The sequence below is a fragment of the Oryctolagus cuniculus genome, chromosome 19, assembly GCF_051225735.1.
Source record: "Oryctolagus cuniculus isolate XC-2025 breed Fujian yellow rabbit chromosome 19, ASM5122573v1, whole genome shotgun sequence".
In the NCBI taxonomy this organism is placed as follows: domain Eukaryota; kingdom Metazoa; phylum Chordata; class Mammalia; order Lagomorpha; family Leporidae; genus Oryctolagus; species Oryctolagus cuniculus.
In genome coordinates this window covers 71,080,795-71,209,011 of record NC_142885.1, presented here as the reverse complement: position 1 = coordinate 71,209,011, position 128,217 = coordinate 71,080,795, and the positions used below count along the sequence as shown (strand labels likewise).

The 128,217-nt window shown below is 72.0% G+C and overlaps 11 protein-coding genes and 1 long non-coding RNA gene across 32 annotated transcripts in view; 6 read left to right on the top strand and 6 right to left on the bottom strand.

Moving 5' to 3' along the window:
* Positions 1-10,364: 10,364 nt before the first annotated feature.
* CACNA1H (calcium voltage-gated channel subunit alpha1 H) lies at positions 10,365-52,119 on the top strand. The gene is made up of 36 exons (XM_089321919.1): positions 10,365-10,622; positions 10,824-11,134; positions 33,072-33,183; positions 33,251-33,384; positions 33,469-33,566; positions 34,728-34,887; positions 36,069-36,384; positions 36,501-36,593; positions 36,954-37,692; positions 38,261-38,694; positions 39,141-39,292; positions 39,626-39,811; positions 40,328-40,445; positions 40,529-40,684; positions 40,765-40,855; positions 40,940-41,148; positions 41,790-42,146; positions 42,316-42,416; positions 42,569-42,692; positions 42,766-42,834; positions 42,915-43,099; positions 43,202-43,328; positions 43,847-43,972; positions 44,066-44,155; positions 44,625-44,817; positions 45,080-45,097; positions 45,817-45,968; positions 46,260-46,369; positions 46,733-46,866; positions 46,955-47,025; positions 47,496-47,574; positions 48,236-48,357; positions 48,450-48,692; positions 49,529-49,712; positions 49,784-49,896; positions 50,633-52,119. The coding sequence occupies exons 2-36, from the start codon at positions 10,842-10,844 to the stop codon at positions 51,551-51,553; spliced, it is 6,810 nt and encodes a 2,269-aa protein (XP_089178045.1). The 5' UTR covers positions 10,365-10,622; positions 10,824-10,841; the 3' UTR covers positions 51,554-52,119.
* TPSG1 (tryptase gamma 1) lies at positions 51,739-59,452 on the bottom strand. Of its 5 annotated transcripts, XM_089321906.1 has the most exons (10): positions 59,321-59,452; positions 56,851-58,938; positions 55,407-55,541; positions 55,013-55,217; positions 54,322-54,419; positions 53,932-53,958; positions 53,413-53,584; positions 52,892-53,157; positions 52,550-52,695; positions 51,739-52,459 (listed from the first exon to the last, which is right to left on the bottom strand). In XM_089321906.1, the coding sequence occupies exons 5-10, from the start codon at positions 54,365-54,367 to the stop codon at positions 52,112-52,114; spliced, it is 1,005 nt and encodes a 334-aa protein (XP_089178032.1). In that variant the 5' UTR covers positions 54,368-54,419; positions 55,013-55,217; positions 55,407-55,541; positions 56,851-58,938; positions 59,321-59,452; the 3' UTR covers positions 51,739-52,111. The 5 variants fall into 5 exon arrangements, with proteins under 5 accessions (XP_089178032.1, XP_069920262.2, XP_089178035.1 ...); XM_070064161.2 differs by having other exon boundaries at positions 55,407-58,938; XM_089321909.1 differs by having other exon boundaries at positions 52,550-52,673; positions 55,407-58,938.
* UBE2I (ubiquitin conjugating enzyme E2 I) lies at positions 59,063-67,731 on the top strand. 9 transcript variants are annotated; one of them, XM_089321916.1, is made up of 7 exons: positions 59,063-59,187; positions 63,560-63,634; positions 63,720-63,803; positions 64,342-64,414; positions 66,463-66,572; positions 66,654-66,733; positions 67,193-67,731. In XM_089321916.1, exons 2-7 carry the CDS (start codon positions 63,569-63,571, stop codon positions 67,254-67,256), a joined length of 477 nt encoding a protein of 158 aa, XP_089178042.1. In that variant the 5' UTR covers positions 59,063-59,187; positions 63,560-63,568; the 3' UTR covers positions 67,257-67,731. The 9 variants fall into 9 exon arrangements, with proteins under 9 accessions (XP_089178042.1, XP_089178039.1, XP_089178040.1 ...); XM_089321913.1 differs by lacking the exon at positions 59,063-59,187 and adding an exon at positions 59,358-59,742; XM_089321917.1 differs by lacking the exon at positions 59,063-59,187 and adding an exon at positions 59,780-59,970.
* Positions 67,732-70,941: 3,210 nt separating this feature from the next.
* On the top strand, positions 70,942-82,329 carry BAIAP3 (BAI1 associated protein 3). Its single transcript, XM_089321901.1, has 34 exons — positions 70,942-71,099; positions 74,317-74,453; positions 74,582-74,669; positions 74,761-74,841; positions 75,025-75,132; positions 75,548-75,607; positions 75,710-75,776; positions 75,851-76,046; positions 76,202-76,246; positions 76,377-76,454; positions 76,526-76,628; positions 76,798-76,905; positions 76,984-77,079; positions 77,155-77,258; positions 77,348-77,468; positions 77,589-77,713; positions 77,780-77,870; positions 77,962-78,018; positions 78,374-78,471; positions 78,661-78,712; positions 78,794-78,924; positions 78,995-79,118; positions 79,201-79,344; positions 79,419-79,499; positions 79,575-79,766; positions 79,840-79,908; positions 79,995-80,074; positions 80,291-80,399; positions 80,592-80,663; positions 80,740-80,820; positions 80,886-81,006; positions 81,095-81,218; positions 81,399-81,604; positions 81,700-82,329. Exons 2-34 carry the CDS (start codon positions 74,326-74,328, stop codon positions 81,801-81,803), a joined length of 3,444 nt encoding a protein of 1,147 aa, XP_089178027.1. The 5' UTR covers positions 70,942-71,099; positions 74,317-74,325; the 3' UTR covers positions 81,804-82,329.
* On the bottom strand, positions 82,257-84,052 carry TSR3 (TSR3 ribosome maturation factor). Of its 3 annotated transcripts, XM_051830380.3 has the most exons (6): positions 83,912-84,044; positions 83,615-83,819; positions 83,205-83,398; positions 82,850-83,026; positions 82,685-82,748; positions 82,257-82,483 (listed from the first exon to the last, which is right to left on the bottom strand). In XM_051830380.3, exons 1-6 carry the CDS (start codon positions 84,021-84,023, stop codon positions 82,345-82,347), a joined length of 891 nt encoding a protein of 296 aa, XP_051686340.1. In that variant the 5' UTR covers positions 84,024-84,044; the 3' UTR covers positions 82,257-82,344. The 3 variants fall into 3 exon arrangements, with proteins under 3 accessions (XP_051686340.1, XP_089178036.1, XP_089178037.1); XM_089321910.1 differs by lacking the exon at positions 83,615-83,819 and having other exon boundaries at positions 83,912-84,052; XM_089321911.1 differs by lacking the exons at positions 83,205-83,398; positions 83,615-83,819 and having other exon boundaries at positions 83,912-84,039.
* Positions 84,053-84,292: 240 nt separating this feature from the next.
* Positions 84,293-92,862, top strand: GNPTG (N-acetylglucosamine-1-phosphate transferase subunit gamma). 2 transcript variants are annotated; one of them, XM_051830379.3, is made up of 10 exons: positions 84,293-84,435; positions 84,511-84,568; positions 84,640-84,707; positions 91,533-91,587; positions 91,682-91,765; positions 91,849-91,942; positions 92,014-92,128; positions 92,233-92,315; positions 92,412-92,543; positions 92,618-92,862. In XM_051830379.3, exons 1-10 carry the CDS (start codon positions 84,378-84,380, stop codon positions 92,759-92,761), a joined length of 891 nt encoding a protein of 296 aa, XP_051686339.3. In that variant the 5' UTR covers positions 84,293-84,377; the 3' UTR covers positions 92,762-92,862. The 2 variants fall into 2 exon arrangements, with proteins under 2 accessions (XP_051686339.3, XP_051686337.1); XM_051830377.3 differs by lacking the exon at positions 92,014-92,128 and having other exon boundaries at positions 92,129-92,315.
* On the bottom strand, positions 92,794-112,345 carry UNKL (unk like zinc finger). Of its 4 annotated transcripts, none has more exons than XM_051830373.3 (14): positions 112,223-112,345; positions 111,931-112,140; positions 107,678-107,854; positions 107,313-107,446; positions 105,131-105,266; positions 104,721-104,838; positions 104,224-104,308; positions 103,174-103,259; positions 99,523-99,667; positions 95,130-95,222; positions 94,736-94,894; positions 94,309-94,508; positions 93,991-94,227; positions 92,794-93,862 (listed from the first exon to the last, which is right to left on the bottom strand). In XM_051830373.3, the coding sequence occupies exons 1-14, from the start codon at positions 112,321-112,323 to the stop codon at positions 93,749-93,751; spliced, it is 1,995 nt and encodes a 664-aa protein (XP_051686333.3). In that variant the 5' UTR covers positions 112,324-112,345; the 3' UTR covers positions 92,794-93,748. The 4 variants fall into 4 exon arrangements, with proteins under 4 accessions (XP_051686333.3, XP_089178029.1, XP_089178028.1 ...); XM_089321903.1 differs by having other exon boundaries at positions 111,931-112,112; positions 112,223-112,321; XM_089321902.1 differs by lacking the exon at positions 94,736-94,894.
* Positions 112,346-113,513: 1,168 nt separating this feature from the next.
* UQCC4 (ubiquinol-cytochrome c reductase complex assembly factor 4) lies at positions 113,514-114,150 on the bottom strand. The gene is made up of 2 exons (XM_051830370.3): positions 114,001-114,150; positions 113,514-113,924 (listed from the first exon to the last, which is right to left on the bottom strand). Exons 1-2 carry the CDS (start codon positions 114,030-114,032, stop codon positions 113,564-113,566), a joined length of 393 nt encoding a protein of 130 aa, XP_051686330.3. The 5' UTR covers positions 114,033-114,150; the 3' UTR covers positions 113,514-113,563.
* Positions 114,151-114,197: 47 nt separating this feature from the next.
* On the top strand, positions 114,198-115,218 carry LOC149120664 (uncharacterized). The gene is made up of 2 exons (XR_016226336.1): positions 114,198-114,483; positions 115,025-115,218. It is a non-coding gene; the product is annotated as an uncharacterized LOC149120664 (long non-coding RNA).
* A 2,170-nt stretch (positions 115,219-117,388) lies between these two features.
* On the top strand, positions 117,389-120,264 carry PERCC1 (proline and glutamate rich with coiled coil 1). Its single transcript, XM_051830369.3, has 2 exons — positions 117,389-119,024; positions 119,457-120,264. Exons 1-2 carry the CDS (start codon positions 118,971-118,973, stop codon positions 120,258-120,260), a joined length of 858 nt encoding a protein of 285 aa, XP_051686329.1. The 5' UTR covers positions 117,389-118,970; the 3' UTR covers positions 120,261-120,264.
* A 368-nt stretch (positions 120,265-120,632) lies between these two features.
* Positions 120,633-127,042, bottom strand: CCDC154 (coiled-coil domain containing 154). Of its 2 annotated transcripts, XM_051830368.3 has the most exons (17): positions 126,677-127,042; positions 126,314-126,557; positions 126,088-126,220; positions 125,975-126,015; positions 125,810-125,905; positions 125,349-125,472; positions 124,072-124,173; positions 123,879-123,998; positions 123,179-123,303; positions 122,823-122,949; positions 122,600-122,737; positions 121,925-122,044; positions 121,754-121,830; positions 121,546-121,663; positions 121,390-121,476; positions 121,118-121,305; positions 120,777-121,043 (listed from the first exon to the last, which is right to left on the bottom strand). In XM_051830368.3, exons 1-17 carry the CDS (start codon positions 126,681-126,683, stop codon positions 120,917-120,919), a joined length of 1,974 nt encoding a protein of 657 aa, XP_051686328.3. In that variant the 5' UTR covers positions 126,684-127,042; the 3' UTR covers positions 120,777-120,916. The 2 variants fall into 2 exon arrangements, with proteins under 2 accessions (XP_089178026.1, XP_051686328.3); XM_089321900.1 differs by lacking the exons at positions 122,823-122,949; positions 123,179-123,303; positions 125,349-125,472; ... (3 more) ...; positions 126,314-126,557; positions 126,677-127,042 and having other exon boundaries at positions 120,633-121,043; positions 121,118-121,476; positions 121,546-122,044; positions 124,072-124,696.
* A 1-nt stretch (position 127,043) lies between these two features.
* The window catches only part of CLCN7 (Cl-/H+ antiporter 7), a 24,112-nt gene continuing 22,938 nt past the window's right edge, over positions 127,044-128,217 (bottom strand). The window contains exon 24 of one of the 2 annotated variants that reach the window (XM_051830241.3): positions 127,044-127,987. In XM_051830241.3, coding sequence (XP_051686201.3) covers positions 127,901-127,987 — 87 coding nt within the window. In that variant the 3' untranslated portion in view covers positions 127,044-127,900. 2 annotated transcript variants of the gene reach the window in all.

Genomic DNA, 128,217 nt, shown 5'->3' with positions numbered 1-128,217 from the left:
CCCGTGGTCAGAGCTGCCCCACGCTCCGGCCCCCACAGCCCCGCCCTGCACTCAGCCGCCCTCCCCCCTCCCTGCCCCCCCCCTTGGGGCTGGCCGGGAGCTGCCCACCCGCCTGGGCCTGCTTTTCACATCAGGCTCAGCAGGGGGCAGGCACCGCCAAGGAGGCAGAAGCGGGGGGGGGGGGGGGGCCCTGCCCGAGCACCGCTGGGAGGCAGGACCAGGATGGGAAGGAGAGTGGGAGCCTCAGGGCCTCCTGGGGGCTGCTGCTGCTCCGTCTCTCGTGCAGACTGACGTCCAGCGAGTGGCCTAACTCCATTCTTCACCCCACATGTTGGGGCTCCATGGGCAGCCTTGAGGCTCCTCCCCTGGTCTGGGGGCCACAGGGTGTGACCTGAGTGTCAGGGGTCTGAAGCCTTGCAGGGGACCCTAACCCGCAGCCCGGCTGAGGACCACCTGGAGCCAGAGCGTCCTCCATGGTGGGTGGAGCCAGGCTCCCAGACCTCCTGCTGCTACAGAGCGGGGGGGGGGGGGGGGGCGGGGGGGGCTGAGAGACGGGGGCGGGGCTGAGAGATGGGGGCGGGGGGGGGGGCCTGAGAGACGGGGACTGGGCTGAGAGATGGGGGCTGGGCTGAGAGACGGGGGCTGGGCTGAGAGATGGGGGCTGGGCTGAGAGACGGGGGCTGGGCTGAGAGATGGGGGCTGGGCTGAGAGACGGGGGTGCTGAGAGACGGGGGGGCTGAGAGATGGGGACTGGGCTGAGAGACGGGGACTGGGCTGAGAGACGGGGGTGCTGAGAGATGGGGGGGAATGAGAGACGGGGAGGGGCTGGGCTCAGAGACGGGGGTGCTGAGAGATGGGGGGGCTGAGACGGGGAGGGGCTGGGCTCAGAGACGGGGGGCTGCACCCAGAGCCTGGGGCAGGGCAGTGACCAGGCGGCTCAGACCACCAGGCTGACAGGCAGTGGCCTTGGCCTCCAGCCCCCTCCCAGGCCTCCCTTGGTCACCCTGCCCCTGTGCTCTGGGCACAAGCCCAGCCCAGCTGCCTCTGGCCGGCCTTGTGCCTCTGGACAGCGTCATGAAGCCCTTGCTACAGCCGCCCACGACCGGTCGCCGTGGAGACCACCCCCGCCAGGACACAGAGGCGCTGTCCCCAGAGCGGCCAGGGATGCAGAGAGGCCAGAGTGAGGCCTGGCCTGGCGGGAAGGGGCAGGGCTGGCAGGGGAGCCGGCGGGCGTCTCCAGGGCGCCCCAGGACGCGCGGCACCACCGGCCTGTCCCGGAGCAGGGGCCTGGCGAGCAGGGGCCTGAACAGGAAAGCCGCCCCGCCCCCAGGCCAGGGCACCTGTCCCGCGAGAGCAGCGGGAAGCCCCCGGGAAGCAGCGGTCCCTCCCTCCGAGCCCCTTCCCCACCCTTCTGCCCCGAGTGTCTTCCCAGGTCTTCTCCCAGGTCCCGAATGGACCACATGGGAGCGGCCGAGCAGCGCTCCCCCCAGCCAGGCCCTGTGACGGACGGTCACCCTGGGTCCCCGTCGACGTCATCCAACAGTGTCCCCGTGAGGGCCGAGAGGGGCCCGGCAGAGGGGAGACACGCGGCAGACGGGCGAGGGTCACGCGGGACCGCCAGCCCCGCGGGCTCTGGAGGGGAAGGGGCCCTGCCACGCCTTGATTCGGGCCTGCACGGTGGGCGGGGAGGGGTCTGTCTCCCTCCACCCAGCCTGCGCCGCAGCTCCAGCCCGTGCTGGGGCCCAGGGGAGGGGCCGTCCTGGGAGACCGGGGTGCAGGCTCAGGGGGCTGCGAGGGGCCCAGGCACCACCCACCAACACCCCGGCTGTCCGCCTTCAATGCGCCTCTGTCCACAGCAGTCTGTGTCGGGGACCCCTGACCCCGTGTGGGTGCTGGGGCAGCTGGGGACCTACCAGTGGGGCAGGGGAGGGGCTTGCCCTGTGGGGTGTGTGGTGAGGGTCCTAGTCCTGGGCGCACTCCAGTGACCTTTGACCCCTGATTTCCCTGTCACTGAGTGATGGCCCCCCTCCCGCCACAGGCAGGGCTGGCTGGGTGGGGGCTCCAGCGCCAGGTCCAGGTGGAAGGTGGGCAGATGGACGCAACCTGAGGGGGTGGAGGTCGGCTCCCCCCGGAGGTCCCCGGTACCCCCATTGCGTCTGCTTGGCCTGGCCCTTCCCTCGCCGTCTGCCCTGAAGCAGGCGGTAGGAGCCTGGCACGGGGCTGAGACAGTGTGGACGGCCGGGGCTGGTCCTGGAGCGCCAGGCTCAGGCTGTACAGCGCAGGTCAGGGTCTGGTGGAGGCCGGGGTGTGGAGCAGGAACGTGGGAGAGAGAAGCTGGCCAGACTTCACTGCACCATAAGAACCGACTCCGGAGGCCGGCTGTGACCTGAGACCTCGCTGCAGGCCACCTGTCCACCGCTACTGACCTGCGCTCTCTGAATTACCGTCTACACTGGCATCCACCTTCCACTGCCCACCACCACTGTGCACCCACCATGCACCACCCACCACCCCCACCACCCCCCTCCCATTGTGCACCCACCATGCACCACCCACCACCACCCACCACCCACCCCATTGTGCACCCACCATGCACCACCCACCCCCATCTTCATCCACCACCCACCAAGGGAGTGCAGTGGAGGATGGCCCACGTGCTTGGGCCCTGCACCCCATGGGAGACCAGGAGAAGCACCTGGCTCCTGGCTTCGGATCAGCGCGGTGCGCCAGCCATGGTGGCCATTTGGGGAGTGAACCAACGGAAGGAAGACCTTTCTCTCTGTCTCTCTCTCTCACTGTCTATAACTCTACCTGTCAAAAAAAAATTAAAACAAAGAAGTGGAGCAGCTAGGACTTGAACTGACACCCACGAGGGATGCCAACACTGCAGGCTGGGGCTTTAACCCACCTCGCCACAGCGCTGGCCCCCAGGTCTCTTGACTGAGGGACACTTTGTGTTCTGAGACGCGCGGGGGTCAGGGTCCCCCTGTGAACGCTGCTCCTGGCTCATGAGGGCGTGGGGGCCGCTCTGTCGCCCCTCGCCCCCACTGCCACACCAGACGGCCCCATGGCGCCTGCGTGAGCCGGGCTGGTCCCTGCCCGTGCAGAGCTGGCCTCCCACCCGGGACGAGCCGCGGTCGTGCCGCGGAGGCTCCTGCGGCTTCTGTGCTGACCCGGAGCCCACAGGTCACTCCGCAGCGGTGCCTGTGTGTGACAAGTGTCTCACCTCCTGGAGCGCCAGCTTGCCCGCCACGTCACCTGCCAGGCCCCTGCCGGCACAGCCCCCACGCCTGCTAACCCCGGGGTCCTGACCACCCAAGCTCCGTGGAAACCCTTGAAACCTGGCCGCCCTCAGCCTTCACCCGCCCAGATCGACCTCAGGGTTGGCTTGTCAAGATCCGCGAGACACCTGTCGGGGCTCTGCTGGACAAGCTGTGAGCGGGGGATGCTGGGAGCATGGCCGTCCACGCGGCCCCGCCTTTCCCCTCCCTGCGCGCGTCTTCTTCACTTTTGCATGATGCTGCCTCATTTCTTTGCAAATGTCCTGCGCGTCGTCCCTCTGGGGCTAGCTCCCTCCCCTGGAGCCTGTCCCGCCACAGGAGCTGGGGGCCGGGATTCCGTGGCCGCCCTGGGCCTGCCGGGGCTGGTGGGACGGCTGTGACCCTGCCCCCCGCTGAGCAGAGCCCTGGCCGCCCCCTCCTCTGCGCCCAGCGCTGAGCCCCACGGGAGCCCCCAGCGTCTGTCCTGTTTGGGACTCGCTTGCTCGAAGGGTGGGGGAGGTTCCGCAGATCTTTCCGGAAGGCAGGACACAGTCCAGGCTCTGGGGCAGCAGGGGCTCTTGGACTCGTCTCCCTGGCCGGCTCCAAGTGAGAGCCACGTGGACGCCGTGAGCCGTGGGGGCAGGGCTGCCCTGACCCTGCCCACTCGGGAGCCGCCCCTGTTCCGGAGGCTGCGGACGCTGCTCTGACTCTCCAGGTCTGGACAAGGTCTGGTGCAGCCTGGGGAACCCCGAGCCGCGTCCCCAGGGCACCTCACAACCTCCTGAGCTCACCCCACGTGTCGCCACCGAGCCAGAGCGCCGGGCTGGAGCCCTCGGGCAGACCCAGGTCCCACGGGGACCCCGGGGCGAGGGCCAGGGCCCCAGCAAGCTTGCGTCCTGTCCGGTCGGGTTAGATGTGGAAGCAGCCACTGAGGAGGAGAGGCGGCCGCCCGTCCACGCCGCGCAGGCGGTCACCCGCCGGGTGGTCAGGAGGTCACGCCTCAAGGGGGCACCTGGCCGGGGCAGCCGGAAGCTCCAGGCCGCAGAGTCCGAGCTGCACGGGAGCGTTCCCTGAGGGTCAGTGAAGTGGACGACCACCAGGGGCAGCCCCAGAGCTGCGCCAGAGCCCGGGCCCACCCTGGCCTGTGCCTGCGTGGTGGAATAAGGCCCCAAACTCATGCCCACGTCCAGTTCCTGTGGCCTCGTCGGGCGAGGACTGCCATGAGGTTGAGGGTGTTTAAATGTGAATGTACGTATTGGGATTTATTTCAAAGGAAGAGCAACAGGGGGTGGGGGACCTTCCATCCTCTGGTTCACCCCCAGGTGCCTACAACGGCCAGGCTGGGCCGGCCACAGCCGGGCGCCTGGAGCTCCGTCAGAGGCCCCCTAACGGGTGCAGGGGCCGTCAGTGCTGCCTCCCAGGAGCTGGGTCAGGGGCAGAGCTGGACCAAGGACCCCAGCACCACTGGACACTGCCTGGGCCCGGGGCCCCTCCCCTCGTCCCACTCCCACCTCCTCCCAGGGCTAGAGGCCGCCCCGGGCCACAGCCTGCTGGTACCCCGGCTCCCGCAGCGTCCAGCTGCACAGGCGGACCCCACGCCGGGCACCCTGGCCCAGATCCTTGCTCTGCCTGGGCCCCAGTGCCCCCTGGGAGGCCCAGGGCAGCCTCTGCACCAAGCGGCCGAGCTGCCCCAGGCGGGGCCCCAGAGAGGCCTTCAGGGCACAGCGTCCGAGGCTCAACAGCCGAGCTCTGGCCACAGGCTTCAGCTCCCGAAGTGCCGGGGGGAAGGCACCAGGACCCCCAAACACACCCCCACACGCACTCACATCCGCCCACGTGTGCACACGCTCATATGCATGCACATTCACACACGTACACACGTGCACACACACATGTACACACACCCCACATGCACAGAGACACAGAGACGCACGTGTGCACGTATACACACGCGTGCACACATATGCATGCACACACTCACACATGCATGTATGTACACAAATACACACACACATACACTGAACTTGCACACGCATGCACACACACTCACACATACACAAATACACACTCGCACACGCACACTCGCACACGCACACGCTGTGACTGGGCTCTGCAGGTGCGCACAAGCCGGGGGTCTCGGAGGACCCTGCACAAGCCGCCTGCTGGAGCAGCACACAGCCTGGGGGCGGCCGGGGCGGAGGGCAGAGGGCGGAGGGCGGAGGGCGGAGGGCGGAGGGCAGAGGGCGGAGGGCAGAGCGCCTGCGGGTGGGCGGCAGGTTGGGGGCCGGCCCGGCGGCCCCAGCGGAGGAGCTTGTGCGCCCCGCCCCGCCCCGCCCCTGCGCTGCCTTCGATTTCCTTAGAATCTCGCTGAGCTCCAGGAAGGGCTCTGGTGCTAACCGGCGGCTGCGGTCTGTGCTCCTGGCTGAGACGCTGGCACGTCTGAGGGCGTGCGGAGCCTTCCCCCTGCTCCCCGGCCCCTCAGCAGGCACGGCGGGTGGAGGAGGGGCGCAGAGGGGCACCCCCTGCTCGAGGCCATGGCAGGACCCCCACGGCCCCCGTTCCCACCCTGGCTGCTCCCCTCCCTCCTCGTTAAGCCAGGAGGCAGTAGCCACACCCAAGAACCGGCCCGCAGCGCCCAGGCTCACTAGGCTAATCCTCCACCTAGCGGGGCCGGCACACCGGGTTCTAGTCCCGGTCGGGGCGCCGGATTCTGTCCCGGTTTTCCCTCTTCCAGTCCAGCTCTCTGCTGTGGCCCGGGAGTGCAGTGGAGGATGGCCCAGGTGCTTGGGCCCTGCACCCCATGGGAGACCAGGAGAAGCACCTGGCTCCTGCCATTGGATCAGCGCGGTGCGCCGGCCACAGCGCGCTAGCCGTGGCGGCCATTGGAGGGTGAACCAACGGCAAAGGAAGACCTTTCTCTCTGTCTCTCTCACTGTCCACTCTGCCTGTCAAAACAAAACAAAACAAAACGAACCGGCCGGTGTCCAGCCCCTCAGGCCGGAAGCAGGAAGGTTCCGGAAGCAGGAAGGTTCCGGAAGTCGCCACTTTAGCTGGAATCCTGCTCGCAGCCCTGCTGCCCACAGACGCAGTTTTCGACTTCTGGGCACAGGTGGGCGCGGCTGGGGGACAGTGTTGCCTTGTCCAGCGTCAGACCCCCAGGGCCCCCCAGAGACCACATGGGCTCTGGCACGGGCCAGGAACGGGCAGCCGGCCTGGCAGGACAAACCCCAGCCTCGTGTCCGAGGCTCTGGCCAGGTGGCTCCGGTGGCTGCGCCCATCCCTGTGCGTCCCGGATGGGGGAGGGGCTCCAGGGCCACCTGCCCCGGGCTGGCGCTCACTGTGTTGGTGATGGCCACCGGCCGGCAGACGTGGTGACCAGGACTCCCGCCCGGCCCCACGTGCAGCCCAGGAAGCCAGTGCTAAGTGGAACCAGCGGAGCATCCGACCATCAGTCATGGAAACGCGGGGGGGCTGGAGCTCTGCCTGCTGACCTTTGCCGCGGCGGGAGGGGCTGTGCAAATATTTGGCTGGTGAGCAGGTGAAGACTGAGGGTTTACCCAGAAACCCGGGAAGACAACCCCCCCACCGGGGAGGGCGTGAAAGGAGCCAGAGACCCAGAGCAACTGCCCAGCCCGACGACCTGGTGTCCACTGCCCACTGCCCACGGGCCCGCGCCGCTCCTGCCTCCGCCTCAGTCCAGCAGCGAGCAGGGGGGACCCCCAACACAGGGCAGGAGCCTGCGCCCGGCCCCCTGCTCTCGGAGGTCCTGTGACGCCCACCCAGGCCTGGCTCAGCTCACCTCTGGGAGTCACCAGGCAGGTGACCAGGTCACGTCCAGTCACCCCCTTGCTGGCCATCGTTGTCTGGGGCCATGGCTCATGGGTGGGCGTGAGGCCCCTAGGGTTGGGCTGGGGCAAAGCAAGGCCCCAGGTGAGGCGGGGTGGGCACAGCCGGGGTGCCAGGGGGAGGCGTGGCCATCAGACCTGGGGTCTGGGGGCCGTGCTGTGTTGTGTTGTAGGGGACCCTTCCTGAGAAAGGACCCCCAAGGGCCCTTGGTGCCCCAGGAGCGAGTCCGGTGGCTTCCCTGCGCCTGGGAGCGAGATGGGGAGCTGCAAACTCCCTGCGGCCCCCCGGCCCCCTAAAGCTCCCGGCTTGGGTCAGGTCCCGGTCAGCCCTCCTGCCCCCCAGTGCTGAGGGATCCCGCCTGCACCCCAGCCCTGGGAGATGCTACCTGGCGTCCTGCGTGCCGACATCTGGGCCTCCCCGGTGTCCACGCCCGGTCCCCACCCCAGCCCCCCAGGACCCCAGGGACAAACCGGAGGCTCTGCTTCCCCTGGGGGGCAGTGGGCATTCTTGGGGACCGGCCCCACACCTCCGGGGGCGCGAATGTGGGACTCGCTCTTCGGCGAACGACTCTGCGGTCCTGTGGCGCGTCCGGCACGGCCAGCAGGGCCGACTCGTCACCTTGGAGGGCAGTCTCCGGCGGCTTGAGCGGAGGTGCCAGCACGCACTCGGCGCAGGCCAGAGGTGGGGCGGGACCCGCCGGGCGGGGTGCTGGGCCGGGCCGGCCGAGCGCGCCTCAGAGGCCACCTCGGGGCCCACCACCGGGGCAGCGGTGACTGTGGCCGCTCGGAGAGGTGGCAGCAGCAAGGGCAGAGTGGCCGGGTGAAGTGGCAAGTGGCCGCGCTGGCCAGCAGGCAGGGACAGCCACGGCCACGGTGTCCACACGGCCATGGTCCGGCTACTGCAGCAGCAGCGGAAGCTCACCGTAGGGGCCACACAGGGGCGTGCGGGCCGCCACGCTGGAGCTGCCTGGGCGGGCTGGGGGACGGCTGGACGGGCAGGAGGCCCCGCTGCCACGCAGGAAGGCGTCTCCGGCCTGCAGCCGCAGCAGGTGCACTGGGCGCCCTGGACGGGAGCGGTGGAGCCGGACGGGGACCAAGGTGCCCGCAGGCCCCGGCGGGGGCAGCTGTGGCCGCCCACTGCAGGCCTCCTGCTGCCCCCCGAGGGTCCCGGGCTTTGCAGGGTGGGGGCTCTCTTTCCCACTTCCTGCGGCCGCACCAACGAGCCCTCTGTCCCCACCCCAGCTCTCTGCCAGGCGAAAGCTTTGTCCTAAAAAAAAAAAAAAAAAGAACCAGCAAATAGCAAAAAGCAGAACCAAATTTTCCAGAGGCCTGGAAGATGTAAAAAAATAGATATCTGAACACGCTGTACAGTTTAATTAAACAATTTTAATGCCAATTTCCAAATTGTCCTCCGCGACAGCTCCTTTTAGCTCCCCGCGCCAGCCCCGCCTCTTCCTGCGCTCCCCAGCCCGGGAGACGGACAGGCGGACAAGCGGACAGACGGACAGATGGCCGGGCCCAGCCTCCTGCCTCCAGGGCACCGGCGGCCAGCCGCAGGGCGGGGCTGTCCCGTGGGGGCAGTCCCTGCGCGTCAGGGCCGGGGGCTCGGAGCTGGGCGACCACAGTTCCGGAGCGTTCTCAGCTGCGCCTGACCGAGCGGAAGGACGCCCTCCAGGTGCCCGCCGGGTGCCACTGGTCCGTAAATGGGCCGTGAGGCGGCTGACGGCTACCAGCTCTGTCAGACCGTAGGTGCGGCTTTAAAACACAATGTCAGCCTCGCTCCTGCAGACACCCCCAGGGTGGGGCGCGAGGGAGCAGCGTGGCGGCCATGCCCCAGGGACGGGCAGCGTCCTCCCAGCGCCCCAGGGACGGCAGCGTCCTCCCAGCGCCCCAGGCTCCCGCTGCCCGCTCCTGCCGGCCCCAGGGCCTTTGCACGGCTGCTGCTGCTGTGGTGCTGGCCACAGCTTGAGTGCTGTCTTCCTCTGCCCCCCGCCAAGAAGCTCAGGGACAAGGACTGTGCAGTGGCCACCGTCCCTCCGTCCGTCCGTCCCCAGCTCCACCACGGGCCCGGTACACCACCCACCCCCAATGGGTGGTCCAACCGGTCGCTGGCAGACCCCATGAGAAGCCTTCAGTGAGAGCCGGGTCAGGAGTTCCGAGGGACCCCGCCCAAGACCCTGCCCCACCCGTCCGAGTGTCCCTCCGGGGTCCTTGTCCTCGCGTGGAGCCTCGGGGCAGCTCCAGCGTCCACTACCAAGCAGCACCGTCAGGCACGGGAGGCGCCCACGCCGCTGGCCGGGGCCGGGGACCTGCGCCCGCCCGCGGCCCCGGGGCCAGGGGCAGCGTCCACGTCGGGGAGCCCCGCTGCTCTGGCCACCCCGCAGGGGCTCTTGGGGTCCTGTCCGGAGAGGATCGGGCCGTGGGGGAGGGAGGAGGGGGCGCGGGTCCCCGGGGCGCAGCGAGGGAGCCACGGAGACAGGGAGGGAGGACGCCTCGGCCCCCGGGGGCGCCCTGACGCGGGTGACCCGCTCCGGACCCCTCTCTCTGGGTCCCCAGCAAGGCCCGCCGGCGCGGTGGTCGCAGGAGGCGCCCCCGGCTCCCCGCCTTCCTTCAAAGGGGTCCTGACCTTCTCAGGGGTGGGGTGGGTATGGACGCGGGACGCGGGACGCGGGGCGCCCGGCGCCTTTCCCGGGTCCGGACCGGCCCCCATCGCAAGTTCGCGGGATCTGCCTGCGCCCGCGCTGCGGGGGCGCCCCGACTCCCGTCGGGCCCCCACTACCCGCGCGAGCCCCCGGGACACACCGCTGGGGTGGGGGGCGGCGCTCTGGCTCCGGCCGCCCGGCGCGGCCCCGCCCCGCAGGCAGACCCCGGCCCGCGGCACGGTCGGGGAGGGGGCGGCACACCCGCCGGCGGGGGGGAGGGGCGCCGCCTCCGCGGCTGGCGCCCCCGCAGCTGGGGGCGGGGCAGGACGTGGGCGCCGCGCCCCTCCCGCCCCCCGCAGGAGCCTCCCCGCGAGCGCCCCCTGGTGCTCGGCTCCCGGCGGGGGAGGGGGCGCAGCAGGGTCGACCTCCATCAGGGGCTCTCGGAGGCGCGGCGCGGGCTCGCGGTGAGGACGTGTCGGTGAGAGCGCGCGGCCGACCCCGCCGAGTGCCCCCCACCCGCACAGCCCCGTCCGCCCGGGAGCCCCCGGCCCGCCCCGCCCCCACCGCTCGCCCCGCCCCGCCCCGCCCCCCTCCCGGCTCACTCCGAAGTTTCCTGCGCCGCGCGCGGACCGGCGCCGGCTCGCTCCTGCCAGCCAGCCCCGCGCCCCCGGCCGCGCCCCCGGCCGCGCCCCCGGCCGCGCCCGTCTGCGCCCGTCTGCGCCCCCTGCTCCTGGGCGGCCGCCGCCGCCGCCGCCGCCGCCGCCGGGCGAGCCCGAGCCGGAGCCGGGCGGGCCGGGGGCGCGGGCGGGGGCCGGGTCTGCGGGGACCGCGCGCCCGGTGATGCCCGCCGGGACGCCGCCGGCCGCCGGAGCGAGGTGAGAGGCGGGGGCGCGCGCCCCTGGGCGGCCGGGACCCCCCAACTTGAGTGGGGCCGCGGGGGTGGGGCGGGCCGGCGCGCGCCGGGGGCGGGGCGGGGGCGGGGGCGGGGGGCGCGTTCGTCTCCGACGAGGACAGACAAAGGCGCGGCCGCGGCGCTGCCGCGGCGCGGCCCGCCCCTCACCGCCGGTCCCCCGTAGGTGCTGCCCGCCGCCACCATGACCGAGGGCGTGCTGGCCGCCGACGAGGTTCGGGTGCCCCTGGGCGCGCCGCCCCCAGGCCCTGCGGCGCCGGCCGGGACCTCCCCGGCCAGCCCGGAGGCTCAGGAGCGCGCGGCGGAGCAGGGGTCGGGGGCCCGCGCGTCGCCCCCCGGGAGCCCGGAGCGCGGCGCGGAGCCGGGCGCCGACGAGGAGCAGCCCGTCCCGTACCCGGCGCTGGCGGCCACCGTCTTCTTCTGCCTCGGGCAGACCACGCGGCCTCGCAGCTGGTGCCTCCGGCTCGTGTGCAACCCATATCCTTCCCGCCGGCTCGTGCGCGGGGCGGGCCTGGGGGCCGTGGGGGCGCGCGCGCGGGGTGCGGGGTGGCGGGGGGCGAAGGGGCGCCGGGGCGCGCGCCGGCTGGGGCCGCCGCACCCGGGGCCGCCGGGGCGGGGAGCGGGGCGGGCCCCGCGCGCGGCGAGCCGGGGCCGCCGGGGGCCGTGACGTGGGTCGTGAACTCGGCGTCCGGCTCCCGAAGTTGTGCGCAGCTGGGCGTGGGGGCAGGGAGGCAGCTGGCGCCACGCTCAAGTCCCTTCCCCCGGGCGCCCCGGCCAGCGAGGAATGGGCGCCCTCTGCAGAGAAGGTTCCAGAACGGGGTCGGGCTGGGGCCGGGGGCATCGGGGGGTGCGGGCGGGGCCCCGGGGGCTGGCCGGGAGGGAGCGCAAAGGGAGCCGCGCGCGTGTGTGTGCCCGCCTCGTGAGTGAGGCTGTGTAAATATTAGATACAAAGGAGGAATCCGTACCCAGGAAACTCGTAAAACCCATGTTTCTTCTCAAATCCAAACATCTCGCGTCAGGTGCGCCCCTCCCCACGGGGGAGGCCGAGGCAGTGAGCAGGGGGCCGCTCGGTGTCTGGGGCCCAAGGTGCTGGTCCCAGTCCCGGGTTGGGGGCTGCAGAGCTGAGACCGGCGGTGACCCCCGGTCTCGGTGCCGGAGGGGCAGTGGGGCAGCGGGCTGTGGTGGTGGCCCTGAGCCTGGGGCTGGGCTGGACGGGCTTGGGCCGGCTGGGTGCCAGCGCCTATGTTTGTCCTGTCTAGGCGTGTGCAGACCACGCTGGGGAGCGGTGTGGGGCTCTGGACTTTCTCTCTCCTGACGGCCCCGTGTCCGGCTGCCCTGGCCCCCTCGGCTTCGCGTGCTCCCAGCCTGTCCGTGTGTCCTGGCCCCGGAGCCCTGCTGGGGACTTGGCAGGGTCTGGGGTTATCCTGTGGCCGGAAGGCTGGGGGCTGGATGGCTCGTGCACGTGGGCCCAGCGCCACGGGGGTGCAGGGCCAGGCGCCTGCCCCACAGAGGGGGGTGCCCTGCACGCACCCCTCCCCAGGGATGCAGGTCCTCACAGAAAGAGCCGGAAGAATCTCAGCCAGACAAAGGGGTGGGCCCTGCCGTGGGGCTCCAGTGTCCAGGGCAGCCTGGTGGGCAGCAGGGCCTCTGCCTCCTGCCTGGGGGCAGTGTCTTTGTCCTGGAGCTGCTGAGTCTCCCCAGGAAGTCCTGCCACCCCCCCACACCTCTTGCCATGGGCACCCCGAGGCCCATTTGAGCCCTGTTTCTAATGCTCATGACCGGAGTGTCCCCCCTTGTTTGCCCAACCCTGGGAGACGCCACCCCCTGCTGGGGGTGGGTGCAGGCCTCAGAGACAGCCTCAAATTAGACTGTGTGAAGGATGGGGGGGGACGCCGTGGGGGCTGGGTGACCCCGGGAGTCGGAGTTGGGAGGGGTGGCTGGGTGCACAGCTGTGGCGAGGGGCTCACTGGGGGCCACGAGGTGTCCCCTTGGCAAGAGCGTGTATCCCCAGGCTTGGTCTCCCCTTTGCGTGGCCCGGCTGCCCGTCCCCGCGGAGGGGAGGGGACTGTGTGGCCCCGGCTGAGCGGGGCCCCCATGGGCATGCAGGAGGGGCCCCCTCAGCCGTGGGCCCGGCACAGGTGAACACGTGTGTCCTGGTTGCCCAGGGGGATTCCGCCTGCCGGCGGAGGAGCGGCCGAGGACAGCGTGCTACTTATCGATTTCCTTCGCTGCTTAAAGACGTAATCGCGCGATGACTCTCGGGGCGAGCGCTGTGTCTCCTACACGGCTTTATTTATAGAGGGAGGTGGGCGGGCTCTGCTGTCGCCTGCCCGGGCCCCCCAGGCTCCTGACTCCGACTCAGCTGCGGGGCCTCCCGGGGACGTGCAGGGGCTGGGCCTGGGGCCCCTGCCCCACCTCGCGTCCCTGTGAGCCGGGGAGGTGAATGGAAGGTGACTGCTGGGGCGCGTGGGGCTGGGGGCCGCTGGGGTCTTCCAGGAGGTGTCGGCCAGGGCCAGGCTCCCTGAGGGGGGCAGAGGGCGTGCCAAGGTCATCAGGCTCTGAGAGGCAGAACTGGGTGAAGCCTGGCTTGGCGCTGACGTCCACGTGTCCGGGGTGGCCGCACCTGGACGGGGCTGGACAGGCCTGAGCCTCGAGGGTCTCTGGAGAGCGAGGCTCGCGGCGGCCGGCTCGGGGCTCGGGGCAGGCACGCGCATCGTCTGCTGCCCGCGGACGCGCCCCGGCCCCCGCCGGCCTCCCTGGCTGGCCTGTCAGTGACCTCTTGGCAGTGGCCTCCTGGCCACTCGAGCGGCTCTCGGGGCTCCCTGGGTGCTGCCGGGGTGCCCGTCAGTCACCCGGAGGTGGCCTGTGCCTCTCGGTCTGCACTCGGCGTTGGGGGGCTTCCCGCCTGCCTTCTGGGACCTCGTCCTGCGTCAGGGCTCGCTCCCTGCGGTCCTGGATTCCAGACGCTGGTCCAGCTTGTCCTGCTGCTGACCCGTGTCCCATTCCCAGACCCCGCCTCTCAGGGCCAGTGCTGCGGGGCCACAGCGCCACCCTCGAGTCTGAAAGGCCCCAGCCGAGGCTCCGTGAGTGACCCGAGTCCACCCAGGGCCGTGCTGGGGCCACCACGTGGCCTCTGGCCGAAAGAGGGGAGGACCTGTGCTTCCGTGGCCACGTGCCGTCCAGGTCTGGGGCTGGGACGCCCGGCAGGCGGCAGGCGGCAGGCGAGGGTGAGACAGGCGCCGGACAGGAGTGCCCAAGCCTTTGGTGCTGTCCGCCCTCCCACCTTGCGTCCTCCTGGAAGTGGACGTGAGACCAGCACAGCGGGGGGTGGGCTGCATGTAGCAGGGCTCCGTACAAGGCAGGTCCAGCAGGGACCCGATGCCCCCTTGGCCACATCTGCAGCTGGTGGGAATGGGGTACGGGCATGTTTGGGGAGGGCTCCCGAGTGTCCCGTGCCCACTGCATGGCTGTGCCCGCCCTGGCCCGGCCCTCGCCCAGCCTGCGTGGGGGTGTGCACAGCCCAGCCTTGCTTCTGCCCCCGCCCCTGCCCCTGGCACTGACTGACACCCGGCTCCTTGCTGCTTGGGGCGCATCCGTGGGCTAAGCCCCCCTTTCTGCTCTCAGGACCCCGGGAGGCTGGGACACAGCAGGTGGGGCTTCTGTGGACACCTGGCTGGGCCCACCAGGTGACCCCGCGGCGTCCAGCAGAGCTCTGCGGCTCCCCTGGGTGTCCAGCACACCGCCCTGTGCGGCCTGGGGACAGCTGGGGGCCGGGAGACCCCAGGGCCTGGGGGGAGGGGCACACAGCAGGAGTGTCCAGGCAGCTGGGTGAGGGGAGTGGGATGTGTCCTTGTCTCTGGGAGGTAGGGGGAGGGTCACGTCCTTCACAGACCTGGGGCAGGTGCCATGGGGGGGTGGAGAACGGGGGCTTCTGATGGGCCGGCGGGCCGGGACCAGCCCTGAGGCCAGGCTTAGGAGTGGAGGAGACCAGGCGGCTGGCACCACAGGCAAGGCCACGCTGCGCACCTGCACCTCCCAGGCCTTAGGGCAGGGCTGTGCCGGCCTGCACAGGTGCACGAACCCAACTCCGGCCTGACAAGGGAGCCGCCGAGGTGGCGGGCGTGGCTGGCAGAGGGCGTGGCGGCGGTGGGCTCCCCTCGCCTCCCGACTCCCTGTGCCAGGGCCAGGATGGGAAGGAATGCGGGGGAGGGGCGGCCCATCACCCACGCCGGGGCTGCATCCAGAGCCCCCTTGTCCCAGCCTGGGTCCCCGCTCGAGGTCAGGCAGGGGGCGGTGCCCCGTGGGGAGTGGCTCCCTGGTGTGGCACAGCACAGAGCAGCCCTCTGCCGCCGGGGCCCGGTGCGTCTCCAAGCCAGAGACAGGCAGACGGACGGCGAGGCGGCCAAACACGATGGTGCGGGGTGGGGGGAGGCCTGCACAGGAGGGAGCTGGCGGCAGGTCCAGGCGCTGTCCGCAGGGCACTGTGCCCGCCCGCCGCGGGGACGCGGTCGCGACGGCAGTGTGGCTTTGCTGAGGGAGGTTCTCGGCACAGATGCCTCCGGGGTGCGGCCGCTGGCCGAGCTGTCCCTTCGGGGTGGGGCCCAGGTGAGCGCGCTCAGGTGGAGCTGCGGGGCAGCCAGTGACCTCCAGGGTGCGAGGGGCGAGCAGCCCTGCCGTGGCTCAGCCCTGCCCCTGGTGCCCCTGCAGGACATCAGCCTGGGGTGCAGGACTTCAGCGCCCTGGAGCGAGGCTTTTCTGACAAGGACAGAGAAAGGTCATCGAGCAGCCCCCACCCTGCCTTTGTCCTGAGTGAGGGGCCGCCCTCAGGGTGCCACAGCCCCTGGACCGTGGGCGCCCCGCCCTGTGGCTCTCGCTCTCTGCAAGGCCTTGGCCCGGCAGGGCCAGCAGGGTGGTGCACCTGGGCACTGGGTCGGCGCGTCCCCCTCGGGGTGGGACCCGGTCCCACTGCAGGTGAGCCCCCGAGCCTGGCCCTGACAGACGAGCCCCCAGCCAGCAGCTGGGAGCCAGCCTCCACCGCCGGGAACCAGGCAAGCACTGTGCCCAGAGCCCGGTGCCGGCGCCAGCGCCAGCGTGTGCTTGGCAGGCACCGTGGTCAGCTGGTCACTCTGTCCTCTTGTGCCTGGGGTCTGCCCGGCTGGGCTGCAGGTGAAGTCTGACGTGGGCGCAGTGGGGCAGAGCCCCTCGCTGGCCTGAGCACTGGGGTGGGACAGCTGGAGCCCCCTCAGAGGGCAGGCACCCACCGAGGCTGGGGTCTGGGCTCTCCTGGGCAGGCCCTCTGTGCCCCAGCTCGCCAGTCATCTGTCCCCAGCAGCATGGGGTCCTGGGGCCCAGGATGGTCAGCGGGGGTCCTGGTGGCCAGCAGTGACCCGGAGCAGCACCCTGGGCCTGCACATGGGGTGTGCACTGTCAGGTAGGATCTGGGGCTTCTGGGGTACGGACTCAAGTCCAAGGCAGAGGTGTGGACGAAGCCTCTTGTGTGGGACCTTGCAGGAGTCCCTGGCCAGGGCCCCGCTGAGCCAGGGGCTGCCCTGAGTGGCCCTGTGAAGGGAGCAGAGCCGGGGCTGGGCTGCCCAGATGCACTGGTCAGGCAGCAGGTCGCTCCTGGGACAGTGCCATCGGCTACGCTGTGTCCGGCTCCCTCGAGGTGCGGGGACCCAGGCTCAGGGGTGCACCCCGTGCTGGGGGCCTGGGACGGGGGGGTTCCTGGTGGGGGTACAGTTGAGTGGGTGGCCACGGCGGGCCCCCAGCTCCGTCCTGAGGCCGCTGCCTGGCTCGGGTCGGCCCTGGCTCAAGGCGTCAGCAGTTCTGGCAAGGCTGCCGCTCTGCCCGGAGGAGCTAGCCGGCCTTGGCACGCGCAGACAGGGGCTGTCGGCGGCGGCTGGAGAGGAGCCGGCTCGGGTCTGAAGTTGGCTGCCAGTCACAGGCCTGGGGCTGCTCCTGGCCCTCGAGGGTCCCCTGGGTGGTCCTGGGCATCGGGGGCTCTGGTGAGGGGGGCTCTCGGTGCTGCAGGTGGCTGTGGTGGGAGGGGGCAGGGACACAGGCTGGGAGGGCTGCCCGCAGTGCAGTGCCGGAGCCCCTGGAGCACCTGTTGTGGCCTCCCCCGGGCCCTGGTGCTGTGGCCGCCTTGGGACTCTCGGGGCCTGCCTGTTGGGCCTTCAGAGGCCTGACCTGTCACCTGGGCTTGTCGACAAGCCCTGTCTCTGGACTGGGCACTGAGGGCCAGCCTGCCCGTGTCCTGACGCCAGCCACCCTGCGCGCTGCAGTGCCCAGGTCCTGGCCACGGCCCGAGGCCCGGCTTGGGCTGCCCGTCGGGGGTGGTGGAGGTGGCCCTGCCTAGCCTTCCCCAGGGGGTCTGGATACGCCCCGGCAGAGGTTCTGGGCGGTGCTCCCCCCCCCCCCCGGGACGGGGGCGGGGCCGGGGCAGAACCTCCATCTGCCGGGTCACTCCCTAAATGACAGCAACAGCCAGGACAGAGCCAGGCCACAGCCAGGAGCCTGGAAGCCCATCGGGGTCTCCCACGTGGGCACAGGGGCCCAAGCACCGGGGTCATCCCCCACTGCCCTCCCAGGCCATTAGCTGGGGGTGGATGGGGAGAGGAGCAACTGGGACAGAAGCCGGTGCCTGTGGGGGATGCCGGCGTGGCAAGGTTGGGCCTAACCTGCTGCGCCCAGGTGCCGAGGGGGGTGGGCCGCGCCCCGCCCGTGCGCCGTCCTTTGCCATGTCCTTGGCAGCCAGCAAGGCCGTCCTGGCCGGGGCTGTGCTGACTGCGTCCAGACCACGGCCAGCTCCTGAGCTGGGACGCGTGACTGCCCCCAGCCCGCCCGGGCTCTCCAGGGCCTGACTCACAGGGAGGTGAGGGGCCGAGTCCCGTGCAGCCCCTCTGCCCAGGAGCAGCCCCGGTGCACGGCCTCGAGGCTGGGGGCCCGTCAGGTCCTTGTCGGAGAAACGGAAGACAGCTTAGGGCAGGCGTGGCTTGTGCCGTGCCCAGGACTGGGGAAGTCTTGGTCTGAGACCACGATGGAGCTGAGGTGCCGTGTTCTTACCCGAGCTGGCCGGCCCTCGCCAGGCGGGGTGGGCGGGGTGGGCGGGGTGGGCGTGGTCCGGGGATGACGGGCCGAGCCTGGCGGGCCCTCAGCACCGCAGTGGTGGAGACCTGGGCAGCGGGTGCCACACACGGAGCCCCCCCATCCCGGACAGCGAGCCCCGTGCTGGCTGGGGACACGGCAGCCGGGACCATCCCTGCCCGCCCCTCCCTCCCACACGTCCGGGTCCTGTGCCCCCAGGGAGCCGTCCTCTGTCCCTGGCACCCACAGGGCACCAGGCATGCCTATTGGCAGATCAGGCTTGGGCCCATGTGGTGGACCTGGGTTTGGGCAGCCGCCATGCTTGGTTGGGCCGGGGAGCCGGTAGCCCCAACGAGGGTCTGTGGCCATCCGTCTCTTTGGGGAGGACGGGTTTGGGCTCCATTGCGGGGTCTTCGGTCTCAAGGTCCCAGGGCTCCGTGGGGGTGGGGCTGGGGCTGGGGGAGGAGATGCTGAGAGGGCCTTAGAGCGGCAGGCTGGTGTCTGGGGCCCTGGAGGGGGCAGTGCCCAGGCACGTCCTGGAAGCCACAGTGCTGTGGTGAGGGTGAAGGCCGGTGGGTCCCAGCCCTGCGCGGGCAGCAGGGGCCGGGTCTGCGTGGCTCGGGGACGCCTGCCTCCTTGCTATTCCGCAGCTTGCGTCTCCTTCGTCTGCCTTTGAAATCTGGGTCACTCGGGGAGGAGGGAGAGGCCGGGCAGCCGGGGCCGCGCTGCCTGCGTGTGGGCTCAGCACCGAGTGGCCGCGGGGCCCAGCGCTGGCGTACGGGCCCCCAGCAGGGCACGGGCTGCGCTGCCCTTTGCCGGCCGGCCGGCCTTTCTCGTCTGTTTCCTCGTGGGCCGATTTTGTGCTCCTAATCGAGTAGCCGGTTGTGGCCAGCTGCGTCCTGGCCAGCCTGGGTGGCCACTGCCCGTGCAGGGCCCTGCCTGGTCTGTGCCATTATAGTCACCCTGCTCCTGGTCCCGCGCTGGGGCGGGGGCCTGCGTGTGCATCCCAGGGGTTCCTGTTCTGTGGGGTCAGTGAGGACTGCAGAGGGGGCAGGCAGGGAGGGCGCCTCTGTGAGGCAGAAGCCCGAGCCGCCGGCCCTGGGGTCCCACGTGCAGTGCGCGGACCCTCCGCGGCCCTCCCCAGCACCGGGCTCCGGGGACGCCGGGCAGCTTCTGTCTGAGCGGCTTCCCCGCCCCCACCCCCACGCCCACCCCCACCCCGAAGCCGTGCGAGGCCGGCTCCTGTGCGCCACGTGCGTGCGTGCGGGGCCTGGTGCTCTGCGACCCCCTGGGACCTGAGGGCCCCGCCCCACTGTACTTGGGTTGGGAGCCGGGCGGCAGGACGTGGACCCCGGCTGCCTGTGAGGGTCGGACGGAGGCCTCGGCGCCCCGGCCTGGGGCGGCTCCGCGCGCGGCAGGTGGGCCTGGGCCCCGTGCGCGGCCCCGCCGGCCGCAGGTGGAAGCCGCGGGCGCCGCTGTTTGCTCCTCAGCCGTCCCGCGCGTCGTTCTCGGGAGGATTTCAACACCCACGCTTGGAATTAAAAAAAAAATTATTAATGAGCGTGGTGTGGTTGCCATGGGAGCCTGTTGCTAATGAGTCTCTGGGGTTTCCTTTCACCTTGGCGGAGCGGCGCGGCCCAGGTTGCCGTGGCAACGCCTGTCGCCAATCCCGCCGGCTCCTGCGGTGCGGGCCTGGGGGCCGCCGCCCGCCGCTGTCCACGGCGGGTCCACCACGGGCTCCGAGGCCTTTGCAGACTAGAGACCCCGGCCTGGCTCGCTGGGACACGGCTCTCCGCGGGGGCGGCCGTTGGGGTCCCCCGGGTGCAGGAGAGGGCACGCGGCCAGGGCAGGTGCGGCGTCCGTGGCGTGGGGTCGGTGCCTCTGGAGCCCAGTGAGCAGCACTGGGGGAGGCTGGGGGCCCGCTGCATGCCCAGCTGGTGAAGCTGCCGCCTGGTTTCCTGTCCCCGCTGCTCCACTTCCTGTCCAGCTCCCTGCTGATGGACGAGGCTGGCCCAAGGGTTCAGCCCCTGCCACCCACTGGGGAGACCCTGACGGAGCTCCTGGCTCTGGCCCAGCGCTGACCATTGCAGCCATCTGGGGAGGGAACCAGCAGAAATGTGTCTCTGTCCGTAACTGTTTCAACTAAGCCTTCAAAAAGAAAACCAGTGGAGTGGACAGTACACGGGCACCCAGAGTGCCCGGTGGTCTCGGGCAGCGTCTACCTCCTTCAGTCCCAGGGGGGCCGTGGAGACGGGGCCTTGGAGTGAGGGCGCCTGTGTGCCCCCCTCCCCCCACGGCCGGTCTCAGGACCTCTGGGGGGGCTGGGGCGGGAGACGCACCTGGCTCTGCCTGCCGTGCTGGGGGCCGGGGGCTGGTAGGCCGGCGAGGCCAGCTCGTGTGGTCGCTCTGCCTGGCTGCTGCCAACCCCCTTGTTTCTCTGCTGGGGGCCACTGTACGGGGTGGGGTCTGAGGACGAGGGGTCCCCCTCAGGTGTCCATAGCTGGGGCTGCTGAGGCCACTTCCCGGCTGGGGGCTGTGGCGCTGCCCCAGCTGCCTGGGAGTGGGAGGACTCCCTGGAGAAGGAGCAGGTGGGCCTGTGCCCCCCAAGCGTCTCACTCAGAGCCCTGCCCTGGGACCATCAGGACACCTGGGAGCCTGCAGGTGCCTGGCCGAGTGGGCTGGGGACTCCAGGAAATCGGCCTACCCCCTGTCCATCCTGGTCTCTGGGGGCAGCAGGAGCTGAGGGGACATTGGTTTGGCCTGGGGGGACCTGGGGTGGCCATGGTGGGGGCACTGGGCGGGGGTAGTTGGCCCAGCCTAGCTTCCCCCCCAGCCGGCCCAGCCCACAGCTTCTCACCAGCTCCCCCTGTGGAGGTGGGGTCCCCCAGGATCCTGTGCCGGGGGGAGAAGGTGGGGCCCAGGAGGGGGCAGAGCCTGGGGTGTCTGCCCCCGGCCCCCTCTGAGACCAGGCAGTTTGGGCCTGGTTGACCGACCCATCTGTGTGTCATAGGTGCAGGGACCCCTGGACCTCACCGTCCAGGAGGCTGGGCGATGCCTGAGGGTGGGCGTCCTGGCCCAGAGACCCCCCGCTCCAGCCCCTTGAGCAGAGCCTACCGTCAGGAAGAGGCTGTTCCCAGATCCACCCTCCATGGCCTGAGGCCCCCACCCTGTGCACGCTTCGCTGTGTTGTCCGGACACAGCGCCGCCTCCCTGTGTAGTGGGGCCCCCGACCCACCGCTGCCCCCGCTGCGGGCCGGCCCTGACCCCCAAGATGACACGGCTGGGCTGCCGGTCGGCGTCTCCCCGCCCGTGTGAAATACGGCCGCGGTGGGGCTGGGGAGGTTCTCTAACTCCTAATTTAGACTGCGTGCGAGCGGTATTCCTCGTGGGAGGGCAGTGGGCCGAGCCCCCCGCCCCCCCCAGGGTGCCGCCTCCTCGCCGCGTGTCCGCTGCCTGCTGGGTGCGGGGCGCGGGGTGTGCTGGGGCAGGGCCCTGGCCGCCTACGGCGGCCAGCCCCGGTCACCTCCCATGGCCGGCGGGGCACAGCCCCTGCTGGTGCCTTCCGGGCCTCTGTGCGGCGGGGAGCTGGGGTCGTGCACAGGCCAGGGCGGCCTCGCTGCGCAGGGCTTCCTGGGGCGGGGCCGGCGGCTCCGGCGCCCTGAGGAACCCACTGGGCTGTACGGTGGAAGAGTGGGGTGGTGGGGGCGGGGAGCCTGCTCCAGGCCTGACAGCACCGCCGGGATCGCCACCGTGCTCCCGACTCAGAAGATGGATCTCCCAACCGGCTCCAGCCGGTGCGGGCTTGGGCTGCTTGCCAGTTGCCATGCCGACAGAGGGTGTTCCCCCCTCCCCACCCCTGCTGCACAGGAGGGTCCTGGGTGGGGGCGGGGCCTCCTGCGGTGTCTGGCCTCCTGGGGGGCTGCCGCTGCCCCTCCCTGTATGTGGTCTGCCCTCGTCCTGGGGCCCCCTGGACACACCCCCACCACTCTCCCCAGCCCTCCTTGGCCTGATACCTCCTGTGGTTGTGAAAGAGGTGGGGGCTGCCTTCCTCCCCGGGGGCCAGGCTGGGGGTCTCCCCTTCTGGAAGCTTCCACAGCCCCCGCCTGGCACACAGTGTGATCTTGTGGGGCCACGCCCCTCTGTGCCCCCACTGGCAGCAGTGCCCACGTGTGGGTACTGGGCGTGGCGGGGGACAGGTGCCACTCGGTGTCAGGAGGGGCGTGGTGCTGGCTCCTCCACCCTGGCTGACCGCAGGTCTCCTGTGTGGCCTGTGGCGGCGGGGAGGACGGGCTGCAGGCAGCAGGCAGCTCACGGGGGTGGGGGGAGCAGAGTCCCAGGGGCTCACCTCGGCCGTCCTGTGTCCTGTGTCCTGTGTCGAGGACAGCGGGCAGGCAGCGACCGTGCTCTGTGACGGCCCCTGCCTTTGCCAGCCCCCCAGCCCCCTCCCTCCGCGGGGCTGTGGGGGCATCTGGAGGGGTCCCCAGTCGCACACCGCACACGGAGCCCACGTTCCACGCCGCTCCTCTCCTGCTGGCGGCTCCGGGATTCCCTAATTAAGCCATGGATTGTGAAGGCTGCCTGCAGCCCCTGGGCAGAGGTGCCCCCCCACCTGGCAGGCGTCCTGCAGGGCCGGGACCCCCTCGCCCGTTAGGCCCCGGGGGCTGCAGGCAGGGGCTGCTGGCGCCCCAGTGGGCGGTGGGGCTGGGAAACCCCCTGGCTTTGTCCCCAAGGGGCCTGTGCCGGGCGTGGGGCGTGGAGCTCCAGGGCCACCGACAGCCCCTGGGTGCGGGCGTGGGGTGCTGGGCAGGGTGTGGGGGTTTGTCCGGGGGCTGCGTGCTGGTGGCTGGCAGAGCCCCGAGGCAGCAGTGGGGGTCCTGAGCGTGTGCGCCCCGGCCCCTGAGAGCAGGGTTCCAGGCTCGGGGTCTCAGGACCCTGCTGTGGCGCTGGGCAGTCTGTGTGCGTTCCCACGTTGGGGGGCAGCTCCGGTGCGGCTCACAGAGCCTTGCTGAGCAGTGTGCGCAGAGGGGAGAGGGGAGGGGGCTCCGTCCGGGTGCCGGCTGCCGCGGCTGGCGGCACAGCCCACGGTGCACCCCTGCTCGGTCGGCTCTTTGTGCTGCCTCCGCCTGGGGGTGTCGTGACCCCGGCTCTGCTTCCAGGTCAGGAGTCTGGAGCCCCCTGGGGGGGCCAGGACCAGAAGGCCCGTGGGAGCCCCAGCAGCGCCCTGCCTTGGAGCCAGATGTAAATTTAGCCTGGGGGCTCCTCCTCGGGAGGGGCCGGGCACCGAGCCCACCAGCTGCTCGGGGGGCTGCGTGTCAGGGGGCGGACGCTGGGCCGGGGCCAGGCGGGGAGGAGGGGTGGCCGGCACCTTCTAGAATAAGCGGGCAGGGCGGGGCGGGCCGGGACGATGTTGGTTTGAGAAGTGACTCAGTTCACGGGAGCCTTTCCCTTCCTGCCCACTTCCAAGAATCTCCGCGCCAGGATCGATGCCGCGAGCGGCTGGCGGGGAGCCAGCGTGGGGGTCGCACCCCCGCCCGGGGCCCAGGTCGACAGGCAGGAGGCACCCCTCCCCCTGCCTGGCCTGGCCACCGGCTCTGTGATGGACTGGGGGCCGCGGGGGACCACGAGGCTGGCTGGGTGGCCGGCGCTGGTGTGACGCGTGAGAGGGTGCAAGGCCCTGTGGGAGGGAACCCGGCACAAACCCAGCAGGCCCCTTGGCGCTGACGGGGGCGGGGTGGGCCTGCGTCCCCTTCCCCTGCCCCGACTGCCTCCGTCCGGACGAGTCTAGCTCACCCTCCGCCACCCCCCGGCAGCGGGGCTCATGGGGACCACGAGGCTGGCTGGGTGCAGAACCCGGGCCTGCGTCCCCAGCCCAGCAGCCTGGACGTTAGCCGACTGCCCGTGGCCCCTGGCCTGGGGATGTGCTGGTGCCCTCTGGCTGGGCATCTCCCCGGACCCCGCCTCGTCTCACTGTGGGGTCGGCTCAGCACCTCCGTCTGCCACCTTGACCCCTTTGCAGGCGTTTGTGGGGGGGCCTTATCTCCGCCATCTTCCTTCAAGGTCGGGTTCAGCCCAGACTGGGGGTGGGGACGTTGGCGGGGAGGCGGGGCCTGTGGAGCCGGCTTCCGGGGAGGCTGGGTGCCCGTGCTTCCCTACGTGGAGGGTCAGGGTGGGGGCTTGGGGGGGGCTGGGCTCAGATGAGGTCAGGGGGTGGGGCCTGGTGGGCAGGTTAGTGCCATCACAGGCTTGCTGTGAGACCCTCGTCCTGGGGCAGCCCCTGGCCGGCCCCCCCTTCCCCTGCCCAGGATCCTTCTCCGTGAGACAGGCAGCCTCGGGCACCCCACCCCCACGTCTGCTGCGAGGAGGGGTCGCAGCCCTGTACCCGGGGGGGGGGTCTCTGAGCGAGTGGCGGCCATGGTGGGTGAGCGTGAGAGCGGGTGCTGGGGCCGGGCAGCTGCCTTGGTGTCCAGACTCGGCCGTCTGTGTAAACATATCACCGTAGCCACTGGTGCGGCTGGCAGAGGGCGGCACAGTGCAGGCTGTGGGGCCCAGAGGGTGGTACTGGGCCTGGGGCACCCTCCACTCACCCCTGGGTCTGTGAGGCGGGGCCCCCCCAGGCCCGGCTGAGCCCCACTTCCAGCTCAAGTCTCAGAGGGACTGGGGCCCTGCAGTGGGCGGGAGGCCCAGAGCACCCGGCCTCTCCCTCCCGGGGGGCAGTCCTGCCGGGTTGGGGGCCCAGGGTGTCTGTGAGCCGCAGCGTGGCCGCTGCCCTGCCCCCAGCGGCCCTGACGTCGGGCAGCACACAGGCAGGGCCCCCGCCTGGCCGGCCAGCAGGAGTGTCTGGTTCTGCTCACCGCGGCCACCTCCACATGCCTGCCTCCCTGGGCCCACCGCTCTGTAGTGGCTCGCGACTCGTTCCTGCCTCGCACTGCCCGAGAGGGAGGTGGAGACCAGCGTCTCGGGCTGCGGCCATGTCACCAGCTCCTCCCTGGACACACGCGCCAAGCAGGGGCCTCCCCTCGCTCCAGGATCGGCCAGGCAACCCGCCCCGGCCTCCTCAGGGCAGTGAGCAGTGAGGGGGGTGTGGTCCCGGGCTGTGGGGTGCCTGGACCTGGAGGGGCCCGAGGCTGGCACGAGGCTCAGCTGCCCCTGTGCACCGCTCCCAGCCTGCCCTGCGCCCTTGTGTGTGTGTGTGTGGGGGGGGGTGTTGCATTTTCTGTTGTCTGCTCCGGCCAATGGGGATGGGTCTGTTGCTCTGTGGGCAGGGGCTGGCCTCTGTCCCTGAGGGACTGGCTGACCTGATCCTGGGGCTGGGGGTCCCTGGGCAGGAGGGGGCTCACACCCCCACCACAGACCCGAGGCTCCTGTCTCCGTTAGCACTGGTGGGACAGCAGGGCCTCCCAGGCAGGGGCTGGGGTCAAGGCCCTGGGTGCACCTGCTTCCGGCTCCCTGCATGGTGCGTGTCCCAAGCGTGAGCTGGGTGTTCACAGTGAGCCGTGTGCAGAGGGAGAGGGTTGCAAGCGTCCCACCCATAGGAGACAGAGCAGGGGGAGCTGGTGCCCCCCAGGGGCTCCCTTTGTGGGGATGAGGAAGGGGCGTCCCGGGGCCTGGGCGGGCTCGCTGCTGGTGGCACAGGCAGCTCGGCAGTGGGGAGCAGGCAGGCGCCTCCTGGCTTGCGCTGGGTGCCGCCCAGCCCTGCTGCAGACTAGCTACAGGCGGGACCCTGAGTGCCGAGGGCCTGCGCTGGCACATGGCGGGGAGGGCCTGACCCCGTGGGGAGTGGGATGGCGGGGTAGGTGCAGGACAAGTGGGGCCTGGCCAGGGTGGGCCCACTTCTGGCTGGACCACGTGAGTAGGGCTCCCTCGGGGCGACCCAGGTCCCATGGGACACCCCCCCCCCTCCAGGCTCCCTGGCCAGTGTGGCCCCACGTCTGGCTGGAGGGGGGGGCCGTGGGGGCTGTGTCCAGTAGGGCACCCCGGTCTTCTTGTGGAAAGCGGCCCGGCCCGGCCTGGCCAGCCCTGGGGGCGGGGCTGGCGCGTGGAGCTCCAGGCTGCGCTCCCATGGAAAGAGCCTGCAGTCCCCGAGGGCCGCTAATTTGGGCCTCTGGCAGCTGTGTGGTTATTTCTGGTCCAGAGAATTCCAGCTCCTGCCGGCCCCCAGGCCTGTCCCCACGGCCAGCTCGCCTTCCCCAGGGTCCCCTCCTGGCTCGGAGCCTCCGTCCAGGCCTTTCCCTTCCAGGGCCGCCTCGCGGGGGACCCAGACGGCCGGGGTGTGGCCGAGGGGGAGGCCCCCACGCTCACCTGCACCCTGAGCCAGCGCTGTGACAGGGAGGTGGGCCGGCAGTGGGGTCTGGAGACGGGGCGAGGAGAGGCCCCCAGGGTTCCAGCTGGCTTTGCCGCACGCTCCACTGAGTGGCCAGTGGGGCCTGGGTGAGGCTTCTGCGGGGTGGGGGGACAGCAGGAGTGGGACCTGGTGCCCGCCCTCAGCTGTGTGCAGGGTCGAGGGCTGGAGGCGGGAGCTCGGGCCCCGCGGTGTCTGGTCCCGTTCGTCACAGCCCTAGTCTCACGGCGGTGAAGGGGGTGTGTGCTTCACTCACCCAGCACGTACCCGGCACATGTGGTGTGTGCACAGCCCTCGTCACACGTGTGCACACGGACACAGGCCCCGCGGGTGCTCTGGCCTGGCTGGAGCTGAGGGGCCACCTGCCCTGCCCGGCCGGACGCCCCCGCCAGGACGCAAGCACTGGCCTCCCAGACTGGCTCGGTGGTTGGGTGTGGGCAGGCAGGGAGCCAGGGTCCAGCATGGGCGACGGTGAGGAAGCAGCTGGGGAGGTGAGGGAGGCGCCAGGGCTCTCGCCCTCCAGGCCTCTGGCCCCGGGGAGCAGCTCAGGAGGGGCCAGGACATTCCGGAATGTTCCGGCACTGAGCTGTGCACTCCCGAGTGGTGCTGTGTCCCTGGGTGGGCCAGGGCTGGCCACAGTGGGGAGTGGGCTCCCGGCATCCCCGATCCCAGAGGGAGCCACGCTCCCAGGGCCAGCCCCCGCCCCGCGACCCCGCGGGTGCAGCCGGAGAACAAACAGCGCCATGTATGGCCGTCTCGCCTCCTTCCCCGCCCAGGCAGGCCGAGCCCAGCGTGAGTCACGCAGGCCTGGGTCACGTTCCCCGGCCGGCCGTGAGGGGAAGAGGGTTCCCGGTGTCCCGGTCTGGCGGAGCAGCGCGGGAGGCCGGACAGGCTGGGGCCCCTGGGTGGACACGGTGCCCCCGCAGCCTTGTCCCTGCCTGTCACGGGGCCCAAGCAGGGGGGCACTGCCAGGGTCTTCCGGCACGTGGGGCCCAGCGGGGCAGCCAGTGGGGCTCAGGGACTTGAGGGCCTGCCCCAGGTGTGGGGTGGGCCATTTCTGGAACTTGCGGAAGAGGGTGGACGGGGCTGCCCCCAGCCCAGGCAGCTGCTGTGGAGTCCGGTGCAGGGAGCGGGGCTCCTAGTAACTGTGGTAGCCGGCACTGTTCCGATGTCTGTCTGCCAGGAGCCGGGCCCGTGGGTGCTCCCCTCTCGAGCACAATGGGATCCCTGGGACCCCACCCTTTAAGACCCCCAGTGGCTCCTGGGCTGCTGCAGCCCAGCAGTGAGGCATGGGGCGAGACGGGCCCGTTCAACTGTCAGCCGCTTGTCGTCACGGCGACAGCGTGAGCGCATCCTGAGGCTGGTGACCCCCCCACCGGCAGGCGACTGCAGGACACCGCCCTGCCCTATGTTGGGTGGGCTTTGCACCTTCCCATGCAGCTAGGGGTCTAGGGCCGGCTTCTCCCAGGCCAGCGGTCAAGGTCTTGGGCACCGCCAGGCAGAGGCGGGCAGCAGGATCGGTTCAGCCCCCAGGAGGCTCTGGCCAGGCCACAACTGTGGGGCCCGTGCTGCAGAGCTGTCCGGGCCAGCCCCGGGGCTCCCTGCCCGGTGCACCTCCCGGCTCCGCCTCCAGCTGCCCCGTGCCCTCCCATCTCTGCAGCCGGCTGAGTCCCTGCGCAGCAGCCTGGGGGGTGGTCACCCACCTCACAGCCCTGTGTGTGCCCCCCGGCTCCGCCTCCAGCTGCCCGGTGCCCTCCCATCTCTGCAGCCGGCTGAGTCCCTGCGCAGCAGCCTGGGGGGGGGTCACCCACCTTACAGCCCTGTGTGTGCCCCCCGCCCCCTCCCGGCTCCGCCTGTCCCTGAGCGGACACTGTTGGACACCCAGCGTCAGCCCAGCGGAGCTCCCACGGTGGTGGACGCTCCTGGGGTCACCTGTGCAGGTCCAGGCCTGCCAGGTGCTGGCGGGGCGGGGGGCGCAGGGAACAGCAGGGCTGAGGGCTCAGGCCGCGGGGTGCCCTGCTTGAACTGCCCAGGGAGCTAGGGAGCCGCGGCAGGATTTGGAGCAGGAGGGCGCCCCGCCAGCTCTTCACTTCAGAGGCAGGTGCTGGGGGGCTGTGTGAGACCTCGGCCCGGAGCAGGTGGGCTAGGCACAGACGGGGTGAGCAGGGCCAGCGAGCTGCGTGGGTGGGGCTGGGCCCCGTGCGGTGCTCAGGGCAAAGCTCAGACGGCCTTGGCACGGGCGTGCGCTCTGTGACCCGGCGTGTGTGGCCCCAGTCTGGCCCTGCCACCGCACACTTAGCCTGCATTAGTAATTCTCTTCGAGTGGTTCCTTAGCCAAGGGTGCTCGTGGGGAGAGGCCCTCGGCCACCTGGGCAGGTGCACCTGCCACGCCTCTCTGTGCTGGTGCTGTGGGCCCCAGGCTGCAGGTGGGGTCCATGAAGGCCCCACAACCCCTGCCCGGAGTCCAGGCTGCTCTGGGCTCTCCCCGGGCCTGAGCCCCTGCTGGCTTTGGGTGTCACTCACAGGGAGGGGGCAGAAGTGAGGCCCCCTGGAGCCTAGGACCACCCCGTGGGACCCGGGAGAGTGAGGTGGGCTCGGGGCAGGGGTCGCAGGGCTGCCAGCTGGGGGGTGTGAGCGGCCTCGTCTTCAGCCCTGGGTCTTGGGTCCAAAGGCAGCCATGCCCCTCTGCTGAGGTTCCAAGTGACAGCTGCCCCTGTGCCTACCAGGGGTGGGGCTCCTCCTCAGCACCCCCCCAGCAGTGTGGAAGGCCGTGGAAGTGGGGAGAAGCTCATAGGTGGTGAGCAGTGCTGAGCAGCCACCTCCTCCTCCTGGTTCTAGAACATTCCATGACCCTGGGGGAAAAGGCGGGCTGGGGGCACCACGGACCCGCCCCCGCAGCCCGCGCCTGCCTGGAGTCTGGGCTGCCTGTGGGGACGTCCCCTAGCGGTCTGTGGGGCGTGCCTCCCTCAGTGTCCTGTGGCGGTCCCTGCACGTCTGCTCGTGGGCACTCCGCCTCCAGCTGCCACCCTGCGTCCTGCATCTGCTCCCTTTGCTCCCGGGGTCCCTGTCACCTGTCCCAGTGGCCTTGCGGCTCATGTGAGAGCCGAGGCTGCAGCTGAGCCGTCTGCATGGACCCCGTCCCCTCCACGTCCAGCGCCTGGTGTCCCCAGGTGGCCGCTGGACTTGCACGGCTCGCTTCCGGGCCAGGTCTTCATAGAGTGGGGAGCTGAGCCCCTGCCTGTGGGGGTGACCCTGGCTGCCCGTGCTTCACGCGGTGGCGCTGTGGGGTCCTCAGGGGTGGGCTGCGGCCACCCTGCCCTGCACAGAGCTCAGCTGCCTGTGGTCCGGGGGCCGGTGGCCTTATGGGGGGGCCCGGGCCCTGGCTAGGGTCTGAGAGCCTTGTCCCTGGTGCTGTGGTCCACTCTGACCACTGTGGAGGGGGCGGGGCAACGGCTACCTCCCCCATCGGTCTGGGGTGGTGCTGAGGCTGGGCTGGGGCCCCCGGTGCCCTGTCTGCCCCTGAGTGACGCCTGACCTGGGGCAGGGTCAGTGAGTGAGGGGGCGGGGCCCACCTGTGTGAGTCCTCTCAGGCCTGGAGGAGGAAAGTGGGGTTTTTTGGCTTTTACAGGTTTATTTACAGGTGGGGGAGGGTGAGGAGAAATCTGCCGTCCACTGGTTTACTCCCCAGATGGCCACAGTGGCCAGGGCAGGGCCAGGCTGAAGCCAGGAGCCAGGGGCTTCTTCCAGGCCTCCCACATGGGTGCAGGGGCCCAAGTACCTGGGCCATCGTCCACTGCTTTCCCAGGCCATAGCAGAGAGCTGGGTCAGAGGTGGAGCTGCCGGGACTCGAACCAGCGCCCATATGGGATGCTGCTGCTGTAGGCTGCAGCCTAACCCACTGAGCCCCAGCACAGGGCGGGGGGGAAGCGTTGGTACGGCCCCCGTGGGGGGGGGGTGAGGTTCTGAAGGGGAGGAGCAGCACGGGGGGGTGAGGTTCCGAAGGGGGAGGAGCAGCATGGGGGGGTGAGGTTCTGAAGGGGGAGGAGCAGCATGGGGGGGTGAGGTTCCGAAGGGGTAGGAGCAGCACGGGGAGGGGTGAGGTTCTGAAGGGGGAGGAGCAGCACGGGGAGGGGTGAGGTTCTGAAGGGGGAGGAGCAGCACGGGGAGGGGTGAGGTTCTGAAGGGGGAGGAGCTCACGGGCCGGGAGGGAAGCGTTTTTACAGCCACCGTGGGGGGGTGAGGTTCCGAAGGGGGAGGAGCAGCATGGGGAGGGGTGAGGTTCTGAAGGGGGAGGAGCTCACGGGCCGGGAGGGAAGCGTTGTTATGGCCACCGTGGGGGGGTGAGGTTCTGAAGGGGGAGGAGCAGCACGGGGGGGGGGTGAGGTTCCGAAGGGGGAGGAGCAGCACGGGGAGGGGTGAGGTTCTGAAGGGGGAGGAGCAGCACGGGGAGGGGTGAGGTTCCGAAGGGGGAGGAGCTCACGGGCGGGCCTTGTCCCCGGCTGGGGCTTGGGGACGTTGAGCCTTCAGGCAGCGGGTCCAGGGCCGCCCTTCCGGCTGCACTGCCCTGGCTGCCCAGGTCTCTCTGAGGGCCCTGCCCTCCCCGGGAGCCATGGGCACTGCAGAGGGGAAGTCTCGCGGTCCCAGGGCACAGCGGCACGGCCCAGGGTCTGGCGCATCCTCAGTGTGGAGGAGACAGTGGCCACCCTGGACCCCCAGTCCCCCAGGGGAGCCGTCTCTGGCAGGCGGGGCTCTGGGCGGTCAGCACCCAGCCGTGTGCGGCTCCCGTTCCCCCGGGACAGTATGACAGGTCTCCAGGCAAGCTGCTGACCATGGGGCCGCCCCGAGACCCTGCTGGGCCTCCCTGCCCCAGCCCTGGGCACCCAGCCCTGGGCACCGTGGGACAGCCCCTCTGGGCCGGCTACTTCAGCACCGTGGACAGCGGCCGCCACAGCCCCTTCGCCCTGGCCCTTGGGGGCAGCTTTGGGGCATTTCTGGGGGGTGTCCCGCCTTCAGCTGCGGCCTAGGAGGCCTGGGGTGCTTCCTGCCCCGGGAGCCTGGGGTGCTTCCTGCCCCGGGAGCCTGGGGTCTTGGCGGAGATGGCCCTCGCCCCAGGGCAGCTGAGGTGCCGACGCCCCAAAGCTGCCGGGGCACGGAGAAGGCTCTGCTCCCAGGTTCCTGGGAAGCCCAAAGCACAGAGCCAGGGGCGGGGGCTGTGGTGCAGGGGCCACTCCCAGGAGTGTCGGACCCGCTTCGTGGCGCTGTGTGTGTGTGTGTGGGGGGGTCTCCAGCCCCAGGACCCTCCCCTGTGTCCCTGTGGCCTTGTTGCATGGATGGGGCGGGGCAGCCGAGCCCAGGCCCGGGGGCTGGGGGGCGCTTGGGAGAGGCCGCATCCCTGAGCGCTGCCCTGGCCTGCACCCTCCCCCCCCCCCATCCCTGAGCCTCGGCAGCCTGCGGTGGCAATTGATTCTAATTTGTAGATGTTGGTTCACAATCCAAAGGAATTTTAATTAAAACCCAGAAAATCCATGTGTGTGATTAAGCTTCCGGAAGCAACCGGGCTGTGCGTGCCACGGCAGATGGCACCGCTGTCCTCAGCTGCCCATGAGCGCGGCCGGGGACGGCACGACCCCAGGGTGGCCTCGCTCGTGTGGGCAGGGGGCCGTGGGACCGTCTTGCTCTGGCCTCAAGTCCTGTCCATCGGGCGAGGGGAGCGCCTCGGCAGGACGTGCCCGTGCGAGCCAGAGCCTCCGTGCCAGGACCTCCTGCCACAACCCCCTGCTGGCCGTGAGCGCCCACTGGATGCCGAAGCCGCAGCAGGAGGCCCGAGCCTGTTCTTGGCCGCTGACGGAGGCGTGTTGCCACGGTGCTCGGCACTGCTGTGGGCTGGGGCCTGGTGCTGTCTGGGATGGGCAAGCCGCTGGGGTCTCTGGAGGGAGGGGGCGTGTGAGGGTCCCCCAGCCCCTCCCTCAGCCGCTGCTGGGGCCAGGCAGGCCTGATGGACTAGGGACGCTCACCACGGAGCCCCCACACCTGACAGCAGCCCCAGCCCCCCCCCCATTTCATCCTGCCACCCTGGCTCAGCCTCAGCCCCTGGCAGAGCCGTGGGCCCAGTGCCCCATGTGGCCGTGGGCTGACCCAGGAACCGCCCTGCCGAGGGGCGGGGCCTCAGGCAGCAAGGCTCACGACTGCCCAGAGCCTGTGTCTGCTGCCCTGTGGCCGCCCCGCCAGTGTCCAGGGGCAGGGCTCAGGCCAGGGCCCACTGCTGTGGCTGTCTGCTAAATGCTGACCTCTTGTGGAGGAAGGTCACCCCGCCCCCTCCGCTGACTTCCTGTGGGCTCGGGCAGGCTGTGGGGAGCTCGTGAATGCCCACCCCGCCCCCGCGTGCGGATGGCCAGGCCCTGGGACTCCTGGCACAGGTGGTGGGCAGGGACCTGGCCCTCTCAGCCCTCCCTGTTGTCAGCCCTCCAGCCCAGGGACCCAGGACCTGAGCGTGCCTGCCCCTTGAGCAGGGCTTCTGCACCCCGTCTGATGGGTGGACGAGGGTGCCTGGGCTAGGCACTGGGGCAGAGGAGCACAGGGCCGGGGTGCCACCTGGTGGCCGGCTCGGAGGACAGCGCCGTCCTGGGCTCAGAGGCAGTGCCGCCCCCAGGCTGGACGCGGGAGGAGGGCTCACCTGGTGGGCAGGGGCACAAGTGGGGGCCGGGGGTGCCACCTGGTGGCCGGCTCGGAGCACAGCGCCCCCAGGCTGGACGCGGGAGGAGGGCTCACCTGATGGGCAGGGGCACGAGGGGGTCTGGGGGTGCCACCTGGTGGCCGGCTCGGAGCACAGCGCCGCCCCCAGGCTGGACGCGCGAGGAGGGCTCACCTGGTGGCCGGCTCGGAGCACAGCGCCGCCCCCAGGCTGGACGCGCGAGGAGGGCTCACCTGGTGGGCGGGGCCTGGGGGGAGGGCCGGGGGGCCGCCGCCCACGTGGCCCTTAACCCTGCACACGTGGTTCGAGCACGTCAGCATGGTGGTCATCCTGCTCAACTGCGTGACCCTGGGCATGTTCCGGCCGTGCGAGGACGTGGGCTGCCGCTCGGAGCGCTGCCGCATCCTGGAGGTGGGCCGGGGCCCGGGGGGGGGGGGGGCGTGGCGCCCGGCTCCCGTCTGACCCGCGCCACCGCCAGGCCTTCGACGACTTCATCTTCGCCTTCTTCGCGGTGGAGATGGCCGTCAAGATGGTGGCGCTGGGGCTGTTTGGGCAGAAGTGCTACCTGGGCGACACCTGGAACCGGCTGGACTTCTTCATCGTCATGGCGGGGTACGGCCCCCGGGGAGGGGGGGGCTCAGGGACCTGGCCCTCGGCGGGCACAGCGCCCCCGCCGCTGACCCTGCCCTCCCCCAGCATGATGGAGTACTCGCTGGACGGACACAACGTGAGCCTCTCGGCCATCCGCACCGTGCGCGTGCTGCGGCCCCTCCGTGCCATCAACCGCGTGCCCAGTGAGTGCCCCTGCCCCGAATGCCCGGATATGCAGGCGCGCGGGGCCGGAGGTGCAGGGGCCAGCCCCTCCCCCGGCCACAGAGCTGAGTGCCCGCGGTCCTGCTGCCACACTGCCGAGTGACCGGGGCCACTCTGGGCCTGGGCTGCTCGTCTGCCCGTGGTCTGGAGCAGACGGCCCTGTGTTGGGCACGTCCCATATGGCCTGAGCAGTGGAGGGGCAGCTTCTGGTGTGGCCGGGCGCCCCAGGGGCCCCGCAGGACCCACTCTCCCCTCCCGGGGTGGGCGGCTCAGGACCAGCCCTGTGAGCTCAGGGAGCAGAGGCCAGGAGGGGGGGGGGGCAAGCTCGGCCGGGGTGTGCAGGCGCTGGGTGCTGTGCAGGGCTCGGGGGACCCCTGTGTGGCCCAGGGGAGACAGCTGTCGGGGAGACCCTGGCCGTCCACCTGCAGCCCTGGTCGGGGTTCATTGCTGCTCCATTATGGTGGTGAGGGAGAGGGCGCGGGGCAGACTCAAGGCCGGGTGTAGGTGTGGCTGTGGCTGCACACACAGCTGAGTGCCCACGGGGGCACGTGCGCGGTGTGCGCACAGCCGGGCTGCCACGGTTCCCCTGGACGGCTGTCAGCACAGCACAGGGATGCCCGGTGGCTCCGCCCCCCACCCCCACCCCCCACCATGTGCTTCCTCCACGCGCCCAGTATTACAGCCCGCAGCAGCCGCCCCCTGGGGTGTCGGGCATTGAGCTGTCCAGGTCCCCCTTGCCCTCTGTGCCGCAGCCGCCCCAAATGCTGTTCCTCCGGGCCTCACACCCCCGCTGGCCCCTGCCCTGGCCCGTGTGGACCAGCCCGTGGCCAGCCAGCCCCTGCACCCAGGAACAGGCTCAGGGCAGCCTTTTGGGGAGCCGCGGGCCGGGTCCCAGAGCGCTTCTCACTGCCTCCTGCCGGCCGCGGCCCGGCACGCAGATGTCCCCTACCCGGGACACTGGACTCCCGGCTTTGCCCGGGCGACCAGGAGACGCCTAGTGGTCAGGCCCGCGCAGCCAGAACCCCTGGCTGCCCGCTCCAGGCCCCAGCCCTCCCCAGGAGCGGGGTCTCCGAGCGCGGACCCGGAGCAGGGCGCAGGGGGCTCGCGGTCCGGCCGGCGCTGAGCGGCGGCGCCGCCCGCAGGCATGCGCATCCTGGTCACGCTGCTGCTGGACACGCTGCCCATGCTCGGCAACGTGCTGCTGCTCTGCTTCTTCGTCTTCTTCATCTTCGGCATCGTCGGCGTCCAGCTCTGGGCCGGCCTGCTGCGCAACCGCTGCTTCCTGGACAGCGCCTTCGTGCGGTGAGCGCCCGCCCCCGCGCCGCGGCGCGCCTGGCCCTGCCCCCGCGTAGGCTCCACCCAGACCGCGCCCAGGCCATACCTGCAGGCCCCGCCCCCGCACCGCCGGGCCCTGCCCCCGCGTAGGCTCCACCCAGACCGCGCCCAGGCCACACCTGCAGGCCCCGCCCCCGCGCTGTGCCGCGCCTGGCCCTGCCCCCGCGTAGGCTCCACCCAGACCGCGCCCAGGCCACACCTGCAGGCCCCGCCCCCGCGCCGCACCCTGCCCCGCGTAGGCCCCACCCAGACCGCGCCCAGGCCATACCTGCAGGCCCCGCCCTTGCACCGCGCCTGGCCCTGCCCCCGCGTAGGCCCCACCCAGACCGCGCCCAGGCCACACCTGCAGGCCCCGCCCCCGCGCCGCGCCGGGCCCTGCCCCCGCGTAGGCTCCACCCAGACCGCGCCCAGGCCACACCTGCAGGCCCCGCCCCCGCGCCGTGCCGGGCCCTGCCCCCGCGTAGGCTCCACCCAGACCGCGCCCAGGCCACACCTGCAGGTCCCGCCCCCGCGCCGCGCCCGGCCCTGCCCCCGCGTAGGCTCCACCCAGACCGCGCCCAGGCCACACCTGCAGGCCCCGCCCCCGCGCCGCGCCCGGCCCTGCCCCCGCGTAGGCTCCACCCAGACCACGCCCAGGCCACACCTGCAGGCCCCGCCCCCGCGCCGCACCCTGCCCCCGCGTAGGCTCCACCCAGGCCACACCTGCAGGCCCCGCCCCCGCGCCCGGCCTCCCTGGAATGCTGGTCTTGGGGGAGGCGGCCAGGCTGGTCTTGGGGGAGCCCGGACTCGTCCACTCTGCCAGTGCCCGGCTGACCACCGGGCCGCGGCGTGCGGGGTGGGGGGCGCTCACCGGTGTGCGACTCGGAAGGCGCAGGGTAGCGGGTGCCAGGCCCCGGCTGCGGGTGGGCCACACGCCCCGTGCGTCCCTGTCCCTGTCCAGGAGGCCCGCCTGGAGGCGGGGCTGGGCTTGTCCCCCTGCCCCTGCCTGAGCCGCAGAGCCCCGCCGGGCGCTCCTGCTGCCCAGGGCGCCCTCCCGGGAGTCCCTCGTGTCCTGCGTGTGGGTCTCAGCGGGGGCGGGAGCAGCCGGGGGACCGCGGGGTCGGCCCGCCGGCGCCAACCCTGCCGCCCCCCACCCTGCCGCCCCCCAGGAACAACAACCTGAGCTTCCTGCGGCCGTACTACCAGACGGAGGAGGGCGAGGAGAACCCGTTCATCTGCTCCGCCCGCCGCGACAACGGCATGCGGCGCTGCTCGCACATCCCCGGGCGCCGCGAGCTGCGCGTGCCCTGCACGCTGGGCTGGGAGGCCTACGGGACGCCGCAGGCCGAGGCCGCGGGCGCCGGCCGCAACGCCTGCATCAACTGGAACCAGTACTACAACGTGTGCCGCTCGGGCGACGCCAACCCGCACAACGGCGCCATCAGCTTCGACAACATCGGCTACGCCTGGATCGCCATCTTCCAGGTGGGCGGGGCGGGGGCGGGGCGGGGCGGGGCGCGCCGGGCGGGGGCGGGGGCGCGGGGCGGGGCGGGGGCGGGGCGCGCGGGTGGTGCCTGGGCCTCCAGCGGCTCCGTCCGCAGGTCATCACGCTGGAGGGCTGGGTGGACATCATGTACTACGTCATGGACGCCCACTCCTTCTACAACTTCATCTACTTCATCCTGCTCATCATCGTGAGTGCTGGGGGGCCCGGAGCCCGGGGGGGGGGACGGCATCTCCCAGCCCCGCTCTGCGACCCCTCCCCAGCCTCAGGCAGGTTGGGTCAGCTCAGTGGCCACCTGTGTGTGTGCCGAGCGCCACCCTGTGGGACCCCCGGGGACAGGGACCGCTGCACAAGCGGAGTGGGCGGGGCCTTGCTGAGAGGACCCTGCGCTGGGGGGCGGGGTCAGCATGGCCGCAGCCTCCCCCCGCGGGTGGCCAGGAGAGACCGGGTGGCTGAGACGCCTGCTGTGTGCCGCCCGCGCTGCTCCTGCCGCGCCCGGGGGTGCTGGGCGGCGCCCGGCCGGGCCTGGGCTCACTGCCCGCGCCCGCAGGTGGGCTCCTTCTTCATGATCAACCTGTGCCTGGTGGTGATCGCCACGCAGTTCTCCGAGACCAAGCAGCGGGAGAACCAGCTGATGCGGGAGCAGCGCGCCCGCTACCTGTCCAACGACAGCACGCTGGCCAGCTTCTCGGAGCCGGGCAGCTGCTACGAGGAGCTGCTCCGCTACCTGGGCCACGTGTGCCGCAAGGCCAGGCGCCGCGGCCTGCGCCTCTACGCCCGCTGGCAGAGCCGCCGGCACAAGCAGGCGGAGCCGGGCGCCCCGGCGGGCCAGCCCCGGGCGGGCAGGCGGGCGGCCTCCGTGCACCACCTGGTGTACCACCACCACCACCACCACCACCACCACTACCACTTCAGCCACGGCAGCCCCCGCCGGCCGGGCCCTGAGCCGGGCGCCGGCGACACCAGGCTGGTCAGGGCGGGCTCACCGCCATCCCTGGGCCGCGGGCCTCCCGACGCCGAGTCCGTACACAGCATCTACCACGCCGACTGCCACGTGGAGGGGCCGCAGGACAGGGCCCGGGCGGCCCACACCGCGGCCACGGCGGCTGCCAGTCTCAAGCTGGCCGCCGGCCTGAGCGCCATGAACTACCCCACCATCCTACCCTCGGGAGTGGGCGGCAGCAAAGGTGGCAGCAGCCCCGGGCCCGAGGCGGAGCTGGCGCACAGCCCGCTGAGCCTGGGCAGCCCCGGCCCCTACCAGCGGATCCAGCACGCGGTGGGGGAACACGGTGAGACCCCACCCTGCCCGCTGCGGCAGCAGGGACCTGGGGGTGGCGCCCCGGGCAGCCTCCCGGGCCAGCAGGGAGGAGAGGGCGGGTCGCAGAGGCTGTGACTCAGCCCCGAGGGAGGGGGACCGTGTGCGTCCAGGTGCACGGCCCGGCCACGCCCCGGGACTCAGCCGGGAGGGGAGGCGAGGCTGTGCCCTGAGGCCTGGGCGGCGGCTCCCCAGGGCAACAGGTGTCACACAGGGGTGGCGCCGATGCCATGCCAGAGCCAGCCTCAGCCCTGGGCGCGGTGGTGGAGGGCAGACGGCCCGGCGCCAGCTTGCCTGCCCTTGGAGTGAGAGCGGGGTTGGGCGTGTGCATGGGACTGGCGTGTGGCCGCCTGTCCGGAGGCTCTGGCGTGGGCCTCCTGCTCTCCTGGTGCCCCGTCAGGGGACACGCATTCTGACTGTAGCCGCAGGGACGCCGTCACCACCACAGTCCCCATCCTGGGCTGGGGTGAGGGCGTGGGGACCGGGGGCAGGCTCATCCCGTGGCTGCCACCACGCTGAGCCGCTCCACCTGCCTCCTGCAGGACTGAGCCGGGCCGCCGGCCGCCTGTCGGGCCTAAGTGTGCCCTGCCCCCTGCCCGGCCCGCAGGCGGGCACGCTGTCCTGCGAGCTGAGAGAGTGCCCGCATTGTGCCAGCGCCCGGGAAGACCCCAGCTGTGAGCCCGGCGGCTCCGAGAGCGGGGACTCCGACAGCCACGGGGCCTACGAGTTCCCAAAGGACGTGCAGCATGGCGACCGCCGGGACCCCCTGCAGCCGCCCCCCACGGCGGACGTGCCCGGCCAGGGTGGCGCGCAGCGGCGGCAGGCGGCCCCGGGGGAGCTGCGCGGGCTGGGCCGCCTGTGGGCCGCCCTTGGCTGCAAGCTGCGGCACATCGTGGACAGCAAGTACTTCAACCGTGGCATCATGGTGGCCATCCTGGTCAACACGCTGAGCATGGGCGTGGAGTACCACGAGCAGGTGCGCCGGGCCCTGGTCTCCCCGAGGTTCCCGTGGGGGCCGAGTGCTCGGGCCCTCTCCGGGGAGGGCGAGGCCTAGCCAGGGACAGCAGCCGGTCTCGGAGCCTCCACGTGCGGACGTGCGCGGCCACAGACCAGATACGTGTGCATACAGGAGGTGCGCACACGTGTGTGTGCACTCTGGCAGGCCCCACGGCGCAGTCACACGTGCAGGGGTACACGCTGGCCCACACACACGCATCACGGAAACACACACGTCCCACAGCAGCCAGCCAGACCACGTCCTGCAGACCGGGAGGGGGGACGAGGCGCGGCGGCACTGTCTGCCCCTGCTCGGCCGTCCCGTGAACGCCCGGTCCCTGCCCTGGAGGGTCCTGGCGTGGTGGAGGCGGGTCAGCTGGGGGGCCCGGAGGGGCGGAAGCCCTGACGCGGCCCGCCCCGCCCCAGCCCGAGGAGCTGACGAGCGCCCTGGAGATCAGCAACGTGGTCTTCACCAGCCTGTTCGCCCTGGAGATGCTCCTGAAGCTGCTGGCCTGCGGGCCGCTGGGCTACGTCCGCAACCCCTACAACATCTTCGACGGGGTCATCGTGGTCATCAGGTGGGGGCGCCAGCCAGCCTTGTCTCCGGGACCCCCGGGCCCCGCCGGGCACGCGGGAGCGGCCCTGGCGCCACAGCCGTGCTGCTGGGCGGAGGACGGCCTGGAGGGCTGAGTGCAGCTTGTCTGGGGGGGGGTGCTGCCAGGAAGTGGGCGTGGGAGGGGTCCCCGGCCTCCCCACGGGAAGCGGGAGTGACCAGCCGGGCGACGGTGAGGCGCGAGGATGGGGAGGGCCCCCGGCTAGGACCCCCAGTGCCGCTGAGCCGCCCCTCGGGCCCCCGGTGCAGCCGGGGCGAGGGAGGGCCCTGGTGACCGCGGCCTGGCGCCGGCCCGCAGCGTCTGGGAGATCCTGGGCCAGGCGGACGGCGGCCTGTCCGTGCTGCGCACCTTCCGGCTGCTGCGCGTGCTGAAGCTGGTGCGCTTCCTGCCGGCGCTGCGGCGCCAGCTCGTGGTGCTGGTGAAGACCATGGACAACGTGGCCACCTTCTGCACGCTGCTCATGCTCTTCATCTTCATCTTCAGGTGCGGCCGGCGGGGCGGGGCCTCGTGGGGCGGGGCCTATCGCAGGGGTGGGGCCTCACGGGGGCGGGGCCTCTCGTGGGGCGGGGCCACTCCATCTTCAGGTGCGGCCGGCAGGGCGGGGCCTCTCGCGGGCGGGGCCTCTCGTGGGGCGGGGCCGCTCTTCATCTTCAGGTGCGGCCGGCAGGGCGGGGCCTCGTGGGGCGGGGCCTATCGCAGGGGTGGGGCCTCACGGGGGCGGGGCCTGGGCCTCTTGCGGGGCGGGGCCGCTCTTCATCTTCAGGTGCTGCCGGCAGGGCGGGGCCTCTCGCGGGCGGGGCCTCTCGCGGGGTGGGGCGGGGCCTCTCGGGGGCGGGGCCTCTTGTGGGGGCGGGGCCTCTCGGGGGCGGGGCCTGGGCCTCTTGCGGGGCGGGGCCTCTCGCGGGGCGGGGCCTCTCATGGGGCGGGGCCTCTCGGGGGCAGGGCCTCTTGCGGGGCGGGGGCCTGGCTGAGACAGTGCCCGTGCCGCTCCCCCCACAGCATCCTAGGGATGCACCTGTTCGGCTGCAAGTTCAGTCTGAAGACGGACAGCGGGGACACCGTCCCCGACAGGAAGAACTTCGACTCGCTGCTGTGGGCCATCGTCACCGTGTTCCAGGTACGGCCGGGGCCGCAGGCGCTAGGCCACACGGGAGGGGCCAGGCCGCAGCCGGCAGGAGGCTGAGGGCCCGGCGGCCGCAGATCCTGACGCAGGAGGACTGGAACGTGGTCCTGTACAACGGCATGGCCTCCACCTCCTCCTGGGCCGCCCTCTACTTCGTGGCTCTGATGACCTTCGGCAACTACGTGCTCTTCAACCTGCTGGTGGCCATCCTGGTGGAGGGCTTCCAGGCGGAGGTGAGGCGCTTCCTGCCCCCGGGGCGGCGGGCGGTCCCTCCCGGCCTGGCCTCACGCCCGCCCGGTGCTGTGGGCCGCAGGGCGACGCCAACAGGTCCGACTCGGACGAGGACAAGACCTCCGCCCCCTCCGAGGAGGGTTCCGACAAGCTCCAGGGCCTGCGGGCCACAGGTGCGAGGGTGATGGGTGGGGGCTCCTGGGCGGCGCCCACTCGCGCCCCAAGCCCTGGAGGCTCACGGCCCACCCCCGCCGCAGAGGTGAAGATGTGCTCGCTGGCAGTGACCCCCAATGGGCACCTGGAGGGCCGCGGCAGCCGGTTCCCCCCCCTTATCATGCGCACGGCGGCCACCCCCACGCCCACCCCCAAGGGCTCCCCGCTCCTGGACGCGGCCCACAGGCTCCCGGACTCGCGGCGCAGCAGCAGTGGCTCCGTGGACCCCCAGCTGGGCGACCAGAAGTCTCTGGTAGGGACCGCCCCTCACTCGGGCTCCCGGCCCCTCCTTTCCCAGAGATGAGTGAGGGTCCCCGTGCCCCCACCCTGACCCCTGTGCGGCCCAGTCCCGTGCGGAGCCGAGCCTGGGCGACCCCTCGGGGAGGCAGGCACGAGGCGGGTGTGATGGGAGACGCAGGCTGGCGGTGCCCAGGGCCCGGGCGGACAGGGGACACAGGGAGCACAGCAGGTGCAGGTGCGTCGAGGTGGGAGTCGGGTGAGGGGGTCAGGGCCAGGCCGGCCAGCGCCAGGTGCATCCCAGCCAGAGACGGACGGGGCCTCGCTGTGGGGCGATAGACCCGAGAGTCAGAATCGAGTCCCCCGGGAGCTGAGTGACCCGGGTCCCCGGGCTGCCTGCCTGGGGTGGCCGAGCACCTTCCTGTGTGAGCCCAGGGTGCTGCCTGGCCCCGTGGGTGCCCTGCACACCCCCGCCCAGGCCCTCAGCCATCGCCGAGGCCGCAAGGGGCCAGAGGCGCCCCCGCTGGGCTGGCACCCGGACGCCTCCCACTGTGGCCCTGTCTTCCCGGCCCGGCCGGGGACACCACACAGCCTGCACACAGCCGCTCCGTGACCGGCAGGCATGGGGTTAACTGACTCACGCCGCGTGCCCCCCAGGCCAGCCTCCGCGGCTCGCCCTGCGCCCACTGGGGCCCCAACGGCGCGTGGAGCAGCCGGCGCTCCAGCCGCAGCAGCCTCAAGCGGCGCGGCCAGCGCGGGGAGCGGGAGTCGCTGCTGTCCGGCGAGGGCAAGGGCAGCACGGACGACGAGGCGGAGGACGGCCCCCCGCTGCGGCGCGCCGAGTCCCTGGAGCCCCGCGGCGCCCTGGACCTGCGGCCCCCGCGGCCGGCCGCCCTCCCGCCCGCCAAGCCCCACGACTGCAACGGGCAGATGCTGGCCCTGCCCAGCGAGATCTTCCTGCGCATCGACAGCCACAGGGAGGACCCGGCCGAGTTCGAGGACGACGTGGAGGACGTGAGTGGCCGGGAGGGCGGGGCTGCCGTGCTCTGGCTCCGCCCCCGGCCCCACGCACTCCGTGCGGCCACTCCCCTGCCCTGTGCCGTCCCTCCCGCTGGCTGGCCGGGCAGGGAACCCCGAGAGCAGCGGGCGGGCGTGGCCCTGAGCAGCCCCCTCCCGTCCCCAGAGCTGCTGCTTCCGCCTGCACAAGGTGCTGGAGCCGTATCGGCCACGCTGGTGTCGGAGCCGAGAGTCCTGGGCCCTCTACCTCTTCTCCCCGCAGAACCGGTGAGGGGCCCAGGCCCAACCCCCTCTGGTCCCCCCACAGGCCCCCTCCCGACCCCCCGCGGGGGCGCCCCGGGCAGCTCCCCTTTCCCGAGGCGGGGCGCGCCGGGGCGTCTCGGGCCGTCCGCACCGCGCTGAGCCGGCTGGGGGCCCAGGCTCCGCGTCTGCTGCCAGAGGCTCGTGGCGCACAGGCTGTTCGACCACGTGGTGCTGGCCTTCATCTTCCTCAACTGCGTCACCATCGCGCTCGAGAGGCCCGACATCGACCCCGGCAGCACCGTGAGTGGCGCCTCCCGCCCTGCCCGGGGCCGGGGCCGCCCACGCGGCCCCTCCCACCGCCCTCTCCCCGCAGGAGCGCGCCTTCCTCAGCGTCTCCAACTTCGTCTTCACAGCCATCTTCGTGGCCGAGATGCTGGTGAAGGTAGCGCGGGGTCGGGGCCCAGGGCCTGCCGGTGCGCCCCCGGCTGCCGGCCCCTGCCCCAGCAGTGCCGCCCCCCCCAGGTGGTGGCGCAGGGCCTGCTCGCGGGCGAGCACGCCTACCTGCAGAGCAGCTGGAACGTGTTGGACGGGCTGCTGGTGCTCGTGTCGCTGGTCGACATCGTCGTGGCCATGGCCTCCGCCAGCGGCGCCAAGATCCTGGGCATCTTGCGCGTGCTGCGCCTGCTGCGGACCCTGCGGCCGCTGAGGTGGGGGCGTGGGGCCCGCCCGGGGTCTCGGCTCGCGCCCGGCCCGCGGGCTGCGGCGGCTCTCCCGGCCGGCCCAGCAGCGCGACCCTCTGCCCCGTCCAGGGTCATCAGCCGGGCCCCGGGCCTCAAGCTGGTGGTGGAGACGCTCATCTCCTCGCTGCGGCCCATCGGGAACATCGTCCTCATCTGCTGCGCCTTCTTCATCGTCTTCGGCATCCTCGGGGTGCAGGTGTGTGCCCCGCAGGCGTCCTGGGAGAGACCGCCCTGCCTGGGGGGGGCCTCGGGGTGCAGGTGTGTGCCCCGCAGGTGTCCTGGGAGAGACCGCCCTGCCTGGGGGGGGCCTCGGGGTGCAGGTGTGTGCCCCGCAGGTGTCCTGGGAGAGACCGCCCTGCCTGGGGGGGGCCTCGGGGTGCAGGTGTGTGCCCCGCAGGTGTCCTGGGAGAGACCGCCCTGCCTGGGGGGGGCCTCGGGGTGCAGGTGTGTGCCCCGCAGGGCGTCCTGGGAGAGACCGCCCTGCCCGGGGTGGGGTGGGGGGCCTCGGGGTGCAGGTGTGTGCCCCGCAGGGCGTCCTGGGAGAGACCGCCCTGCCCAGGGGCCTCGGGGTGACCACCCTACCTTGGAAGGTTCTCTGGAGTCCTGGGAGGACTTAGCCAGGCCTTGGGCCCACCGCCCTGCCTGGGGGTCCTCTGGGATCCTGGGGGGGCTCAGGCTGGGCCTTGGGGTGACCGCCCCACCGGCTCTGCCCAGCTCTTCAAGGGCAAATTCTACTACTGCGAGGGCGCCGACACCAGGAACATCTCCACCAAGGCTGAGTGCCGGGCTGCCCACTACCGCTGGGTGCGGCGCAAGTACAACTTCGACAACCTGGGCCAGGTGGGTGTGGGGCCGCGGGGCCCCTCCTGCCCGTGGGCCGCACGGGGGGCTGTGGCCACAGTGCCCACCCTTGATGCTCACTCCGGCCTGCAGGCACTGATGTCACTGTTCGTGCTGTCGTCCAAGGATGGCTGGGTCAACATCATGTACGACGGGCTGGACGCCGTGGGCGTGGACCAGCAGGTGCGCATGGGCAGCCTGGGGCAGGGGCAGGGGCACGGACCAGCAGGTGCACACGGGCGGTCCCTGCTGTGTGCTGGGGGGAGGGCCAGCCGGTGCACACGGGCGGTCTCTGCTGTGTGCTGGGGGAAGGGTGGGCCAGCAGGTGCACACGGGCGGTCCCTGCTGTGTGCTGGGGGGAGGGTGGGCCAGCAGGTGCACACGGGCAGTCCCTGCTGTGTGTTGGGGGGGAGGGCCAGCAGGTGCACACGGGCGGTCCCTGCTGTGTGCTGGGGGGAGGGTGGGCCAGCCGGTGCACACGGGCGGTCCCTGCTGTGTGCTGGGGGGAGGGTGGGCCAGCCGGTGCACACGGGCGGTCCCTGCTGTGTGCTGGGGGGAGGGTGGGCCAGCAGGTGCACAGGGGTGGTCCCTGCTCCGTCTGGGGCCCGGGGCCGGTGTGCTCGGCCAGGACCCAGCGCCCCGTGTGCCGCAGCCCGTGCAGAACCACAACCCCTGGATGCTGCTGTACTTCATCTCCTTCCTGCTCATCGTCAGCTTCTTCGTGCTCAACATGTTCGTGGGCGTCGTCGTGGAGAACTTCCACAAGTGCCGGCAGCACCAGGAGGCCGAGGAGGCGCGGCGGCGCGAGGAGAAGCGGCGGCGGCGCCTAGAGAGGAAGCGCAGGAGTAAGGCGCCCGCGGTGGCGGCGGCGGCGGTGGCGGTGTGGCGGGTCGGTCGGTACCGTGCGCCCCGGGCCACAGCCCCGCCCACTGCCCCGAATGGCTCTGCACGTGCCTGCCTGGCGAGTCCCTGGGCCCTGCCCCTGCACCCTGGACTCACGCTCCACGGGGCCGCACGGTACCGAGACGGGCGTGGGGCGGGCGGGCTGCTGCACAGGGCACCAGGTGTCCCCACCACGGCCCCTCAAGTGTGTCCTTGTCTTTCCAGGCACCCTCCCCAGCCCAGGTATCTGCCCACCCCGCATGCCCTGCGCTGCCGCCTGGGGCGGGGGGAGGGCTGCGGCTGGCCTGGCGGGGTCCACGCTGCTGCCCGCACCCCGCGTGTGCCCGCCCGACTTGCACGTCCTGCGCAGGGCGGCCTGAGCTGCCTGCCCCCCCCTCCCCCGCAGGCTTGGGGCCGCCCAGCTCGGGCACCTGCATGCCGGCAAGGGGGCGGGGCCCGGGGTGGGAGCAGGCGCAGTGCGGACCGAAGACTGCCCTGCAGGGGGCGTGCTTGGGCTTAGCGGAGGAAGGTTCCCGTCTAGCCATCGCAGGCGGGCCAGGGCCCGGCTGAGCACGGGCAGCTGCCAGTGGCCCCTGGGAAGACACGGGATGGGCCCTGGGCAGGGCTTGCTGGCTGGAGCTGCCTGGACTCTTGTCTCCATCGCCGAGGCCCCGAGGGGCCCACACGGGGATGGAGGAGGTGGTGGCCCTGCCCACCCTCGTTTGTCCAGGGCCAGCACAGGTGGACCCAGGCAAAGCTCCTGTGCTGTCCCTGAGTGGCAGGGCCTTGGGGTGGGGAGGCCGCCTCAGCCGCATGCAGCTCCTGGGGCCGGCGGGGCCAGCACCCGCAGGTGGAAGAGTTGGGGCGGTGGCCTCCCCAGCCGGGCACACAGAGCCTGGTCCTCTGCGACCGGCCTCCCCGAGGAGAGAGGGGTGACGCTCAGCGCCTCCCCCTCCCCACAGAGGCCCAGCGCCGGCCCTACTACGCCGACTACTCCCACGCCCGGCGCTCCATCCACTCGCTGTGCACCAGCCACTACCTCGACCTCTTCATCACCTTCATCATCGGCGTCAACGTCATCACCATGTCCATGGAGCACTACAACCAGCCCAAGGTGGGCCGCGCCCGGGGCAGCGCCTCAGCCGCAGCAGCGCGTGTCTGGACACCTGGGGGTGGGCGGCTGCCTCCCCTGCCTGCCCTGCCTGCCGGCTGGGCCTGCTCTGTGCACCCAGGCCGGTAGAGGCAGGACGGCCACGGTGGCCAGCACGGAGCCGCGGCGGCACCCAGGTGGCCATTGGGGGAGCTGGTCCGGGAGGCCCGGGCAGAGGGCCAGTGGTCGGCGTGGGCAGGGAGGGGCAGCCCCATGGCCCAGGGCCGCTGGGCCAGCTCGACCGCCTGCCCGCAGTCGCTGGACGAGGCCCTCAAGTACTGCAACTACGTGTTCACCGCCGTCTTCGTCTTCGAGGCTGCGCTCAAGCTGGTGGCCTTTGGCTTCCGGAGGTTCTTCAAGGACAGGTGTGGGCGGGGCCTCGGGGCTTGGGGCCTCAGGGCTTGGGGCGGGGCCTCAGTCTGCTGGGGCGGGGCCTCAGGGCTTGGGGCGGGGCCTCGGGGCTGGGGGTGGAGCCTCAGGCTCCTGGGGCGGGGCCTCAGTCTGCTGGGGCGGGGGCTTGGGGCCTCGGGGCTTGGGGCCTCAGGGCTTGGGGCGGGGCCTCAGTCTGCTGGGGCGGGGCCTCGGGGCTGGGGGTGGAGCCTCAGGCTCCTGGGGCGGGGCCTCAGTCTGCTGGGGCGGGGCTCTGGGTGCAGAACAGGACACAAGTAGCAGTCGAGGAGGGGGCTCCTTAGGGCTGCGGGCCTGCTCAGTGGCGCCCGCGGCCACAGGTGGAACCAGCTGGACCTGGCCATCGTGCTGCTGTCCGTCATGGGCATCGCGTTGGAGGAGATGGAGACGAGCGCGGCCCTGCCCATCAACCCCACCATCATCCGCATCATGCGTGTGCTCCGCATCGCCCGCGGTAGGCGCCGGGCCCGCGGGCGGAGGGCGGGCGGAGGGGCGTGGCCTGCCTGGGCCCCGCCCCCGCTAACGCTCAGCTCCCGGCCCAGTGCTGAAGCTGCTGAAGATGGCCACGGGCATGCGGGCCCTGCTGGACACCGTGGTGCAGGCCCTGCCCCAGGTGGGTGGGGCCCAGGGGCGCCCCTGTGGGCGGGGCGGAGGGCAGGGCCCGGGCAGCCTCCGCACCACCAGGGCCCGCGGCCCCTGTCCGAGGGCTGCCCCTCCCCGCCCGCCCTCTAGCCCGGTGCTGCCCATCAGGAACCCAGCTGGCTGTGGGGGCGGGGCTCCGGGCCTGGCGAGCAGCAAAGAGGGTGCCCCGGGGTGCAGTGGGTGCTGATGCTGAGAGGGGCGCTAAGCCCCCCGGCGGAGCCCCCGCCTGCTGGGCCCAGCCTTGGGGTCCCTGGGTCTGGAGGCCGCCCCCGTCCCCACAGCAGGAAGGGGCTGGGTGGGGCGAGGCGCGTGAGGGGCAGAAGTTGGGAAGCAGAGTGTGGCTCGGGAGGGCCTGGCTGCCCCGGGGACCCCAGAAGGGACTGGGACCCTGGGAACCTGGTGGAAGCCGGGCCCAGCGCGCTGCCCCTGCCCCTCCCCCAGGTGGGGAACCTGGGCCTCCTCTTCATGCTGCTGTTCTTCATCTACGCCGCCCTGGGAGTCGAGCTGTTTGGGAGGTTAGGTGAGTGGGGCGGCTGCGTGACCGCGCGGACAGCACGGGCCGGGCCCCCGCCAGCTGCTGCGCTCCTGCAGCCGGCCACGACACGCGCAGACACGCACACGGGCGTCAGGCCGTGACACATGCATGCACACAGGGGTGTCAGGCAGGCTGTGAGACACGCACACACACACACGGGCGTCAGGCAGGCCGTGACACACACGCACACACAGGGACGTGTGCACAGGCCGCCCTGAGCGCCACACGGTCCACTCTGAGTGTCCTGGGGACTTCCCCCCTGGGGGGACATGATGGGGACCCTTCATAGTCACCAAGCCGATGCCCACCAGTGTCTCCAGGGGCCTCAGTGGCTTCTGGGAGCCCCCACCGGGCGTCACAACTCAGTGTCCTCCCACAGGGCTGGGCCCAGGGTAGCAGACACCCAGGCGCAGGCCCCACTGGGTCCCAGAGGAGACCTGGAGACCCCCCTACCCAGCAGCCAGGGTGTCCTGCGTGCCCAGTGTGGCTCAGGGCACAGGAGAGGACGGGCAGGTGCAGCCCGGGGCTCGGGCCCTGCCCCCGCTGACGGGCGGCGCCCTGTGTGCCCGAGGGGCCACAGGAGGGGGTGGGCGGGTACAGCCCGGGCTCGAGCCCCGCCCCCACACCCCGCCCCCACGCCCCGCAGAGTGCAGTGAGGACAACCCGTGCGAGGGCCTCAGCAGGCACGCCACCTTCACCAACTTCGGCATGGCCTTCCTCACGCTGTTCCGCGTGTCCACCGGGGACAACTGGAACGGGATCATGAAGGTAGGCGCAGCCCGCGGGGCGGCGGGGTGGCGGGGCGGGCTGCCGGGACCCCAGGACCCCGCGCGGTGGGCCTGAGCCCGGCACGCCCCCAGGACACGCTGCGCGAGTGCGCCCGCGAGGACCGGCACTGCCTCAGCTACCTGCCCGTGCTGTCGCCCGTCTACTTCGTCACCTTCGTGCTGGTGGCCCAGTTCGTGCTGGTCAACGTGGTGGTGGCCGTGCTCATGAAGCACCTGGAGGAGAGCAACCGCGAGGCCCGCGAGGACGCCGAGGGGGACGGCGAGGCCGAGCCGGACACCCCGCCCGCCCCGGCGCGCCCCCCGCCCACGCCGCAGGTGCGGGCCTCCTGGGCCCCAGGGCTCGTGTCCTGGGCCCCAAGGGGTCACGTCCTGGGCCCCGGAGGGGTCGCGTCCTGGGGGGCAGGGGTTGTGTCCTGGGCTCTGGGATGGCTCGCGTCCTGGGCTCTGGGAGGGGTCGCGTCCTGGCTCTGGGAGGGGTTGCATCCTGGGCTCTGGGAGGGGTTGTGTCCTGGGGGGCAGGGGTCACGTCCTGGGCTCTGGGAGGGGTCGCATCCTGGGGGGCAGGGGACGCGTCCTGGGCTCTGGGAGGGGTCGCATTCTGGGGGGCAGGGGTCACATCCTGGGCTCTGGGAGGGGTTGTGTCCTGGGGGGCAGGGATCACGTCCTGGGTGGGAGGGATCACGTCCTGGGGGGCAGGGATCACGTCCTGGGCTCTGGGAGGGGTTGTGTCCTGGGGGGCAGGGGTGGCGTCCTGGGCTCTGGGAGGGGTCGCGTCCTGGGGGGCAGGGGACGCATCCTGGGGGGCAGGGGTCGCGTCCTGGGGGGCAGGGGTGGCGTCCTGGGCTCTGGGAGGGGTCGCATCCTGGGGGGCAGGGGTCGCATCCTGGGGGGCAGGGGTCACGTCCTGGGGGGCAGGGGTCGCGTCCTGGGGGGCAGGGGTCGCGTCCTGGCTCTGGGAGGGGTCGCGTCCTGGGGGGCAGGGGTCACGTCCTGGGGGGCAGGGGTCACGTCCTGGGCTCTGGGAGGGGTCGCGTCCTGGGGGGCAGGGGTGGCGTCCTGGGCTCTGGGAGGGGACGCGTCCTGGGGGGCAGGGGTCGCGTCCTGGCCCTGGGAGGGGCTGCCAGGTGGACACGGGCACCTGCCTCCCCCAGGAGAGCCCGGGGCCCGGCCGGGACACCGCGAGCCTGCTGGTGCTGCGCAAGGTGTGTGTGTCCCGGATGCTCTCGCTGCCCAACGACAGCTACATGTTCCGGCCCGTGGCGCCCGCCTCCGCACCCCCGCCCGGCGCGCTGCAGGAGGTCGAGTTGGACACCTACGCGGGCAGCAGCCCCCCAGGTACGGCCCCCGGCGGGACGGCAGGCCGGTGGGGGCGGCGGGCACTTGGCTTAGATGCTGTCCCACCCCAGGCCCTGCCACGACGGTGCTCTCGCCGGCCCCGGAGCCCAGCGCCTCCCTCCGCGCCCCGTCCCCTCGGGCTGCGCCCCACAGCCCCGGCCCCGGCCGGCCGCCCTGCACACAGGTAGGGGAAGCCCCGGCCAGCAGCTGGGACACAGCCAGGGACCCAGGGCCCAGCCGATCACAGGGCCCCGGCCCCCCTCAGCGGCCTATCACAGGGCCCGGGACCCTCTCAGAAGCCAATCACAGGGCCCTGGCCCCCCTCAGCAGCCGATCACAGGGCCCGGGCTCCCCTCAGCCAATCACAGGGTCCCGGGACCCTCTCAGAAGCCAATCACAGGGCCCCGGCCCCCCTCAGCCAATCATAGGGTCCCTGCTCCCCTCAGCAGCCAATCACAGGGCCCCAGCTCCCCTCAGCCTGCCCAGCTGCAGCCTTGGCCTCCCCCCCCACCCCCAGCCCCGACCCAGCACCAGCACCTCCAGAGACCTGTCGGCCCGGGGGGGTTCTCTCCTGAGGGTGTCCGATGGTGGGGGGTGGCTCACCTGTCCGAGGGTGGGGGGTGGCCAGGTCACCTGTCTGATGGTGGGGGGTGGCTCACCTGTCCGAGGGTGGGGGGTGGCCAGGTCACCTGTCCAAGGGTAGGGGGTGGGCCGGGTACCCTGCCCTGCGCCCCTCAAGGTCTCCTGGGGTCCCCAAGAGCACAGGCCCCCCGGATGGTGGGTGCAGCCCCAGCTTGTGGCCCATGTGGGACCCTCACCAGGACCCCCAGACCCCTCTCCCTGGGGAGCTACATGCCTGGTCCTCCCAGGCTGTCAGCCAGGCTCCCTGGGGTGCTCACCCTGGCCCTGTGCCCTCACAGGAGGCTGCGCTCGCTGAGACCCTGCAGGGGCAGGTGGAGGGCGCCAGGGGCAGCACCCCCGACCCCGGGGAGCCTGTGGAGAAGACCCCGGCGCGGCAGGCGTCCCTGGGGGCTCCCCTGCGGTCCCCACCCCGCTCCCCGCGTCCGGCCAGCGTCCGCACCCGCAAGCAGGCCCTCGGACAGTGCTGCACCTGCAGCCGCCCGCCAGCCCCAGGCGGGGAGGAGCCGGAGGCCGCGGACCCCGCGGACCAGGAGGTCAGCAACATCACCAGCGCCGCCCAGCCCTGGCCCGCGGCCGAGTCCTGCAGCCCCGTGGCCTCCCCTGCGGCCCCCAGGGCGGCAGCCGGGGGACCAGCCCTGCGCAGGTTCCACAGCGTGGGCGCCCCCGGCCTCCTGGACAAGCCCGGCCCGGTGGAAGGGCAGAGGTGGCCCTCGGCGGAGCTGGGCGGGGGGGCCGGGGAGGCGGAGCCTGCGCTGGGGGCTCGCAGGAAGAAGAAGATGAGCCCCCCGTGCATCTCCATCGACCCCCCCGCAGAGGACGAGGGCTCGGCCCGGCCCCCCCCCGCAGAGGGCCGCAGCAGCCTGAGACGCAGGACCCCGTCTTGCGAGACCACGCCCCACAGGGACTGCCTGGAGCCGGCCGAGGGCCCGGGTGCCGGGGGGGACGCAGGGTGCAGGGCGGAGCGGCGGGCCCGGCCGGAGCACCTCACTGTGCCCGGCTTTGCCTTCGAGCCGCTGGAGGCGGCGGCTGCCGAGGGAGGCGCCTTCCCCGACGCGGGCTGCAGCGAGACCGCGGGGCCCACGGTGCCGCCCGCGCCTCGAGCAACAGAGCCGCCTGCACACTCGGGGGACCCCCCCGAGACGGGGTGGGGGCCGCACCTCAGGGTGGCCCTGGGTGTCAGCACAGACAAGCCCGTGTAGCCCGGCTGATGCGGGCAGGACTTCGGCCCAGGATCCGGTGCCCCGTGGGGCGGTGGCCCCAGCTCAGTCCCCGCCGTGGGCAGAGGGGCCCGAGCAGGACGTCGGCCCAGGCGGGGCCACGGCAGAGCAGGGGCGGCCGCGGCCCAGGGCCTCCGTGTGGCCGATTCGGGCCGGCCGGTCCAGGTGAGGAGCGGCTGCGGGGCGCCCACACACAGGAGGGCACAGAGGAGCCCCTCCTCCACAGCCCTACAGGAACACAAGCCGGGGGCCACCTGTGCCCTGGGGCAGTGCAGTCCCCAAGGCCGCCACGGCCAAGGTCACTCGCTCACCGCCCAGTCCTCGCCACGCCCTCCGCACCCCACGCCACCCGCCCGTCCCGTGTGCTTGTTTTGGGGCACCTCCGGGGAGTGGTGACCCCGCAATAAGATGGGGCTCCGGCCGCCAGGGTGGGGCGGGCGCCCCGCTGTTTGGTTTCCCGCCTTTGTTGGATTCAGGTTACACTTGCAATAATCCACACAGAGCCCAGCTTCGGGAGGACAGAGCAGAATAAACAGTAACTTATTTAAGAAGCACCCTGTGACCACAGCAGGCCTCCGGCGGGAGGGGCGGGGCGGCGGCCCGGGCCTGCAGCCAGCGCTTGGCCACCAGGACCCCTACGACCAGCAGGAGGAAGAGGCCGGGCAGCCAGAGCCCAGCCAGGAGCGAGAGCCAGGGCAGCCCTGGGTGTCCAGGCCCCTCCGCACCCCACAGTTCTGGGACGTGGCGGCGGATCCAATCCACATAGACAGGAACGCGGGTGTAGACGCCTGGCCGGTCGGGGCGGCCGCAGCCCTCGCCCCAGCTCACCACGCCGGCCTGCACCCAGGCCCCCTGCTGCTGGCACACCAGAGGTCCCCCGGAGTCGTCCTGGGGGCACGGGGGTGGGGTAGGACACAGCTGGGGCGCTGCTCGCTGGGCCTGCCCCCCCCCCCCGTCCCGGCCATGCCGGCGGCTCACCTGGCAGGCGTCCCCGGGGCCCCCGGCGCACAGCATGTCGGCCCGAATGGCGCTGCCGCCGTGGCTGGCGTAGGCCCGGCTGCAGGTCTCGGGGTCCACCACGGAGACAGCAGCCTCTTGCAGGCTGTAGGGGGGCGGCAGAGGCTCTGGGGGGCGTGAGCGAGCCTCAGGGGAGGCCGGGCAGCAGCCACTGCCGGGAGCCGGGGGCCCACCCCCCACCCAGGTGCAGGGCGTGTGGGTTCTGGGTGAGACCGGCGGGGCTCCCTGTGCAATGGGGTGGCCTCCGTGGGGGTGCTTGGCTGGGTTCCCAGGCAGACTGGCTTGGGTGAGGGGGGCGCTCACCTCCCTCCCCCGTGTGTCCCCAGCCGGTCACCCAGCAGCGTGTGCCCGGGGGGAAGTCCGTGGAGGCTGCGGGGAGGCAGACGGGCAGGACCTGGCCGGAGAGGCTCACGGGGGCGCTCAGCTGCACCAGGGCGATGTCTCCGCTGGCCCCCGGCGGTCCTAGGGGGCTGGAGTGCAGGACAATCTTCCTCACGGTGTGGAAGTGGGGGGACAGGGTGACCGTCAGCTCCCCCAGGTGCACCTGGTAGTCAGAGGAGTTCAGGGACCTGGGGAGGGAGGGGGGTTCGGAAGGGCCAGAGGCCACCATAGCGCCCACACTGCACCGATGCAGTGGCTCTGGGCAGCCAGGGCCCAGCGGGGTCAGCAGCCGGCTGCCCGGGCCCAGGCTGACCAGGAAGCAGGGTCACAGTTGAGTTGCCCATGAAGTGGCCGTAGGGAGGGAGCGCGCCACCCGCCCCAGGGTTGCACTGAGACATGGAGAGGTGCACCCGGGACTCCTCCCCCCTCACCCAGACACTCACCCAGAGAAGCAGTGGGCGGCCGTGAGCACCCACTGGGGGCTGAGCAGGGACCCCCCACACACGTGCACCTTGCGCAGTCGGAGGCTAGCCTGCCACGGCCACGCACCAGCCAGGGCCGTGTGGCCCCCCACAATTCGGGCCCCTATGTCCACAAGCCAGGGCTGCCCACACCCTGCAGCAAAGACGCGGCCATTGTGGGGGGCTCCCAGGGCTCTGGCCTGTGACCCCCCCCCAGGAAGCTTCCCCACCGGCCCACCTGCCCACAGCGGCTCCCACGTGTGCCAAACACTCCCTAAAGTGACACCCGCAGAGCCAGGAGTGCCCAGCCCAGCCTTGGGGCATCCCACCGTGGTCCCCCCACGGGCACCGGGCAGACGGCTTCGGGGGTCTCTGTGGCAGGAGTGGCTTGGAGAACAACAGGGCAGAGGGAGGGGCTGCCCTGGGGAGGTGGGGGTCCTGTGGAGCTGCCCCGTGCCAGGAAGACCGCAGCCAGCCCTGGGGTTTCACCTCTGCACACACCTGGCTGCAGGGCGGCTCCCGAGACACCTGCAGGAGGGAGATGGGCAGGCCCGGCGTGAGGAGCTGGAGCCGGACCTGGGCTGCCCGGTGGGTGGAGTCCAGGGCCGTGAGTGGCAGCTGGGAGCTGCTGCCCCAGCCTCCACCTCCCCCTACACACCCCTGGGCACTGGCCGCTGGGGACCCTAGGGCTTGTGCAGACTGGAGGGTGCATGAGCCCCATACTGTAGGTCTCAACTGCACCCCTGCCAGGGTCACAGCTCTCCTTGGCCCCCGATGGGCACAGAGGAAAACAGCAGCCTCAGGAGGAGGCACAGGGCAGTGGGGGTCCACACCCAGCCCAGGCAGAGCACAGACGACACCCACATCCGCACTCCCTCACCGGTCACTCACCACGCACGGCCAGCAGCAGCAGGAGGCTGTGGGGCCAGAGGTCCATGGTACACGTCCAGCACCTGGGACAAGAGGGAGCGTCCACCCAAGCCTTGGACCTGCTGGGCAAGGGGTGGGTGGGGACACCACACAGCTGCTGTCCAGGGCAGGGAGGGAGGAGGCGAGGGCCCCACCTGTTCTCTGCGAGGCGGGGCTGGCTCAGGACACTGTCCACAGGAGGGAAGTGGTGTCCTGGCCAGAATCCTGAGCTGTTCCTCCCCTCCAGGCTGGGGCTGGGACAGTGTTACCTCCTCCAGGTAGCCCTCCTGGGTAACCCCAGCTCCCCCACCCAACGTGAGCCCAGTCTTTAGGGTTCTTCAAAGAGGTTGAGCCTAAGGCCAGGCAGCCCCGTGGGACAGCTCAGGCCCTGATGTCCCTGCCCCCACCTCCACCCAGGGGTCCCGGGTCTGCACTGGGGTCAGATGGGTACAGGGGTCGCTTCCTGTCCATCCTCTGAGGTCTTAGCTGAGCAGCCTGGGGCTTCCCTGTCCCTCCCTGGGCTACAGGTCCCGCCAAGACCCTCCAGCTGGGGGTCCCCTCAGACTGGGGGGAAACTGAGGCGCAGAGCCAGAGGTGCCTGTACCCACCAGGATGTGACGGTGCCAAACACGGCCGGGGGCCCTGTGCACCGTCACAGCTCGGAAGTGCTCACCCCACGGCAGAGCAGAGAGGGCTGCCGGAGCCGGCAGCCTTGACATCCCTGGTGGTCGGTGCCTCGTCTGTTCCCTCTGCCGAGCTGAGCGCCTGGGGCCCCGTCGCTTTGCCCCTGCCTGTGTCACCCCTGGGAGTGGGATTTGTCTTTCAGGACGGATGACTGGCGGGCGTTCCGTTTGTTAGGAGCACACGGAGCTGTGGGGCTGGGTGGGGCCGGGGGCCGGGTCAGCTGAAGCTCCCCCAAGAAGGGCAGCTTAGGAAACTTCCCAGCCCCCCGCACTCCAGAGACACCCCAGGGGCCACGGGGCTCCCCAGCCTTGCCCAAGACCAAGGGCGCACATGTCCATGTGGACAGACCAAGTGGAGCCGCTGAACCCGACCCCACTGCTCACCTGCTGGGCGCTCACGTGACAGCACGCGGTTTGCCATGCAGGAAGCCGAGGCCACGCGCGTGCAGATGGGCATAGGAGCTGGGCTGGGGCAGGTGCGTGGTGCAGTGGTGAAGATGGGGCTGGGGCGCCTGCGTCCTGTACCACAGGGCCTGGGCTCAAGACCCAGCTCCCTGCTCAGTGGTGGCCTGAGTAGCCGCGTGGGGGCCCAGGTGGGGCTTCCTGGCTCTTGGCTTTGGCCTGGCCCAGCCCTGGCTGTTACAGACTTCGGGGAAACGAGCCAGTGGGTGGGAGAGCTCCCCCGCCCCCGTCTCTCTTTCAAATAAAGTAAGTAAATCACTGTTTTCAAAAGTACAGACCCCTTTTGGTCACTGGGGACCTCAGCGCTCTGGCAGACGCAGGCTGGAGCCTCAGGGAGACACCGGCCCCCCTCCTGAGAACCCACGGGGGCCGCTGTGCTCCTGACACCTGGCCGCGGGACAGCCATGGCGAGGGGCGAAGCCGCCCGGCACCGGCAGACGACCCCCGTGCCGGCCAGCAGCCCCGGGGCACAACCCTGTGTCCCACTGGGAGGGCCAGCTGGGCAGAGGTCTGGTCTGATGGCTGAGCTGGAAGAGGCACAACCAGGACCCTGAGACCCCCCCGGGCACCTGCACGTGCCAGGAACGGCCACGGCCGCCCCGACCGGGAGGACCCACGTGCACAGGCAGCACCTGGTCCTGCAGGCGTCTGAGACACGGCAGCAGCGGAGGGCACGTGGGATGGGGTCTCGGGGCTGGGGGCAGGGTGGGGCTGGCTGTGCCCCTGGCGGGTGAGGTAGGAGGCGGAGCTGCCGTGGCTGCGGAGTCGCCCTTGGCTGCCAGGTGCCCACCTGTGCCCTGCATGGGCTGGGCGTGGTGGTCATCGCTCCCGGCTGCCCCTTCCCTCCGGCCGAGCCCCGCCCACCTGGACCCAGCAGCTCTGGCTCTGTGCCTCCTGAGATGCAGCCCACACAGCCCGAAAGGCCAGGGCTGCTCCCTGTGGGCGCGAGAAGCAGCAAGGAGGCAGCGGGAGCCTCAAGGCCTGGCAGGGCTGTGGGGGACCAGGAGAGGGGGCCCCGCCCGGCCGGGCACCCGGGGCTCAGCGGTCCCCCTGCCGCCCGGGGCTGAGACGAAGGAGAATGGGCTGGCTGCACAGGCCCAGGCGCGGCCTCAGCTCCCTGAAACGCCAGTCCAGGGTCCCAGGTCAGCAGGGATGGCGGCCAATGAGCGGGGTGGGGGGCCAGCCAGGAGCAGGAGGCCCGGGGTCAGGGCTGTGGGGACACCGGGAGGCAGCAGGAGCCCTGAGGGCCAGGGTAGCCTGAGCCTGCACTGGGTGGAGGCCAGGACGGCACATGGCCGTGACAAAGGTCCCCAGCATGAGCGCCCCGCCCCCGGCCTGGGACACCCACGGGGGAAGAGGTGCCCACCATGGCGTGGCTTCCGTGGACACGGGCCCCCCAGGGCCGTGGCTCTGCCATGCGTCCATTTGGCCCTGAGCTAGGCTGGCTGTGGTGCGAGCTGGGCCCAGAGCCAGGACCCGTGCCTTGTCTCCAGCCGCAGTCTGAGGTCACTTCCGGGTTCCGGCCGTGGCGTCCTCGGCCCCGTGCAGCCACGGTGCTCAGAGCTCCTGTGTTCCTGGGGGGGGGGGGCGGCGTCCAGGGCCGGTGCAGTGCTGCTGGTGTGACCCCCACCTGACTCGGGAAGGAAGCCCCTGACTCGGGCCTGCCCACCCTCAGACCACACGCTCCACCCTCACTGTCGCTGCCGACTCAAACCCACCCAGCCCTACTCTTCCCGCAGGGGCCGAGCCCCGTTCCAGTCCCACGCACAGCAGAGGGCGGCACGGCGGAGCCCCCAGCCCCACCCGGTGCTCCTGGCCGCACCTGCGGGCCCCACACCGGCATCACTGGGCTTTGGAGGGCACTGCCCGGCCCCTGCCGCCTCCCAGTGACGGGTGCCTTCCCAACCAGACCTGCGCTGAACAAGTCACGGTCCAGGTGTGCGGCCGGGGGTGGGGGCAGGGCCGAGACGCCAGGGTCCCGGGCGGAGCCCCCACCCAGGAAGCAGTGGCCCCAGAAGAGGGCGAGCTCGTGCTTCCAGGCTTCAGCCCCGGGGGACACAAGCAGCGGCAGTGTGGACGCCGGGCGGGCGCAGGGGGAGGCGGGAGCACCGGCCTCAGGGCTGTGGGTTTCCTCGTTCTGGAGGCCTCGTACTGATCGCAATTCATTAAAATAAAAAGCTTACAAAAGCGCCCTTAAGGATGAAGACACAGTGGCGGGCTGGGGACCTTGCAAATGTGACCTGCAGCAGTCCAGGGTGAGGGCGAGAGCCCAGTGAGGGAGGCGGAGCGAAGGGTCAGCCCCGGGGAGACAGGGAGCCCCCCACATGGCCGCCGGGCCAGCAGCTCCAGCTGGGTCTCCGGTCTCTGGCGGGGGTGGCAAGGGGCCTCGCCACCACCCCGCATTAGCAGGAGGCGGGGCCGGGCTGAGGGAGGGGCGCTAGCAGGAGGCGGGGCCGGGCCGAGGGAGGGGCGTGTTGGGTGTTGGGTGGTTCGGGGAGGCTCTCGGGCACTCTGCACTGAGGGGTCACATCTCCCTGGGGCGCTGCCTGGCTGGGGCTGTCCAGAGGGGGAGGGCTTGCCCCGACCTCACCAGCAACCCGAGAGAGATTCCAAGAAGGCGACACCCCGTCCCGACTCCTGAGCAGGGTCCCTGAGCTCCCAGCGCCAACAGCTTGCAGGCCACCTAGCAGGGCATCCGTCCCCAGCCCTCCGCGAGCCAGGTGAGGGGGACAGCATCACGGAGCCTCCGGGGCCCACACCCCAGACAGACAGACTTCCTCCGCTGGTGGCCGTGTCTGGGGAGGCCCAGGATCCAGCAGCTGGCACTGCCTCCTCAGTTCAGGGCCGCAGGCTCCCGCTTCCCCCGAAGCCAAGTTGGACGGCAGGCCCGGGTGCCTCCTGGGCAGAGCCGCCGGCCGCCGGCCTCCGACTGCTCCTGTGTGCAGTGGGGGTTAGCGTGTGTCTGTGTCAGTGCGCTGGAGCGCGCATCTGTGCACCCAGGCCATCAGTGCGGGCCGCAGACAGCAGCAGAGGGCGAGGCCGGTTCTCGTCCCCGGGGCCGGGCAGGTGACAGCCTTCTCCTGCTGTGACCCCTCTGTCAGCGCCTCCTGCCCTCCTGCACCGTTCTCCCGAGGCGGGAGCGACCGGCAGCCAGCGCTGCCACACAGGGCCCTGGAACGCAGCCTGAAGCCATTTTTCCCCTCAGGCCGCTGGGCCCAGGCGTGTAAGGCCAGCAGAGCCTCGGGCGGGCTCCTCCATTCATTCACATTCCTTCGTGCATCCCACGAAGCGCCAGGCGCTGCGACAGGACAGTGCAGTGTCTCTGCTCCCTGGCTGCTGGCCTCACCTGGGGAGGCAGGGCCCCCGTCAAGGTGCCCGGGGGCTCCAGAGCTTGGCAAATGCAGTGGACATTACACACCGCAAGACGCAGGCACCAAGCAGCCTGCGCACGCACCTGCAGAAAACGTAAAGCAGCTTCAACGCTGAAGGTCTGCCTGGGGCGGCGGCTACCTGGAATCCCCCAGGGGCCCGGCAGCAGGTGCAAGCCGCCTGCTGCGCTTGGCCACGCCCCCCGCCCAGAGGCGTGAGTGCCCAGGCGCCCCCGTGTGGCCACGCGGAGTAACTGCAGGCGCCGGGACGCGCGCCCTCGCAGACCCCGACGGTCAGCGCCCGCCGAGCCGCCCCGCGCCGCCCGGGGACCCAGGTAAGTCCGCATGGCGAGGACAGCGGGTCCATGCCCGCAGCGGTGTCCCCCGGCACTTGAAGCCCAACGCGTCCAAGGGGGTCTGCGCGGTGCCCCCTGCGGGGAGGGCGCGTGCGCAGTTGGAGCCCCTCACCTGGGGTAGGCACACCTGGGCGAGCAGTCCGGCCGGGGATGCGGCCGGCGCCTCGCGACAGGGCGCCAGGAGCCGGCCAGGGTCTGCGGGTGGGCGCCAAGGGCGCGCGGGAAGGGGGCGTGTGCGTGCGTGGCCCGGAGCGGGGCCGAGACGCCAGGTGTCGCCGGTGGGCCCGGTGGAGCAGAGGAGGAGGCGCACCTGGCGCCTGTAACAGCCTCGCGTTCCGCGTGTTCGAGCCCTGCCGGGCCTGCGCGCGTCCCTCCCCTGCTGCTCCCCTCCCCGTACGAGCGGGATCCCGGCTCCAGGCGCACCGCACGGCTGGATTCGCCCCCGGTTCCCCCGCGCAGCCAAGCATCCGGCTGCCCACCTGCTGTGCAGGTGCGAGGTCCCGCGGGGGAGCCGCGCGAGGGCCACCCGGGCAGGTAAAGGCGCCGCAGTCCTGTAGGTGCGGAGGCAGACGGACCCCTGCCCCCGGGGCGTTCCGAGAGCGCCCGCCCGGCCGCCCAGGGGCCGGGGAGGAGCCCCCGCAGGCGACTTTGGGCGGGCAGCGCTCGCGGGCAGAGGCCGGAGGCGGGAGCGGCGCAGGTGCGCGAGGCCCTGTCTGGAGACGGAAGTGAGGCAGCCGAGGCCCAGGCGGGAGCGCGCGGCAGGTGCGTCCCGCATCCGGGCGGGGCGCGGCTCTGGGGCAGGGACAGCGCTGCCCGCGGTCACCAGGCGGTGGGCAGCGAAGGGCGTCCAAGGGCGGCCACGGGGAGGAGGGCCCGGCCTCCGCTCCCCCCGGGACACAGCCTCTCTGCGCGCTCCTCCCTGGGCGGGAGTGCGAGGCGGGGTGGGCCCGCGGTCGCCGGCTGTCCTGGGACGCACACTCCCCCCCCCCCCGAGGGTGGGCCCAGACCCCGGCTCCGCCCCCGGCACGGGGTCGGGACGCACCTGTTCTCAGGAGTTCTGGGTTTTGCTCAGGTGTGGATTTCTGACCAGCCCCCCAGCCCGGATTTGTGGGTGATCTGTGGAGGGCTGCCCCCCAAGGCGGGGCCGGGGCCCTCACCCCCCCCCCCAGCCTCAGTGTGTCCTTTGAACCTGGCCCATCTGAGGTGGGTTCCCTGCCCCAGGTGTCCCCGTGTGGAGGACCGCGGATCCGGGACCCCTGAGCTGACCCCCTCCCACCTGCAGACCTGGGCCCCCCAGCTCCCCCTCCCCACAGACCTGGGCCCTACCCCCCCCACCTGCAGACCTAGGCCCTGCCCCCCACCCCTGCCCATTGGGACCCCAGGGCCGCGGTCCAGCGGCTTCTCCACGGCCACACAGCCCAGCGCAGACCGCGGGGAAGCTGGGACCGGGACCTAGGGGCGCGGGGAATGAGGGGCGTCTCTGCCCCCTCGGGGGTCTCCGCCGCTGCCGCCAGGCCTGTCAGCCACGTTCCGTGTCCCGGCAAACCAGAGCTGCGAAGGCTGCGGACGGCGGAGCCTGGAGGAGGGCGTGAATGAGTGCCTTCCAGGCCCTCTGCGGCCGACCCCATCGCCTGGCCCCGGGCGCCCACCGCGCCGACGGCTCGGACGGCGCCCTAGCCCCAGGGGCGACCCCGCCGTGCCCGCGCGGGACGGCGCGGACCCGCGAACCGCGCGCTCGCGCTCGTGGGACGAGACCGCGCGCGGGAATCCCGGCGCGCCCCTCCCCCAGGCGGGACGGCCCCGGGCTAGGGAGCGTCGGCGCTTCTCCTCCCGTCGGTCTGGCGAGCGTCCGGCCTTCCGTACGGCGTCAGCTGATTGGGCGGATCTGGACGATGCCCCGCCCAGGCCCCTGCATTGGCCAATTGCAGGGGGTTTCACAGGACGCCAGACTCAGGGGATTGTCGCCGTCCTGCGCCGTTTCGGGCATCCGTAGGCCTCAGTGGTCTTTGCCCCCCGGCCCCGGGCCCCGGCCCCAAGGAGACCTCCGGAACCTACGCGCTGAGACGCGCCCGCCGGGCATCCGGGGAGCCCTTGAGGAACGCGGCGCGCCCCTTCCCCGGCTGCTCGCCGGCGTATCCTCGAGTGCGCCCGCCCGCCCCGAAGGAGAGTTTGCAGACGCTCCCTCACTTCGAGGACGCGGCTCCTTTAAGAGCACAGGTGTCCAGGGCGCCGCCTGACTGGAAAGTCGCCCCCGGGCCGGGCTCCCCGACGGGACGCGGGACGCGGGCGCGCGGCGGCGGGGCGCGGGCGGCGAGGAGCGCGCGGGGCCGCGGGCGGCGCGCGGCGCGGCGCGGCGGCGGCGGCGCGCGGCGCAGGCGTGCGGCGGGCAGCCCCGGGCCAGGCCCCGCCCCGCCGCCCCGCCCGCGCCGGGGTCCTCGGCGCTCGGGGCTGCGCGCGGAGCGGGCTCCGGAGGGAAGTCCCGAGACAAAGGGAAGCGCCGCCGCCGCCGCTCGGCCCCCGCTCGTCCGTGACGCTCGCCGGGCCGCGGCCGCCCGAGGTGAGCGGGGCCGGGCGGGGGGCCTCGCGGGCTCGGGCCGGGCCGTCGGCGGCCCGCGCGGGGCGCGAGGCGGGCGCCGCGGCCTTCCGGGCGGCGCGCGGCCTCGGGGTCACGGCGGCCGCCCGGGCCGCGCCTTCCTCGGGCCGCGGGGCTCGCGGGGCCGCCCGGGAGGGCGCCGGGAGCGGCCGGTTGCGGACCAGCGGGCGCGCGGGGGGCTCCGCCGCCGCCGAGGGAAGTTTTCCTGCGCGGCCGAGAGCGCCCCGCTCGCCACGGGCGGCGGGCGGCTCCGTGCCGGCCAAGGTGAGGCCGTGGCCGCGGCCCCCAGCCCCCTGCCCCGCCGCGGGGGTCGCGCGTCTTCGGGGCCCGGAGCGCGCCCGGCCCTCCGTCCGCCTCCCGGGGCCTGTGTGGGCCGCCTGCCCCGCGCGGCGCCCCGGCCCTCTCCCGCAAGGCCGCTGGCCAAGCCCGCCGCTGTGCCTTTGTCTGGCGGGGCGCGGGGGTCCCGGGACGGGGGTCGGGCGCAGCCGAGGGAGGCGTGGGGTGCATGCCCCAGAGGGCCCGTCCGCGGGTGCGGGAGGGCCGAGAAGGGCCACGGAGGCGGCCGGTGCGGGCCGCGGCAGCCCACCTGTCCAGCGCGGCTGCGTGCTGAGACTGAGGCCGGGCGCCCGGCGCCGAGCAGGTGCGCACCTGTGGCTCGGCCCGGACGGGCAGCGCCGCCCGCCGCGGGGGTCTCTGTGGGCGGAGCTCTTTCGGGCCCAGCACGGGCAGGGGTGCAGTTCTGATGCGCTGGCTCGGGAGGGCGGGTTGCGGCGGGGAGGGTGTGAGAGGCGCACAGGAGCCTTGGGGACCGACGTCGGGCTCCCCGCGGCCCCCAGGCCCCTGCCGGCCCCTGCCCCGTGCTGTGCTGCCTGCTTCCGGAGACCCCAGGGCGTCCGGGGCTGGCTCGCGCGCTGCCCGTGCAGGTGGAGGCTGTGGTGAGCCACAGGCAGGTGTGCTGGGACCGGGCCGCCACGCCTGTTCCCGGAAGGGGCCCGGGCTGGGGCGCCAGGTGCGGGAAGGCGTGGCAGCCTGGCGGCGGCTTCGCCTCTTTAAAGGTTTATTTATTGTCAAGGCAGAGTTAGAGGTCGTGCAGCCGCTGGTTGGCTCTCCCAGACGGCCCCGTCGGCTGGGGCTGGGCCGTGTGGAAGCCGGGAGCCTCTTCTGGTCTCCCACGCGGGTGCAGGGGCCCAAGGCCCTGGGCGTCCCCCCGCAGGGAGCCGGCTGGGAAGTGGAGCAGCCGTGGGCTCAGCCTGCAGCCGTGCGCGGTGTGCGGCGGCCGGAGGCGCCGGCACTCAGGAGCCCGAGGACCGTGGTCCTCGTCCGATCGTCTGTGGAGGTCTGGCTCTCCTGGGCTCTCGCCTGCTGGGTTCTGGGATGCCGCCCGCCCCGGGCAGAGCCTCCCCCTCTAACCAGTGCCAGGTGAGCCGTGGAGTGGCTCTGTAGCCAGGGACTTGGAGGGCGACACCCGTGGGTTCCGAGGACGGGGCAGACGGCAGCTGGTGGAGTCCAGGCGCGGCGGCCTGGGCCCTGGGCTGTGGTCCTGGACCTTGAGGGCCGCTGTGGCCGGCCCTGGTCAGGGCGCTGGCCCTCGGGTCCGGGGCGCGAGCGCCCTGCGTGGGGGAGGCCAGGCTGGGGCAGCGGTGCTGGGCTGCCCCCCTCAGCAGCGCCGTGCGCCCGCGGCCTGAGGTGTGGGGGCCTCCCAGCCTGGCGTGACTCGGGCTCGTGGGAGTGGGGCCCTCACGGCGCCCGTGTCCCCAGGACTGGAACATGTCGGGCATCGCCCTCAGCAGACTTGCCCAGGAGAGGAAGGCCTGGAGGAAGGACCACCCGTTTGTAAGCAGAGCCCGCGGGCGGGGGCGGGGGAGGGCGGGGCGGGGGCGGCCTGAGCGCCCGGGGACTCCCCTGCTCGTCCACGCAGGGCTTCGTGGCTGTCCCAACCAAGAACCCCGACGGCACGATGAACCTCATGAACTGGGAGTGCGCCATCCCCGGCAAGAAGGGGGTAAGCGGCCGGGGCGGGGGGGCGGCGGCAGGACCCCGCGGCTGGTGGCTGGTGGCTGCTCCGAGAGGGAGCTTTATGTCTCGCGGTCCCTGACCTGGCAGTGGCCTCAGCTCCAAAGCCCCACCCCCGGCTGGAGAGACTGGCAGGGCCATGCGGGGGGCGGGGGCCGTCTGCCTGCCAGGGTCTGCGTTGGCAGGAGGCTGGGACTCGAACCCAGTTCCCCACGCGGGATGGGGGTTGACCACGTGGCCCAGCTCTCCTCGCCCCTCCCGATGCGTCACGGTGGCCTCCTGGTCGGGAGCCGCCGGCCCCAGGGTTTACTCTGCAGCGTGGGCTCAGCCTGGCGTGGCTGCCTCCTCCCTCGGACAGGACTGGACTCTGCCCCGGGGGCTGGTGGAGCCATGGCGGACCTCAGGGAGAGGGCTGCTGGCCGCGCTCGTGCCCGAGCCCCGGGTCCCCGCAGCCCGGTGCAGCCCTGCCCGGCCCCTCCGAGGCCCCGCCGGGCGCCCGTGGCCCCTGACCTGGTCTGTCCCCGCAGACGCCGTGGGAGGGCGGCCTCTTCAAGCTGCGGATGCTTTTCAAAGACGACTACCCGTCCTCGCCCCCGAAATGTGAGTCGCCCGGGGCCCGCCGGCCGCCTGCGCCCACACCCGCACGTGGGGGTCCCTGCCCTGGTGGGAGGGGTGGTCTGCTTGACCTGCAGCTCTGTGGCTGTGGGGGAAGGGGCTGCGAGACCCGGGTTCTTAGTGGTTGTCGACGAGGTCCCTGCACTGACACCCAGTGCCGCATGGGAATGGACCCCCAGCCGTGGCCGCTCCAGGGGTGGTGGGCAGCGCAGGGACGTGCAGGGAAAAAAAGGCTGAGGACACGTTCAGAGTGGACAGGCACTGCCCGGGGTCCACGCGGGGTGGGTTAACGTGGGACAGCCCCGGTCCACGCGGGATGGGTTGACACAGGCAGCCACGGGTCCATGCGGGATGGGTTAACACAGGACAGCCCCCGGGGTCCATGCGGGGTGGGTTAACGTGGGACAGCCCCGGTCCACGTGGGGTGGGTTAACATAGGACAGCCCCCGGGGTCCACGCGGGATGGGTTAACATGGGACAGCCCCGGTCCACGCGGGATGGGTTAACACGGGACAGCCCCGGGTCCACGCGGCATGGGTTGACACGGGACAGTCCCAGTCCACACGGGATGGGTTAACACGGGACAGCCCCGGGTCCACGCGGCATGGGTTGACACGGGACAGTCCCAGTCCACACGGGATGGGTTAACACGGGACAGTCCCGGTCCACGCGGGATGGGTTAACACGGGACAGTCCCGGTCCACGCGGGATGGGTTGACACGGGACAGCCCCGGGTCCACGTGGCATGGGTTGACACAGGACAGTCCCGGTCCACACGGGATGGGTTGACACGGGACAGTCCCGGTCCACGCGGGATGGGTTAACACGGGACAGCCCCGGTCCACACGGGATGGGTTAACACGGGACAGCCCCGGTCCACGCGGGATGGGTTGACACGGGACAGCCCCGGTCCACGCGGGATGGGTTAGCATAGGGTAGCCCCTGGGGTCCACGCGGGATGGGTTAACACGGGACAGCCCCGGGTCCACGCGGGATGGGTTAACACGGGACAGCCCCGGGTCCACGCGGGATGTGTTAACGCGGGACTGCCCCGGGTCCACACGGGATGGGTTGACACGGGACAGCCCCAGTCCACGCGGGATGGGTTAGCATAGGGTAGCCCCTGGGGTCCACGCGGGATGGGTTGACGTGGCAGTCCTGGAGGAGCGTGGAGCCCCTGCTCCGGCCCGGAGGGCCCGGGGTGGAAGTGTAGCAGTGCTGGGTGCACGCGCGGGGGACTGGCCGCGAGCGGGCAGCCCTCTGCTGTTCGGAGGCACAGGTGTCCCTGGAGGGGTTCAGCGTCCCTCTGCCGAGTCCAGCCGGCCGCGGGGCACGGAGGCTGCGTGTGGACAGCACGTGTGGGTGCCGGCGGCACGCGAGCGCTCTGCAACTGCCGCTTCGGCAGAGTGAACCCCACTACGGGCTCGGCACGTCCACCAGACCCAGAGGACGGCCTGGCCGGCTCTGCTGGTGTGGGAGGGAGACCCCAGCTGCTGGCGTGGGCGGGGGCTGGAGACCTGGGCTGGGGTCTGAGGGTGGAGGCCCTGACCCACCCCCCCGTGGGAGGCGAGGGCTCGGCCTCCTGTGGGTCCCAGTGCAGGGTGTGCGGCCCAGAGGCCGGCTTCTGGGCACTGCGCCACGGAGGCCGGGTGCATGCGGCGTTGCCCTGGCCGTGGGGTAGGAGGTCAGGGTGGTGGGCGGCCTCAACTCACGGCCTCCCCCAGAGCAGGCAGGCGGGGCCTGGCTTCCTGCAGGGGCTGGTGCTGGTGCTGACCTGGCTGGGGCGAGGGTGCGGGGACCCCCCGCCGTGTCCCTGTCCGAGGGGCACCCCTCAGGCTGTTGCCCACGGCAGAGGCTGGCCGGGGACTCATGTTGGTCCTGTGCCCTGCTGCCGGACGCCTGGCTGTGTGGCGAGCCCGCCGCCTCGTGGCCACGGCTCACCTGAGGAGCGTTTGGCCGAAGGCCCGGCGCACGAGGTGCCCATCCAGGACGCCGGCCCCTCCCCAGGAGCCTCTGCTTTCTCCCTGGCCCAGGTAAATTCGAGCCACCGCTGTTCCACCCCAACGTGTACCCCTCGGGCACGGTGTGCCTCTCCATCCTGGAGGAGGACAAGGACTGGCGGCCGGCCATCACCATCAAACAGGTAGGCCCGGCGTGCTGGGGCGGCGGCGCCGGCTGTGCCCCCGGCGCCTGACCCCGCCCGTGTGGTGCTGTCTCCGCACAGATCTTGTTAGGAATCCAGGAACTGCTAAATGAACCAAACATCCAGGACCCGGCTCAGGCAGAGGCCTACACAATCTACTGGTTAGTGGTGGTGCCGGCTCGCGGGGGGAGGCAAGGAGACGCTTCCCCTGCAGGGCCGGGGCTGGGGCAGGGGGGAGGCAAGGAGACGCTTCCCCTGCAGGGCCGGGGCCAAGAGAGCAGCCCCAGTGCTGGGAGGGCCTGCGGGGTGGAGGCCCCTGTGCCTTGTTCCCAAAGCCCCAGGGGGCCACTGCTGTCCGGCAGGCACCTCTGTCCTTGGGGCTCCCGCGCTGGGCAGGGCTCGGGGCTGCCCTGCACAGCTGAGCTGTCCTGTCCCCTGGCCTCTGTGCAGGGCCCTCCTGGGGGCCTCTGACCCGGTGTCCTGGAACAGCTGTAGACTCCAGGGCCCGGGCAGTCCCGGGCGGCAGCCTCTGAGCCCCCACCCGAGGGCGCTGCCCACCTGCTGGGGCGGCCAGAAGCGGGGCCCCTCCTAACCTGTGTCTTCTCCCTCCACCTCCTCAGCCAAAACAGAGTGGAATACGAGAAAAGGGTTCGAGCACAGGCCAAGAAGTTCGCGCCCTCGTAAGCGGAGCCCGCGCAGGAAGGGATGGGTGGCGAGGACTTGTTTACAGTCCAGGTCTGATTGCCCCGTACGCCGCTGGTCACCCGGGGTCGGGTGGGCGCCTGGGCCATGCCGCCGCTGTACCCGTGCTCGAATCTCACACAGGGTCTCTTCCTCCAGTCTTTTGTATTTTTGATTGTTATGTAAAACTCGCTTTTATTTTAATATTGATGTCAGTATTTCAACTGCTGTAAAATGATAAACTTTTATACTCGGGCAAGTCCCCAGGCGCTAGTCCCCTCGCTCTCGGATGCAGCATGCTTCAGTGCCGCGCCGTGGCCCCCCGCCGGCGCCCGCCCCCCACGGCCGTCCTGCGGCCCCGGGCCGTGTGCCGAGGCGCCTGGGACGCGGCCCGGCCGGCGGTCCCCACCGCACACCGCTCGTCTTCACGGGGCGTTTGTCTGTGTTGCTGTTTAGGGTCAATAAACTGTTTATACGACGTCCTCGCGCCGTGTCACTGGGCGCGTGCGGGAGCCCCGCCCCGGGGCCCAAGAGGCGGCTGTGCCACGGCCCGGTGGACCCCTTCCTGGGCTTGCCCGGCCTGGCCGGCGGCGACCTGGCCGCCCTGCCCAGCAGGCACGGATGTGGCCTTGAGCCCGGAGGAAGTGGGGGCCGGGGCCTGCAGCGTGGCCAGTGGTGGCGGTGGCGGTGGCGGCAGCGGCAGCACCGGGCCTTGCCGACGGCTGATGTCTGCAGCTGGTTCCTGAGGCGGGGCTTCCTGGGGAGGCAGCTGGGCGCTCTGTAGCCTGTGGGCTGTGACTTTGTTACCGCTGAACGCCGTGTAGTGTAGTTGCACGTGTATGTGGTTAATACATGGAAATTCAATACACTTTCTAGTTAAAGGCATCGTGAAGTTACGGCGCTGAGGGCTCCTCCCCTAGCCAGCGGGGAGCCGGGTGGGCCGGCTGCGGGCGCTGTGTGGGATCCCTGGATGAAAACCCCCGCACACACCAGCCCTCGGGCGCGTCCTCCAGCTGCCCCGGGTCCCGGAGCCGTGGGAGCCCCTGTGGCTGGCGGGTGGCTCCTGCTGCCCGGCCCTGGCCCTGGCCCAAGGCCATGGTGTGTCCGGGACCTGCCGGGCCTCCTTATCTGGTGCAGACGGAACGGCCTCCAGGCGGCTCGGGGTGGGGGCTGGACCCTGCTGGGTGGGTGCTCCTGGGCCTTAGTGGTCCAGGCTGACCGTGCCTGTCCGTGTGCCCACCCCAGGCTACCTGGGCTCCGGAGCCCAGACCTCACCATGAGCACCGGGTCGGCTTTGGGAAGGCTCCAGCTGAGTTGCCATGACGACGTGTTGCGGGGTGGAGGACCCAGTGCGGCTGACTTGGACCTGCTTGAACTGGTTTGAGCCAGCTCCAGCAGGGAGGGGTCCTAGGAGTGGTGGGTTCTGGGGTCCGCGGGATGTCCTGCCACACGGCACAGCTGACCCCTGTCTGAGGGGGTCTGAGACCACTGAGACCTGCAGCTGGGGCTGGGTCCCCAAGTGTGTCCTGTGCCTGCTGGAGGCAGCCCCGGCACTCGTCCCAGGCGGGGCCACAGCGAGGCCAGACCCTCGGCCGCCCTCCCGCTCTCAGCTCTCAGGGCCCCACCTCTGCCGCTCCAGCATTTCGGGCCCCCCGGGGTGGGTGGCCAGCCCCAGTGCCCCAGTGTGGGAACGCCAGCGTCTGGGGCCCCCTCTGCTCCCCGAGGGTGCAGGCGGGGCTGCCGAGGGTTCCTGAGACAGTTGGGGCCCTCGGTGGCCCCGCCAGTCCCTGCCCGCCTCAGCCCTGGGGCCTGGTCAGCTTCACCTGTGGGAGGAGGCGCCTGCAACGCCAGGGGCTGCCACCAGAGGGCGGCACTCGGCAGGCCCCGAGCCGGGGCGCTGCGGGGCCGTCTGGACCTGCTGAGGCTCAGTGCCCACCGTCCCGAAGCCAGGCCATCCCAGCCAGGGTGCAGGCTGCGGGTGGCGGGGGTCACACCCGAGGGCGAGGGGGCAGCAGCCCCCTGCCCCCCTGCTGCTAACACTGGCTTGGTCCCAGTGGGGTCAGCTGTGGGCTGCCACACTGCTCACCAAAGGTGAGGGAAACAGGCAGGGGTGGGCGGGTGCCAGGGCTCTGCCCCAGGTCGACGCATACGCATTCAGTAACCCCTCCCCCCACGGCCCACCTGGGGAGGCAGCCCCCGCCCACACTGCCCACCTGGGCAGGACGCAGCCCCTCCCCCCACACTGCCCACCTTTGATGGGGCAGCCCCTCCCCCCACACTGCCCACCTTTGATGGGGCAGCCCCTCCCCCCACACACTGCCCACCTGGGAAGGAGGCAGCCCCTCCCCCCACACACTGCCCACCTGGGAAGGAGGCAGGCCCCCCCCCACTGCCCACCTTTGATGGGGCAGCCCCTCCCCCCACACTGCCCACCTTTGCTGGGGCAGCCCCTCCCCCCACACACTGCCCATCTGGGAAGGAGGCAGCCCCTCCCCCCACACACTGCCCACCTGGGAAGGAGGCAGCCTCCCCTGCACTGTGCACCTTGCACGCCTGTGGAGGGAGCGTCTTGGGGCCTGGCCTGCCGCCTGGGGCTGGGGAAGCCTCTTCCTGTCCACCTCTGGCTCCCTACCTGCCCGAGTGGAGTGAGGTCTCCTGGGGCCCAGCCCGCCTCTGGGCTGGGGGGGACGCAGCCTCTCCGGCCCCTCCTCACTTCCTGTTTACAGGCTGCAGCCATCCCTTCTCCCGAAGCCATCACCATCTCCATGGCAACCAGGCCCCTGCTCTCAGGTTGGCAGAACCTGACGCAGCTGCAAGACCCCGCACACAGCCGGGGGCACAGGGCCCTTCCCTGCCCACCTGACTCCCCTGTCTCAGGCAGCCCCCCCACATTAGCCAGGCCTGGCTTGGTCCTGCCCCCCACATACCGAGGGGTCCAGAAGTGGAAACGTGGTGGCCCCAGCACAGCAGCGTGCAGCCCACCCCGAGGCCGGTGGAGAAGCAGCCTGCGCCCCCAGCTCTCCGCCCTGCGCCCAGGAGAGGACGGCCCGCGCTCAGCTGGCCCCCGACTCCAAGCTGGACGGGTCTCGCCTCAGGGCCAGTGCTGCACTGGACCTCAGGGGCAGGCCCTTGGTGTGCAAGTTTGTGCAAAGTCGGCCTGCAGGGGTGCTGGGTGAGGAGTCCAGGCGTCGCTCTGCCAAGCCCGGTCCCATGCTCCCTGGCGCCAGGGACTGATGGGGTGGTCAGCCCCAGCCCAGACCCAGGCCACCTGTCTCAGCAAGCTCGGAGTCGGTGCAGCTGGGTGGAGGCCGAGCCGGGAAGCGGGGCTGGGACCCCAACGGGCTCCACAGCTGTCCAGCGGGCAGGCAGTGACCAGGCCTGGGGCGGGTGTCCCCTGGCGACGTCGGCGGGACACGCCCCCTGAACAGGCAGAGCCCTCAGAGAAGCCAGCGGTCAGGCCCGGGGACGGAGTCCCCAGACCCGAGCCCGTCCTGGCCGGTGCAGGGGCACCTCTGGGCGGAGGGCTGCACTTGGATGGCTGCGCGGCCCTCGCAAACAGTCTGCGTTTCGGCGACACGGGCGGCCCCACCGACAGCCCCCCAGGGCGGACCTCGCCGCCCCGCACCCACCCGAGCACCCGCTGCGCCAGCGCCCGAGCTGGCCCGCGCCGCAGGACCCCTCCCAGCCCCGCCGAGGCCCGGGGCCGGCCCGGAGCCCCTCCTCCGGGCGCAGCCAGGCCCCGCCCCGCGCCCGCCCCGCGCCCGGCTCAGTCCCCGGCGCGCGCGGAGGAGAGCGGTCGCGGTGCCTGCGCCCCCGAGCTGGCGCCGCAGGACCCCGCGCGCCACGGTGAGTGCCGCGCGTTCCCCTGGTGCCGTCGGGGCTCGGCCCCGCACTGCTCCCGGACTGACGGACGCATAGGCGCGGGCCGACCCCGGACCCTGTGCCTGCGACACGGACCCCGCGCTCAGCCCTGGGGAAACTGAGGCCATGCGCGCTCCCTCGGGGCGGGCCTGAGAGCGCGCGGGGGCGCCCCAGCCCAACCCGCGGGCCGGCGGCCAGGAGAACGCCCCCAGGCCCTCGCCCCTCCCGCGGGCCTCCAGGGACCCCCTCGGTCTCCCGAGAGCCCCGCTTGCTGCGTGAGCACCCCCTCCCCGGTCCGCGCGCGGCCGTCGCGGTAGGAGCGTCTGGGGAGGGCTGAGGGTTATGCCGCGGCTCGGCTCTGCTCGGCCCCAGGCCGACCCCACAGCCCCTTCCCAGCAGCCCGGGGAGCGGGAGGGACGCCGCTCGGACGCAGGCGAGGGCCCTGGAGAAGAGGCGGCGGGGACGGTCACGCCTCTGCGCGCGCGCTGGAAGCTTCGGCACCGCGAGGTCCGGGGCCAGCGGCTTGCTCAAGTGCAGATTCCCGGGCCCCTCCCGGGGTCAGGCTGGGCTGAGACCCCAGGGAGCGCATTCGCAGCGGGCACAGCAGGTGACCTGCGCTGGGGCACTGCCCGGCCATGCAGAGGGTGTCTGGCAAGCAGCGAGGTGCGTCCAGGACCAGGGCAGGGGTCGGAGGGGGGCAGGAGTGCGCCGCCCCTGCCCCTGGCACCGAAATGTGTTGACCAGCAGGGAGACCCCGCTCTGCTCAGCTGCCCCGCTGCCACCAAGCCCCCAAACACCATGGCAGGCAGGACACCGTGCAACCCGAGTCCTGGGTTTGGATCCTGGCTCTGATCATCCCCTGTCCAGCCCAGGCCTGGGACAGCCAGGGAGCCCCAGAGCTGGCCTGGCTGAAGCTCCGTGGCAAGCCCTCGCTTGCTCGCTGGACACGTGGGAGCTGTGACCGTGCTGGTGGCTGGACGCGATGTGGCAGGTCCTGCTCTGTGTCACCTGCGCCCAGCACGCTCACGAGTGCCGCCGCTGCACTCGGGTCCCTGGCCAGAGCGGGCTGGGGCCGGAGTGTTGGCCGCCCGGGCTTCCAGGGAAAGTGGAGCCTCTCCCCACGCCTGCGCACACTTGTTGCCCCGTCCCGGCCATGGCTGAGCGGGAGGTGGGAGCTGCCCCTGCTCTCCAGGACTTCACGGCTTAGCCCTGGACGCGGCTGCCGCGCGCTCTGTGTCCAGGGGTGGGGTCCCAAGCCCGGCACCCCGACCCCTGCTGCGGAGGGTGCCCCCGGGGTGCTGGCGCCCTCGCTGCGTGGCTGTCGCGTCCTCCAGAAGGCAGCCCCGGCCGCTCAGCTCCTGCGTCACGTTTGTCTCGGACCGCGAGCCCCCACAGCCGGGCACACAGACGCGGTGCTGCTGGCGGTTGCCCTGGCAACAGCTCAGGCAGCGGCTGCTCCGCTGGCCCCCCGGGGGGGCACCTACTGCACTCAGTCCCGGAGGGGCGCGGGTCCTGTGGCTCCTGGCTTCGGGGCTCTCAGGACCCGTCGTGGGGGCAGCAGCTTCTAGAGGCTCTATACCCCCGGCCAGGCGCACGGTGGGAGCCCTGACAGCCTTGGGGTGAGGCCTGGGTCCTGACCGGCCAGGCGGGTGGGAATGGCCAATCCCCTCCCTCTGGGAGCACCCCGGCCCAGCACCCAGGGGCTACCAGACTTCGCGAGGGAGCACAGGGTCCCGATGAGGCACTGTTGAAGGCTGGTGGCCTGACCTGGGGCCGGGGAGGGGAGGGGAGGGGAGGCAGGCCAGCGATGGCCACCTGGGCCAGGCAGGCGGACACTGGGGAACAGGGAGCTGGCTCAGCACTACGCTGCCCACAGGTGTGCCCACTGCCAGCTCCCGGCTGAACTGTGCTCAGGGAGGGACCCGCATCGGGCCCAGCGCCAGGGTAGAGTCCAGCCTGGCTGCCCCATTCCCACTGCCCTACTGGGGCCCCGCGCAAAGAGCTCCTCCTGTCTGCTGTGCGGCGCGGTGATGGGGCTCCTGCTGGGGTTGAGGCGCTGGCCCGAGGGCCATCAAGGAGGCAGGCCAGACAGCAGGTGCAAGGTCCTGGGGCCACCTGGGCACAGTGTCTTGTCACCCACAGGCCAGCGACGCTGGGCAGCCCGAGGGGAGGCCCCCGCGTGGCAGAGGCACAGGCTGGAGGTTGCTGTGCGACAGGGGGCTGGGGGCTCGGCAGAGGGGTCTCCACAGGCCACGGGGCGTCGACCCCAGCCCGTGCTTCCTCATGGGGCCAGCAGGGGGAGACAGCGGGAACCTGCGAGCTGCCACTGCAGCAAGAATCCCCCGCCGAGCCCTGGCCTGCCTGGGACGGGCAGATGTTCTCCCACACACCGGGTGCTCCTGGCACCCACCTCGGCGGCCGCCCTGTCTCCTCTGCTTCCCAGCCCCTCCCAGGGCTGCAGGCTTGCCCAGGTTGAGCCCGGTCCCCACAGGGTTGGAGCAGGTGCATGGGGGCGGGGCCAGGGCCACCTTCCGCGCGAGCCGCGACAGCTGCGCTGCTCCTGCTGCGCCTACAGGGGGCAGCAGAGAGACTCCGTTGCCATAGCAGCGAAGGTGCTGGCCGCTGATGGACGGGAAGGGCGGGCCCCGGCGTTTGCCGGCTTGGGCACCGCTGACTCCGGTTCTCAGTGATGTGGGGACCCAGGCGCCCCTTGGTGTAGGCACTGCGGTGATGTGAGGGATCCCAGTCTGCCAGGGTGCCGGGTGCCGGTGAGGGTCCCGGAACAGCTCCCTCCTGGCCACTGGAGCAGCTGCCCACCCTGCCCCGCTCCTGGGCCACCTGCCCCTCTGCTCCCCAGCTGGGGGGCCACACCTCTGGGCTGGGTTCTGACCTCCTGTACAGAGGCAGCGGGCACCAGGCACCTCCCTGGCCCCAGAGGACACTGGGCACTGCTCTGAACACCTTGGTCCTGTCAAGAGCCACAGGAGACGCACGCTTCCCACCTCCCCAGGGTCCCACCCAGGCATACGGGGGTCTGTGGGGACAGAATACGGTATAGCGCGCCCCTCCCCAGTGAAGCCCGGCGCTGACCTCATCGTGGACAGCACACACCGCCAATGCCCGGAGCCACCCTGCAAAGGGACACAGAGCTTACCCGTCCCCCCGTGGGCAGGGGGTTGACGCGGCCGTGTTCTCGCCGCAGGCAGCCGCCATGTCCACCCTGCTGGAGATCAAGAGCAGTGTGCTCAGGCAGGTGCAGGTGTGCCCGTCGTTCCGCCGCAGGGCCGAGGAGCCGGGCAGCGCCAGCGCCGACACGCAGGAGGCCGTCGTGGGTGCCTGGTGGGTGCCTGAGCTGGGAGGGCTGGGCTCCAGGCTGCGGGCGCCCCAGGGGGACCCTCAAGTGCCCCCAGCCCCGAGCGGGGACCAGCACCGCCGTGAGCCCAGAGCTGACCAGGGCTTCCTCCCAGGAAACCCGGGGATGGCGCGGAGTTCTTCGCCCAGATGCGCGCCATCGTGAGGAAGGGGGAAGGCAGACAGGGCCTGCCGAGCCCTGAGGTGAGGATGCCCTGCTGTGGGGCACCTGCCGGGGCCCAGCCGCGGGGGCGGCCCCCGGTGAGCGCCGAGGCTCACCCCGGCTCCCTCACAGGTCCTGCTGCGCAGTGGCTCTCCAGCCCCGGCAGAGCCCGTGGACCCCAACCGCGGCCTGAGAGCCCTGACCCGGGAGGAGGTAAAGTTGCAGGACAGGGCCTGGGCCCAGGGAGGCGCCCCCAGCCTCGCAGCAGCACCTCCTGTGTGCAGGCTGGAGGGAGGCGGGCAGGCGCCAAGGTGCTGCAGCAGGGGCTGGCGTGGCCAGGAGTCCCCGCGCCCCTGCTGTGGCCCAGCTCGGCCCCCCACCCCCTTTCTGCCCAAGGTGGAGATGTTGTATGAGGAGGCGTTGTACACCGTCCTCTACCGGGCAGGGACCATGGGCCCCGACCAGGTGGACGACGAGGAGACCCTCCTGGGCTACCTGCGGCAGGTCAGCCCCCACCGGCCCAACACCGCGCCCCGAGGCGGGGCCGAGAGGAGGGCGGGTGTGGGAGTCACAGTTCCGCGCAGAGCATTGGAAACCCGTGCCGCTTTTCCACAATGTCCATTTTGAAGGCCCCTCCAGGAAAAGCTGGACAGACACACAGTCACACGTACACAGAGGACGCAACAAACGGGCCGGGGAGGGGAACCCGGCCTCCCCACCTGTGTGCCGTCCGCTCCCCCACCCCAGCCTGGACACCACGACCAGCTCTGGACGTGCGCGTCCCTGGCCCTCACCACACCCCCACCCTAGGGTGCACAGGCTCGCCCTCCTGCCCTGCAGCCCCTGCGGTGGGGCGTTCCTAGTGAGGGCCCCGGGGGCAGCGGCAGCCCCACCCGGGGGTCATCCAGCCCTTCCACAGGTGTTTGGCACCAGCCCCGAGGAGCACGGCGAAGCCATTGAGCGTGTGAAGAAGGCCAAGGTAAGGCCACCGTGCACCTGGGCACGTGCCGACCGGGGGCTCCGGGCGGGGCTGTGGCAGGCCCTGCAGGACAGGGTGTGCAGGAGGCCCCTGTGCCCACAGGCCCCCACCTACGCCCTCAAAGTCTCCGTCATGCGTGCCAAGAACCTCCTGGCCAAAGACCCCAATGGTGAGTGGGGGCTGGCGCCCGGCGGCTGCGGGCGGCAGGTGTGGACGGCGCTGAGGCCCTGCCGCCCGCCCCAGGCTTCAGCGACCCCTACTGCATGCTGGGCATCCTGCCCGCCTCGGGCGCCCCGCGCGAGCCCGGCGGCCAGAAGGAGCAGCGCTTCGGCTTCCGCAAGAGCGGCAGGCGCAGCGGCCCCCTGCCCGCCCGCTGCATCCAGGTCACGGAGGTCAAGAGCAGCACCCTGAACCCCGAGTGGAAGGAGCACTTCCTCTTGTGAGCCCCCGCCGGCCCCGTGCCGCTTCTCGGGAGGGGCGCCAGGCGCTCGGGGCCACCCCTGCGGCGGTGACAAGTAGCGGAGTCAGGACCGCGCCGGCTCCCCGCTGCCCCTGCCCTGGGAGGGGGCCTGACAATGACTCTGTCCCCCACAGCGAGATCCAGGACGTGCACACGGACCAGCTGCACCTGGACATCTGGTACAGGCCTGTGCCTCGCAGGGCAGGGCAGTGGGGCCCCTGGTCTGGGGAGTGGAGCAGTTGGGCCAGGCGGGGGGGGGGGGGCTGCAGACGAGGCCGGTCCATCCCCACCCCACCCCCCCGTCCCCAGGGACCATGACGATGACGTGTCCCTGGCAGAAGCCTGCAGGAAGCTGAACGAGGTCATCGGCCTGAAGGGCATGAGCAGGTGCAGTGGGGGACCCTGCTGGGCGGTGGGTCCCCGGGGACACCGGCCCACCCCCACCCTGCACCCCCCAGGTACTTCAAGCAGATCGTGAAGTCGGCCCGGGCGAACGGGACGGCGGGGCCCGCCGAGGACCACACCGACGACTTCCTGGGCTGCCTCAACATCCCCGTCAGGGTGCGTGGGGGCGGGGCAGCCCCGATGCCGGAGCACGGGTGGGGGCGGGGCGGCACGCTCGCTCGCCTGCTCCCCAGGAGGAGGGAAGCTGAGCCCAGCCCTCCCCACCCAGGGTCTGGCGGGAGGGAGAAGGGACAGGGCTCCCGGGTCTGACCCCTGCCTCCCGCAGGAGGTGCCCGTGGCCGGCGTCGACCGCTGGTTCAAGCTGGAGCCGCGCTCCAGCGCCTCCCGCGTGCAGGGAGACTGCCACCTGGTCCTCAAGCTCGTCACCACGCAGGTGCGCACTGGGGAGCCCCCGCCCCGCCCCGCCCCGCCCCGCGGGCTCGGCGCCGGTGACCGGGGCTGTGCTTTGCAGAGGGACACGGTCATGAGCCAGCGCGGGCGCTCCGGCTTCCTGTCCTACCTGCTGCTGCTCAGCCGCGTGCTGCGCTTCGAGCACCGCGCCCAGGAGGTAGTAGGCGCCCCCCTCCCCGGCCCCGGGTGGGGGCGGGGCCTGCCCACGCCCACGCCCCGCCGCCTCCCCCAGCCCGACTCCAGCAGCTGGCGCGGCGAGCTCAGCGGCCCCGGGACCACCGTCCTCTGCCTCCACGGAGCCCAGAGCGACCTGTCGCCCTTGCAGCTGGCCGTGCTGTGAGTGGGCGGGGCCGCGGGCGGGCAGGGCCTCCGGGTGGGCGGGGCGGGATGCCGCTGGACCACCCGGCCCGGGGCCCCGCCCACAGGCACTGGCAGGTCAGCAGCCGCCACCATCAGACCCGCACGCTGGACTACGGCTACTTGCTGGGGCTGCTGGAGGACATGCAGGCGCACTGGGAGGAGGCGGCATCGCTGCCCCAGGAGCAGGTGGGTGTGAGGCGGAGCGGCTGACGACCTGACAGGTGCACAGGGAGTCGGGGGAGAGCAGCCGCGGGCACGACACAGGTGCAGCACACGCTGGGACAGCCACACCTGCTGTTCCCCCAGGAGGAGAGCCTGGCTGACAGTTTCTCCGCCTTCTCCGAGTTTGGGCTGCGGCTGCTGCGCCAGCTCCGCCACTACTTCCCTGCCACCAACAGCACGGCCGTGCACCGCCTGGAGCTGCTGCTGAAGTGGGTGCCGGTGGGCGCGGCGGCGCTGGGTGGGGGCGGGGCGGGGCTCATCGCCGTCCTCCCCAGGTGTCTGGACAAGCTGCAGCTCTTCCAGCCGTCCTTTGAGATCTGCCCGTTCGAGACGGAGCTGAACATGGACATTGCCGCCGCTCTGAAGGTGTGGGGGGCCCCACGTGGGCTGCGCGGAGACCCCCCCCCAGTCCTGCTCTGTGCCAGCCCCCTGCCCGTGTCTCCCTCTTCTGCTGCAGAGAGGCAACCATGATTGGTACGATAGACTCCTGAGTGCCAAGAGCCCTCGAGAGCAGGTGTGGCTCGGGTCGGGGGGGGGGGTGAGGCCTGCAGGGAACAGGGTCAGGGGGCTGGGCCTGCGGGGAGCAGGATGAGGGGTCCAGGGGTCCAGGCCTGTGGGGAGCAGGGTCAGGGGGCTGGGCCTGCGGGGAGCAGGATGAGGGGTCCAGGGGGCCAGGCCTGTGGGGAGCAGGGTCCTGGGGGGCCGGGCCTGTGGGGTGTGGGATGAGGGGTCCAGGGCTGTGGGGTGCAGGATTCAGGGGGGCCGGGTCTGTGGGGAGCAGGGTCTGGGGGTCCAGGCCGCAGGGTGTGGGGTCGGGCCTGTGGGGTGCGGGGTGCAGGCCAGTTCCGTGCAAGCCGGGCTTCTTGCAGCCGGGGCCGCAGCGCCTGGCCGGGCTCATCAAGCTGGTGGACACCGTGTACGAGGACCTGCAGTCCTGCTACGGCGTCTACGCCAGCCTCTTCCACAGGTGGGCCGGCCCTCCGCCCGCGCCCCGGGCTGGGCGTGTGTGGGGAGCCCGGGTGTGTGGTGGGCTGGGCGTGGGGGGGCCCGGGCGTGGGGGGGGCCAGGTGTGTGGGGAGCCCGGGTGTGGGGGGGGCCCAGGTGTGTGGGGGGCCTGGGCGTGGGGGGGGCCCGGGCTGAGGTGTGTCCTTTGCAGCATCCTCAAGGTGGACTTCTTCACCCTCACCTTCCGGCAGCTGGAGCGTCTGGTGAGGGGCGCCCGCTGGCGTTGGTACGGGGGCTGGGAGGGGCCTCCCCGTGCCGCCCACTGATCCCAGCCTGCTGGGCAGATGGCCGAGGAGGCGTGGGTGCTGACGGAGGAGCTGGGCCCCAAGATGACCCCTGAGGTGGCCTCGGGGCTTCTGGAGCTCTACCTGACCCTGGCGGACACCCAGCGCTTCTGGGGCTGCATCCCTGGCCGGTGAGCGCCCCCTGCCCCCAGGACAGGCCCTGGGACCCGAGCCGGAGCCGACCTCTGACCCCCCCCCCAGGGACAGCCGCGCCCTGGCCCTGGCCGGCATCCACGTCCCGTTCCTGCCGGCCGTGAAGCTCTGGCTGCAGGTGCTGCGGGACCAGGTCAAGTGGCGGCTGCAGGGAGCCGTGGAGGCGGACGCGGTGAGTGGAGCCCGGGCCACAGGGCGGCGGGGCTTGCCCAGGGCCCCAGCGACGCCGCTTCCTCCCCCCCCCCCCCCCCCAGCTGGAGCCCGTGGACGCCTCCTCCAAGCACAGCAGCTCCGCGGCCACTGCCAGCCTCTGCTTCAGCCACGTGCAGGAGCTCTGGGCGCGCCTGGCGTGGCCCGATGCCGCCCAGGCCCAGGCCCTGGGCCTCCAGCTCAGCCAGGTCAGCTGCGAGGGGCGAGGGGCGCAACCAGGGGGCGGCCAGGCCCCGCCCACAGCTCTGCCGCCCTCCCGCAGGACATGTGCGAGGCCGCTCTCCTGTACGTGGAGCTGCTTCGGAAGAAGGTGGACAGCCAGCCCGGGGCGGCCGAGGAGCCGGTGAGTGCTGGCGGGGCGGCGGGGCGGCCGGCGGCCGGGCGAGGCGACTCAGCACCCCCCGCCGCGCCTCTGCAGCTCTGCGTGGTGCTCAACGACGTGGAGCAGGTGCGCAAGGCTTCGGGGCAGGCGCTGCGAGGCCTGGTGTGGCCGGAGGGGGCCGCCGCGGCCCCGGCAGCGCTGCCCCGCCCCCTGCTCAGCTGCGTGCAGGCCCTGGACGAGGACCTGCAGCGGGAGGCCGGCACTGTGACCGCACACCTCACGGCCAAGGTGGGCGGGGGCTGGCCGGGGACCGGTGTGGGAGGTGCGCCTGCCCGGCGTGCTGAGTGGTGCCCCCCCCCAGATGGTCGGTGACGTCAGGAAGTACGTGCAGCACATCAGCCTGTCTCCTGACTCCATTCAGAACGACGAGGTGGGTGAGGCCCGGGCCGGCGTGGGGAGCGTGTGCCAGGAGTGGGCAGGGTCCACGCTGAGGCCTGGCCGGGCTTCCCACCGCAGGCTGTGGCCCCGCTCATGAAGTACCTGGACGAGAAGCTGGCCCTGCTGAGCGCCTCCCTGGTGAAGGACAGCCTGAGCAGGTGCGGGCGGGGCGGGGCCCGTGGCTGGGAGGGGCGGGGCCGGGCGGGCACGTAGCTGAGGAGGGGCGGAGCCCGTGGCTGAAGAGGGGCGGGGCCGGGCGGGCACGTGGCTGAGGCGGGGCGGGGCCCGTGGCTGAAGAGGGGCTGGGCGGGGCGGGCCCGTGGCTGGGCGGGGCGGGGCCGGGCGGGCACGTGGCTGAGGCGGGGCCCCCGCAGGGTGCTGGAGGCCCTCTGGGAGCTGCTGCTGCAGGCGATTCTGCAGGCGCTGGGGGCAAACCGCGACGTCTCCGCTGACTTCTACGGCCGATTCCACTTCACGCTAGAGGTGGGTGCGAGCCGGCCCCCATCCCAGGAGGGTCTGCCCTTGGCCGTTCCCCTCACAGCCCGTCCGGCCACCTGGCTGGCCTCAGGTGCAGGCGCTCTCCAGCCTCCACGGGGCCCCGATGCGCCCCGGGCCCGAGAAGCGGCTCCACCCGACCCCGGCCCCCGCGACGGTGTCCATCTTCCCCTGCCCCAGGCTTTGGTCGGTTTCTTCCACGCCGAGGGCCAGGGCCTGCCCCTGGAGAGCCTGAGAGATGGGAGCTACAAGGTGAGGCCTGGCCCGCCCTCCGCGGGGGTCGGGGTCGGGGCGCGGCGGGCCGTGACGTCACGCCCCCCCCCCGCAGAGGCTGGAGGAGGAGCTGCGGCTGCACCAGTGCTCCACGCGCGAGTGCATCGAGCAGTTCTACCTGGACAAGCTCAAGCAGGTAGGGCGGCGGGTGCGGGGGCGCGGCCCGCGGGGCCCCGGCTGCGCTCACTCGCCTCTCCGCAGGGGTCCCTGGGGCAGAACCGCTTCGGCCGCCTGAGCGTGCGCTGCCACTACGAGGCGGCCGAGCAGCGGCTGGCGGTGGAGGTGCTGCACGCGGCCGACCTGCTGCCCCTGGACGCCAACGGTGAGGCGCGGCGGCGGCGGGGCGGGACGGGACGGGGCGGCGCGGCGCGGCGCGGCGGCGGGCGGGCAGCTCACGGAGCGCCCCGCAGGCCTGAGCGACCCCTTCGTCATCGTGGAGCTGGGCCCGCCGCACCTGTTCCCGCTGGTGCGCAGTCAGAAGACGCAGGTGAAGGCCCGCACGCTGCACCCCGTCTACGACGAGCTCTTCCACTTGTGAGTGCGCGGCCGCCCCGGCGCCTCCTCCGCCCCCAGCCCCGGGCCCCGCCCCCGCCCTGACGCCTCCGCCCCCAGCTCCGGGCCCCGCCCCTGCCCGCCAGCCCTGACGCCCCCGCCCCCAGCTCCGGGCCCCGCCCCCCGCCCCCGCCCGCCTGACGCCTCCGTTCCGGCCCCCAGCTCCGTGCCCGCAGAGGCGTGCCGCCGCCGCGGCGCCTGCGTGCTGTTCACCGTCATGGACCACGACTGGCTGTCCACCAACGACTTCGCGGGGGAGGCGGCCCTCGGCCTGGGCGGCGTCAGCGGCGTGGCGCGGCCGCAGGCGGGAGGCGCCGCGAGGGCCGCGCAGCCGGTCACCCTGCACCTGCGCCGGCCCAGGGCCCAAGGTGAGCAGACGGCTGGGCGCGGGGGGCGGGGCGGGGGGGTGAGGGCGCCCAGGCCCTCGGGGCTCCCACATGCCCGACTCCCGCCCGCCCCGCAGTGAGGTCTGCGCTGAGGATGCTGGAAGGCCGGGCCAACAGGGAGGCCCAGGAGTTCGTCAAGAGACTCAAGGAGATGGACAAGTGCATGGAGGCGGACCCCTGAGGCCCCCCGCGGCACCCGGCGCCCCCCCCCCCACCGCTGTGTGCTGAGTGCTGAGTGCTGTGGCACACCCTGCTTGTCTGCATCTCTGGTGTACGCTGTGACCCTCATGCCCCAGCGCGCCCCGCTAGGACAGGCCTGGCCCTGGGGTGCTGTGCTCCCCAGGAAACCACAGGCGGCGTCGGGTACAGGGAGCAGGGCCTAGGGTGTGGCCCCAGGCGTCGGAGTGGCCCCGCGGGGACCTGGCCGGGGGCTCTGGAGGGAGGTGGTCCCTGCAGCCCCAGACCCGACAGAGGCCAGGACCCCCAGCGTGGACGCGCGCAGGCCCCCTGCCCTCGTGGACGGCTCCCCAGGCTGGCGGTCAGCCGCTCCCTTGGTGCCCACGCGTGTGGCCACCCGGCTCCCTCCGCTGGGCGGGGTCTCCCTCAGCCGCGTGGGGAAGCAAGAGGCTCACGCTGGGCCTTGGCCGGCAGCTTCATTGCGCAGTGCCCGCCCCGCCCGCCCGCGACAATACAGTGTGTGCAGCTTCCGGCTCCGCGTCTCCTTACGCGTCCGCTCGCCGCCGCTCGGCCCCCCGGGCAGCTGGGTCCCCGTCTCCGGAGCAGCTGCTGCTGTCTGTCCCGCTCTCGGCATCAGACTCGTCACTGTCGCCCGAGTCGTCATCCGAGTCCTCGGCGGGCAGCCTGGGGGGGAGGGGCCGGAAATGTCCTGGCCAGCCCGAGGGCCCTCCTGCCGCCCGCCCCGGAGCCCCTGGGGGCCGACTTCTCCCTCCCAGTTCTTTCTAAACCAGACCCGCTCCCGCCAGACACCCCCTCCCCAGTAGCAGGGGCCAAGGGCAGCGCTGGCTCTGAGCTGGGGCGAAGTGGGGCGGCCCGAGGACCTACCGGGCGCTGGCCACAGGTCTGTTGGGGTTCGCAAACTCTCGCCCCGAATCCACGTCGAAGGGGTCTGCGGCGATGGAGGGGGGGGAGCTGAGCTCCCAGTGGGCTCCGGGCAGGGACACGCACACCACCACCACCACCACCACCCCCCGCCTCCCCAGGCCTCACCGATGTCCGGCTCCTGGGCTCCGTGCTCGGCGCTGGCCAGCATCTCCTGCTCGGCCCGCAGCACGTCCTCGGGCCCCTGGCAGGCCGCGTACGTCTGCAGCAGCTGCTGGTTCAGGTCCAGGAAGCCCTGGCCCCACTTGAACTTCTGCAGCAGGAGGCCGGCCAGCTCCGCGAGGCCTGGGGGCACAGGGGGCCGCAGCCCGAGTCTGCCCAGGCCCAGGCTTTCCCCATTGGGGCCTGCCCGGAGGAGCCCACCCCCAGCCCTGCAGGCGGTGTTCAGCGTGGACACGGAACCCTCGGGTGCGCCTGCCCAGAGCCCCTCCGTCCGCCCGGGGCCGCCGGCCGGGAGACGCACCCACGATGCAGAAGGCGGCGGCAAACGCCTCCACACAGGACAGCTTGCGGGGCCGGCCGTAGTTGACAGGGTTGGCGGCCACCAGGTAGGGCAGCAGGCGCAGGTGGCTCCCCCGCATCTTCCCGAAAGGGGTCTCGTCCAGCCTGGCCCAGGAGCAGTCAATCACGGCGACCCCGGCCTGTGCCACGAGCTGTCTGCCAGGGACCGCAGAGGCGGCGGGGGACGTCAGGGCCGGAAGGCACCGCCCGGCCGCAAACGCCCCCGGGGCGCTGGCGCGGGGTGCCTGGCGCTCCCGTGCGCGGGCCCCGGCCTGCAGTGGGGGCACAGCGCCCGCGCGGACGAAACCGGAGCAGGGGCGCAGGTTCGGCGGGCGCCCCGACCCGCCACGCACCCCGGGCGCCCACGCCTACCTGTCTGCGGGGGACACGTACTGGGCGCCCGCGGGGCTGAGCACCAGCCCGGCAAACCTGCGGCCCAGGCGCAGGCAGCGCACCAGGCCCAGGCGGGCCAGCTTGCGGCCCGTGCAGCGCCGGGGGTCGCAGTGCCCCAGCTCCCACATGGCCAGCACGCAGGGCAGCGCTGCCGGGCCGGCGCCGCCGTCGGCCTCCGCGGGCGCTGCACCAGGAGAGAGAAGGGACCTGCGCTTCAGCGGGGGGTTCCCTGGGCCGGCCGCCTGCCCGTCCGTCCACGGGTCGGCCCACACTCACCAGGCAGCGCGGCGCCCATGTCCTCGGCGAAGGCCTTCAGGGAGCGGCCCGGGGCTCGCCGATCGCGGCCGCCTGCGGCCGCCGCCCCTCGCACGCCTCTCCGGCGGCCCATGGCTGGCAGCCGGTCCGCGTGGGCGTCTGCGCAGGCGCGGGCGCCGCCGTGGTTCCCGTCGCCCGGGTGACGTCACTGGCGCGCCGGCGCTTCCGTAACGTGCAGCGGGGCGATGGCTGCGGGTCCGCGGCGCGTCGTGCTGCTGTTGCTATCGCTGCTGCTGCTGTGGCTCGCGGCGCGCGCTGAGCGACCCCCGGCCCGCGCCCCCGGCCTCTCGCGCGCCCCTCCGGCGGCTCACGGCGGGCAGCGGCCCCGCGAGGGCGTCTGCGCAAGCGCGAGCGCCGCCGCCGCGGGTTCCGGTCGCTCAGGTGACGTCACTCGTGCGCCGGCGCTCCCGTGACGTGCAGCTGGGTGATGGCGGCGGCCCCGGCGCGCGTCCTGCTGCTGCTGCTGCTGGGGCTCGCGGCGCGCGGTGAGTGCCCCACGCCCGCGCTCCCGTCCCTGGCGCGCTCGCCGCCCCTCGCCCTCACCGCCTCGCTCCCCGCAGGGTCCGCGCCGGCAGGCGCCGTGAAGATGAAGGTGGTGGAGGAACCCAACACGTTCGGGTGAGCGGCCAGCGTGCGGCGGGCTCCGGGCGGCCCGGCGCGTTCCCCGCTGACCCTGGCCTTTCTCGCAGGCTGAACAACCCGTTCCTGCCCCAGACCAGCCGCCTGCAGCCCAAGAGGGAGCCCTCGCCCGTGTCCGGTGAGTGCGACGCCGACGAGGAGGCCGCTGCGCCCCCTGCCCGCCGTGCCCGCGGCGGGGTCCGGCGCCGGACGCCTCTGGCTGGCACGCGCACCCCGAGCCAGGAGACGTGTGGTCCGCGCGTGTGGCGTTGCCTGCAGCCCCTGGGTGCTGTGGAGCCTGCGCGGCCCCGCCTCTGCGGCGTCGCACCGTCTCGGGACGCCGAGCTAGCCTCAGCCCCAGGAGTGGTGTTTCTCGGCTTGGTCTGAAAGGCAGAGCCGGAGAGAGGGAGCCTCGGTGCCTCCCTGCGCCCCACCCCGCCGTGGGTGGCCGGCCCAGGCGGGTGCATAGGCAGGGAGGTGGCTGGGAGGGCAGCCGGGGTCTCGGAAGGAACGAAACGAGCGCTGCCCGTGCCGCGAGCGCCGAGCGGGCTGCGGAGCGACGGACGGCGCCGGGAAGCCGCGGAGCGTGGAGGGTGCTGGGGGTGCGGCTAGAGCACGCGTGCCACGTTCCCTGTGCGTGTGGGTGTGCGCGTGGGTGTGCACGTTCCGTGTGGGTGTGCATGTTCCGTGTGGGTGCAGGTGTGGGTGTGTGGGGGGGTACAGGTGTGTGTGGGTGCCTTGCGTGTGGGTGTGCGCGTGCGTGTGCATGTTCCGTGTGTGTTGGGAGTTGCCATCGTCCTGTTGAGACTTATTTGAAAGGCACAGTGAGAGAGGGGGCCAGGCCCTGTCTGGAGCCGGGAGCCCACGTGGGTGGCAGAGACGCGGGGACGCGAGCTGAATTCTGCCTTCTCGGGGGCGCCTGCTGTGGGAGGCGGGTGCCCAAGCCCCACGGCGCCAGGCCCCGGGACTTGCTGTTGTCCGGCCAGGTCTGAGAAGTGACGGTCGGCCAAGTGCTGGGCGGGTGGGGGCTGTGGACTTGGGGGAGGGGCCTCCCAGAGGCGGGGGAGGGGGGAGGCTGAGGGAGTGCAGCGCCTGTGTGGCCGCTCTCACGGGCTCTGCCCCGAACAGAGCTGCTGAGGTCTTCCATCTTGACAGCGTTCGGCAGGGAACGGAGAGGAAGGAGACCGTGCGTCCCAGCGTCCCGGGACGCCACCTTGAGCACGTCACAGCCCGCGCGCCCCGTCTCCTCGAGGCTCCCCTGCCCCTGTTTCACTTGGGAGGCGAGAGGCAGACAGACAGGCAGGGGTCGGGGTCTCATGCCGTGGTTCACTGCCCACACGCCTGCAAAGCCAGCGGCGCCCGAGTGCCGCCCAGGGCTTCCCCAGGTGTACCTGCTCCGGACCGGGGCCTGACAGGGCCCCCGCCCGCCTCGGGTTTGGTGTCTCCTTGTCTTGATCCCGCAGTCCCCACCCCGGTTCTCAGCTGTTGAGACGCTGACTCTGGGGCCCTGGCCGGGCCTCCTGACGGCAGACGAGCCTGCTTGTGGTGCCCTGTGGCTTGTGTGGCCCCACCACGTGGCCAGTGCAGTGCCTCCCTCTGGGAGGAGTCGCCACTGCCTGTGACCCCTGACAACCCGGGTGGACTGCTGGCACCAGGTTCCGTTGTCCTGTGGCCGCATGGGCACCAGGCTCAGCCAGAAGCCCTTGTGGAATGTGGGCCCTTCTGGGGTGTGCGTTGTTTTCTTCGTAATCGAGAGGCAGAGAAAGGGCTCCCGTCCACCGGTGCCCAGGGCAGCCCCGGGTGGGTCCTGAGCTGAGGGTCGGGAGCTCGGTGCAGGGACCGCCGTCTGCTGCCTCCCGGCTGTGTGTCAGGGAAGCTGGAGCCGGGAGCAGAGCTGGGGCCCCGTCACCGGCCCTCAGCTGGGACCCCGTCACTGGCACTTGCTTGCTTGCTCTGCCAGCTGGCGGCCCTTGTGTCTGGCTGCGGCAGCCTCCTCCGTGCAGGCTTCTGTTGGCACTGGTGGCGGGCTGCACCTGCTGTGGGCAGGCTCCACGCTGACCCAGCGGTGGCTGTGGGTCCCAGGGTGGCCACTCGTGGTCTGATGGTCGAGGTGGCTTCCGGCGTTGCTAGGTGGCCGTCTGCTTCCACAGTGTGCGTGTTGCTGCTGTCCCAGCTCTGGAGCAGTGCCGCCGGTCCCTGCCCTGCTGCGCTCACGGCTCTGTGGGCACGGGTCAAGCCCCGGCTGACTCGGCATGCCACGGGGCGTGCCGGCTGCTCTGCTCCCAGTCCAGCCCCCTGCCGGTGCACCTGGGAGAGCAGCAGCAGGAGGGCGAAGTCCTCGGGCCCCTGCACCCGGCGGGGAGAGCAGGGTGGAGCGCCAGACTCCTGGGTTTGGCCTGGCTCGGTCCTGGTGTTGCAGCCGTGTGAGGAGTGAGCCGGCGGCTGGGAGGGCAGTAGAGCAGTGTCCCTCCCTCCCTCCCTCCCTCCCTCTGTGTGCGTGTGCGTGTGCGTGTGTGTCCGTGTCCCTGTTGCTCTGCCTTTGGGATAAATAAATGTTTTTTTTAATAGTCTGGAAAACGACTTGAAGGGCAAGTTAAAACAGCGTCCAGGAGAGTGTGGCCGCGCCCTGTTCCAGGACTTTCCGTGCTAGTCTGTGATTCAGCCGTCTAGGTTTCTCTCTGTCTGTGGAGAAAATGCTACCTCCCCGTCGTAGTCGTGGACTGGACGTAGACTCAGCGCCGTGAGCGGGAGGCAGGCGACGCTGCCCGCTGGCCCAGCCGGACTCGCTGAGGGTGGAGGTGGCGACGCGGGAGCCCCTGTGTTTGCCTTGGTGGCTGGCGTCAGGGCCGCAGGCCTCCGTGTCGGAGCCCGGCTCAGACTCTCCCCCTCTGCGGGCTGCAGGGGCCGCGTCCACCGAGCCCTGGCCCAGGACACTTGGGCTCCCACCGTGTGCCGTGTCGGTCACGGCTGGGAACACGGCTGTGCCCGTGGCGGAGTCCTGCCTTCAGGTTTGGTGTCTGTAAACGAAGGTTATTGTATTTATTTGAAGGAGTTGGAGGTCTTCCAGCCATTGGTCCACTCCCACTTGGCTGCAATGACCAGAACTGAGCCAGACGGAAGCCAGGAGCTTCCTCAGCGTCTCCCACGCGGGTGCAGGGGCCCCAGCACTTGGGCCATCTTCTGCTGCTTTCCCAGGCCATGGCGGAGGGCTGGGTTGGAAGTGGAGCAGCCGCGAGTGAACGGTTCCTCTGTGGCGAGCCGGCGCTGCAGGCCGTGGCTTAGCCTGAGACAGAGGAAGGGGGAGAGGCAGAGAGGGATCTTCGTCTTCAGATTCGCTTCCCACGTGGCTGCCCGGCCAGGCTGCAGCCAGGAGGCCCACTGCGGTCTCCCACGTGGCAGGCAGGGGACCAGCACTTGGACCGTCTCCGCCGCCTCCCGGCTGTGCTGGCAGGGGCTGAGTGGTACCAGAGCAGCCAGGACTCCCGCTGGGCCCAGAGGAGGAGGGGGCCTCCCCGTGGCAGCCTCCTGCTGCACCCAGTCCCTCACCCTGCTGCCAGTTCTCTGGGGCGTGGGCCCCGTGTGTGACTTGGGGCGTGTGCCCCGTGTGGGACTTGGGGCATGTGCCCCGTGTGGGACTTGGGGTGTGCCCGTGTGGGACTTGGGGGGTGTGCCCCGTGTGGGACTGGTGGGGCGTGTGCCCCGTGTGGGACTGGTGGGGCGTGTGCCCCGTGTGGGACTGGTGGGGCGTGTGCCCCGTGTGTGACTTGAGGCGTGTGCCCCGTGTGGGACTTGGGGCGTGTGCCCCGTGTGGTCGCTGGGTCTTGGCAGTTCTGTGTGTTTCCTGAGCGGCTGCCCGCAGAGTCTGTGCCGTTTTGTCCCCGCCCCGGTGGCACGGAGCGGAGGTCCCCAGCCCTGTGTAGTGGTGGGCTGCCCAGGGGGCGGTGTCTCCATGGTCCTGTGAGCCTCTTCGTGTGTGCCCCGGAGTTGCTGGGTCCTTGTGGGCGGGGTCTGCGCGGGCCGGCCCTTGTGGGCGGGGTCTGCGCGGGCGGTCCTTGTGGGCGGGTCTGGTTTGCTGCAGGGTCTCCTGCAGTGTTCGCTTGTGGACCCTTCCTGGGGTGGGATCTGAGTTTCCTCTTCGGCAAGCTGCTTTTCCCTTTTTTCCCTTTTTTTTGTGATTTACGTACCTGAGAGGCAGCGTGTCGGAGGAGAGACAGGGTGGGGGCAGCACCGTGGTGCAGCGGGTAAGGCTGCTGCCTGCGGCACCAGCCTCCCAATGGGCGCCGGTTTGAGTCCCGGTTGCTGCTCTTCCAGTCCAGCTCTCTGCTGTGTCCTGGGAAGGCAGTGGAGGGCGGCCCTGCACCCACATGGGAGACCCGGGAGAAGCTCCTGGCTCCCGGTCGGCCCTGCTCCAGCCATTGCGGCCATTTTTGGGGAGTGAACCAGCGGCTGGAAGACCTCTCTCTGCCTCTGCCTGTCTGTAACTCTGCCTCTCAAATAAGTTAATTTAAAAAGTGGTCAGGCAGAGGCAGGACTCAGCCCAGGCCCGGCGCGTGTGGCTGCAGCTGGCGGCTGAGCCCCTGGTGTTTTGTTGCGTGTCACGTCCTCATGGGTGGAACCACCTCGCGTCCCTCGTCTGCTGGTGCCGACGCCGTCGTTTTGTGTTGCAGTTCTGTTGAGTCGCTCTCGCAAGCCTGCGCGTCTCAGGTTCCCACGTAGTCCCTGCCCTGAGCAGCCAGTCTGCCCCCGGCTCCCTGTGCCTCTGCCCGGCCAGGGCTCGAGGAGCCGGGAGCACACTGGGATTCTTCTCTTCTCAACGGCGCTCTGAAAGGGCAGAGTGACAGCGAGTCCTGCTCATTCCCCAGACGGCTGCGACGGCGGGCGCTCCGTCCGGGTCTCCTCTGTGGGTGGCAGGGCCTCCAGCATGCATTGCAGGAAGTTGGGTCGGAAGTGTCCAGTGCAGCAGCTTAGCCCGCTGCGCCTCTGGGAAGCGGTCAGCCTGCACCGTGGACCGTGGGCTTGGCTCTGGGCTGTGCGCCTCTGGTGTGACGCCTGTCATGCTGAGGAAGATCTTCCCTCCTCCCTGCTGGGGGTGTGGGCGTCCGTGGGGAGCAGGCACGTGGGAGCCCCTGCGCCCTAGCAGCCCCGTGTGTGCTCCGGGCAGCCCCGCATGTGTTCTGGGCGGCCCCGTGTGTGCTCTAGGCGGCCCCGTGTGTGCTCTAGGTAACCCCGCGTGTGCTCTGGGCAGCCCCGCGTGTGCTCTAGGCGGCCCTGTGTGTGCTCTAGGTAACCCCGCGTGTGTTCCGGGCGGCCCTGTGTGTGCTCTAGGCAGCCCCGCGTGTGTTCCGGGCGGCCCCTGCACCCTGGACAGAGCCTTGCTGGTCGTGGTGGGCAGCAGGTTCATAGGCGGCTGGGTTCGGCCTGCTGGCAGCACGTTGAGGGTTCTGCTCCGTGTCCTTAAAGGGATCTTGGCCCGAAGCGCTCTGGTGCTGCTGGCCTCACGGAGCGGTGAGCCTCCCGCCAGCCTGTCTCCCGACTCCGTCCCGGTGGGCACTCTCTGGCAGCGCGGCCGTCGTGTGCTGGAAGGCGCCTGATCATCATTTATTTATCCGAAAGGCAGGGTACGAGAGGTCACTGGCTGGCTCACTCCTCCAATGGCCTCACGGGCCAGGGCTGGGCGAGGCCGCAGCGGGAGCCGGGGTCTGGGGCTCTGTCCAGGGCTCCCGTGTAGGGGGCAGGGGCCCAGGTACTCAGGCCGCCTTCCCCTGCTTTCCCAGGCGCATCAGCGGGGAGCTGGGTGGGAGAGTGGAGCAGCCGGGGCTGGAACCGGGCCGAAGGCGATGCTGGGGTCCCCTCCTGGACCCTGCTCGGCGGCCAGAACAGGTTCTGTGGGATTTTGAGGTCTCACCTTGAGACGCCCGCACAGGCTGGGTGCAGGGCCCTGGGTTCTGTGCGCTGCGGGGCCCTGGAGCTGTGGCCACGCTCACCGTGCCGGAGCTCTGCCGTGTCTTTGGAAGTCGGCGGGCGCCGGGGAGCAGGGCCCCGGGCAGCTCTGAGCAGCTCCTGGAGTCTGCCGCACGCGTCCCTCGCCAGCCCACGTCTCTGGATCTCAAGTGGGGCCCCCAGCCGTGCCGGCGTTCCCACATCTGTTCTGCGATGGGACTTAAGTGGTCCGAATGTTTGTCCCTTCCTGGCTTTGTTTTGTGCCACACGTATTGCGTCAGCACTGCCTTCGTGGTCACTGTGTGGATTGTGTACCGGGAACTGGAGAAACTGGAAATCGGGATTAAAGCAAAACTCGGGGCACAGGCCTGGTGGCCCGCAGGTCGACGCCCGCACCTGTGCTGGCTCCCTGCAAACGCGCCTGGGAAGTCAGACGCTGGCTCAGGGTCTGGGGCCCCTGCCACCCACGTGGGAGACCCGGGTGCAGGCGCTGGGGGGAATCCCCGTTCAAAGAAAACGCATTGTGGTTCGTGGAGGGATTTTGAAAGGCCTCACGGAGAGTGTGTAAGCAAAGCGGCACCTGGACCTCCCTGTGACCTGGAGGCTACCGAGCCACACCCACCCACGCCCCTGCCAGTGTCGCTCTCCGGTCCTGAAAGCGGAGCCCAGGCCGCCCCCCTCTGCAGCACAGCCAGGGTCTCCGCGCCCTCATCTGAGTCCGTTCCCCCGGGCGGTCTCCTGTCTCTTTTTCCGCCGTCTGTGCCCCTCGCCTCGTGATTTCCGCCTCGTGATTTCCGTTGGAAAGCAGTCCAGCCCTGCTGTTTTTAGATTTATTTGAAGGCAGTTAGAGACGACGGGGTCACCCACCCCCTGCTGGTTCATCCGGGTCTCCCACGTGGGTGCAGGCCCCACCAAGGACGGGCAGCCGGCGGGGCACGGGCCGAGCTGCTGTTGGGGGGGGGGGGGCTGTTTCCGCGGGGACAGACGTGGAGCCTGGGGGGACTCACGGCGCCCCCCCCCCCAGGGCCCAGGCACCTCTCCCGGCTCTCCGGCAAGTGCTTCAGCCTGGTGGAGTCCACGTGAGTGCGGGGCGGGGGGCGGGGGGCGTGGCCAGGGCCGGGGTGGGCGTGGCCAGGGCCGGGGGCGGGGCCGGCGTGACGCCCGTGTTCCCAGGTACAAGTACGAGTTGTGCCCGTTCCACAACGTGACGCAGCACGAGCAGACGTTCCGCTGGAACGCCTACAGCGGCATCCTCGGGTGAGCACGCGCCCCGGGCGGCCTCACACCCCGCGGGGCCGGGCGGCCGGCCGGCCGGCCCACACACCTGTCCCGCTCCCCAGAGTCTGGCACGAGTGGGAGATCGCCAACAACACCTTCGCGGGCATGTGGATGAGGGACGGCGACTCCTGCCGCGCGCGGAGCCGGCAGAGCAAGGTGACCCCCAGCAGGGACCTGGCCGGGGCGGGGGCCGGCCTGCCCCCGCCGCCAACCTGCGCCCCTCCCAGGTGGAGCTTACCTGTGGGAGACGCCACCGGCTGGCCCACGTGTCCGAGCCCAGCACCTGCGTCTACGTGCTGACCTTTGAGACGCCCCTCGCCTGCCACCCCCACTCTCTGCTAGGTAGGGGCGGGGCGCTGGGCGGAGCCTGAGCCCACTTCCTGCCCACGCCCCTTAGAAGGGGCGGGGCGGAGCTCAGCGAGTCCACTTCCTGTCTGGATGCGCAGTGTACCCGACCCTGCCAGAGGCCCTGCAGCGGCGCTGGGACCAGGTGGAGCAGGACCTGGCCGATGGCCTCATCACGCCCCAGGTAGGTGCACGCCGGCGCCCCCCAACCCCTCTCCAGGTGCACACTGGTGCCCTCCCCGGCCCCCCGCACACTCCCTCTCCCCCTCCCCCACCCCAGGGCCACGACAAGCTGCTGAGGGCGATCTTCCAGGACGCTGGCTACCTAAGGACCCCAGGGCGCGAGGAAGCTGCGCGGCAGGAAGGGGGGCCCAAGGGCGCGGGGCTGGAGACCCTGGAGCAGTGCAGACAGGTAGAGGCCGGGGAGGCGGCCCTGGGCCCGCCCCCCAGGCGCTGCCTGACCCCCGACACCCCCCCCCCCCGCAGGCGCACGCGGAGCTGTCCTCGGAGGTCGCGCGGCTCAGGGGCCTGCTGAGCCAGCACGGCGTCCCGCACGCCCTGGCCCGGGCGGCGGGGACAGACTCGGAGCCGCTGCCCGGCCGTGCGGGGCTGCAGGGCGTCGGCCAGTGAGGGGCGGGCCGGCGGGCCCAGTGACGCAGAGGGGCGGTCTGGAGTTTTAATTCATTTCCGTGTTGATAAAAATAATTAAATTTGTAAGCCATCGCGTAAAAGCCACAGTGTAAAAACTTTACCCGCGTGTCCCCGGCTGCGAACCGTTCATTCTCGACAAGGGACGATGGCGCCATCGACACTCACTCCGCCGAGACTCCGCACACGCCGAACGCCGCGGACACCGCCCCACACTGGGGCCAGGCCCTCACACCCCGCTGAGCCTGGTCACCCGGGGGGACTCGGGCGGAGCGGGGCTGACCTGGGGCCTGGGGAGTGCAGACAGCAGGGTGCGGCCGCGGGAAGGACAGACTGCTCGTGGACCCGGGAGCGACAGAGGCCAAGTCCACCTTAGGTCCTCCGCACCACACACGCAGCTGCACCCAGAGCCGCAGGGGCCACGAGCTGTCCACACCCCCACCCCACCCACCCCCCGCGTTGGGCTCCGGGGCTGCCTCCCAGCAGGGCGGGCACCCAGGCTTCGCAGGGTGGGCCTCCCGCCGCTCCTGGCTGGACACAGGTGGGTGACCGCGCCAGTGGAACAGCCTGCACTCGGACCCTGGCCCCAGGAATCGTGGGGGTCCTGGGTGGGGGGAGGGGGCCACCAGGCACCTTGGGAGAAGACTGGGCCCCATCACATCCGAACGCGGGCCCTGCTTCCCTCCCCCAAGGCGCAGGCAGGCACGGGTCCCAGCCACGCTGGCCTGGGACCACCCCAGTGTGTGTGCACACGCGGGGCTGGGGGTGGACCCCGCCCGATGACAGCCAGGCCCAGGCGGGGGCCCCCAGTGCCACTCTGCCTGTGGACGGCGTCCCAGCGGGGAGCCCGGCGCTCTGCCGCCCCCACGCGCACCTGCTACCCACAGCGCGAGCAACGCGGACGCCCAGCCCCACGCTCGCTCAGCTCTTCCCCGGAGCAGGGTTGGGGAGAACACGCTGCCCGCAGGCTCACCACTGAGGGGGCGAGCACCTGGGGGTGCTGGCGGCACGCGGCTCGCAGGGGCCGCCCCGGGCCGCCTCTCCGCCAGCCACACACTGCTTGGCACGGAGCTGGCCGATCACCTGGTGGGGAGACACCGGGGCGGGGCTCAGCGCCAGGCAGGCGGGCAGGTGTTCAAGACCCCACAGGGCAAGGGTGGGGCCGGCCCGACGGGAGACGAGGGGCCCTCCGCTCGCGCCCGCAGACGTACCCCGTCCACGGCCTCCAAGTCCAGGCGCAGCCGCGTCTGCAGGGAGTGCAGCTGGGGCAGCGGGATGGCGCCCACGTCCGGCAGCGAGGCCACGCCCAGCCCCTCCAGCTCCTCCCGCAGCTGCTGCACCTGCGCCTCCGCCGCCGCCTTCCTGCGCAGCGCCGCCTGCCGGTCGCTGTCGGCCGCGCGCGCGCGCTCCTGGGCCTCCCGGGCCTCCCGCTGCCACGCGTCGCAGGCCTGCAAGCAGGGGCGCAGGTGCAGGGGCAGCCCGCGCCGCCCTCACCCCCACCCACCCCGCGGGCCCGGCCCGGCCCTCACCTGCTTGACCTGCTGCCAGGACTCTTCCCACTGCCTGATCGTCCTCCTGGCCTCGTCCAGCTGCCGCCGGACTCGGGCCAGCTCCGTGCCGTTTGGACTGGCGCTCGAGGACGTGGGGCCAGCACTCAGGGCGGTGGACGGGCTGGGAGAGAAGCTGCTGGACACGTAGTCCCAGATGCTCCCGGGGACGCCATTCAGACCTGCCGGGCGGGGGGGGTGACGGCACTGGGTGGGGACGAGGCGCCTCCTGCCGCCCACCCCGCTGCTGGCTACTGGGGATTGGGCCCTGGCGCCCCGAGCCGGCCGCCCACGTCTTCCCAGCCCCGTGGGGGCCTAGGCAGAAGGGGAAAGGAAGCCCAGGACCCCTGGCTCCCCACAGCTCGCAGTCCACACGTGGCCGGCCACGGGGCAGCAGGCAGGGACTCACCCAAGCCCCGCGAGCCCGGCTCGGAGCTGGGGGGCGGCGGCTGCTGGGGGGGCGTCATGGCCGAGGTGAGCGAGCTGCGCGGGGAGGAGGACGGCGACGGGGAGCAGGGCGGGTGGCCCAGGGCGGTGCCGGGCGCTGAGCCGGCCAGTGCCCCGGGACCTGCGTGCGGAGGGCGGGAGGGAGGGAGGGGTGAGCAAGGCGCCCCCGCAGCTCACCGCCTCCTGCCGGCCAGGGCGGGGCCACGCCCCCACAGCTCAGGTGCGGGCAGGCCCCGGGGGGCGGGGCGCCCAGCACCTGCACTCAGCTAAAGAGCAGTGGTCACTGTGCCCGGGTCACGGTCCTGCGGGAGCCGAGAGGGGGAGGGGAGGCCGTGCTGGGCCCCGCCCGGCCTCACCTGCAGGTCCCAGTTCCAGGCCGTCCTGCCCCGCCAGGTCTTTGTGCAGCAACCCGGTGTTTGGCTCGCCCAGACGGAAGTCTAACGCCGAGCCTGCCAGACAACGCCGGGTGTCAGCCTGGTGCCGGACAAGAGCTGCACACCCAGCGGCCGGGGCGCCGAGCCCGACCCACGCAGGCCGCTGGCCACAGCTCAAGGGGCTCAGCTCCTCCCCCAGCAGGCATTCGGGGCACACGACCCCGCCGCTCGCCAGCAACACAGCAGCTGCGCGGCACGCGGGTTTCCAGAGACCACAGCCCCACAGGCCTCCCCGTGGCCACAGCACCCAGCAGGGTCCCGGGCCTCAGCCGCCGCCTGCTTCCCGTCCTGCAGGGGAGCCCTCCTAGGCCCCAGGCCCCTCCCTGGGGCTGAAGCTGTGGCCAGAGGACGTGACCTTTGGCCTGAGAGCCAGGACTGCACGTGAGGAGCGCCTGGGACGCACTGGGGGCCAGCGCCACCCGCCTTGGCCAAGGCTCAGCACGTCTACAGGAGTGCACGGCCCACCTCGGGGTCGCGGCTCTCACCGAGTGCCCTCCACGGCCCCTGTGCAGTGCAGTCACCTAACCCCACTCTTAAAAATATTTTTATTTATTTGGAAGGCAGAATGAGGGGGGGGGGGTCTTCCATCCGCTGCTTCACTTCCCAAATGGCTGCCACAGCCCGGGCTGGGCCAGGCTGAAGCCAGGAGCGTGTTCCAGGCCTCCCATGAGCGCAGGGCCCAAGCTCTCGATGATCTGCTGCTTCCCCGGCCACGAGCAGGGAGCAGCTGGGACCAGAACCAGCGCCCACGTGGGGTGCGGGCGCTGCAGGCGGAGCTTAGCCCACAAGGCCACACCTGGCCCCTGACCCCGCATGAAGCCAGGAGGTGGGACAGGCATCTGTCACTGCAGTCAAGGTGGAGCGGCCCACACCCCGTGTCACAGGGCCTGGGTCAGCCCCGGCTCCGCCCCGACACCAGCTTCGGGCCCACGTGGCTCTGGGGGCGGCAGTGATGGTCCCGGCCACCCATGCCAGGACACGGGGCTCACATCCGGTGGCCTGGCTCGGGAGTGGAGCAGGGCGGGGAAGATCTCCCCCTGCTGCCGTCCGGGGGGCACGCTGCTGCCCGTGTCCCTGCGGGGCTCCCACCTCCCCGGGCACACCTGCACCCCAGGGCTGGGCTGCCTGCAGGGGCCGTCCCGGAGCCGGCGGTGCCCAGGGGAGGACAGGGCCCTGCTGCCGCCTGCTTGCCCTGGGCCAGGTCCCTGCCCGCCGAGCGCACAGCTGAGACTCCGGGGAGGCGCCTCCCCACCACAGGGACAGGGCAGGGACGTGTGGACGCAGTGGCCACAGAGAGACAGGACAGGGACACGTGAGCCTGAGGGAAGGCAGCGGCTGAGTCGGGCTGCAGACCGGTGGTCAGCACTGCTCAGCCCCGTGGGTGCCCGTGGGCCGGCCATGTGTGGCTCAAGAGCACTCGGGACCACCTCAGCCACATGGGGGGCAGGTACGGGGGCGCTAGGCCCAGACCCCGAGACTGGAGCCCAGGGCCCCAGCAGCGCCGCGTTCCGCCAGGCCCGTCCTGGGGGAAGCCGCCCGACTCCCCCTGGAACACAGCACCCCGGGGCCCCCACCCCAGCCCAACCTCGGTGGGGCCTGCCTGCCCCACTCTGCCCGTCTTCACGGGAGCACTGTTGGGGTGGGGGTGACCTGGGCTGCACCCCAGCCTACCTACTTCCCAGGCAGCCACTGTCCTCGGAGTCAGCGCTGGGACGTGGTTCCGCCCGCAGCAGTGGGGGCAGCCGGGAGCCGCCCAACGAGTGCCCGCCCTCCCTGACCAGTGCCACCTGCAGAGCCCAGGGGAGGCCTGGAGGAGCCGCTGCCCTCTGCTGTGGGTGCACCTGGGGCCCTGCAGCCCCCCACCTCCAGCCCCTCCCGCCTTCCCTTCAGGGCCGCAGCTCTGGGACACAGCTGACCCCCACCCCTGCAGGACCCCCAGCCCAGGCCCCCCCTTCCCTGCACCTAGGAGAGGCCTGTGCTGCCCGCAGGGCTGTGGCCGTGCAGGGGGAGCATCAGCCACCAGCCCAGGGCCCTGCTGTCCCGGGGGGACCCTCAGGCAGTGACGGCCCCCACGCCAGCTTCCCCCCACCCCCGGGGGAGCGCATGCCTCTTCCCGCTGGCCACCTGGAGGCCTGTGCAGGGCGGCTCCGGCCCTGGACTACGCGGGCAGCCAGGCCTGGGAACCCGGCCGCGGTGGCGGCACTGGGGCCGGGAGAGCGCCCGCCTCGCCTCCGTGACCCGCACAAACGCGGCGCAAGCCCCGAGCGAGGAGGTGGGGGAGCGGTGCGCCTTCCCCGCGCCAGGCTGCGGTGACTCAGCACAGGTGCTCCCGCTCAGGGGCGGCGGCGGCGCCGCGGCCTCCCGCCCTCGCCTGCGCTTACCTGAGCACAGGTGTTCAGGGAGCCTCCGCGCGGGGCGGGGCGGGGCGAGCAGGGCCAGCAGGCCCCCGACGCCGCGCGAGCCGGGCGACCCGCCCCCGCCCCGCAGCCTTGGCGCCGCCTCACCCCGCCCGGGGAGGTCGGGACACCCGCACGCGGCGCCGGCCGAGGCCCGCGGCCGCCGTGACACAGCGCTTTCCCGGCCCTGCGCTCGGGGCGCGGGCAACCCCGACCCCAGGGGCCGCGAGCGGCGCGCGCACGGCCGGCTCCGGGACGGGCGCGCTCGGCGGCGAGGTCGCCCCTAGGGGCGCGCGGCGGGCCCCGGCGCTGCTGACTCACGCCCGCCGCCGCCCGGCACCGCCGCCGCCGCCGATTCAAACCCGGCCCGCGCCCCGCCCGCGCAGCGCAGCCCAAGTGCCCGCCGCGACCCCGCCCACCCACGCGGGCCCGCCCTCCGCGTGACGCGGCCCCGTGGGCCCCGCCCCGTGCCCGGTCTGCACGCGCACAGCGCCCGGCGCCCACCCGCACTTGCTCGGGGTGTGCGCCGATGCCGCCTCCCTCCAGTCCCTGCCGAGCGCCTCCCCGCCACCCAGCACCCGCGCGCGCTCCCGCACGACCCGCAGGGCACCCAGCTCCCTGTCCAGCTGCCTCCCCGCACTCGGGGCGCTCAGGGTCTCGGCCGTCCCCGCCCACTTCACAGGGGACGAGCTCCCGGGGTGCGGGGTCTCCCACTCACGGACCCCCCCCCCCGCGACCTGTGCGCCCCAACTGCAGGCCAGGAAGTCCCGACAGGAGCTGACAGGATCGGGGCACGGCCAGGGTGACTGGGCGTGGGCAGGGGGTGGACCCTGGTCCTGGAGCCAACGCGGAGCTCCAAGGCAGGCAGAAGGGGCGACAGGGGGACAGGCCCGAGCACCCTGCAGCACCAGGGCTGCCCCCGCTTGGACAGTGCCACCTGGGGCCCAGCTGAGGGGAGGCGGTGGGCTCCAGGCTGTGCAGGGCTCGCCCCTCGGGTGAGTGGGGGGCCCTGGGCGTCGGCCCTGCCCCCAGCTCTGCAGGGTGCGCCAGCTCCAGGACCCCCGCGGTGCTGCGCGCAGCCCTGTGTCTGTTAGCTACTGATGTCCTCCCAGGGCGGGGGTCAGGGGTCAGCACGGCGCCCATCCCCGCTGCACGTCCCACACTGCGGCACCGTCTGAGGCCCGAGCTCTGCCACAGGGCCCCTCCCCCCGGGGTTCCCAGCAGGAGGGGGCAGGGGTGACCCAGGACCCCCCCCCCGCGGGGCACCGCCCCCCTCAACCAGGGACAGAGGAGCTGGCACTCCAGGCCGCCCGCGCACCCCACCAGCGGTCGCCGGGCACCTGTGCACTCACGGGGTGCCCCAGGTGCCAGCTCCACCCAGGCACCCAGACGGGCCGGGGTCGCAGGCTGCCCCTGCCGCTGTCCTGCCCACTCCAGGCGTTCTGCAAGACCCCCTGGGCAAAGCCGGGCTCCAGGCCCCGACGGGTCAGCCCAGCCCAGCTCCGGGCGCACTGGTCACCAGCACCCCCACCCACAAGGACTCCTGGCAGCCAGGTGGGCGATGCTGGCCGGCGCGGCTGCCACAGCTGTGCCCCCTGCTGGCCCACAACTCCCTTCTCACCACGCAGCGAGGATGCCGGATGCCGGCCCCCCACCTCAGCGGGCCTGGGTCTCACGGCCGGCAGCCAGTGCTGGCTCGGTCGCTGGGTGCCTGTCCCTGCGAGGGAGACCTGGGTCCCAGCTTGGACGCTGGCCCAGCCCTGGCCCTTGCAAGCCTCTGGGGAGGGACCAGCAGACAGAAAATCTCTCCTGCGTTTCTCTGCCTCTCCAATAACCAAGCACAGCCTTTGCACTGTGGCTCCCTAGGGGCTGCAGAGCCGCGTCCCTGCCCCCAGCGGCACACAGGCAGGTGCACTTACCTGGGGCGGGGTCCCGTGGGAGGGCGCGGCCGGGCAGGGCGGGCGGAGCCGTGGGGGAGGAGCTACCTGAGCCCAGGCTGGACGCCACACTGGAGCTGACGCTGGCAGCCCGCGGGGAGGCCACTGCAAACACAGCGAGGTGGCTCTGCCAAAAACAGACACGGTGAGCAGTGCTCTGCCTGGGGAGAGGCGACCGCACGCGCGGGCCAGGGGCACGGGCAGCCTGCACCCAGCACATGGGCCACGGCCATGGGCACACGGGCAGCCTGCACCCAGCACGGGGGCCAGGGGCACGGGCAGCCTGCACCCAGCACACGGGCCACAGCCATGGGCAGCCTGCACCCAGCACACGGGCCAGGGGCACGGGCAGCCTGCACCCAGCACACGGGCCACGGCAGAAGGAGATGGCGGGGCCGCTAGCGAGTGCCCTCCCCAGTGAAGCCACGGGGTCTGCTCTGCACCTGCCGGGGCCAGCAGACAAGCCCTCCGACTGCCACCTTCCTCCCTGTGCCCGGACGGCGGGTCCTGCGGCCTCGTGACGGGCAGGTGGCGTCAGGGTGGGAGTGGGGAGAACCAGCAGGAGCTGGAACAAGTGCCATGGGTGGGGGCGGGGGAAACGCACCCCCTTCGAGGTCACTGCCAGGTCAGCGCGCACAGCTGGGCCAGGACCTGGCTCCGCCCCAGAGCAGCACGGGGACGGAGAGCCTGGGGCCCGGCCGGCGGGCACCTGGGGGACGCTGCCAGCCCCTCCCCCTGCATTCCCGCCCCGGTGCAGAGCCCGGGACCCCGGAGCCCAAACTGCTGCAGGCGGCTGCCGCCCTCCGCGACCCCCACCCAAGCTCCACCTCCAGGAGACCCAGCAACCCCACGGCGGCCTCTGGCCCCGCCCTCCTCCCACCCCCACCCCTTAACCCAGAGGGGCCGGACCTGGGCTGAGGCTGATGCCAGGGGCACCGGCAGCTTTGCCTCCAGCCCCCTCCCCGTGCACACGGGGCGGGTGGGTAAGGCCCCACACAGGCACCGGGCAGAGGCGAGGCCCCGCTGACTCCACCCCAGACTGGAGAGCCCTCCTCCCAGGGCCACGCCGCCTCTCGCCCCTCCCTGAGGGTTGGGGGGGGTCCCGTCAGCAGGAGTCAGAACTGGGGCCCCTGCTCCCAGCACCCGCCCCAGCCGCCTGCAAGGCAGCCTCCCCGGGAACCCGCCGTCCCCAGCGCCCAGCGCCCAGCGGCCACCAGCACCGCGCCCGTGCCGCTCCTCGGCCCCCACCCGTCCACCGCCCCAGGTGCCCGGCACACGTGAGGTCCTCCAGCGACTGGCTCCACGCCGACCCCTGACCCCGACACGGCTGCACAGGGTCAGGCCAGGACGGGGCCTCAGGAGACGGCCATGCTGCCCACACCCTGACCAGGGACCTGCCTCGCTCAAGCCCCAGCCGCTGACGCGGGGTCAAAGGTCACCCACGGCACAGTCCGTGTCAATTTCCTCCCCTGCCCCCCCCCCCTTTTTTTTTTAACTTTTTGAAGACTGACTGACTTGAAAGTCAGAGTTACAGCGAGAGCGAGCGAGAGCGAGAGCACTCTTCCCACCGCTGCGTCCCGGCCACGACAGCCGACAGCCGGGGCTGTGCCGGGGCTGTGCCGGGAGCTCCTCCCGGTCTCCCGCGTGGGCGCAGGCCCCGAGCACTGGGCTCACGCAGGCACCCGGCCTCGCAGGCGGCAGCGTAACCCACCGCACAATGCCCCCCGCCCCCGTCTTTCCTTCTCTTCTTTTTAAAGATTCATTTATTTATTGGAACTCCAGAGTTACAGAGAGAGGTCTCCCGTCCCCTGGTTCACTCCCCCGACGGCTGCGCCGGCCAGGGCTGGGCCAGGCGGGAGCCAGGAGCTTCCTCCAGGCCTCCCACGTGGGGGCAGGGGCCCAGGCCAGCGAGCCGGATCCTAAGTGGAGCGGCCAGGGCTTGAACCGGTGCCCACACAGGAAGCCCACGTCACGCCCCAACCCCTGCCTGAACTCTCCCCTTTCGGAGGAGTCGCGTCCCACCCCCCAGCGCAACCCCTCCCCCAGACACAGCGCTGCTGCAGCATGGCTGAACACGTCCCTGCTTCCAGGGTCTCTGGCCAGAGGTGGCGCGGCTGGGCCAGCCCTCGGCCACCCCGGGGCCGGGCGCGGCTGGACCCTGTGCTCCAGGGCTGGCAAGGCAGAAGACGCCAGGGCCCCGCGGCCTCGGGGGGGTGGGGGTGACTTCCTGGGGTCAGCGTGCCCCAGGGCAGAGGCCCCAGGCCCCCCTGACCAGATGGCCGAGGCCCAGGGGCGCTGGAGCTGGGAGCTCGGGGAGGGGACCCCAGCAGCCGGCTGTGGCAGGGCCAGGCTCAGCACTGGCCGACGCCCTCCGGCTCCTGGGATGGGGACAGCGGGGTCTCGGCCACCAGCGACACCGCTCAGAGGCGGCCCTGGCCAGGCTTCCTCCCGGTGCTCGTAAGGGGCCACTGACACTGTGGGAGGAGCGGGGAGGACGCGGCTCGGCCTGGGAGGGGCCGAGGACCCCCCCGCCCCGCCCCACCCCCCACGGGCTCAAGAGCGAGCCCTCATCCACGCCCAGGCGGCCCGGCTGCCCCAGCGCACCCCGGGCCCGTTACTGTGTCCCACACCTCTGGGTCTTTACTGATCGCCCTCAAAACCATCAGCAGCCCCTCTTGCCCCCCTCCGCTGGGTTTGAGAAGCGGCTGCCTGAGGAGACGCTGGGGAGGAGCGGGCTGGGGGGGACGCGGGGCCCACGGGCGGGGGCAGCAAGCAGAGCCGCCCCGGAGGCGCACGGGGGCTGGGTCCCCTGCGCCGGGCCGGCCCAGCTGAGCCGCCTCCCCCGAAGCCTGGAACCAGGGGTCACTCGACCACGAGGAAGTCGCCAGGGTGGGCTCTAAGCCTTCTGAGGCCGGGACGGGACGCGGGAAGGCGCCACTGTGCTTGGGGGAGCCCCGGGGCAGCTCCAGGCTCCTGGCGTTGGCCTGGCCCAGCCCGGCTGCCGTGGCCGCTCGGGGAGTGACCCAGCGGGAGGAGCCCTCGCCTGCAGCGCCTTTCCCACAGGTAAGGAGGACAGCTTTCAGTCCTCACTCAGTAAGACAAAGGCCACCTAACACACAGGCCCACTGACAGGAACACAGCCGTGGCCACCTGGACAGCGCCCGAGCACAGGGGCGCCCCCGGCCTGTGCCCACCTCCCCCGGGGCTCCCCCCACCCCAGGCTCCCACCTCCCCCGGGGTTCCCACCTCCCCTCAGGTTCCCACCTCCCACCACGCCCCCACCTCCCACCTCCCCCGGGGCTCCCCCCACCCCAGGCTCCCACCTCCCCCCACCCCAGGGCTCCCACCTCCCCCCACCCCAGGGCTCCCACCTCCCCCGGGGCTCCCCCCACCCCAGGCTCCCACCTCCCCCAGGCTACCACCTCCCCCCACCCCAGGCTCCCACCTCCCCCAGGGGTCTCTTTCCCCTACGACCACTGCCTGTGGCAGCAGCTCACCCGCTGGGGCCCTCTGAGGACGAGCACAGGGTCTCCCCAGACTCCTGACCACAGGTCAAGGGCCCGCAGCCACGTCCCCTGCAGACCCCCACCTGAGTTCCCGCGGCTCTGCTCCCACGGAGCCACGCCCACTCACCTGTGCAAGCTGGACGCCGGAGGCTGAGGCGCTGCGGGCGGGGCCAGGGTCCGGGCAGCCCCAGTCGCTCGCGGTCCCGAGACTCTCTGCCGAGAAAGGGGCACCAGGCGTGGGGGGGGGCTGGCAGCAACACACGCCAGGGCCGCGCCCACACGCCAGGGCCGCGCCCACACCTGGCCTCGTGCCCTCAGCCCTTCCAGCTATGGCCGGAGGAGGGGCAGCACCGCACCTGCGGGCCAGCACAGGGAGCCACCACCGCCCAACACCGTGTGACAGCGCATGCTCCGGGGTAAGAGCAGCCAGCAGTCCCGGCTTCAAGGAAATGCAGGGCCCAGCGCCCAGCGCTCGGAGGCAGGGGGGCCCTATGGGGGCTATGGGGAGTCTGTGGGGCTGTGTGGGAGGCTACGGGGCTCTGGGGCTGCGTCCAGTGCAGGTTCCCAGCCACGCCCACCACCCTGAGCCCCAGCTCCCGATGACACCAGCGCGCTGGCTCTGGGGTTTCCCTGGGAAGTCGAGGTGAGCAGAGGGTGGTAGTTTGTGGCAGGAGTGTGTGGTGTGGCGCGGTGGGCATGTGGCACGGTGGGTGTGGTGTGGCATGGCGGGTGTGTGTGGTGTGGCACGGTGGCCATGTGGCATGGCGGGTGTGGTGTGGCATGGCGGGTGTGTGTGGTGTGGCACACTGGGCGTGTGGCATGGCGGGTGTGTGTGGTGTGGCGCGGTGGCCGTGTGGCACGGTGGGTGTGGTGTGGCATGGCGGGTGTGTGTGGTGTGGCACGGTGGCCGTGTGGCATGGCGGGTGTGGTGTGGCATGGCGGGTGTGTGTGGTGTGGCGCGGTGGGCGTGTGGCATGGCGGGTGTGGTGTGGCAGGTGTGTGTGGTGTGGCACGGTGGCCGTGTGGCATGGCGGGTGTGTGTGGTGTGGCATGGCAGGTGTGGGGCAAAGGACTTGGCTCACCTCCCGGGGCAGGTGCAGGCCCCGGCGCGCCTGCCCCGGGGGGACAGAGCCCCGGCCGGCTGGCGCGGCCCGGGGGGGCCGACAGCCGTACTCACTCTGGGCGTGCGCGAAGGCACAGAAGGGGCCGCGCGGGCAGGAGCCGGTCTGGCGCGTGTCGTTGCACTCCGTGGACTTGTAGATCTGGGGGCCGGAGTCGAGGGGCGCGGGGCCGTGAGGGACGAGGGTCCCGGGGGAGGGCTGAGCGCCGTCCACCCCCACAGGCACCTCCCAGGGCTCCAGGAGCGCATACACACACGCACACGCGTGTCCACCCCCGGACCCGGTCACTGCCCTTCATCCAGCGTGACAGACGCACGGGACCCCACTCGCGGGACCCGGGGGAGGGGTGGCACAGCAGCCTCCAGCCCGGCCCCGCCCCCACACTGTCTCCTGCGAGCCAGGGCAGACAGCCCCGCCCACCCGTCGGCCAGGCCTTCGTGAGCCAGCCCAGGACGGGGACAGCCGGGGACCCTTCCAGGTGCCACCTCCTAGGCCGGTTTGAATCGAGTCCCGGGGGGCACGAGCCACGCTGTGGGCGCCGGGCCGGGCCTACCTCGGGGTGGAACTGCTGCTCCGTGCGTGAGTGGCAGTACTGGCAGGCGTCCCCGCTGTCGCACCGCGAGGGCTCCCCCCACTCGTCACCAAGCTTCACGCTGGGGCAGGGTGTGGACCTGTGGACGGGGTGGCCTCAGGACACGGGCAGGTGGCACGCGCTGGGCCGAGTGAGAGCCTTCGTCCTCAGCAAGGCCGGAATCGAGGAGCGCACCCCCGTGCCGTGCCCGGCCCACCCTCCACAGGCAGCTCCCGCCCTGCCGCTCGGGGGTCACAGGCAGGTGTCCCCGGCCACGCACTCTCTGCCGCTTTCCCAGAAGGGATCTGGGCTCCTGGGAGCAGCGGCTGCGGCGGGAAACAGGCCTCAGCCTTCCTCCCATCGCCAGCCCACGGCGCGAGCCCCGCACTCACCGGTACCGGAACCTGCGGGGGTCGCGGCGCCGGTCCCGGCCGCTGTGGAAGTGCGGGCAGGCGTAGCCCTGGCGGCACAGGCGCGGCGGCTTCGGGCACTGCTGCGTCTTGTAGCTGCCCAGCACGAAGCTGGCGTCTGCGGAACGGGGCCCCGTGGACACTCGGTGCCTGCCCACGGGCTGCCGAGGGCCAGGCACCGCCAGAGGAGACCCGGGGGCCGGGGGTCGGGAAGCTCGCGGACTTCCTCCCGGGCAAGCCGCTGCGGCGGGTCACCTCAGGCCTGGGCTGCCGCGGCTTCCTCTCAGCCCACAGCGAGGCGCGGCCCGTCACCCACAGCCCTCAGAGCCCAGGGGCCTGTCCACGCGCACCCTGCAGCGGCCAACGGCCCCAGCGCTCAGGTCCCGGCCGCCCACGCGGGCGACCAGGGTGTTTCTGGGTCGGCTCTGCCGGCACCGGGGGAGTGAACCAGCACACGGAAGGCCCCCCCCCGCCTCTCACACGTGGTTTTGAAGGAGAAAGGCCTTGAACACGCGGCGCCTGCGTAACCCAGCGCGGGACACGGAGCGCAAGCGCGTGTAGGAGTCACAAAGGAGGGGCTGCCCCGGGTGACGCGGGACGCGGGCTGAGGCGCTGCTGGCAGACACGGCTGTGATGAGGAAGCCACGCGTGACGGCCCCGGTGACCACGCGCGCGGCCCAGCCCCGGGAGGCCAGGCGGGCAGCGCTCCCTGTCCATCTCCGTCTCGCTCCTCTCCTCCTCTCGGGAGAATGTCTGAGATTTTTAAAGGTGGCCGAAGAGGAAGGGCCGGAAGGCTTAGCCGAGGGGTGAGGGCTGCCCCCCCACAGGCGGCCAATGTCCTGCAAATCTGAGCCCAGCCAAAAACTGCGCCCTCCTGCCCACGGGCGGGCGTCTCGCCACCCCTCTGGTTCCGGAGCCCACGCGCCTACCGCGATTTCCCGGGGGAACTGCTCCAGAGGGCGGCGGGGCTGGGAAGCTGGCGGCCATCCTGCCCCCGCCCCCGCTGGACGGCAGCGCCTTCCCCGCAGGGAGGCCACAGAAGCCCAGAGCTGCCACTCCAGTACCCACATCCCACACGGGTGCCAGTCCCAGTCCTGCTGCTCCACTTCCGGTCCAGCTCCCTGCTGTGGCCTGGGAAAGCCGTGGACATGGCCCAAGTGCTCGGGCCCTGCACCCGCGTCGGAGACCCAGAAGAAGCTCCTGGCTCCTGGCCTCACATGGGCCCAGCTCTGGCCGTTGTGGCCATTGGGGAGTGAACCAGCGGATGGAAGACCTCTCTCTCTGTCTCTCTCTCTCTGCCTCTGTAACTCCGCCTTTCAAATACATAAATAAATCTTAAATGAAACAAAAACAGAACCTCGGCCACTGTCACTGGAATGACCACAGCCACAGAGCTGCCCCGCCTGCCGGCCGAGACAGTGACGCCAGCGGCACACGCAGCCCAGCACATGGGCTGGCGGCAGGGCAGAGAATGTTCTGGAACCAGAGGCAGTGGTGACACAAGCCCACGAGTGAGACCAGTGCTGCAAAATGGCGCGGTGTAAAATATCGGCTTCACGTTAGAACCCCCAAAGCCAGGCTCCTGGCTCCCAAGGCTGCCACGCGGCCTCGGGGAGGGCCCGAAACCGCATTTCCGACAGTCCCCGGGGATCCAGAGCTGCTGTTCTGACCACACAGAGGCCCGGCCCTGGACGCGGCGGAACCAAGCGGGGCGCAGGCGCGTGGCACAGCCGCCCAGGGCCCGGCCCAGGACGCGGCGGAACCACGAGGGGCGCAGGCGTGTGGCACAGCCGCCCAGGGCCCGGCCCAGGACGCGGCGGAACCAAGCGGGGCGCAGGCGCGTGGCACAGCCGCCCAGGGCCCGGCCCAGGACGCGGCGGAACCACGAGGGGCGCAGGCGTGTGGCACAGCCGCCCAGGGCCGGGCCAGGGTGTCCCCCGCTGCCCCTCACCCCAGCCCAGCGCTAGGTCGATGCTGACCCCACTGCGACCCCGGCAGGGGTGAGGGTCACGGACCCTGGCTTCCAGTCCCATGGGGCCACCTGCTACCCGGTCCCCAGCTCCTGGCCCGCGGGCCACCTTGGGGACACAGACGGGCTCAGCGGGTCTGAGGCGATGCCCGAGGCTGGCCTGTCCGGCAGCGGCAGCAGCTGCCCTGGGGTTACCTTGCCACCGGGGGTCCTCGCCCAGGATCCTCTCGATCATGGCCTGGCTCGCCAGGACCCCGGGCTGCAGGTCGGGGCCGGCGTCTCCCCCGCCGGGCTGCCCGCTGTGCAGGGCCTCCTGCGCCTGCAGCTCCCTGCGGCCAAGCAACATGGGGTCAGGGCTGCGCCGGGGTCACTGCGGCCCCGGGCTCGGCCGCCTGCGGGTCACTGTGTGTGGCTGCCCGGCAGGTGAGGCCGGGCCCCCCAGTGCCCACCCAGCTGCGGGGAGAGCTGGCGCTCCGGCTGGGCTGTGTCACAGGACACAGGAGGGGACCCCGCAGGGGCGGAGACGGAACCAGGGCCCACCGGGGCCAGGCCCGGCTCACCTGACGTCACACACGGGCGGGCGCAGGTCCAGTGGGCCGTGCGCGAAGGCACAGTGCGGCCCGTTCTTCACGCAGCGGCCCCGGGCGTCCGTCTCGTGGATGCAGGTGCCCGTCTTGTAGTAGCGCAGGTGGTACTTGCGCTCCGTGTCCCCGGTGGTGCGGTGCAGGTAGGGACACCTGGCAGGGAAGAGGCCCAGAGGCTCTGCCCCTGCTCCCACCTGGGGCCGCCCGGGACCCCCCCAGAGCTCACGGAAGCCCCTCAGCTACACAGGACGCGGCCCCCGTGCAGTCACCCTGCCCGACGTCCCTGTCCCTGTGATTCTGTGAGCGAGGCCCAAGTGCCCGGCCTGCAGGCAGGCCGCACGACGCCCTGACAAGTGGGGAGGGGGAGACCGGGACCCTGAGAGGGAGGGAGCCAGGGAGGGGCTCGGGCCCAGGGCAGCGGCGGAGCACTGGGGCGTGGGGACCCAGTGCCCTCCAGGCTGGCCCTGGTGGGGGTCACAGACAGGGACCCCAGGCTGCCGGGGCAGCAGACAGGCAGGGACGCCGGCTCGAGTGCCACTGGAAGCCGACGGACACAAGCTGTGGCGCTGGGCGCACCTGCTGGGGCTGCCCCAGATCAGAAGGAGCCCCCTGGGGACCGCCCAGTCCGAGCCTCTTCCCTGCTGGGCGAGGAAGCGGAACTCGGGCTCCACTGGCACCGGCCTGACAAACCCCCAGGCGCTCCGCGCTCTCTGGGTGGGCGTCGGCTGCGCCCAAGCTCAGAATCGGCGCCCCCGGGCTGGGGGTGAGGAGCGGCAGGCTGAACCACTGCCTGCAGGGCCAGCAGCCCACGCTCAAGAGCCGGCTCGAGTCCCGGCTGCTCCATGTCCGATCCCGCCCTCTGCTGTGGCCTGGGAAAGCAGTGGAGGATGGCCCAAGTCCTTGGGCCCTGCACCCGCCGGATGGAGCTCCTGGCCCAGCCCTGGCCCAGCCCCGGCTGTTGTGGCCATGTGGGGAGTGAGCCACTAGATGGAAAAACATCCCCCCTCGCACCCTCAGCCCGCTCACCGTAATTCTGCCTTCCAAACGCAAGTTAACTCTTCCAGAAACAAACAGCAAACCCTGCGGCTCACATTCCATTGCGGCTCTCGCCCGGCACCCAGGGCCACCCCCTGCAGCCAGGACTGTTGCCAGGGCAACCAGAGCCCCCAGAGGACCCCCCCCCCCCGCTTCCGCTCATCCCAGACCTGCAAGCGGCTCCCAGGACAGGGCGACCACAGCCCCGCCGCACTCCCAGGACGGGGCGACCACAGCCCGCCGCACTCCCAGGACGGGGCGACTACAGCCCGCCGCACTCAGCCGGCCGCCGGAACCCACCCGGCCCTCCCACGCTGGAGGAATCCCGTTGGCCCTGCACCGCCTGACCCGGCCAGCCTGCGGGACACACCAGGCTCTCCCCGGTCTTCCGGGCAGGCAAACACGGGTGGCGGGACCAGAATACGGCTGCGGGCGAGCGCGGGCACCACTGTGAAGCTGCCACTCGGGAGGCAGCGGGCGGCCCAGGCCCTGGGCAGCACCCCTGGGGGAGACCCGGAAGAAGCTCCCGGCTTCAGCCTGGCACGGCCCTGGCCGCCTCGGACACTTAGGGAGTGAACCGGCAAACAGAGGACCTCTCACTCTGCCTTTCAAGTAGATGAAAGGAAACTTTTTTTTTTTTTTTTTTTTTTTTTTTTTTGAGAGGCAGTTAGACAGTGAGAGAGAGAGACAGAGAGAAAGGTCTTCCTTCCGTTGGTTCTCTCCCCAAATGGCCACCATGGCTGGCGCACTGCGCTGATCTGAAGCCAGGAGCCAGGTGCTTCTCCTGGTCTCCCATGGGGTGCAGGGCCCAAGCACCTGGGCCATCCTCCACTGCACTCCCTGGCCACAGCAGAGAGCTGGCCTGGAAGAGGGGCAGCCGGGACTGGAACCGGTGCCCATATGGGATGCCGGCACTGCAGGCAGAGGATTAACCTAGTGAGCCACGGCACCGGCCCCGAAAGTAAACATCTTTTAAAATGAGTGACGAGGGGCCAGCATTGTGGTGTAGTGGGTAAAGCCGCAGCCTGCAGTGCGGACATCCCACACGGGCACTGGTTCTAGTCCCAGCTGCTCCACTTCCCATCCAGCTCTCTGCTGTGGCCCAGGAGTGCAGTGGAGGATGGCCCAGGTCCTTGGGCCCTGCCTGCACCTGCATGGGAGACCAGGAAGGGGCTCCTGGCTTCAGATTTCAGATCAGCTCAGCTCTGGCCGTTACGGCCATTTGGGGAGTGAACCAGCATTGGAGGACCCCTCTCTCCCTCTCCCTCTCTGCTCCCCCCTCCCTCTCCCTCTGTCTCTCCCTCTTTCTCTCTCCCTCTCTCTGCCTCTCTGTAACTCTGCCTTTCAGATAAATAAATCTTATTTAAAAAAAAAGAGTGATAAGAAATCAGTAAAGACAAAAATAAAATGACTGCAAAAAGACCAGCCCGTGGGCAGCCAGGGGTGGGGAGGGGTCACGGGGAGGGGCTAGTGCCGTGGTCACAGGGTTTGGTGGGGCCAGGGGTCACAGGGCCTCCTCACTGCCCTGCCTCTGCACACTGGGGCTCCCTCCTTTCACAGACCCCCAAAGCCCTGGCCGGATGCCACCCACCACTGCCTAACTCCGCCCTGGCTCCCTGTGGGTGGAGGCTGCCGGCTGGGAGGCCCCTACCCCAGGCCCAGGGGCTGAGGGGCTGCAGCGGCTAGGTCCCCCCCACAGACGGCACCGCCCCTCCAGGACACCTGAGGTCACCTGCGCCTGTGGCCGCGCAGGACGCCGCCCTCAGCCTTCCCAGGAGTCGCGGGTGCCCCCAGCAGGGCGCCCCTTAAGGGGGGAGCAGCAGCCGACCAGCAGCCCAGGTGGGGGCGCCACACGGCTCGGACCCTGTGCGTGCGGCCAGTCGCGGTTCCCACGCGGCAGGGCGCGGGCGTGACCGCGGCAGCCAATCACGGTGCGCGGGTGCGGGCGGCTGGCCTGGGGGACGCGGGGGCGGACCCGCGTGGACAGGCCGGCCACCCAGCGTGGCCGCGGGGTGCTGACCGCGCACGAAGGAACGCGGTGACGGGGCCATGCAGGGAGGGTGAGGCCGCTGGCCAGCCCCGCGGGGCCCCAGCTGCGGCCAGGAGGGAGTCGCTGACCCCCGCTGGTCTGAGATCAGATCAGGAGGACACAGCCCCAGGCAGAGCTCGACTCAGCAGAGGAAATCGGAGGAGGGCTGGACTGGCGCCTGGTCAGCGGGCCAGCGTGTGCCTTGGGGACCCAGCTGGGCAGGCGCCTGGCCAGCCGGGGGACGCCGTCGGCACCGGTCAGCGGGCCAGCGCTCCTGCTGAAGCAGGCCTCGGGTCCAGCGTGCTGCGGCTGAGACGCCTGCACCGCGCCCCCAGAGCCCGTGGATGGGCCCCCCTCCCCGTGGATGCGGGAACTTCACTGACCGCCCTCGCCGGCCCGGGCGGAGGAGCCCACGGCCCTGCCGGCGCGCTGCGTTTCCTGCGCTCCGCGAGTCTCGGACGAAGCCCGGGGACAGCAGCAGCTGGCCGAGTGACCGCTGGAGCAGCTCTCCAGGAAGGCGGGGGCTGGACACGCCCCAGTGCCCACCACCCGGGCAGCAGGGCGCAGCCACAGGTCCGCACAGACCACGGCCTGACCAGGGCACCACGCACCAAGGGCCGCTCAGAGAGCACAGGAGGCAGCCCTGGGCCCCTCCCCCAGGGCGCTGCTGCCCGGTGAGACCCGGCGGGGGTCTCGCGTGCTGCTCCAGCTCCTTGAAGACGTCTGTCGGGACAAGTGCCCGCGCCCCTGGCGGCAAGCCCCCCCCCCCGCCTCCCCCACGGGGTCTCCGTGCAGCTCCAGAGGGGAGGGGTCCCAGGGAATCTGATCCTTGGTCAGCGACCCCAAGTGCCCGCGCCCCTGGCGGCAAGACCCCCCCCCGGCCTCCCCCACGGGGTCTCCGTGCAGCTCCAGAGGGGAGGGGTCCCAGGGAATCTGATCCTTGGTCAGCGACCCCAAGTGCCCGCGCCCCTGGCGGCAAGCCCCCCCCCCGGCCTCCCCCACGGGGTCTCCGTGCAGCTCCAGAGGGGAGGGGTCCCAGGGAATCTGATCCTTGGTCAGCGACCCCAAGTGCCCGCGCCCCTGGCGGCAAGCCCCCCCCCCGGCCTCCCCCACGGGGTCTCCGTGCAGCTCCAGAGGGGAGGGGTCCCTGGTCTGGCGGCCTCACCCGTCGCCGTCGGGGCAGAGGCCGGAGGCCGCGTCGTACTTGGCGCAGTACACGTCCGGGCTGTAGTTGAAGGTGCCGTCGCGCCGGCGGAGCGGCCTGCGCCGCCGCTGGCGAGGGAAGTGCCAGTGGAAGCAGGTGTACGGCCGGTGCCGCGCGCACCTGCGCTGCAGGAACAGCGCGCACTGCGCGGTGCGGAACTCCTTCAGGTACCTGCGGGGACAGAGCGCCGCTCGCCGCGCCCGCCCGCCCGCCCGCCCGGGGCTGCGCGGGGCGGCGGGCGCGCGGCACTGACCGGTAGTGCGTCGGCTTCTCGGTCTGCGGGGGGGACGCGCTCGCCGCCGCCGCCGCTTTCGAAACCGACGGCATTTTCAGTCCAAACAATGCAACGCGCATGCGCCGCGCCCGCCGCCCCCGCCCCCCGGATCTCCCCGCGCGGAGCCCACCCGCGCCCCCGGCCCGCCGGCCACGCCCCCAGGCCTGCCTCCTCCTCCCCGCGCGGCGACCACGCCCCCGCAGGTCCCGCCCCCAGGCCTGTCTCTCCTCCCCGCGCGGCGACCACGCCCCCGCAGGCCCCGCCCCCAGGCCTGCCTCCCCACCCGAGACCACGCCCATATGACCACGCCCCCGCAGGTCCCGCCCCAGGCCTGCCTCCCCTCCCGGGACCACGCCCCCGCAGGTCCCGCCCCCAGACCTGCCTCCTCCCCGAGACCACGCCCCCGCAGCCGGATCCCGCCCAGGCGGAGACCAGGGCGCGGGCTGCCCCGCCGTGGGACCGCGCCGGGTTCCGACACGAGAGGCCCAGAGGCCGCGGCTCGTGGAGCCCGAGGCGGGCCGGGAGGCGGCCCCGCGCACCCGAACCCAGACGACGGAGCACCGTTCCGCGGGTGTGCGGGTGTCTCCGCTTTTGCCTTTTTTTTTCTCGTCCTCCTTCCGCACAGCGCCACGACCGCAGGAGGCCTGCAGGGAGGGCGGCTGCGGGGCCCGCGTCCCGCCCCGCGCCACTCCCGGGGGCAGCGCGGGACGCCCGGGCCAGGGATGACCGTCTCGGCCCCGGGGCCGGGCCAGGGGCTCCCCGGGAGGGCCGGGCGTGCGTGAAGCGGTCACCCTGGCCTCCGCAAAGGCCGCAGGGATCCCGCACATCTCGGCCACCCGGAGAACAAGGCGCTCTCGGGGAATCGGGACAGCAAGCGGGGACGCCCTCGGACGAGCCCAGCCCCGGAGCCCCCGGCTCGCAGGCAGTCTGCACCGAGCCGGCCCGGAGGAACCTGAGGCACCGGCGGGGGCCCAGGGCGCAGTGTGGGGTCCTCCCGGGAGGGGCCGGGCCCCGGAGTCCTGACCAGCGCCCCTGGCCGCTCCTCTCTGAGGGGGAATGCGCAGCCGAGACCCCCGGGGGCCCCGCCTGGCCCTGGCGCCCCTGCAGCCGCTCCGTGGGCCCCGAGCCCCCGGAGAGCCCGGCTGGGGGGGTGGGGGGACCGGCGGCGGGGAAGCGCCGCCATCGGACCCGGGAGGGACCAGCTGGGCGCCCGCGGCGCTTCTCACTTCTGATGGACACACGGGCTCCGCGCGGGCAAGGACACGGGGACTCCACGAGGTCGGGCTGTTTATTGACAACTGTCCGCGCGCGGCCGCCCCGCTAGGCCCGCGCCCCGGGGGCCTCCGCGCGGCCGCCGTGCCCCGGCCCCTCTCCGTCCAGCACCCGCTGCAGCCACAGGTCCGCGCCGCTCTCCGGCCGCAGGAAGCACCAGGCGACGAGCAGCATGAGCGACAGGCTCACCGGCAGCACCTTCCACCACGGCCGCTGCTGCTGCCGGCCCAGCGAGTGCGCCACCGTCCAGCGGGCCGGGCTGGCCCCGCTGCAGGAGAACGGCATGGGGCGGCCAGGCTCGCCCTCGCCCTCGCCGCCCTCGGCCGCCGACGGGGCCCGAGCCCGCAGGCCGGGCGGCGAGTGCAGGCTTCGGCCCGCCCGGCCCAGCAGCCTCAGCGTCCGGACGGCCCTGGAAGACAGACGCCGGTGAGCGCCCGGCCCGCCGCCGGCCCCCGCCCTCGCCCCCGACGCCCCGCGGGACTCACCCGGCCGCCGGCGCGCCCCGCACGCAGCTCATGCCGGCCTCGGCGCCGCGGCGCGCCGCGCGCGTCACTTCCGGCGCCCGAAACCGGAAGCCGAGCGCCGTCCCAGGCCTCCGCTCACGACTACAGGGCGCGCGGCGGAAATGACGCGCTTCTGCGGAGGCGCGCTTCCGGCCCAGGCCTCGCCCCCGGCGCGCCGCGGGGGTGGCCGGGAAGTGTAGTTCTGCGCCGCGCCGAGGAGGGCCTCCCGGGCACGCGGCCGGATCGTCTCCTTCCCAGGGCTTTGAGCTCCGAATGGCCTCCTTCCCCTGCGGGAGACGCGTTTCCTGTTGAAAGTTGAAATCCAGGGGCGGGCGCCGTGGCTCCGTGGGCGCGCTCTGCCTGCGTGGCATGCGACCCCCGGCGTGGATCTGTCACGGCAGGAATGGCAGGGTTCTTGTCTTCGCGCAAGAAAGAATTCAGGCGCGAGACAGAGAGTGGTGGGAGGTAAAATGGCAAGGTTTATTAGGGCAGGGACACCCGTGAGGACGGTGGGCACCTCTCCAGACGGGACCTGGGAGCGTGCAGTCGCTCGCACTGGGCGGGGGAAGGAGCGAGGTTCGTGGTTGAGTGGAGAGATCACTCCTGGCCAGGCCAGGCTGGCGGCCCAGCAGAGGCAGAGGGCTGAGCGCGGTCCGGTTGAGGCCGGGGGTTTTAAGGAGATGGTCTTGCTTCCCCACCTCCGCTCCTCTTGGAACAAAGGGCTTTTTGGGTGTAAATAGAAAAACTTCTGAGTTTTCCCCTGAAGGTATCGGACAGGAGGAGCCTAGCTGGCGCCATCCTGGGTTCAGAGGAAGGGTGGGCAGGACCCCTGGAGAACGGGGGTCAGAGCAGGGTGTCTGAGATGCAGACACTGGGTCAGGCAGAAGGGCGGGACCCCCACCTGGCAGGTTATCGGGTGGAAGGGGGCAGGCAGGATGCGAATACCGGCCGCCCCTGGAACGTCATCAGCAGATGCTGATGCTGGACATAGACGTCTTCTCTTTAGGCCTTTATGTCACACACACAAGCTCATAGCTGACTTCCTGCCTAACAGATCCCACCCAGCCTCCAGCCGCCGCGGAGGGGCGAGCCGCCCACCTGGGAGACGCTGCAGGGGCTTGGGGAGTGAGCCCGCGCCGGAAGAACGCCACCCCGCCCCCGGCGCCACGCTTTCAAATAAATAATAAATTCTTAAAAAAATCTAAATCCGTGCACGTGAGAGCTAAGAAGTCAGAAATGAGCCTGTGTGTGAGGGGCCTGGGAAACCAAGCACCCTCGGAGCTCCAGGATTGCACGGTGCAGAATCGGCCTCGCCGGCACCTATCGGGGCAGCCCCCTGTGCTGGGGCACGCGGGCCACCGGCCACAGCGGCCTCGGGGCGGCCAGGAGTGGAACCTGCGGGAGTTCTGCCTGCAAACCCCTGACCCCGCGGACTGTGCACTGGGCTCTGGGGCGCACCCTCGCCTCCCCGGGTGGGCGGCAGCCGCCCTGGCTCCAGGCCGCCCGACGGAGGCCCTGCCCCGGCCAACCTTGCTACCCTGGCCGGCCAGGCCTCTGTCTCGCTCATCTCCACTGACACTAGGCGTCTCCATCAGGAAAGACAAGAAAAACCTGCGTGCATTTGAGATTTAGTTATTTGAGGGGCAGAGTGACAGGTCTTCCCCCTGCTGTTCACTGCCCAGACGGTCAGGCCTGGGCCAGGCTGAAGGTCCACCCCAGGCTCCTGCAGGCGTGCAGGGGCCCAAGCCCGTGGGCCGTCTTCCGCTGCTTCCCAGGCCATTAGCAGGGCTCCGATACGGGGTCCCGGCACCGTGGGCCGCCTCTCACTCCCCCCCACACCTCCAGGACGTCCGGAGCTCTGTGCAGGACTCTGGGGACCGGCGTTGTGCCGCTGTGGCTATGCCACTGCCTGGAACACGGCCACCCCCTCTGGGTACGGTGTGGCTCCCACCCAGCCCCCTGCTGCCCCAGGGAAGCCAGGGAGGGCGGGAGAAAGGCGGGGTCCTGCCCGGCACCCTCAGTGCCAGGAGCCCTGAACCAGCGGGCGGGGCGAGCTCAGGGCCTGCCTCAGGTCAGGGACTGCAGCCTGGGGGCGTGAGCCGGGCCCTGGGGAGCCCCCCCCACTGGGCCTGCTGGCTGTGCTGTGTCAACAGAGGCACCTGTTTGCCCAGGTCCTCCTCGGGCAGCCCCACCTGTTCCACCCCACACCACTGCCAGACAAGCGCGCCCCGCAGGGACGGGAGAGTACCCTGTGTACGGGGGGCAGCCTGGAGGGCTTCTGGGAGGAGGTGGAGATCAAAGGGCCCTCAGGGTCGGTGCCGCTGCCTGGCTGACAGGCAGGTGGGGCCAGGGGTCAGGGATTCCCCCGGCCAGTGATGGCCGCCTTGGACCAGGGGCTGGCATGAGAGCTGACGTGGGCGACTTAACCCTTTGAGTCCCAGCTGTGAAATGGGTCTCCGGTGCCCAGTGCCGGCCGGGGTGAGCGGTGTCCCCCAGTCACGGGCACCTTTGCTGATCCGGCTCGTGGGAGTGGGGTCATCCCGGACTAGGGTGGACGCTGGTGTCCCAAGAAGAGGAGGGACAGGGACAGACGGGTCTACAGGCCGAGAGGCGGCACGGATGCCAGGCGGCGACAGGGGAGGGGGCCTGGGGTGGCCATCGCTGGTGCTGGCCACGGGTTCTCGAGATGGGAGTCCCCGGCGCCCTCGCGGGAGCAGCGTCCCCCAGGCCCCCCGCCCAGGGACCTGACCCACACCCAGCCCTCGCTATCTACCGCACACAGACATTTCTCGGGAGGCCTGACGTCCCCTGACGGGCTCCGCCGCAGCCCTCCCAGGCACCGCGGCACTCAGAGCTGACATGTTGGAGTTATCGATTTTCCCGGGAAGATCGATACGCGGTGTGCGGCGACTGGCAGGCCTGCTGCCTCTGGAAGCGCCCAGCCCACCCCCACCCCGCTCCGCCCCCGGCCTGGCAAGAGACCCACGGAGGGGGCGGGGAGCAGGGGCTGGGCCCTGGGGCCCCGCGGGACATGCGCTGGCCACCAACCTGGCGCCAGAAACACAAGGGGAGGCTCAACGCCCACCTGCCGGGCCCCCAGCCCAGCCTGAACCGGCTCAAGCCAGAGGACTCGCTCCTGTCCTGCCGACTCCCCCAGCCGGAGAGCACCCCCACGCCCCTCCCCAGACCCCCGCCCGCTCCGCCTTCTCCCCCAGCCTGGGGTTTCCACGAAGGCCTCTTATCCGGCAGGGAAAAGCCCCGGCACAACCCGAGGCCCTGAGAGTCAGAGACTGAGCCGGGCCGGGCCGGGGGCCGGGGGCCGGGGGCCGGGGGCGGGGCCCCACAGCTCCAGCCCTCGCGGCCTCCTGCACACGCGCTCAGGGGCTAAAATCACACACAGGCTTCTCCCCGGTGCAGGGCTCACAGGTCCCAGCGGCCTGAGTCCCGGGGACCCCGCGCCATCCCTGGGCCCAGCTCCTCGCCTGTGTGCAGAGCCCGCAGCGCGGGGGCTCCCCCGGGGCCCCCTCCCTCCTGGAGGCCGGCGGCCGGGACAGCGGCAGGGCAGCAGGGCAGCCGACCTCCTCCCTGAACCCCTTCCCCGGCCACAGGGGCGGGGTCCTCTGGAGCAGGGTGTGTGGCTCCCAGGCGGGCCCCCGCCTCGGCGGTCTCCTGTGCCAGCCAGGATGCAACACGCAAGCCACGCCCCGCACCTCCCGCGTGCCCCTCCACGCAGAGAGGAGCCCCGCGCAGACCCCAGCCGCCCGGTGCCTTCTGCCTCTGGCGGCCTCCAGGGGGCGCTGTGGCCACACCCTGGCAGCTGCAGCCCCAGCTTCTGCCCAGCAGGTCAGGGCAGGGGTGTCCAGGCCCCCAGTTCCTGTGGTCTGAGAGGGGATCCTGCAGGCCCTCACCAGCCCCCCACCCCCATCTCCTGCTGTCCAGGTGCCCAGAGGGACAGCAGCGGCGGCGGGGCAGATGTTCGTGGGCCCAGCTGTGGTCCAGACGCCACGGGCTGGGGGTGTCACGGGGCGGGAGGTACCAAACTCCCCTTGAAGGGGCTGGTGCCTGGAGCCCCGGGGCGAGGACCCAGGACAGGGAGAGCCAGGACCTGGAGATGGGACAGTGTTGTGGGGACACGACGTGCACACGGCAACCTGGGGTCACGGTGGCTCCTCCAGGGGCCGGGTGAGCGTGTCCTCAAGCCCACGTCTGCCTGGGCCCTCAGAAGCTGACCTCAGTGGGCTGGGTGGTGTCACGCGGCAGCACGGGATTCCCGAGGCTGGCGGAGCGGAGGGGGACAGAGCCCAGGGACGCCCGACGTGGACTCCTGGCCTCCCGCTCAGAGACTTCCAGTTGCTGACCAGGCCCAGAGCAGCCCCAGGGCGCTAGAGCGCTGTGGGGCCAGTGTCTGGGGCCAGCAGGAGGACTAGAGGGGGCCGGCAGGAGGGGCCCCCACCCTAGGGCTCAGCGCAGGCCCCAGGGCTAGGCCAGGGGCAGCAGTGGGCTGGGTGGTCCAGGAGGTGCGGGCAGACCTGGGCCAGCAGGGGCCACAACTGGACTGGCTGAGGGTGGTCCCGGCCCCCTCCTGCCCTGCCGCCCCCGCCAGTCCTCAGGGAGCACCGTTCACCGGGGAGCCGCGGGGGCAGGGCGTCTTCGAGAGCGGCTACTCCAGAACTCAAAATAGCATGAAATTTAATTTTCCGCCTATTTGACGAGGCCCGGCACAGGCCCCAGTCGGTGTCGGAGATAAGGGCCCAGGTGCAGCCAGCTGGGCCCCGGCAAACACTCCACGGTCCCCAGGCAGGCCGCCCACAGGTGGGGCCAGCCCTGGCGCTCCCCCCGCCGGGCCCTGGTTGCCGGGCGCTAAAGCAAACGGGCTCTATTTGCCCAGTCGGCGATGACAATGCCGTCGCCAAATATTTGCCAGGCTGGGCGGCCACAGGGCCTGCCTATAAATGCTTGAGCCCAGGTGGAGGCGGGCCTGCCGAGCAGAGCTGCGGCCCAGCCAGGTAGGAGCCCGGGCCTGCGGGGGGGCAGGGGCCGCGGGGCCCTGGGGACCACGGGGGAGGGAGGGCCGAGCCGGCCCAGGGCCAGACGGCTGGGGCAGGAGGTGGCTGTGGGAACCCTCCCGGGCAGGGGTCCCACCCTCCGGGCGCCTGCACCTCCGCCCCACTGTGGAGGCCAGGGCTCGGGATTCGGATCTGAGAGACGCTGCCCAGGCCCGGGCCTCCCTGCTGGCCCCGGCTGCACGGGCCTGGTCAACCCAGGACCCTGACTGCGCCAGGACAGGGCCCAGCCCTCCCGCCAGGCCCCCTTCCCCTCCCGACCTGGGCTCTGCCCTCGGCGCACGCCCACGCTGCCGGTGCGCTGCCCTCCGTGCACACAGGCCCAGCCTGGATCCCTGGGGCCCTCAGCACCGACCTGCCCTCTCCCCTCCCCAGCCAGCGCCTCCGCCCCGAGGTGAGGAGATGGCCGCCGGCGTGATCAGGCCCCTGTGCGGCTTCCCGCTGCCCCTGCCGTCCCACCGGCCCTTCCTGCCCCCTGCCCCCGAGCCCCTGGGAACATCTGAGGAAGAGGAGGAGGCAGAGGAGGCAGAGGAGGAGGACCAGAACCTGGGGCCGGAGGATGAAGGGCCGGGCGGCTGCAGCCCGGGGCCCTGGAGCTCAGGGGCCGCCCCGCACGCCCCCGGCAGCCCCGAGTCGCCTCTGCGGCTGCTGCGCTTCTCGGAGCTCATCAGCGGCGACATCCAGCGATACTTCGGCCGCAAGGACAAGGGGCAGGACCCGGACGCCCGAGATGTGTATGCCGACTGCCGGGCGGAGCCGGAGCGCCTGGCCGCGGGCGGGCCCCTGGGGGCCGAGGGGGCCGCAGAGCCCGGCACCTGCTCGCCCGGGACGCCCGAGGGGCGGGCGCGCAGGCCGGGTGCCGGCGGGGCGGGGGCGGCGCCACTGGGGCCCCTGGCCGAGCTCTTCGACTTCGGGCTGCGCCGCTTCCCGGAGCCCAGCGAGCCGGGCGCGGCGGCCGGGCGCAGGCTGAGGCTGGAGCGCAAGTACGGCCACATCACCCCCATGGCCCAGAGGAAGCTGCCTCGGTCCTTCTGGAGGGAGCCGGCGCCCAGCGCCCTGGGCCTGCTGCCCCCGGGCACCCCGGACTTCAGCGACCTGCTGGCCAGCTGGTCGGCGGAGGCCGGCCCCGAGCTGCCGGGCACCCAGGCCCTGGAGGGGCCACAGCTGGCCGAGGCCTAGCCAAGGGGCTCAGGGTCACTGGGGCCACGCGCGCAGACTTCCCCAGCCCTCCACCCACGGCGGCCCACGGGGACGGCTGCTGTCCAGGCAGGGAGCAGCCTCCTTCCGCGGCCTGGGCTGCAGGTCAGGAAATGAGGCAGAGCCGCGTGGGGGGTGGCGGTGCCCAGGCCGGGCTGCACGGAGACCCGGGGCTGGGCTCCACGCGCTGTGCCTCAGGGAGGCCAGATCCATGCCAGCCCAGGTCAGCACCGGGGGCAGCCCTCCCCGCCGCCTGCCCACCCAGGGGGCCCTGCACTGAGCAGCCCCTGGCACAGGCTTCCCCTGCAGGGGAGAGGCAGCAGGGGGCATGCCCAGCACCTCCTCCCAGGCGTGCCCCAGCTAGGCCACCACTGGCCTGCAGGCTCGGGCCCTGCCCTTCAGCGCCCCTGGCCCGGATGCTCTCGGTGGGCCGGGGGGGCGCGGGCCCACGCCCACGCCCACCGCGGGAAGGGAGCTGGCCAGGGCTGGGCTGGTGGACAGGAAAGGCGTTGGACTCCAGGGGCGGGGCCGCTGCGCTGACCCCTCCTGGAGCTGGCCGCTCCCACGACAGGCCTCTCCCCTGCCGTCAGCCCGCGGGCCCGGGGACTCTGGCTGCGTCGGTGCAGGAGCCGGTGTGTTTATTTCTGGGGCGGGGGCACTCGGGGGGGCAGCACCGCAGGCTCCCGGCCACGGCTCTTCTGGGGACCTCGTCCCGGCCTCCGCGGGGCCCCCAGCGTCATGAGGACGGCCTTCCACCGCAGCCACCTGCCGGACACGCGGCTGAGGGACCCGGGCCCCGCCGCCCTCCCCGCCCGCCACCGCCGGCCGCCTGTGCCCACCTCACGGCCTGGTACACGCCCCACTGGTTCACGGGGGCCAGCTCGCCGGCGCCCACGTCCTTGACGAAGAACCGCTGTCGCACCAGGGACATGAGCAGCCGCCTGCTGCCCAGCGTCAGCGCCCAGGGGCCCTCCTCGCTCCACAGGCGCAGCACGCTCTCCCGCAGCGCGGCCACCTCCTCCGTGCGCTGCGGGCGGGGCGGGGACGGGCTTACTCCCGGCTGCCGGAGACGCCCGCACACGGCCGGCCGGGGCCCGGGGCGTCCCCTCACCAGCTTGGCCTCCGCGTTGAGCTTCAGGTTCTGGACGGTCCTGTGGGCCTGGACGCTGTCTCCCAGCCTCACCATCTGGCTCTGGAACTAAGCAGAGCCGGGCTCAGCGGGGCACGGCGGGCGCACCAGGGCGCCCGGGGCTGGTGCGGGTGGTACCGTGGCCAGCTTGCCCTGGATCTCGGCGATCTTCCGCCCCGGGTTGTCCTCCTTCAGCAGCTGCACGGACGACAGCAGGGCGGCCAGCTCCTGCCGCACGGCCCCCACCTCCTGCTCCCTGCGGCCGAGGGAGGAGGTGCGGCCTGAGGCAGCGGGGGAGGGGCAGCCGGCCCCTCCGCAGCCCCCAGACGCTGGCAGAGGCCCTCACCTGGCCTCGCCTTCGGCCGCGATCTTCAGGTCCGAGTCTCTCTTGTGGAAGAAGCACTTGTCCGAGACGCCCTCCACCTGAAACGGGGCGGCCACGCAGGACAGCTGGCTCGCGGGAGCCCCGGCGGTCCCAGGGCCGCAGGGGCGGGAGGGGCGGCGTGCCCGTGCCCACCTGCAGGGGGAGGCTGTCTACTTTGTCCCGCAGCTCCCCCAGCTGCCCGGCCACCTCCTTCCGCCACAGGGCCAGGTCCTGCAGGGACTTCCTCTCGGCCCCCTCCCATTCTGTCTGCGCCTGGAATCAGACTCCATGAGGGCTGCGGTGTGGACAGACGGGCCCACCAGAGCCAAGGACAGGCGGCCCGCACGCCCCCAGACCTGCAGGACGGGAGCCAGGCTGCCCCAGGGCCCTCCCCGGCAGGGCCACCTCCGGAAAGCCTGGGCCAGGGCAGGGCACGCTCACAGCCCAGCTGGCCGCCCTGCAGGCAAGCGGACGGGAAGGGGCTGATCTGTCACAGCGAGCCCGCGGAGTGGGGGCTCAGCGGGACCCGGCCCTGTTTCTGGCAGCATGACTGCCCCCTGTTAACCTTTGAACCACCGCCTCGCGGGGCTAGGGGAGGCCCGGGCTGTGGGTCCCCAGGACTGGCGGATCCACACAGGAAGCGGACTCTGGGAGGCGGGGCACAGGGGCACCCGGGGCTGCGCTGGGGAGACAGCGCCTTCTAGGACTGACTGGGCGCTCAGAGCGGAGCCGTGCTGTACTGACTTCTCAATAAAACTGCCGCCACAGCGACCGGGCAGGGCCGCCCTCACCGCGGGCCCCTCGCTGCAGGCGCTGGCGGGGACTCACTGCCGACAGCCTCTGCCCCAGCGTCTGCGCCTGCAGGTCCAGCCTGCAGCCCAGGGCCAGGCAGTGGGCACCCAGGTCTTCCACCTGCAGGGCCAGCTCGGCCACGGCCCGCTCCAGGGCCTGGTTCTTCTCTCGGAGCTGTGGGGAAGACGGGAGAGGAGGCCCAGGCTGGGGGCCCGCGCCCGGGAATGGGGGTCCCCGCCAGCCCTGCCCGGCCCCTCACCAGCTCCAGTGCGCCCTGCGTCTCCTGCTGGGCCCGCTGCCCGGCCAGCTGCACGGCCTGCAGGCTCTCCTGCACGTGGGAGGCCAACTCCCCGGCCTGGCTCTCCTCCAAGCACACCTTGGCATCGCTGGGGCGGGTGCCGAGACCACCCTCAGCAGGGCTGGGCTGCGCCTCCAGGACCACCCAGGGGGTCCCAGGAATCGGGGGAGGGGCTGTCCCTGGCGCCTCTGAGGTGGGGCCATGCTCCCCGGGGAGGGGCGGCAGCCTAGGGGACAGGGTTGGCCACTCTGCCCCGGCGTGTGTGGCCCCACACTGCACTCAGGTGCACTGGGTGCCCCCTGCCCCAGGGCACCCACCGGGCCTTCTGCTCGGCCAGGAGGACACGGTTCAGAGACACCTGGTTCTGCCGCACGAACTTGGTGAGCTGGACCACGGCTGCGTCCAGGCCCCGGCACTGTGCCAGCAGGCGGCCACCCTCCTGCTGCAGCGGACGGGTCCTGAGCCGCATGCCCACCCTGTCTGCCCCACCCCAGGTGTCCACCCCACCCCAGGTGTCCACCCCGTCTGCCCCACACCCTGTCTGCCACACCGCGTGTCTACCCGTGTGTCCACCCCGTCTGCCCCACCCCGTGTGTCCACCCCATCTGCCCCACCCCGGGTGTCCACCCCATCTGCCCCACACCCTGTCTGCCACACCGCGTGTCTACCCCATGTGTCCACCCTGTCTGCCCCACCCTGTGTGTCCCATGCTGTGTGCCTCACCCCGTGTGTCCACCCCCTCTGCCCCACCCCGTGTGTCCCCCTCTGCCCCGCCCCATGTGTCCCCCTCTGCCCTGCCCTGTGTGTCCACCCCGCCTGCCCCACCCTGCCTGCCCCACCCTGTCTGCCCCACCCCGTGTGTCCACCCCGCCTGCCCCATCCCGTGTGTCCCCCGTCTGTCCCACCCCATCTGCCCTGCCCTGTGTGTCCACCCCGCCTGCCCCACCCTGTCTGCCCCACCCCGTGTGTCCACCCCGTCTGCCGTGTGTCCCCTCTGCCTGCCCCGGCCCCGCCCACCTCGCGCTGCGCCTGCGCCCGCTCCTCGCTCTGCTCCTGCAGCTTCTGCCAGCGGCCGTCCAGCTCCTGCCGCAGGCTGCCCTCGGCCTGCAGCCTGGCGCCCTCCGAGGCCTTCATCCTCTGGGGGAGCAGAGGCGCGTGAGCGCGCGGGCCGGGCTGACCCCGGCCCCCGCCCGGCCCGGCCCGGCCCCACCTGCTCCAGGGCCAGGAAGCTCCTCTGCAGGAAGCCGCAGAGCTTGGCCTCCCTCTTCAGGAAGCGCAGACTCATCTCCTCGCCCAGCGTGGTCACCTGGGCCTGGCAGGGCCGCACGGCGCCTCAGCCTCCTGCCGCGCCAGCCGCGTGCCTGGGCCCTGGGGACCCTGTCCCCGCATGGCCTCGGGCCCGACAGCGCCGGGCCGACCTTACCCTGCGCGGGGACGAAGGCGGCGCAGGCACCCTGCCCCAGCCTCCAGCATCGCCAAGGGGGTCCCGGGGGTCCTCGCGACCCCGGATGCAGCTGGGCAGGCAGTGCTGTGGCCACCACATCCTGCCAGGGAGGGGTGAGGGCGCTGCACACCGGAGGGGGCAGCTCTGGGCCCCAGGCACCTTCTCACAGCCCAGAGCCCGGGGCTTGCCTGGGCAGGGGGCAGAGTCCTCCCGGCTCCGAGAGCCATGGTCCCCAGGGCAGCCCTCGCTCCACCGGCCCCCAAGCAGGAGGGCGCCCACCGCTGGGTCAGCAGGTCAGTGCGGAGCCAGGCGGTCAGCGCTTGGGGCTCCCAGGGGTGGGGCCACAGCCTCTCTGCCCTGGTGGCTCCAGATGTGGCCATGAGAATCGGTACCTACGTGCTCACGGCCACGTGCCAATAAAACTTTACTCGCAAAGACTTCAGTGGCCGTGGTCTGGAGCGCTCAGACGCCCCCTGCTCGGGGAGAAGGGAGACCGCCAGTGAGGGGCAGCCTCCGGTCCCAGGAGGTCGGGCACCCTCTGCCGGGTGCCCCCCCACTGCGTCGTGCCGACCTGGACAGCAGAGCCGGTGTGGGCAGCAGCAGGAGACCCTGGCCGCTGCCCCGCCCCGCCCCGCCCCGCAGGGGTCTGCGGGGGCTCTGTCATCCCCGCACCCACCGCAGCAGGGCCCTGGTGCGTGCGGGGGTCTCGGGTCCTGGGAACGCATGGCTGTGGAGGGGCCGTGGCTCTGAACGAGGGCTGCGCCTGGACAGGGAGGGGGATGGAGGCAGCAGTGGTGCCGCCCCCAGCCCTGTCTGTAGTGAAGGGAGCCCAAGCCAGCACCGTCGGCCACACGTGGCCACACGCGGCTGCTCGGTCCACCCCCGGCCGTGCTTGCCAAGCCAGCACTGAGTTCTGAGTGTCCTGACGGCGGCCGCCACGGGCCCCGCACGTGGGCAGAAGCCGGGAGCCAGGAAGGCACGGGCGGGGGCGCCACTTGGTTGGGCGGGGCCGGGCCGGGCCGGGCCCCGCTCCCTTGCGGTACCTGCATCCTGGCCACCTCCTGGTCCACTCTCTGGCTGCTGTCCTCCTGGCCCTTCTGCAGGGTGCTGCAGGCGGCCTCCCGGGCCTGCTCCTCCTGCCTCAGCAAGCTGGTCAGCTTGGCCAGCCTAGGGCACGGGCACAGTGGCAGCGGCCCAGCTGGGGGGAGGGCGGGGCTGGGGTGTCCCAGGAAGGCTGCGCGGGGCCCTGGACAGAGTCCTTCTCCTGCCAGCGCCGGCGTCTGGGTGGCCTAGGCTGAGTGGGCGGCCTGCAAGGCAGGACTGGCTGGCAGCCAAAGGAGCGCAGTGGCGTGGACCAGACTTGGAATCCCGGCGGGCACCCAGGGTGAGGGGCAGGGCCCAGCTTCCAGGCGCTTTTCCCCAAGAGTCAGCAGCAGGACGGACAGCCCGGCCGCCCCCGGCTGGGCAGCGAGGGTGAGGGTCACGGGCAGCCCTGGGGGCCCACCTGACGCGGGCCTCCTGCTCGGCGCCCTTCCGCTCGGCGTCCTGCAGCGCCTGCCTCCTCCGGACCTCGGTCAGGGCTTCCCGGACCTCCACCAGCCTGGGGGACAAGGCGCGGCTTCCGCCCAGGCCCACGGCAGCCCCGCCACACCCAGGGCCTGTGGCCTACCTCCTGTCCAGGGCCTGCATCTGGTTGTGGGGGCCGTGGAGCTGCGGGGAGGGCGCAGGGCTGAGCAGGCTGGGGCCCCGTGTGCCGACTCCCGCGGCCCGCCCCGCGCTCACCTCCAGCGCCGCCTTCTCGGGCGTCTGCGCCGCCCGCTGCAGCTCCAGGTCGCGCAGCAGGCTCAGCGAGGCGCACTCACAGCGCTCCTTGTGACCCCGCAGGTGCGCCACCTCGGCCTGCAGGTCAGCCACCCTAGCCGGGGCCAGAGCCGCCCAGTCCAGCCGTGCCAGCCGCAGGGGCTGCCGTGCCCCCCGCCCGTGCCCGTGCCCCGGGGGGGGGGCTCACTGTCGCTCCAGCTGCTGCCAGCGCTTGGCGGTGTCCTGCTCGGGCCTGGAGGCACTGGACACCAGCGGGCGGCTGGACCCACGCTGCTCTGTCTCCCCCCGGCTCAAGGGCTCGGGGCTGGCCAGCAGGAGCTCCAGGTCCTCCATGGTGGGGGTGCTCGGCCGGGAGGGGAGCGACTCCGATGGGGGGCTGGCGGCCAGCTCTACGAGATGGCGCCTCGGCAGCTCACCCTGGGCGGCGGCTCCTGCGGGGGGGGGGTGTCAAGGTAGCCAGGACCCGAGTCACCGCACCTGGGAGCCCAGGGGGTCCTGGGGCCTGCCTGAGGACAGTGCCTCCCACGTGGCCTGCGGGCTCCCGGCTCACCTGACATGGCGTCACCAGCTGCTGGGCGCTGTGGCGTAGGCTGCGGGCCCAGGCCCCCGGCTGGACACCAGGCCAGGGCGTCCGAGGGCTGGGAGAGGTGGGGGCGCAGGTGGGGTGGAGGACAACCTCCCGCCCTCTCGCCCCCTTCTTTCACACAGAATCCGGTGGGGGCAGGGGCCGCTGGAACCTTCCGGAACCCGGGACTTCAGGGCCCAACTGCCGCTCGTGGAGGGCACTGGCTGCTGCCCCGCCCAGGCCGGAGGGGACGGCAGCCAGCACAGTGGGAGCCTCGAGGGGCGAGAGGGCGCAGGCCACCGAGGCGGCTACCGGCAGCCAAGCTGCACCACGAGAAAGCCAATGAAACCCGTGAATGTCAAGTCCGTTTTATTTGACCTGATATATCCAAAACATCACCATTGCAACACGCAACCAGTACAAAACGACCAAGGACGGGGATTGCACATGCGTTTTTGGTTCCGTCTGTGAGGTCCCGCGGGCTGTGTCTCGCACCGGGCTCTGTCCAGGCTGGACCCCGCCCAGGCGAGTGGCCGGGGCCCCAGTGAGGGCAGCCCCCTCTCGCAGGGCCCGCGGGGGCCCCACCCGACATGGCCTGGGTGCAGGAGCAGGGTCCAGGCGGGGGAGGGGAGGCAGTGCTGGTTGTCTCTGGCGGCTCCTCTGCTTCTCCCTGGGGAGGGCGCTGAGCCTCCACGGGGGCCTGCGCCACCTTGTGGCAGACACAGGCAGGACACAGAGGTGGCTTCCAGCGTCCCAGAGGGACTCTGGGCTGGGCTCCCCGGCCCAGCAGGAAGCCGCCCCCTGCGCACAATGCCCAGGTCCGAGGCTCAAGTGACAGTGGTGAGCTGGACCCGAGACCCCGGCCCGGGGTGCAGGCAGGGCTCCCTGGGGGGGCGCGCCCCAGGTGGGGCGAGGCACGGAGGTGACAGGTGCAGCCTGTCCGTCTCACACCGGCCCCTCCTGCTGGCTCCAGGGAGCACTCGGTCGGGAGCGGGGGGGCTGCTGCAGGAGACCCCGAGGGCCCCGGCCCAGAGGAGCAAGGTGGAGGCACAGGGCAGGCGACGAGCCGGGGCGCGGCTGTGCTCACAGCTCTGCCCGACGCTCGCGTCCACCGCACCGGGAGCAAGGAGGCTTTGGCCCAGAGACCAGGGACCCCGGGAGGAGGCACAAAGGGGCCGGGGGAGCTGTGCCGAGGGCAGGGCCAGGGCCTCACGTCTGCGCCAGTGAGAGCTCCTCCAGGCCCCCCTTGCCCAGGCGGTACCTGGCCAGGTCCTTCCGGGTCACCAGCCCGACCACCTGCGGGAGCAACGCATGGCGTCAGCACCCACTCGCAGCGGGACCCTTGCCGCACTGGGGCCAGCGTGGGGCTGGGGTCCCTGCCGCACTGGGGCAGCGTGGGGCCGGGGTCCCTGCCGCACTGGGGCCAGCGTGGGGCCGGGGTCCCTGCCGCACTGGGGCCAGCGTGGGCGGGGTCCCTGCCGCACTGGGGCCAGCGTGGGGCCGGGGTCCCTGCCGCACTGGGGCAG

Bases quoted from the DNA above. Each gene is read 5' to 3' on its own strand.
- UQCC4 (XM_051830370.3), bottom strand. From the start codon at position 114,032: ATGAGCTGCGTGCGGGGCGCGCCGGCGGCCGG. The intron at 113,925-114,000 runs GTGAGTCCCGCG...TCTGTCTTCCAG, and splicing joins CGGGGCGCGCCGGCGGCCGG to GGCCGTCCGGACGCTGAGGC.
- TPSG1 (XM_070064161.2), bottom strand. From the start codon at position 54,367: ATGGACCTCTGGCCCCACAGCCTCCTGCTGCTGCTGGCCGTGCGTG. The intron at 52,696-52,891 runs GTGAGCGCCCCC...CACGCCCCCCAG, and splicing joins GGGACACACGGGGGAGGGAG to AGCCTCTGCCGCCCCCCTAC. The intron at 52,460-52,549 runs GTGAGCCGCCGG...CCGTGCCCCCAG, and splicing joins GCCCCGGGGACGCCTGCCAG to GACGACTCCGGGGGACCTCT.
- PERCC1 (XM_051830369.3), top strand. From the start codon at position 118,971: ATGCTTGAGCCCAGGTGGAGGCGGGCCTGCCGAGCAGAGCTGCGGCCC. The intron at 119,025-119,456 runs GTAGGAGCCCGG...TCCCCTCCCCAG, and splicing joins CAGAGCTGCGGCCCAGCCAG to CCAGCGCCTCCGCCCCGAGG.
- CACNA1H (XM_089321919.1), top strand. From the start codon at position 10,842: ATGACCGAGGGCGTGCTGGCCGCCGACGAGGTTCGGGTGCCCCTGGGC. The intron at 42,835-42,914 runs GTAGCGCGGGGT...CGCCCCCCCCAG, and splicing joins TGGCCGAGATGCTGGTGAAG to GTGGTGGCGCAGGGCCTGCT. The intron at 47,575-48,235 runs GTGAGTGGGGCG...CACGCCCCGCAG, and splicing joins CGAGCTGTTTGGGAGGTTAG to AGTGCAGTGAGGACAACCCG.
- BAIAP3 (XM_089321901.1), top strand. From the start codon at position 74,326: ATGTCCACCCTGCTGGAGATCAAGAGCAGTGTGCTCAGGCAGGTGCAG. The intron at 74,842-75,024 runs GTAAAGTTGCAG...TTTCTGCCCAAG, and splicing joins GAGCCCTGACCCGGGAGGAG to GTGGAGATGTTGTATGAGGA. The intron at 80,400-80,591 runs GTGGGTGCGAGC...CCCCTGCCCCAG, and splicing joins GATTCCACTTCACGCTAGAG to GCTTTGGTCGGTTTCTTCCA.
- CCDC154 (XM_051830368.3), bottom strand. The intron at 126,221-126,313 runs GTGAGCCCCCCC...GGCCCCGGCTAG, and splicing joins TGGCAGCAGCTGGAGCGACA to GGTGGCTGACCTGCAGGCCG. The intron at 123,999-124,071 runs GTGGGGCCGGGC...CTGCTCCCCCAG, and splicing joins GCTTCCTGGCCCTGGAGCAG to AGGATGAAGGCCTCGGAGGG.
- GNPTG (XM_051830377.3), top strand. From the start codon at position 84,378: ATGGCGGCGGCCCCGGCGCGCGTCCTGCTGCTGCTGCTGCTGGGGCTC. The intron at 91,588-91,681 runs GTGAGTGCGGGG...CCGTGTTCCCAG, and splicing joins TTCAGCCTGGTGGAGTCCAC to GTACAAGTACGAGTTGTGCC. The intron at 91,766-91,848 runs GTGAGCACGCGC...CCCGCTCCCCAG, and splicing joins GCCTACAGCGGCATCCTCGG to AGTCTGGCACGAGTGGGAGA.
- UBE2I (XM_089321913.1), top strand. From the start codon at position 59,359: ATGCGGCCGGCGCCTCGCGACAGGGCGCCAGGAGCCGGCCAGGGTCTG. The intron at 59,743-63,559 runs GTAAAGGCGCCG...CCGTGTCCCCAG, and splicing joins CGCGAGGGCCACCCGGGCAG to GACTGGAACATGTCGGGCAT. The intron at 63,635-63,719 runs GTAAGCAGAGCC...TCGTCCACGCAG, and splicing joins GGAGGAAGGACCACCCGTTT to GGCTTCGTGGCTGTCCCAAC.
- UNKL (XM_051830373.3), bottom strand. From the start codon at position 112,323: ATGCGCGTTGCATTGTTTGGACTGAAAATGCCGTCGGTTTCGAAAGCG. The intron at 107,855-111,930 runs GTGAGGCCGCCA...CTTCCCTGCCAG, and splicing joins CTCTGCCCCGACGGCGACGG to GTGTCCCTACCTGCACCGCA. The intron at 104,839-105,130 runs GTGAGTGCGGGG...CCCCGTCCACAG, and splicing joins CCCCGCAGGTTCCGGTACCG to GTCCACACCCTGCCCCAGCG.
- TSR3 (XM_051830380.3), bottom strand. From the start codon at position 84,023: ATGGGCCGCCGGAGAGGCGTGCGAGGGGCGGCGGCCGCAGGCGGCCGC. The intron at 83,027-83,204 runs GTGCGTCTCCCG...CTGTGCCCCCAG, and splicing joins CGCCGCCTTCTGCATCGTGG to GCCTCGCGGAGCTGGCCGGC. The intron at 82,749-82,849 runs GTGAGGCCTGGG...CCATCGCCGCAG, and splicing joins AGCCCAGGAGCCGGACATCG to ACCCCTTCGACGTGGATTCG.